The sequence below is a fragment of the Patiria miniata genome, unplaced genomic scaffold (assembly GCF_015706575.1).
Source record: "Patiria miniata isolate m_02_andy unplaced genomic scaffold, ASM1570657v1 HiC_scaffold_7, whole genome shotgun sequence".
In the NCBI taxonomy this organism is placed as follows: domain Eukaryota; kingdom Metazoa; phylum Echinodermata; class Asteroidea; order Valvatida; family Asterinidae; genus Patiria; species Patiria miniata.
In genome coordinates this window covers 11,387,436-11,498,239 of record NW_024037074.1, presented here as the reverse complement: position 1 = coordinate 11,498,239, position 110,804 = coordinate 11,387,436, and the positions used below count along the sequence as shown (strand labels likewise).

The 110,804-nt window shown below is 39.7% G+C and overlaps 8 protein-coding genes and 2 long non-coding RNA genes across 11 annotated transcripts; 6 read left to right on the top strand and 4 right to left on the bottom strand.

Moving 5' to 3' along the window:
- Positions 1-295: 295 nt before the first annotated feature.
- LOC119744554 lies at positions 296-4,723 on the top strand. Its single transcript, XR_005273574.1, has 4 exons — positions 296-428; positions 2,954-3,036; positions 3,135-3,188; positions 3,831-4,723. It is a non-coding gene; the product is annotated as an uncharacterized LOC119744554 (long non-coding RNA).
- Positions 4,724-6,310: 1,587 nt separating this feature from the next.
- LOC119744338 lies at positions 6,311-9,298 on the top strand. The gene is made up of 4 exons (XR_005273559.1): positions 6,311-6,445; positions 7,653-7,735; positions 7,834-7,887; positions 8,654-9,298. It is a non-coding gene; the product is annotated as an uncharacterized LOC119744338 (long non-coding RNA).
- A 2,497-nt stretch (positions 9,299-11,795) lies between these two features.
- Positions 11,796-35,738, top strand: LOC119745377 (cytochrome b5 reductase 4-like). Its single transcript, XM_038221689.1, has 14 exons — positions 11,796-12,185; positions 24,549-24,846; positions 25,895-25,995; positions 26,925-27,018; positions 27,551-27,625; positions 29,087-29,156; positions 30,501-30,558; positions 31,559-31,652; positions 31,885-31,920; positions 32,694-32,825; positions 32,916-33,056; positions 33,256-33,562; positions 34,735-34,995; positions 35,412-35,738. The coding sequence occupies exons 2-14, from the start codon at positions 24,573-24,575 to the stop codon at positions 35,464-35,466; spliced, it is 1,698 nt and encodes a 565-aa protein (XP_038077617.1). The 5' UTR covers positions 11,796-12,185; positions 24,549-24,572; the 3' UTR covers positions 35,467-35,738.
- A 242-nt stretch (positions 35,739-35,980) lies between these two features.
- On the top strand, positions 35,981-40,415 carry LOC119745376 (protein unc-93 homolog A-like). The gene is made up of 3 exons (XM_038221688.1): positions 35,981-38,961; positions 39,580-39,850; positions 40,165-40,415. Exons 1-3 carry the CDS (start codon positions 37,993-37,995, stop codon positions 40,398-40,400), a joined length of 1,476 nt encoding a protein of 491 aa, XP_038077616.1. The 5' UTR covers positions 35,981-37,992; the 3' UTR covers positions 40,401-40,415.
- A 3,310-nt stretch (positions 40,416-43,725) lies between these two features.
- LOC119745927 (sulfotransferase 1A1-like) lies at positions 43,726-54,847 on the top strand. The gene is made up of 10 exons (XM_038222607.1): positions 43,726-44,278; positions 45,007-45,230; positions 45,708-45,834; positions 46,772-46,866; positions 47,464-47,653; positions 51,157-51,377; positions 51,844-51,970; positions 52,830-52,924; positions 53,465-53,657; positions 54,120-54,847. Exons 1-10 carry the CDS (start codon positions 44,104-44,106, stop codon positions 54,227-54,229), a joined length of 1,557 nt encoding a protein of 518 aa, XP_038078535.1. The 5' UTR covers positions 43,726-44,103; the 3' UTR covers positions 54,230-54,847.
- Positions 54,848-55,182: 335 nt separating this feature from the next.
- On the top strand, positions 55,183-65,237 carry LOC119745926 (sulfotransferase 1C2-like). Its single transcript, XM_038222606.1, has 10 exons — positions 55,183-55,605; positions 56,468-56,691; positions 56,818-56,944; positions 57,718-57,812; positions 58,083-58,272; positions 61,005-61,228; positions 62,583-62,709; positions 63,490-63,584; positions 63,860-64,052; positions 64,138-65,237. Exons 1-10 carry the CDS (start codon positions 55,428-55,430, stop codon positions 64,236-64,238), a joined length of 1,554 nt encoding a protein of 517 aa, XP_038078534.1. The 5' UTR covers positions 55,183-55,427; the 3' UTR covers positions 64,239-65,237.
- A 28,027-nt stretch (positions 65,238-93,264) lies between these two features.
- LOC119744243 (tripartite motif-containing protein 3-like) lies at positions 93,265-96,078 on the bottom strand. 2 transcript variants are annotated; one of them, XM_038220087.1, is made up of 2 exons: positions 95,847-96,078; positions 93,265-94,947 (listed from the first exon to the last, which is right to left on the bottom strand). In XM_038220087.1, the coding sequence occupies exon 2, from the start codon at positions 94,912-94,914 to the stop codon at positions 93,853-93,855; it is 1,062 nt and encodes a 353-aa protein (XP_038076015.1). In that variant the 5' UTR covers positions 94,915-94,947; positions 95,847-96,078; the 3' UTR covers positions 93,265-93,852. The 2 variants fall into 2 exon arrangements, with proteins under 2 accessions (XP_038076015.1, XP_038076016.1); XM_038220088.1 differs by lacking the exon at positions 95,847-96,078 and adding an exon at positions 95,737-95,824.
- A 2,558-nt stretch (positions 96,079-98,636) lies between these two features.
- On the bottom strand, positions 98,637-100,124 carry LOC119744667 (tripartite motif-containing protein 3-like). Its single transcript, XM_038220731.1, has one exon. It carries the CDS (start codon positions 100,122-100,124, stop codon positions 99,090-99,092), a length of 1,035 nt encoding a protein of 344 aa, XP_038076659.1. The 3' UTR covers positions 98,637-99,089.
- Positions 100,125-102,888: 2,764 nt separating this feature from the next.
- On the bottom strand, positions 102,889-106,015 carry LOC119744547. Its single transcript, XM_038220520.1, has 4 exons — positions 105,556-106,015; positions 105,116-105,209; positions 104,740-104,826; positions 102,889-103,662 (listed from the first exon to the last, which is right to left on the bottom strand). Exons 1-4 carry the CDS (start codon positions 105,655-105,657, stop codon positions 103,448-103,450), a joined length of 498 nt encoding a protein of 165 aa, XP_038076448.1. The 5' UTR covers positions 105,658-106,015; the 3' UTR covers positions 102,889-103,447.
- A 151-nt stretch (positions 106,016-106,166) lies between these two features.
- Positions 106,167-109,727, bottom strand: LOC119744546. Its single transcript, XM_038220519.1, has 4 exons — positions 109,515-109,727; positions 109,098-109,191; positions 108,264-108,350; positions 106,167-107,657 (listed from the first exon to the last, which is right to left on the bottom strand). The coding sequence occupies exons 1-4, from the start codon at positions 109,614-109,616 to the stop codon at positions 107,443-107,445; spliced, it is 498 nt and encodes a 165-aa protein (XP_038076447.1). The 5' UTR covers positions 109,617-109,727; the 3' UTR covers positions 106,167-107,442.
- Between the last annotated feature and the right edge of the window lie 1,077 nt (positions 109,728-110,804).

Below are 110,804 nucleotides of genomic sequence, written 5' to 3'. Positions count from 1 at the left end.
GGGCATATTGTTTGCAGTATTTAGGGTGGATTTGCTCGGCCATTGCAATTATATGCATTCCTATTATAAGATGGAATTTTTGCGTCGGGGTGATATAAATCAAATTAGGTTTTTACCCTTCACCATAAAAAAAAAACGTCGGTGAAGGGCAAAAACCTAACTTGATTTATATGCATTCCACTTTGCAAGGTCCAGTGACTCGGGCCATGGAGCTATATAGCTCCAAGCTTGGACCTATCAAATGCCGCAGCATGGCTGCTCGGTCATGCGCATTGCGATTCAGCCGGAGCTTGGCTGGGCTATATAAAGTCACAACCTTTGCGGGCAGTTTTAGCATTTGCCACCGACAGACAGCAGACCTCCAAATACGAGAGGAGAGCCCTAGCAGCCTAGCTATTCATTTCATCACCTCACACAGCAAAATAAAGGTAAGTCGCGTTCACATCTTTTAGGCCTAGCCGCCTTTAAACTTCCCTAACAGTCCTGAATTCTCCAATTTTAATTGGTTTTGCATACCCGGCCTAGGGAGTTAGGGTCAAATAATCCCAAATAGACCTGACGGGGTTACATTAATCTTCATATTGTACACAGCAAGTGTAACATTTGACGATGGACTTTCATGTTTTTGTATTCGATCAAGTTTTGTTTGCCTACAGTGTCTTTAAATTGCTTTGTACCGTCAGCGTTTTCACGAAGGGACGAATTTGGCCACATGATGTTGACGGAACATTAACAGTGGTTTCGAGAAAATCGGGTTTTATAGGTTGGTCACTTTTTGGAGTCAAGATTTCGCCTACCGTTTGGAGCACATGTTGACTATTTTTTGTTATAAATGGTGAGCTGAGATCATAAGCTTCAAAGATGTTCTAATTAGGATATAATACAACTATTGCAGAATAATTTATCTCCATAATGTGTATGTTCGTGAAAACTTGAAATCCCACACGCGTGCGTTGTTTTGCTGGTCAAATCCAATTGTCTCTACGTGAAAACTGAAACGCCTATTCTCGCGTTGTTTTTGCCCTAAGCAAGTTGATCAATTTTCAATTTGTCTGTTCGTGACAATTTTCCCTACATTGATTGTCATGATTGTTAACTGATTTTGACCCGAAAACATCATCAGGTTCGGTGTTGTTCATTTACAATTAGCCGATTTCGGCCGGGAAAAGTATTTTGAAAAAATATGGATTTTTTTTGCCGAATTCGTCCCTCAGTGAAAACGCTGACGGTACATTCTATATCTTTTTTGTGTGTAAAAATAACCGACTATATGGTCCCAACTATAAGTGGAAGTAAATCTGATATTGTTTAACATTCTGAGCCAAATGCGTGGATTTGCCAATCTGGATGTGTAAAAACTCAGTGTGAAAACAGATTGCAGACATCACAACAGAACTGAACCTGAGCCATCTCGTGTAGCGATATGGGAGTTTAAACCCCCTCTTTGTTGAAGGAACACCATTATACCGCTTTAACCCTAACTCCCTAGGGGGTGTCATATTGAAATTGGAGGATTCAGAACTGTAAGGGCTAAAAGGTAGCCTTGTTGAATTTCAGTACAACCTTAAAAAAAGCCCTTGATAAAGAACACATCACCCCACTATTAGAAAAACATCACCCCAGAAGAGGATCTTTAGAAAAAGGGATAAAGGGTAGCCCTGTTAAATTTCAATACAACCTAAAAAAAAAAAAAAGCTTTGATAGTCGGAGTCAACATCGATCCTCTAACAAAAACAGTGAAAAAATGATAGATGGTTCTTATCAAACAAACTTGGTCTTAAAGTTGAAGGCGCCAGTAGAACAAAGTGTCTTTAGTGTACTGCCGACAACCCACTTTCCATTTCTCTCTCCCTTACATCTTCACCAATTTACCAATCTGGATGTGTAAAAACTCAGTGTGAAACAGATTGCAGACATCACAACAGAACTGAACCTGAGCCATCTCGTGTAGCGATATGGGAGTTTAAACCCCCTCTTTGTTGAAGGAACACCATTATACCGCTTTAACCCTAACTCCCTGGGGGTGTCATAATGAAATTGGAGGATTCAGAACTGTAAGGGCTAAAAGGTAGCCTTGTTGAATTTCAGTACAACCTTAAAAAAAGCCCTTGATAAAGAACACATCACCCCACTATTAGAAAAACATCGCCCCAGAAGAGGATCTTTAGAAAAAGGGATAAAGGGTAGCCCTGTTAAATTTCAATACAACCTAAAAAAAAAAAAAAAAAGCTTTGATAGTCGGGGTCAACATCGATCCTCTAACAAAAGCAGTGAGAAAATGGTAGATGGTTCTTATCAAACAAACTTGGTCTTGGTTTCTCTCTCACTTACATCTTTACCAATTTACCAATCTGGATGTGTAAAAACTCAGTGTGAAACAGATTGCAGACATTACAACAGAACTGAACCTATGGCATCCCGTGTTATGGTACAATGTAGTACAAACTCCCTCTGCCCACTTCAAAAGGTAGACCTGTTAAATTTCAATAAAAAAATCCTTTGATGAAAAATTCTCAATTCCTCTCATTCCTGTCGGGGTCGAACATCAATCTTGTAACAAAAGGGGTGACAAGATTCAATGCATGTAATCACAAACTTGGTCTTGAAGTTGAAGGCGCCAGTAGAACAAAGCGTCTTCAGTGTACTGCAGACGACCGACTTTCCATTTCTCTCTGCCTAACATCAATCTTTTAACATCAATCAAAGGATTTGCAAGATTCAGAGAAAAAAGTTCACTGTTTCCTATTTCAACGGGCCATAGTTCTGTCAACCGGTGGCTCTGCGCTCAATGCATTTTTCTTACACTAAATTAAGTTGGAATCAGACCAACTTGTATCACTGATAGGTTTAAAGACTTATTATCTAAGAGAAGAGATGACCTAGTCAAAGACTTTTAAGATTCCAAAAACTTTGTCTCTTACAGTTAATTAATGATTTTTGTTTATCCAAAAAGCAAAACGTCAAGAATGAAGGCCTACACCTGTCTGATTCTGTTGATGTGCCTGAGCTGCGTCTTTGCCATGGCAATTCGTAAAGGTATGTGCACACAATAATGTCCTTTGCCGAATCTTTGAATCTGCTTGTGTTTTAAAGAGTTCATTAATGTGTGATGTGTTTTACCCCAATTTTCTCAGAGAGATCGCTTGATGATGAACTGGTTGAATATCTGCGTGACTTGTTGCAAGAAGGTAAGTTGTAAACAAGACGGTCATTCATCATTCGTCTTTCACATTTTTTTTTCACTATAAAATTCGGCCAATCATTGGATTTGCAATTTTTGAAAAAATGTTGCAACCTGACGCCACTTTTTTCTTCATATATCATCTCAATGAAGGTCAGTCGTTGCAAAGTGATGATAAGATATGAACCTGGGACTGAGAAACATTTCCATTTTTGTTTGGAAATACAGAAAATTGTCTTGACTCTCTATAGACTTTGTACACAATCTCTGATGTGGCGTCTTGTTTCAACATTTTTTTCCCGGATTTTTTTTCAAGTGCTAGGGAGCAGTACAATATTGCTTGACCCAAAGGTCGAGCCCTTTTTCCGCGACTGATTTAATCACTGAATGACTGACTGAGTTATTTACTTACTTACTAACTGACTGAGCAAAGAGGTGGATCGACCAAGTAATTGATTATAAATAACGTCTCAAACTTAGACTGCCGGGTCCAGCTCGACTGGGCAAGCCAAGCATGCTTGAGGCATCTCCCGAGTCGAGCTAAAACTAGGATCCAGCAAAAGCACGATGTGATGAAACGGTAGCTCAGGACAGGAGATTTCTTTGCATTGAACTGTGTTTCCTTTTCATGTTGTTGTTTTGTTTTCAGGAAGGAGGCAACGCATAAAATGTTACAACCGTGAATGCCCTATCGGTCAAGTCTGTAACCTAGAATATTACTGCGTCAAACCATAACATGCAGAACCAACATGGAGACCCGAACGCCCAAACGGGCCCAACATTTCGACGGAATCGAATCCTAAACCATTACACTCTTTCAAATTTGGCTGAATTAAACAATGACTTTAGTGCACGGTCCGTTTAGGGTAGAGTGCTTATAATTAGTATTGGTGTTTGCAGCTCAGACATTATACCGTATACGTTTGATAATAGTTACACTCTGAAAAATAAATCCCACTGTATTTCAACTGGTACCTAGCTCGCGCAAGCTGTCAGAGTTGTAACGAGTCTCTGAATTTTGTGACTCGAGTTGAGTCGAGTCATTTAGTCAAGAAAGTGATTCAAGTCGAGTCATAAGGTGAAGAAGGTCGACTCGAGTCGATTCCAGTCACAGTATGTTGTCGAGTCGAGCCTTCTCATGAGGGACTTGAGCCGAGCTTTTTTTGCTTTGTTTTTTACTCAACATTAACGTTAACATGTAGCAATTAGTTTTGATGCTTATCTGCGTAGAAGACTAGTTTAATTAAACTTCAATATAGAGGACATACATGAAGGTAATTCAAATCTGGTCTCTGACTTTGCTTTGCTAGTATTTACATTTAATTACTCGTTGCCGGAATAAAGACATTGGTTCCGAGCAGTGTTTTTGTGCCACCCAATCACTACTACATTACATCGACGGTGATATGTTTGTTTTGCTTTGTTTTATACTCAACCTTAACGTTTACATGTAGCAATTATATTTGATGCTAATCTGCGTATAGTAGTCATACAGCGGTTTCATTAAACTTTAGAAGAGGTTATAGATGAAGGTACTTCAAATCTGGTCTCTGAGTTTGCTGTGTTTTGTTGTGGTAGGCCGTACATTGAAATGGGGGGGGGGCCTCGGGGGGCTTGAGCCCCCCCCCCCCTCCCCCGAGGTTGGCAATTTGTTTGGTTTTTTTTTTGGGGGGGGGTTGTACTTCTTTTTTTTTTAGTCCCACGATTTCAGCTTGGTGATATGTAGGTGGCCTATTTTCGAGTAGTATAATAGGGGTGTAAGTGGCGCCAGCAACGTCAGATAGTTCGCCCCTTAAAAAAACTTCCTTTTTTTCTGCGGCCAAAAGTTTTGGGCAGGTTTTTTTTTTTTTAATTTTGTACTTCTACAAAATGTGAAAAAAATGTGAGCCCTCCCCCCCCCAAAAAAAAACCCCACCCCAATCCTGGATGCGCCACTGGTGTTGTCGTGCCCAATCACTACTACCTGTTCATTACATCGACTGTGATGTAACGGAACTGTAAATTGGTTCGATATCCTGCATCTGATCTACCCGCATCGGGGGGGGGGGGGGTCATCTGCCGATTGGTGACGCTCTTCTTTCTGGCGATTCTTTGGCTGACACCAGATTTCAAGGCTGACAAGAATGGTATAAAACGTATGCCTTTAATGACGCCCAACTATTTATGGTAAATCATGTACCACGTGTCTATATATTTCAGGTATAATAGACGAGGTTAATAGACCTTTTATACGAGTAACCATTTTAGATGTGGTCCCTGAATCTCTTTCATAAACTGTTGAATGGGATGGTGCCAGACTGTTATGTTTGGTGTGCAAAGCCTCACTTATCATTGTGCTGTCAAAGCCGTAATGTTTAACATTGCAGAGTTATGAGAGCCATGCAGCTAATCCTGCGGTGCTGACCTGCAATAGGTCGACCTTCTATGGGCCCTGTAAAAAAAGTTGTCAACGATAATTACATAACACTAATAACAATGCAAGTTACATTACAAAGACAACTTCACCTATAAAAATGATATGAAAACCACTATGTGTGTAAAAGACAAGCTGTAAAACGTGTGCATACCCAACTCCCAGCTGCAATAACTGGACCCTACCCCCTCGCTGCACCCAGCCCCGACGCCGCCCCACTTTGTCATTACTTCACGGCAAATTACCGTTGAATTTACGGGAAATCAAGGTGAAATTACGGTCACCGTCATTCAGAAACCCGTAACTGACCGTAATTGTACGTGTTTTTTGGCAACCCGTTAGACAGTGTTTTTATCGTAAAATTGCTAGCAAAATAATTGTTTGAGTGCCGCGAGGTTGGATTTGCTCTGCCATGTATTCCACTTTGCAAGGCACAGTGACTCGGACCTATCAAATGCCGCAGCATGGCTGCTCGGTCATGCGAATTGCGATTCAGCCGGAGCTTGGCTGGGCTATATAAAAAGTCACAACCTTTGCAAGCAGTTTTAGCATTTGCCACCGACAGACAGGAGAACTCCAAATAAGCCTTTTCGGAGTTCCAACTGCGCATTCGTAACCTGTGACAACGCGCATTATTTTGTCTCAAATGGCCTTCGGACAACATCGCGCCACTGACTTTACAAAAAGGCTGTTTGTGCATTGTGGGTACTGTCAAAGGGCATTTGAGACAAATAATGTGCGTTGTCACAGGTTACGAATGCGCGCAGTTGGAACTCCGAAAAGGCTTATAAGAGAGGAAAGCCCTAGCAGTCTTAGCTATTAATTACATCATCTTACACAGCAGAATAAAGGTAAGTCGCGTTCACATCCATTAACCCTAAAGTGGCCGGGGGGGGGCGGAATCCGCCCCCCCCTCAACATTTTCCGCGATAGCTTCTAAAAAAAATTTTTTCGCGACCCGAGCTGTTATGACTTTTTAGCCTCGAGCTTTGCGCATCTTTTGATACCAAAAACATGAAAATCGGACCACGGGTTAGCACGTAGCGAAAAATTTTCCGGCGCTACGCACGTTGCTGTTCATTTCAAATTAGCCGATTTTGGCCGGAAAAAAAAAAGGATTTTGAAAAAAATATATGGATTTTTCCCACCGAAATCACTCTTCGTGAAAACGCTGACTGTATTCTATGATGGTAATCGATGATATTTTTATCCGCTTTTTGTGTAAAAACAAACGACCATGGTCCCAACTATAAATAGAAGTAAATCTGGTATTGTTTAACGTTCTAAACCAAATGCGTGGATTTACCAATCTGGATGTGTAAAAACTCAGTGTGAAAACAGACTGCAGACATTACAACAGAACTTAACCTATGGCATCCCGTGTAATGGTACAATGTAGTACAAACTCCCTCTGCCCACTTCAAAAGGTAGCCCTGTTAAATTTCAATAAAAAAATTCCTTTGATGAAAAATTCTCAATTCCTCTCATTCCTGTCGGGGTCACACTTGTAACAAAAGGGGTGACAAGATTCAATGCATGTAATCATAAGGTTCTTTTTAAACAAACTTGGTCTTGAAGTTGAAGGCGCCAGTAGAACAAAGCGTCTTCAGTGTACTGCAGACGACCGACTTTCCATTTTTCTCTCCCTAACATCAATCTTTTAACATCAATCAAAGGATTTGCAAGTTTCAGAGATAAAAATTCTCTGTTTCCTAAAAACGAGCCATAGATCTGTCAACCGGTGGCTCCGGCTGCGCTCAATGCATTAAATAAAAAAAATAATATAAAGGGTGAGTTAAAAAAAGAAAGAAGCGGAACCCCAACCCAAAAGGGTATTGTGTTTAAAATAATGGTGATATTCTTTGAACGGATTGAGCAATTTATATAGATGTCTTTATATAGGTCATGATAAGTTACCCAGAATGCCGTCCCCACTTCCTTCACAAGATTCTGTGAAGCTCATCAGCCCTTCCCAGCGCTCTGTTTGCGGGGCGGGGGTACGGGCGAACTGATAAATTTGAATTTAATTTAATTTAAGTTTTTTTCTTCTCCAAAAAGCAAAACGTCAAGAATGAAGGGATACACCTGTCTGATTCTGTTGATGTGCCTGAGCTGCGTCTTTGCCATGGCACTTCGTCAAGGTATGTGCACACAATAATGTCCTTTGCCGAATCTTTGACTCTGGTTTTGTTTTAATTAGTTTATTAATCTGTGTTGTACTTTCTCCCAATTTTCTCAGAGAGATCACTTGATGATGAACTGGTTGAATATCTGCGTGACTTGTTGCAAAGGGGTAAGTTGTAAACAAGACTGTCATTCATCATTCGTATTTCCAACTTTTTTTTCCTTTTTGGGCTGTATTTTGTTTTGTTTTTTAAGTGCTAGCGACGCAGTTCAATATTAGCTTTTGCTTGACTCAAAGGCCGAGCCCATTTTTCTGCGACTCATGACTGACCGACTGAGCGACTGAGCGACCGACTGACTCCCGTACTGACTGACTCCCGACTCCCCGACTGACTCCCCGACTCCCCAATTGATTACCTGATTGACTTAGTTTCTGACTGACTGAGTTTCTGACTGCCTGGGTCACTGACTGACTGAGTCACTGACTGACCGATCGACTGACTCCCCGACTGACTCCCCGATGATCGACTAACTGAGTGACTGTCTCGTTCACTGCCTGAGTAACCAATAATGTCTCAACTTGGCCAGCCAAGCATGCCTGAAGCATCTCCCGAGCCGAACTAACCTCCGGCAAAAGCATGATTGATAAAAAGGTATAGCTCGATCAGGAAAAACGATTTCTCGGCATCGAATAAGCCTTTTCTGAGTTCCAACTGCGCGCATTCGTAACCTGTGACAACGCACATTGTTTGTCTCAAATGCCCTTTGACAGTACCCACAATGCACAAACAGCCTTTTTGTAAAGTCAGTGGCGCGATTTTGTCGAAGGCCGTTTGAGACAAACAATGCGCGTTGTCACAGGTTACAAATGCGCAGTTGGAACTCCGAAAAGGCTTATTCTGTATATCCTTTTCATTTTGTTGTTATGTTTTCAGAAGGGGGACGGTGTGCCGTCGCTTCAGATTGCCCTTCGGGTTATTCTTGTCACCCTGCGGCTTACTGCGTCAAAAACAAACGCCGCAAGTAACAGGCAAAACCAAGATGGAGACCCACACGCCCAAACGGCCCCAAATTGTCGACGCGGAATCGAATCCTGAACCAAGTTACATTATGACACTCTTTCAAATTTGGCTGAATGAATGTCACAGTGCACGATCCATGTAGGGTAGAGGGCAGCGCTTATAATCAGTTGCTGGTTGTAGTTAAGACACTATACCGTATACGTTTACTTTATAATAGTAAGAATCTGAAAACACTAGTCTAGTTAAATTTTGAATAGAATACAAAAAGGTAACTGTTCTTTAATAAGCAAAACAAAAACAACTCTTATGTATGTGAATTGTTTTCGTTTTGCTGAATGAATTAACACTTATCTTTTTTGTGATCCGTGGAACTTTAAAACGGTGTTTGTGTTCAAAACTCCGTAAGGTGTAGATTGAGAAATAGTCGGTCTTTAATGTAATAAATGATTTCATCGAAGACAAAAAAAAATGAAACAATTTTAATTATTTGTTTTCTGAATGTTGCACTTTTTTGGCACACCTCTGTATTGGTCACAAGTCATTAGGTCCAGTCACAAGTCAAGTCACAAGTCATTAGGTCCAGTCACAAGTCAAGTCATTAGGTCCAGTCACAAGTCAAGTCACAAGTCATTTGGTCTAAACACAAGTCAATTCACAAGTATCTTTGTCCAAGAACACATCAAGTTGCACATTATTTTGTCCAGCTGTAATAAGCTAAAAGGACCTGGCGTCAACTTACGAGTTATTTTGAACATGCCTCCTTAATTCCCCTTTTTCAATGTGTTGCAATTACTATTCTTGTAGTTTATCACATATCTGTCGGATATTAGCCCTTTGTATACTTTAATTTGTAGAAATAAATGTTGAGATGACATGAAAAAAAAGACTTCACTCACTCGATTACATGTAGTATACTAACACTTTATTAAAACTAAAACTATTAAAAATTATTCACGCATACTAAACGCCTACCAATGGGTTAGGCTATCCGGTATTTTACATGCAATTGACAAAGGCCTGCTTTCTTTTCATGAAAGGCTCCTTTCATTTATAAAGTTTGTTCAACCATTACATTAAGCAAGAGACTTGGTCATTGAAAACTGTAGTTTGTTGTGACAGTCTTATTGAAAACTTTTGAAACTAGTGGGAACTATTCATTTTACTGGATTCAGTCACTGAGGTCTATTTCTGGAATGAAACTTTATGTTATGGAATGAAAATTTATGTTATTGGCAGTGTATTTTAATTTTTGTGGGTTGAATTAAGGGAATAACAGTGTGCGGAGCCGGTCTTCACTGCGTGATAATGACCGGGTGTGGGGGTGACCGCTGTTAATGGACCGAGACGAAGGCGAGGTCCATTAACAGCGGTCACCCCCACACCCGGTCATTATCACGCAGTGAAGACCGGCTCCGCACACTGTTATTCCCATTAATAAATACCTTTATAACGAAATAAACAGTTAAAATGCTCCAATTTTGTGACTTTCTTTCGGCGAAATTTCCAGACTTTTTTGTGTTCATGTTCATGGGCCATATTTTAGCTATAACGACAAACTCAACAGAAACTGCTGCCGTAGCGAAACAAATTACAACAACGTTTTCATATCTTTACCTGATGGAGAAAGCTGAAATCTCGTTTACACATTCCTTGTGTCCGGAATTACAAAGATGCTTGGTTTAGGAAAGGTAAATATGTCGGTGGGTGAAGTGTTCAAAGAAAATAAATCGTAGATCTACGCTTTCGTCGTAAACATCCTTAGTATATACTGCACTGCTGTACGATGTCGTTTCAAAACTTCCTTACGCGCACGCACGCACTCATCCCTAGCAACTGTGTTGCGTACGCGCGCGTCAGTCTCACGCGATGGGGGTTGAGCGCATGTGCATGCAGTGCTCAATAGACCGCTTGCAGATGCGTTCGATAATCGACGCGCGAAGGCGCGCGACGCCATGTTGTGGGACAAGCGCATATCTATCCATGCACATTTTGTCCCACAACATGGCGTCGCGCACCTTCGCGCGTCAATTATCGAACGCGTCTGCAAGCGGTCAATTGTTAAAAGCTACCGCAGGACTGTTAGTATTATTTTGACCAATCATTGGCTTGCATGGGGCTGAACGGGGCTGGATCAATGCTGGTTCAGGGGCCTTTTATTCGCTTGATCTTTGAAGCCGGTCCATTATCACCGTTAATGACCGGCCACGTGATCGAGTCTCGACCAATCAGAAACCATCAACTCTCCAAGGTATTTATTAATAATATATATATTACCGTACTCAAACGGTTTACGACATTCTTTTGACCTTTCCTCAGCGACACTGGACCGATCCACTAAGCCCCTCCCACTGCACACGTGGGCAAATTAACACGTGCTCCTCTCCAATGCCACACTGCATTTTCCTGCCGCGCGCATCATACGCGCGTGCACGCATGTCGGACTTTTGTGCACGCATGTCGGACATACATCACGGCTGTGATTGGTCAGAATACCATGGGGCGGTGCTTACTGGATCGGTCCTTTGCTGTATACAATGAATGAAGGATTACGGTTGCATAAATCAATTGGAATAACCCTTCAACGCGGCGTGCGTTGACCTTAAAAAAGGTCGCTGCTCGTCCTTTAAAAGAAAATCCCCAGCTTTCGTTTTCATTGTTATTGGTGAATACTTTACTGGCATTGTACCAAAATAGGCCTATATTCTGCACAATATAAAAGTTAAAGTGACACCACCAGAACACGATTTGCTGTAGATAGAGGTATTTTTAAAGTCACAAGAAAAATGGTGGAGGGACACATTATTTTGCCTATTTCGCGATTTCGTCAATTTCTTTCATTGCTTGAAATCAAAGAAATTTTTGTAGAAATAGTTTTTTGAGGGCTTTATCCTGTTGTGTCTGCATATTATGTCACAGTCCATGAACAATTAAACGGCGGAAAAGCTGCACATCGGAGTTGGACTCAAAAGCTTGTTGTCGAAGTTGTTATTTTTTTCTTTCATAGTGAAAGGGAAATATTATTTTGTGTAGACCTATACGAAAACAAACTCAGTTACATTCAAGAGGAAGTATTCGGTTGGAAACCAGTGATGTTTAAATCAAATGGGCTTGCTGTAAAATATTGTCTTAATTTACAAATATTGTCTTAATGTACCATTTTCTCCATGGTCGTACACATTGACAGAAAATATCCTCAACCCGAAGCCGAAGTTTCACAAAAGCAATTTCGCTTTGCGATAATCACGAAGGGCGCCACCAAGAGGCAACGTATCATTTGTCACTCATGCATCATCATCATGCATACATGTATCTGCGCTGCACGCACACTAATTTTACACGTACACTGACGTATTTTTAGTGTCGTCGTCGCGGAAGTCATCGAACGTTAGTGGAAATAACAATAAATCAACACTGCATACACAAATACAGGGAGAAATTTATAAATGTGAGTATGACAAATACGTGATACTTTTGATAAAAATGATAGGCTCTTTGCCATGATTTTGAAAAGCCTTTTCGACCTTGGAAGTTGGAGTTGGACGACGACGTCGCTTCATTGGTATTGCCATGGGCGATCGTCATGCTGTTGATCATGTGCCTAGCAATCCTGAGCATACCTTACGGCATACGCGCACGGGCCTAGTCCGAAAATTTGGGACTCTCAGTCTCAATAGGCTAGTAGTAGTAGTAGTATGATATAAGGGAACAAAATCCACTTTTAAATTATTTGACTTACCAAACTAGTTGGCGACATTAAGAACATTCATATTAATTATTATGTCATAGATAAAGCCGGTCAGGGTTTTGATTTTTTTTTACATGTTTGAGAGAAATTTTGGGGTAACATGACGACGACAAAACGCAACACGAAAAAAAATTGGCGATCACCACGCGATGTCCGTGAATGCGCAAGGTGCTCTGAATCGCATGGCACCAACCGTAAACCGTAAATTGTAATTTCTACCCCAAGACTAAGAGCAAGAAACTATTCGAGGACTACAAAAAAAGGTGTCATTATATTGAGAGAAGTCATCTGCTTTGGTAAGTTAGGGGTTGAAAAGATCTTTTTAGAGTGAAAAAAATAAACACCCTTGACTGTAATTTGATCGAAACTAAACAGGGGCCCTACACTACACGATCGCCTTTCATTGCATGCCATTAATGCCTCCATATTGTGTACTCCTAATTCATGTCACTATTTTGTTTTTGTTTTCAATTAGTTCATGATTATCTTGGATTTAAACAAGTGTTCTGCAATTGTCTACTTTTCTTTGATTTTCACCAATGTGGAAATAAATGTCAAATTCAGGCATGCAACTTTTCCTTGGATCCACTGATGTCCTCGTTTTTTACTTCTCATGACTGCCAACTACATTGTGTAAGGTACAGGATGCAAATTCTCTACGTTTATACCACTCAAAACTTTAACAAGATAGTTTTATGTGTTTTACCTCATTAAAGAAGCTTATTTCACACCCACATACTCTTTGTGTCCTTAATGGCTATGCCTCCAGTAGGTGCAGGTATTCCATATGCTAATATGCTGACCGAGGTTAATCAGGAAAATAAACTCTAAAGCAAATCATGCAACAAAATCAAATTTGAACTCAAAGTCAAGATGAACTATTTTACAATATTAGGCCAAAAAAAAAATTCGGTCTCTGGTCAGACCAAAGTTCCGGAATTGATTGTTTTTTTTTTTTTTTTTTTTTTTTTTTTTCAAGCTTGGATTGTACACGTAACAAGGTGGGGTACTATTTTGCTTTTTTGGTGTCCTCATGTACATTGGTGTCCTCCATAATTTGCCTTGGTGCTTTCGATCATTTGCTATGGTGCAATTTCCCATTCCTTGGTGCTCTTTGGTAAAAAAAATTGAGAAGGTGCGGAAATAGAGGGCGCTGTTGGAGCTACCACGGAAAATTTTGGGAAAAAAAAGAGATCGACGCGCATGATTAAAATCGACGCGCGCGCTGACCAGAGACCGACGTATTTTTTTTTTGGCCTTAGCTTGAGTAACTCCAGCTCTAATGTGATAAGCATTAGAGCTGGAGTTACTCAAGCTATTACAACATCAAATTTTAACCCAGTATTTATTTGTAACGTAAGATCCAGTATCTATCACATGTGTACAAACTACAAAACAGCAAAAATCGTAACTTGTGTTTTTTTGCAAATTACATGTCTATGTAAATTAAGTCTGATCAAACTAACTTTTGTTCAAGATTTTTGGTTTGATTAATGATAAACTTGTGTAATGTTGAGAGATACAATACTCTTTTCTTCGTAGGCCATTTACCATGGCAGTCATTGAGAGTACTTTTGATTATTTTAATTACCTTAACCGTGATAACAGTTGAGAAACAAAACATGTACCGTTACCTAGTCTGAACCTCGCTGTCGAGCAAAAGCAATGCGCTCTAAGACAGTGGCGCACCCACTTTGTTTTTAGTTTTTTTTTAATTTTTTTAGTCCCACGATTTCACCCTGGTGATATGTAGGCCTATATGTGGCCTATTTTCGAGTAGTATAATAGGGGTGTAAGTAGCACCACCAACGTTAAAATAGTCCCCCCCCCCCAATTTTTTTTAACACTTTTAACTTCTAAAAAATGTGAAATAACAAATTGTGAGCCCCCCCCCCCAAAAAAAAACCCCAAAAATCCAGGGTGCGCCACTGCTCTAAGACGGGTGCTTTGCTTAGGGTCTGTTGTAGTTCATAGCTTAGCCAGCAGCCGAATAATTGTGACCGGCCCCACAAAAATGGGTATTAAGTCGCACTGAGCATTATCGTGTAACTGTAAGGGCCCGCTTAATGTTGAGAGGGTGAAAATGTGATTTTCATTTTTTGTGATGAAAGACATATTTAATACCTACAGATTCAGGTTTTATTCACAGAAATGTTGATTTTGATTAACAAAGTGGATTTAAAAAACAACCATTTTGTGTGCATCGTTCTGTTGCTCTCTACAACAAAGCCAGCTATTTCAAAGCCTGTTTTTCTCAGTTGTGTAATTTGAACTCCAAGGAAGTAATTAATATGCAAATATGTCATATCGCCAGATCAGGATGAATGAGTCAAGACGCAGTCTTTTTTGCATAATTAATCGCCGTTTCTGCCCGCATATCGCAAGGGTCTATTACATAGACTAGGATGAAGCCGCAGCTGTGAGAAGAAACCCAGGTTTGGTAAACTCCCCTTTGTTAGTGTACCAGTACTTGGTAGAGGGCTTCCTTTTGAGAAGTTGACCTACATGTAGTGACATTTTACTGCCATGCATGCTTTTGTTGTGAATGCCAACTGTCCCAGTATGTGGTTTACTACATGTACATGTATATAAACAGAGAAATGTGGTGGGTAAGACACGCCTTATACGATGCATCGCAGCGCTGCTACGCGTCATATCCCTACGATGCATTGCAGCTGCGACGTGTCCTGCGATCCATTTCACAATACACGCGTCGTAGGTGTATTTATCGCACAACCTGGTGACTGTTATATGTATTGATTCAGCGTACAGTAAATAGTCGTCTGATTTTCAACAAAGAGTCGTCGGATCTCTCAAAAGTTTTTAAAATGTAAAACAAAATGGCGGACGTGTGATGCAGTTTTAAAGGAAAACAAGCTCTTGGTGGACTGTATAGCTACTTTGAAATTTTAACTACAATATTCCGGGCTAGTTCATAATTATTCAATGCATTTTTTATTTACAACTTTACACACATTGTCTTGGTATTAGGTGTATACATGTACTTTCGTTTATATTTTTTATGGCATAAAACAAGCTAAGAAAAGGACGCTTCTTATTTTGCGATGACCACTAGACACGTCGTAACCTGTGACATGTTTTAAGCCGTTGGCAAAGACCTTACGACGCGTTCAACACATCACAAGTTTCGTGAAAGGGATCATGGTGTATGGTGTGGCGCGAGTTGCAACGTGTTATTAACAGTTAATGTCGTAACTCGGGTTGCGACGCGTTGCAGCACTTCATGAAATCTGGTGAAGGATTGACAAAAGTACATTTTAATAAACACTGACTTAAAAGCCTGTCAATCTAAATGCGATGTGGTTCAAAGATAAATTTAAATCACAGAGAAAAAAAAGTTGTACATATGTACAGAATAAATAAGACCATTATTGAAATAATAATTTAAAAGATAAGATATTAAAAAGATTTAATAAAGGGATAAAAACAGATAAAAACGTGGACAATTACAATCCAAAAAGTTATCAAGGGCAAGAAATAGCTACAATATTGACCATACAAATGTAGATGGCTAACAATGAGAAAAGTAATTTTAAAATGCACAAGAATAAATAAACCTCAAATGAAGTTGATCGTTAGCCAGGTCAAAAAACTTGTTCAAAACTTTTAGTTTTTGTAGGCAAAACAAAACAGTTTGCTCTGTGATGCCCTTCACATTATTATTTAAGTTCCACAAATTTTATTGAGCCTAGTTTGTTGACCACAGTTAGATTCGAACCACCCAAGTCCACAGGTGGTCACTGTACACAGGTGCTCAGTGTAGATATAAAGTCAGTCCCATCTTTGTACATAAATCTCTTGGTTTAAAGTCAAAATTCTGTTACAAACAGTAGTATTGTCGTAAGTTTGCCGTAGAAAACAACAAATTCGCTGTGGAGGATTTTCATCATAAATTCACTGGTTGTGCCTCTCAGTTAGTTCAAGTTGTGTCATCAGTGCTTTCTTCTCTTTTCTAATAATGACGATGTGAACGATGACAGATATTATGGCAAGGAACGCAATGAAGTATACCACAATGATTCCGACGTAACTCTGTACCTCAATACGTGGAGACATTGACGTCACTCTGCACTGGGTCACGTTAAATACAAAGTTGTCTGTATCGTCGCAGTGCACAATGGTCACCGGTTCGCTTGTGACGCTCATGATGTCGTTAGATGCTAAGCATCTGACTTTCATCCCGTCATCTTTCTGGGTGGCGTTAACGATGTGGAGATACCGTCCAGAGTCCGCAAGTTGGTAGCGACCTTGCGTGATTGTGACGTCCGTCCATTCTGGTTCCGTTCCGTTTGCGAGGTTTGTGTTGCTGAGAAGCGACCATGTGTGTCGGGTTGTGGCTGGGATGGATTTGGCATCGCACTTGAGCTCCAGAGTGATTCCATCAATGTCATTGGGCCCGTAATTTTGGAGCAACACCACGCTGACGGTAATGTTGATCTGGAGCGGGTACACCGAACACCTCGGCCCCGCGTCGATGTCGTTCCCCGCGACGCACGTAAACAATTTGAAGTTGTCGGTTTCCTTGAGAATGTGCTCCTTTCTGAAGCTCATCCCGGGAGTGATGGTCTGCGTTAGTTTCACTCGGCTTGATGTCTCCCAATGCCAAGTCAGTTTCGCCAGAATCGCAGCAGTCGCGGGAACGCGACAGTCCAGGGTGACAGTTTCACCGACTCGGGGGTTGCTTGGGGACGACGAACACTGCGGTGTTGGAGGTTGGACCACCGTCAGACGAGCACACTTTGAGTGGTCCACAAGATCATACAACCAGCATGCGTAGTACCCGGTATCGTTCACGTTCACGTTACTGATGCTGAAGCCCGCTGTGTTATCATTCTCATTAAATGTCGCAGAGAATCGCGATGTATCAGTTGATGGGATCAGTGACGTTGTACGACAAGAGGCCAACGTGGCAAATAAATTGCTAGCACAGCTGGTTTTGGATTGAACCCATTGCACGTTGTGACACTCTTGCTTGTTTGCGGGCATGCATTGAAACGACACATTGCTGCCTATTTCCACAACGGCGTCCATTGGCTCCATCTCAAACAATGGATTGGTTGATTGTGCCTCATGAAGACGGCAACGCAGTGCCAGGAGGTACAAAAGTATCACCACAATTGCCATGTTTCCCTCAAATCTTCTGTAAATTTATATGTACATGTACATGTATGTATATTCAGAAAGGAAGTGTGTGCAGTAGTACAGTTAAACTCTACTTTGTATTTGCTACTGTGGAAGTACAGCATTGTCTCAGTAAATATACAAATGACTAATACAGATATTTCAGTTTCCTGCAGTGATCAGGATTTCTGCAACGACACAATTTCCGGGGCTCATGCAGATCATGAGACCACCGAGGTTTTTACCAAGTACAGCCTGTACACAGTGCACAGTTTCCTTCCAAAATAAATTGAGGATTGATTTGTCCCCGAACCATTTTTAACCACACGTGGTCATTTCCTCAGAAACAGTTGAAATTTTGTGACATTGTTGATACATGTATGTATATGTGTACATAAACCTTAACCCTAACCATGTAGGAACCATCCTGGCAAATTCCAACACCATGCCATATGGGAAACTGCACATTATTAAGAATGTGGTCCTTGGAGGGGTGACCACCAGTGTTGTAGTCGAATATTTTTTCTGAGTACCGAGTACTTAGCTTGCCGAGTACGAGTACCGGTACTTGTAAGTTTCCGAGTATGAGCACATGTACTTGTACTTTTGAGTACGAGTACTTGTACCGGTACTTCTGAGTACTCGTACTCATAAACTTGTACAAGTTCTCGTAAGTACTCGAGTACTACTTGATTACTGCAGTATTGACCATAGATGGCTAAAAATGAGAAAGTAATTTTGAAATGCACAAGAATAAATAAACTTCAAATGAAGATGATCGTTACCAGGTCTAAAACTTGTTCCAAACTTTCAGTTTTTTGCAGGCAAAACAAAACAGTTTGCTCTGTGATGCCTGTCACATTATTATATAATAAGTTCCACAAATTTTATTGAGCCAAGTTTGATGACCGCAGTTAGATTCGAACCACCCAAGTCCATAGGTGGTCACTGTACACAGGTTTTCAGTGTACAAATCTAAATGTAACTCAGCCCCATGCTTGTACATCTTTGGGTTCCTTAATTTTGGGCAAGCGCACTTTCAAAATTCTGTTGGTACTGTCTTAAGTTTGCCGTGGGAGACAACAAGTTCGCTGTGGAGGATTTTCATCATAAATTCACTGGTTGTGCGTCTCAGTCACTTCAAGTTGTGTCGTCAGGGCCTTCTGCTCTCTTCTGATAATGACGATTTGAACGATGACAGATATTATGGCAAGGAACGCAATGAAGTATACCACCACAACGATTCCGATGTAACTCTGTGCCTCACTCTGTGGCGATTTTGACGTCACTCTGCACTGGGTCATGTTCGACACAAATCTGTCTGTATCGTCGCAGTGCAGGATGGTCACCGGTTCGCTTGTGACACTCATGATGTCGTTAGATGCTAAGCATCTGACTTTCATCCCGTCATCTTTCTGGGTGGCGTTAACGATGTGGAGATAGCGTCCAGCGTCTGTGAGTTGGTAGCGACCTTGCGTGATTGTGACGTCGGTCCATTCTGGTTCCGTTCCGTTTGCGAGGTTTGTGTTGCTGAGAAGCGACCATGTATGTCGGGTTGTGGCTGGGATGGATTTGGCATCGCACTTGAGCTCCAGAGTGATTCCATCAATGTCATTGGGCCCGTAATTTTGGAGCAACACCACGCTGACGGTAATGTTGATCTGGAGCGGGTACACCGAACACCTCGGCCCCGCGTCGATGTCGTTCCCCGCGACGCACGTGAACGATTTGAAGTTGTCGGTTTCCTTGAGAATGTGCTCCTTTCTGAAGCTCATCCCAGGAGAGACGGTCTGCGTTAGTTTCACTCGGCTTGATTTCTCCCAATGCCAAGTCAGTTTTGCTGGAATCGCAGCGGTTGCGGGAACGCGACAGTCCAGGGTGACAGTTTCACCGACTCGGGGGTTGCTGGGGGATGACGAACACTGCGGTGTTGGAGGTTGGACCACCGTCAGACGAGCACACTTTGAGTGGTCCACAAGATCATACAACCAGCATGCATAGTACCCGGTATCGTTCACGTTCACGTTAGTGATGCTGTAGCCCGCTGTGTTATCGTTCTCATTAAATGTCGCAGAGAATCGCGATGTATCAGTTGATGGGATCAGTGACGTTGTACGACAAGAGGCCAACGTGGCAAATAAATTGCTAGCACAGCTGGTTTTGGATTGAACCCATTGCACGTTGCTACACTCTTGCTTGTTTGCCGGCAGGCATTGAAACGACACATTGCTGCCTATTTCCACAACGGTGTCCATTGGCTCCATCTCAAACAATGGATTGGTTGATTGTGCTTCATGAAGACGGCAATGCAGTGCCAGGAGGTACAAAAGTATCACTACAATTGCCATGTTTCTCTTAAGTCTTCTGTAAATTTATTTAATGTCAAAGATCACAAATTTAATTGCAATAGTGGTACAGCTACATGTACATGTTAATTCAAACAGGAAGTGTGTGCAGTACTCAGCATTGGCTCTGTAAATCAACAAATGACATGTATATTTTCTATCAGTTTCCTGCAGTGGTCAGGATTTTTGCAATGACACAATTTCCGGTGCTCATGCAGATCGTGAGACCGCCAAGGTTTTAACCAAGTATGTACACAGTTGCCTTCCCAAATACATTTAGGATCGATTTGTCCCTTGACCAGTTTGAAGTTTGAACCAGGTATGGTCATGTCCTCAAGAAACAGTTTACATGTACATTTTGTGACTTGTTGATGTACATGTGTACATGAGCCTTAAAGGGAAAATACAACATTTGCAAACATCAAAAAATAAAACTACCAAATCATTTTCAAATACCTTGCTAGACTGTTAGTGAATGACAGTGTAAAGCATCCTGTAAAATCATGGTGCCTGGTATACTGTCATTTTCAAGAAAAGTGGTATTTTTGTATCAATTTCCAACGCTGATCGGCCGACCAGCGTTGGAAAAAACTGGCTTTTTTTCAAATATTGGCCCCAGTTGACCATCGCACTTATTTGCAATCGATTACACACCTATGAACGGGTAAAAGCCAGCTAGACTGGTTCCCTGACCTTACAATTCCCCAATGTGTGTAAACTGCTCTGTTTCTTCTTAAATGGAGTCAGGGAACCAGACTACAGGAAAATGATTGTTTTTTCTTGGTTTTTATAGCATTTTCGAACCCAAAACCTCAAAAAAGTCAGTGTAACTATATTTGCTATATATTTCCAACCCCCCCAATTCCATCCATTTCTGCAAATTACAGCGAAAGCAAATGATGTATATATTCCCTTTAACTTGAACCCTTCTGTCCTCATAATCAAATTCATGTACTTTGTTGCTAGATTATGTTGGATACAACAGAATTGTGGGTGAAACGCCGGCCTCATGTTTTCTGTGACCAAACTTGACTGGTTGCTTTCATTTCAGTTTTCACAAATGTTTGTGATCATTACGTATGGATTCGCAATTTCGAGTGCTGACTTTGGAGGCCAAAACTCATCTCTCTGTTCTTGTGAACATTCATCGTTACTGTATAACATTTGCTTCTCGTTGTTGCCATTCCTAAAGAGGGATACAGAGTTTCTTGTGTTCATACTTGACTTCGACTGTTTGTGCAAACTTTTTTCTTCAGATTGCACATTTACAAAATGTAGGAAATGGTCTTGCTAAAAATACAAACCCTGTAGTACAGCAGTTCTTTTTTACTTGATTTTTAAAGCCCTTTTTACATGTACAATTGTACATGCACGCTAGTAAGGTAAAAAAAAAACCCATCAAATTGAAGGGAAGGGACTATTAACATAGGCCTGAGACGTAATGACGTCACAGTTTGTTTACATGTGTGCTTTCCTATGTATACGGTCCCCACTTTATCTGGTACATGTATCCCGACTTCGCTCCCATATGTAGGAAAGTGCATGTAAACAAAGCCATTACGTCATTACGTCTCGGATGTATTGACTCCTGTATAAGGCTACATTTGTACATGTACATGTATGCCTCCAACTACTAAGCGAGAGGAATACACAAAGATTGAAATCAAATAAAAGTCAGCTCATCGGATAGAATTTCTCCACTGGACAGATGTTGGACCGAGTCGATCCAACTGACCTAACATTACGAATGGCCATTCTCATTTTTTTCTTTCCACCCGGCTGATAATTATTTGACATCAAATGCCTCGTAAACCTCCCAAAGTCCATTTTGAATAGAAAACTGCATCGAGGTCAGGTCTTGGACCGAGTCCAGCTATTCAAGTGCAAGTCCAAGGTTTTTTTATGACTGAACAGAACAAGTTTACTAATGGGCATTTGCACCACTGCAGATGGGGACTTATTTACTCAGACCTCTAAATATGCTCAGACAAATTGACCTACATGTGGCACAATCAATTTTGAGTTGTCATCTATCTATGCAGAGTTTCATCTGTCATCTATCTATGCAGAGCTCATTTTCCTATGTTAATCTCTCAGTCTGACTAGTTTGTAAGCCTACAGATAGGGCAAAATAGAAGGTAGTTCTGCTACCCTATTCTAACATCCCCTTCCCTAATTTTGTTATTGAAAAAATGATTTTAAAAAACACCCAAAACCATCAATTTCTACCTTTTACCCTTGATTTCCGTACACGCAGACGCCTCCATATGATCGTACACACAAAAAATTGGCAAAAAAACACATTCCCTACTACCTTATTTTCAAATTCCATGTACATGTAGGCCTTATCAATTTGAAAGCAGAAATATACAATGTATTCTTTGGCCTAGTCCAAGCTGAAAGTTGTTTTTGCAAGGCTACATGTGTACTTTTCCTGTGCTTGATTGACACAATATACCAGCCCCTCTTATTAGTGTTTACCACTGTTACATGCACTATTACATGCACTAGCACTTGCATTTTTTCCCCTCACGGCATGTCTTTGTACTCGCTGACAAGCCAACAAAACATATTACTAGGTCAACCATGACTACCATGAATTTCACTGTCAGCACACAAAGAATGGAAGTATTTTTATATTTTTGACTTCTTAGCATATTTTGTGGCCATACAGTTTGGAAGTACATGTAGGTTAGTTTAGTTGAGCTGTTGACAGTCCACCGTACCACATGCAGTGTACGTTGTACATCTAGGCCTGCTACATAAGGGTTGTTTATTTTTCCAATATGAGCAGAAAACGTGTCTTTCTACAAATGTAAATTCAACTTACGGAACAAAAGGTAGGTGAACTAGGTGTACATGTATATTAGAAAGAGTTTGAAGGTGTACATTTGTGGGACAAGTTGTCCTGTGTATCGTGGTATTTCATTGGTTGAAGCCGTTCACGTTAAGCACCGTCGATATCAGAATTGTTAATAATCGATATATGGGTAATCTAATATTGAGAATATATATCGATTATCCCATGTTTAAAGCTGACATCCACAAAGAGTTGACACTTTGATTAAAAAAAAAATGTTAAATCCCAATTTTCCAAGGCTTTCTTTTTTTGAGCAAATTGCTCAAACTTTTTAAAACAAATCTGAGCACTGAGTTTGTCCAGAACAGACTGGATCTTTTGAGGTTATGTAGTGGGGAGACCGCAACTTCCAGCAAAAATGCAGAGCACAAAGCGACGCTGCTTGGCATTTCACAATGTTTTTATTTCGAGTCACAAGCACAAGTTGCCGCCAAGTTTTATTTCATTATACAGCAAACGTTAAACACAAAGTAAACCACAAAACGGGAGATTTATTTTGACGATAATCTGACGCATTTTTCGATATAATTCCTCAATATCCAAAATTTTGATATTTCATATTTAAATTGCTATCAGCGCTATCGATATCAAAATAATTTCGAATAATCGGGTAATATCGGTAATAAATGGACGGTGCTTAGTTCATGTGATCATGTATTCCTGAAGTAATGTTGTGATATGGTCCATGGGATTTTTTTTAACACTTTTTGGGGAGAATGGCTTCCCTATGTCTCAGGGATGTAGGGAGATGTGCCATTTGTCTTCTCTGGTTTACAAAACACCATGAACCACATCATAACAGATAATGTGTCAACTGGAGATTTTGTGCCAACCACCGTTACTTTTACATTAACAGTCGACATGCTAGTTCCCCTTTAAGCTTGATCAGGTTTGGAAATCCTCCCGCAATGAGGTTATCAGCATTGTTTTCTAATAACGAGTTCAGTATGCCAACTTCGCATGTGCATTTCAGGATTTACCCATTTTTCTTTCGGGATAAAAATGTCATCGTACATGTATGCATGGAAAAGCATAGCGAGGTACCAGCAAAATTGAAGAGATCGTCGTGTTCTGAAGTATAACATTTTGCAAAAAACCTTTGGACAGCTAAGTGTTTTTAGGTGTCTTGTGTGTCAGAAGTTTTGTGCGAACGATAGTTCCATCTCTTTTCGATTGCATGAAAAATAGCACAGAATGAAGATTTGCCACGGGCCCATAGCCTTGTGTGCATTTATCTGCTGCGGTCGTCGCGAAAAAAAAATCGTCGAATCTTGCTGTGCACCAGACTATTTTGGAATACCAAACTGGCTCATTGGGGGAATTTGTTCATAGTCAGAATCCTGCAACAAAGACCCATTTTACGATGGGCCTATTGTTGGATGAGATCTTTTTTATTTGTTTCCAGGGAAATTGTAGCATTGTATACAAGTTCAAAATCTGGTCAAAAGGGTGATGGCTCCTTTGGAGACAAAAGTATCAGAAAAAGAGTTAAGAAAATGGAAGAATCTATCCACTATCTTGGGTGAAAAAGGGGGAGGGCCTCATTCCTTTTTTCAAAAAGCCTAGATGAGGAACCATTTGTTTTTATTTAATAACTTTGCCTTAGTTTAAAGAATGTACTTGCTTTCTCTTTAATACCATATGTTGTCGAGGTTGCAGAAGGTTCCTAGTTGACATCCCAAGAAAGTTATTAAGCAATTTTCCTTTATTTTTCAGTTATTCGGAGGATCAGACGTCGGCATGTTCAGCTCCGGAGGGGGCTTACAGGTCCCCAAACCCCAGTTTCCCGCCCTCAACTCCCCCCAGCGTGCCGGGGCAGCCGGTGTCCTCACTACAGCCTCCAATGGCACCAGGAAGGTTGCCCTGGCGCCCGGCCACTCCCTCATGGATTGGATCCGGCTGGGTCAGAAGGAGGGCCGGAAGCTGAACGGGATCGGCGGTCAGAACTGCGTGGTCAGCCCGGAGGAGTTGGCAAGGCACAACAAAGTGGAGGATGCTTGGATGAGCATCAGAGGTCAGTTAGCTGCAAAGCACACAAATGAGCTTAGAAGACAGAAACTTTCAGTTTAGCAACAACGGCTTACTGGCCAAAAAAAAAAATCAAGTGATGAGTCTAATGTGTGAATGGCTACTAGCATATTTTTGGCCCAGCACAATAAAGATGATACATGTAAAGATTAAGATAAAGACGATCATAGTATACTTATCGGAGCGCCGAGTTTCACAACCAACCGTTCTTTTCAGATCCACACATCTTCTCATGAGAGATTCTTTCACATGGTGTTACTCCATGCAAACTTTCAAATCTTGTTTCTGTGTAAGATGCGATCTCAATGAGCATCAGTTCGATCTTGGGCTCATGAAACTGCTAAGCACATGAAATCGCTTAGCATAAAAAGATTTGCCTTGCAACCACGGGGACCAAATTTTTTGGAACTGCTATGAAAGACAAGATTGGTCAGCCAATTGACGTGCTGTGCATAAATTAGCTGATTTCCAGTCACAAGCAATACAAGTCACATGACATGTTGGATGGTAACCTGTCTTTACTAAGCAAATATTCGTTGGTGTTTAGCGAATTTCTGTACCTACGAAAATGGCTTCTGTTACTGACCAAAGTTCAGTGTGATTTATTCTTCCTGTAACTGGTACCCAATTATATTTATTTCTTCAGTAATCAATCATTGAGCTCGGCTGGTGCTGGCTGACCGAATTCAATTCAGATTGGCCTCTAAACATGACTGTGCCCAGTACCAGGCTAAAACTGCTCAATCTAGTTATAGAGGGGTCATGCAATAGATTTTTTTTCTTGGAATTCTTCGTGTCCCACTTTCCTCAATTTCTTTGTATTTGCCTCCGTTTCTTTGTGTTGCCATTTCTAAAAGTGTTTTCTAAAGCCATTTTGGCATTCATGCTTGAATATTCATAAGTGAAATAGTGATGTCATCACAGGCAGAAGGTTTCTTATAACAGCTGCTTGTTGCAACAAAAAGTCCTTTTTTTCGTGAAGTTTATTTTCCATAGTCCTAGTTTGACTTACTTCATTGATTTCTGTTTCTTAGGTAAGGTGTACAATGTCACCCCTTACATGAGCTTCCATCCTGGAGGTGAAGACGAAATGATGCGGGGAGCTGGCGGAGATGGAACAAGCTTATTTGACGATGTGAGTCTGCCCCATCGTCATTATCAAACATTATAACAAGTTGCTAGTTCAGACCTAGTTGCTTTATGTTATGTGTGTCAGATTTTAGACTCTGGAGATTTCAACATATGTGCAAAACTGAGATTTTCATTTCCTTTTCTCAGACGATATTCAGCTTCAGCAAATCTTATAATGAATTTTTGGAAGTAATTTAAAGGGAATATACATGTACATTGCTGTAATGTTCAGAAATGGATTAATTTGGGGGGTTAGTATTTTATAGCAAATATTGTAACACTGACTTGTGTGACATTTTGAGTTCGTGGATGTTGGAAAAACCAAGAAAAACAATCATGTTCTTGAAGTCTGATTCCCTGACCCCACTTAAGATGAAACGGAGCAATTTATAGACGTCGGGGAATTGTGAGAACAGGGAACCAGTCTATTGGCTGGTACCTGTTCACAGGTGTGCAATCGATTGCAAAGAAAATGCAGACTAACTAAATATGATAAGCTGGGAGCAGATTTTGGAAAAAGCCAGTGTTTTCTCACACTGGTCGGCCGACCAGCATTGGAAATTGATACAAAAATACCACTTTTCTTGAAAATGTCAGCACACCAGGTGCCATGATTTTACAGGATGCTTTAGACTGTCATTCACTAACGGTCCAGTAAGATATTTCGTGATAATTTTGTATTTTTTTTTTTTATGTTTGCAAATGTTGTATATAAGCAAAATGAATAACTTAGGTCAGGAAGTTGATAGAAAATAGAGAACTGAGAACGGTTGGACATATTCAGTGTCTTTACTCTGTTCGTTTAGAAGGAAATTGTGTTATTTTGAACAAAACCCTATAGCAAATATAGTTAAATTTATCGTTATAAGAAGTGAACTTTATTTGTCCTATTGATAATGTGGCTTATTGTGTCATTTGTCTTAATTTTTTCAGGTCCATCAATGGGTAAACTTAGAATCCATGCTGGAGAAATGCTACGTCGGTCAACTGAGGAAAACTATTGACATCAGAAATCCAAGTACCAAAGGTAGCTCAGCTCTTTGTCGCCTTGTTATTTTTTTTCTTTGTCAGGCATGTTATTTTTCAGACTTTTTTTCTGAGATCAGACTTTCTGAATCCGAGAGAAAGACATTATCAGTATAGAAAGAAATGGTTTCAGACCTTTCGTCCAATTTTCAGACTTTTTTTAAATCGCAAATATTAGCCCTTTTTATGCAAATCATCAAAGCAGCCATGTAAACTTTTTTTTTTAGATAATCCACTAAATACAAATGCTAGTGATAATAAGTAATTTTGGTGCTTCCTCGAATTCAAAAAAATTTACTAACAGACATTCCAACGATGCATAGACGCACCATTGGAAAGGACTTCTTTCATTGATTTCTTCAAATGAAAGCTTGCCAGAAAGAAAAATTTCACAGGGAGTTTAGTTCCATTACCATCTTTAAACCAAGTATGTTTTTGAACAAAAGTTACGTCAGTTACTTTTTGGTTGGCCGCAAATGATGGAATGCAGCTTTGAAAACAGATTTCATCTCCAAAACATGTCTATTTTGTAGGTGTTATAAAGAGAGTAGGTGAAATGAAGGCAACCTCAGCGGCCACATTAGCACCCCCGGCCCCAGTCAATACAGGTAGGAAGAACTAGTGAGGGGATGTTCCGAAAGATTTTAGCAGAAATTTATTCTCAGAATATGTTTGTACCTTTATAAAGTCCCTTTAGGATTCTTATTCATTTGTTTTGTTGGTATTTTGCCACTTTTTAAAAATGGCTTGTCATGAATTATGGTACACAGGCACCATACCACATGCATTTCCAGAGCATTTTGGTGAATCAACAAGTGCTCCAGACAACAATTGCAACATGCAACATATTCCAACTCCTGTGATGACAACCATGCTGCCTTTTATATTTTACACGACCGAGTTCTGTTTTCTGATACATCAAATATTGTATAAAACTTCACATATTTTTTCATAGTGAACCTTTTATTCACAATATTATTCATAACTTTTCGAAATCTGTTTGTCTTCGGCTTGATGAGATTTTAGGCTTACTTGAGGACTCGGGCTCAATGTGAGTCATGTGCTGGTTTAAATAAGGAACATCATTTATAATATAAGACCAAAGTTTGTATTATTTTCATTTGATTTGGAATCCAAAATCAATGGATATTAACCCTTTTAATGTCTGAAGAGTCACAGACAGTCAAATCGTCCACTTTCCCTGCCAGGCCTTTTTACACAGGCTAGTCACCAACAGTCGAATCATATTTTTAGCAAGCACTCTGACTAGTCAGATTCAGTCAACATACAAAAGCAGGCAATTGGTAGGCACAGCTGTCTTATTAATCACCTTTAGTCAAAGCATAGCTGTATCAAGTTACATTCGTGTGTAAACAGTCACAGCCAGTCACTCCTTCTTTATGGAGCACTTAACCGTTCAAAACAGTCACTTGATTGATTTTTACTGAAAGGAAAACTTTTGCACAGAATGTATGTTTGCTTAAGGCTTCTAAATGATTCTACATGTCAAGGCAGGAATGAAGCCGAATACAGAGACAAAACAAAGGTGTCTGAGGATCCCTTAATATGTAACATGGACAATGTAAGTTTCAGCAGGGTTCGAAATTAGCGGTAGCCGCTAGCCAAATGCTAGTCAAAACAGCGGCGTGCTAGTCAAACTATGCCTTAAGCCGGCTGGCGAGTCAAAAATTATTGGGCTACGGCAAAGATGAAAGGACAGGAAGAAATAAATTATTAAATTTAGAAAGCAAACCTCATCAAGTTGTGTCTAATTTTATCAACTGTTTTAAAGGGTTAAATTAGATCTGTTTATTTAAAACACTGACAAAATTGCCTCAGAATTGAGCCTGAAAATACGGCATTTTGTATTTGATGTAAAAAAAGGGCTAGTTAAATGCTCTAGGGCTAGTTAAGAGTCTGTTTCAGTAGCCCGGCTGGCTAGTGAACAAAACAGTTAAGGTCGAACCCTGGTTTCAGTTCATTTTCATGGATTTAAATCATGACCCATTGAATCATAGTTGTCATATTTAGAGACGTCCGTTTTTTGTTTCCCTCTTCTGTGAGTTTAGGACTGACTTCAACAACACAGCCTGTAGTTGAGGAACCAGTGCCTGCCGATTATCAGAAGCCAAAGGCCAGGTACAGTGCGCATGCAACAGACACCGCGCGGAAACTAAAATTGGGTGCTTCCCCTTAAAGGGAATATACAACATTTGCAAACATCGAAAAATAAAACTACCAAGTTTTTACAAAATACCTTACTAGGATGTTGGTAAATGACAGTCTCAAGCATCTTGTAAAATTATGGCACCTGGTGTGAAGTCGTTTTCAAGAAAATGGTATTTTTGTAAATATTTCCAATGGTGGTCGGCCGACCAGCGTTTTTTTCAACTACTGCTCCGAATTTACCATTTTTTCAGTCCAAATTTTGTTTACTATTGGTTACATGTTCATGAACGGGTGCAGGCCAGCTAGACTGGTTCCCTTACCTTACAATTTTCCATCATCTATAAATTGATCCATTTTATCTTTTGTGGAGTCAGGGAACCAGACTACTTGAACAATTTTGCTTTTCTTGGTTTTTCCAACCTTTCGAACACAAAACTTCAAAAATGTCAGTGTAACAATGTTTGATCTATTATACTAACCTCTCAAATAGTTCATTTCTGAAAATTACAGCAAAAGCCAATGATGTACATTCCCTTTAAAAGTGAAACTTCTGTCAACTTGATCGAAACTATAAATGACCGTAATTCCATGCTCGCGTGCCGCCGATTGTCCATGGTTTGGCCTTTGCGGTTGACTTTTTGAGGCAATCCGTCTGAAGCTGATCGCTTGACTGGTTATCATTCAATAGCCGTGCAGATTGCAATGTTCAGCGGGGTGCCAGGCTTGACGGGTTTTGTGATGACGTTTGGCTGTAGCTTGACCTGACCCGCATTTTCCGGTTTCAACCGACCCACTTTTTTCCTGTTAGAGGCTTTGGCAATGTTGAAAGATCAAACACATGTAGTTAGAAAGTTTAGGCCAAAAAAAAAAATAGTCGGTCTCTGGTCAGACCGAAGTTCCGGAATTGATGCGGCGACGCATTTTTTATTTTTTTTTTGGTGGCTTTTTTTTTTTCAAGCTTGTATTGTACATATATACAGACAAGGTAGGTACTTTTTTGCTTTTTTGTGTCCTCATTATACATTGGTGTCCTCCATAATTTGCCTTGGTGCCCTTTATCATTTGCATTGGTGCAATTTCCCCATTCCTAGGTGCTCCTTGGTACAAAAATTTGAGGAGGCGCGGCAATAGAGGGCGCTGTTGTAGCTTCCATGTTAATTTGAAAAAAAAAAAGGCTGACACGCATGATTAAAATCGACGCGCGCGCTGACCAGAGACAGAGTATTTTTTTTTTGGCCTTACCGTTGTTTTTAAATGAGGAAAAATGCATAACATCATATGATCAACGAAAATGGAAACTTTTTTTTGTTTCAGATATGATTGGTACCAGAATGGTGAAAAGATAACAGTTACAATTTATGCAAAATGCAAGGTAAGTACAATGTAAATCACTTTAAATTAAAACAGTCTACAACAGAGGCATATGAAAACTGTTGAACTTTAAGTATTGAGCAAATAATCTGCAAACTGACTGAGTTCACTTTCAATCCATATCAAAATGGACTGGAGTGGGCTTTGATCCTGTGACACCTGGGCCCAATTTCATAGAGCTGCTTAAGCACAAAATTTGCTTAAGCACGAAAAAACATTGCTTAGTAAAATTGGGTTACCGGCCAAAACTCCATGCGATGTACATTGCTTGTGACTGGTATTTAGCGGTTGTTTACTTAGCATAATAATCGCATGGAGTTTTGGCCGGTAACCTGATTTTATTAAGCAAGACGTTTTTGTGCTTAAGCAAATTTTGTGCTTAAGCAGCTCTATGAAATTGGGCCCAGGAGTACCGTGAGCTAGCACGGCGCACCCGACTGAGTCCAGCCTTGTGCTTGTGGACTTCCAACGAAGGGCTGGACGGCTCAAATGCACTAGAGTGCTGGTACGGTATATCTGAAGTCCGTGGTTCAACTCCCACTCCAGTCAATCTTTGTGTTCAACCTTACAAACTGCAAAAAAAGTGTGAAGTTAATTCATATTTAATCCTAACTCCGTAGGCATTTTTGCTAGGATGCAACCTCAATCCTGCAAAATCCTCCAACTGCCTCCATGTAGACACTGCATACAGCCTCAATCCTGCAAAATCCTGCGTTATTTCTTGAATGTGGTCCTTGGAGGGGTGACCACTGCCTCAATCCTGCAAAATCCTCTGGCAATCACTGTCAATATGTTGAGGCAGAGCCAGTGACATCCTGGAGCAGTGCGGAGGATTTCAAGTATAATGTAGGCCTAAGTTTAGTGTATTGTAGGCCTAAGACCTTGGCACAGTGCATCCTCAGAACACTTTTGCCATATAGCCTAAATCTTGCAAATTCCTCCATTTTGCAAAAAGGATTTGGGAGGGTTTAAAAAAACTTTTTTTTTTGGTTTGGTGCTAGTCTGTCTCCACGGAGCATCTAATTATTGACAGGAAGAAGCGTGACCTCAGAGCAACCTTGTTTCTAGACGATCATGTCTACACAGTTCATTTCGGTAAGTAGATCAATTACTCTATAATGTTAATAATTTTACTGCTTTTGGGGTTCATTTTCATAGGTTCAGAGGGTCGAAATACAAATATTCTAATTCCCTCTCCAGTAAAGATATTGATATTTGTTTCACTATAATACACCTTTCCATGGTTCAGTTAATTTCCTAATAGTTTTTTTCCAAATGTTGCGTTATTTATCACCTAATTCCTTTTGTTCCGGTGGACTTGTTTCAGATTTGTTTGAGGAAGTCACAGGTGAATGTGGTGAAGGTCAGTAGATACTGTTGAAATTATCTCTCTTGATTTTTGTGATTTTTATATTAATGAACCCTCCTGTTGTCTGAACAGTCACAGACAGTCAACAAAAAATCACTCTTCCCTGTCGGTTTTAAACGGTTGATAAAGACCAGCTGGCTGACACTTTTGAAATTCGGTGCCTTTTAGTTAACGTATTATTGGTTGAACGTTCACAATCCTCACGGAGGCATGCGCTGTACTACCAGTGAGTCAGTATTACATAGTCCTAAATTCACACTTCACCGGCACAGCAGCGTTCTGCCCGCCATTGCCCAATACGTGCGACGCGTGCAGCAATCTCCATTGTTTGGACACTTCCATAATATAGCTATAAGGGGTGTTTCGAAAAACATGAAGTCAAATTGTTGAAAAAAAATTGTTCGAAATTAAAAAAATTTGACTTGTTTTGACTTTTGGACCAAAAAGTTTAGATTGTTTTGACCGAAAAAGTATCTATGAATGGAAATCAATATGTGCTTGGCCGATATTAAACACTCTGTTTAAGACTGGTCGGAGTCTGGATGTTGATAATTAACCTCGATTTCAGATCCAGATTCCAACTGGTCTTATACAGAGTGTTTAAAAATTTGGCTCAGGTAATTATCAGCATCCAGACTCCATCCGGTCTTAAAACAGAGTGTTTAATACTGGCCAAGCACACACTTATTCCTGTATTTAAATCCATTAAAAACGTAAAGTTTGAAATGTTTCTCTCAGTGTAGCTTGTACATGTTTTGTCTTCTCAGGGATCAAGGTGATTGCCGGCCCTGTTCACCGGGTCATCTTTGTTCTCAACAAGAAGAATCCCGACATCAAATGGGTTTCCCTAGGAAAAGCTCTTGAAGGGAACAACACAATGATCCAAAGAATCGACAAAGGTACATCAGTCTGCACATTGCTTTGAAATTCATGCTAATTTCTCCATTTCAAATTCATCAACAGATATTTATTTACTCCTTATATCCTAGAGCCAACGTTTCGGCCTTGCAAGGTCACGACCTGCCAACCCTTGACCCATGACATCAAGCTCTTTGGTCTGGAGTTACCATCAGGTTGTCATATGTGCCTGCCCACGGGGTATCACGTCCACCTCCGAGTTAATGTCGATGGTAAGAGATGATCGGGAAATGATGTAAAAGTGTCCTCAGAAAGTTTGAAAGGGATTTTATGTAAAAAGGAAAGAAGTCCTATTGACCGAGCAGCAATTGCAGATAACACAGCATTGCATATCATAAACGTAGTACAACTTGTTAACAATTTTCAAATGGATATATTGCATTTTTGAAATAATCTGTTTTTGTCTGGTAGGGAATGACATCACCAGGCCCTACACAGCCGTTCCCCCCTCCCTGCTACCCCCAAGCTACCATGGGGCTGAAACGTCGGGCAGAATTATCCACCTCATGATCAAGATGTACCCAGACGGTCAGCTGACCCAGCAACTGTCGCGACTCGACGTCGGCGACACGGTAGACGCCAGTGATTACGAGGGGACGTTCGTGGAGTCGCGGCTTCAGCGGATTGACCGGCTGACCCTGGTGGCGGCCGGGACAGGGTTCACTCCCATGGCCAGGCTGCTGGACTGGTGCTTCGGACAACAGAAGCAGAAACCAAAGTAAGCAAGAGTCTTCATCTTACGAAGGAATTGGGAAACTTTATACTTCCTCTCCCCTGCAAGAGAAAATGAAGTACTATAAGGTTAAATCAATGCCATGTCTGAACATCTAGATGCTTCCCTTAAGCCCGGTTCATACTTCACGCGAAAGCGAAAGCGAAGGGAAATTCGGGACGTCAACAATACGTTCGGAGCGCGTCCACCATTGTTGACGACATGAATTTTGCTTCGAACTTGCTTTCGCGTGAAGTATGAACCGGGCTTCACCCCATCCCCCCTCAAAGAGAATTATTACAAAGTGCTATTATTATGAAGTTTTAGTTTTTCTTGATTTAAATAAGAACAGTGCATACATTTGCTTCTCTTATTCCTTGCACACAGTTGACAGACAAAACGGCTAAACTGCCAATCTGTAAAAGTATAAATTTACCCTTGTTTACCTTTCCTCTGTTCAAACTGTAAAAAATTACCACTCAGAGAGTTGGGTGGCAGTTCAGGTATGTACAATGTTTACTACAGATGACACAAAGCACTTCTCAACTTAAAGGGAATCTACATCATTTGCTTTTGCTGTAATTTTCAGAAATGGATGAAATTGGGGGGTTGGAAATATATAGCAAATATAGTTACACTGACTTTTTTGAGGTTTTGGGTTCGAAAATGCTATAAAAACTAAGAAAAACAATCATTTTCCTGTAGTCTGGTTCCCTGACTCCATTTATGAAGAAACAGAGCAGTTTACATATATTGGGGAATTGTAAGGTCGGGGAACCAGTCTAGCTGGCTTGTACCCGTTCATAGGTGTGTAATCGATTGCAAACAAGTGCGATGGTCAACTGGGGCCAGTATTTGAAAAAAGCCAGTTTTTTCCAACGCTGAGCGTTTTTCTTGAAAATGACAGTATACCAGGTGCCATGATTTTACAGGATGCTTTACACTGTCATTCACTAACAGTCCAGCAAGGTATTTCAAAATGATTTGGTAGTTTTATTTTTTGATGTTTGCAAATGTTGTATTTTCCCTTTAACGCCCTTCTTATGCTTTGTCTTTACACTCCTTTGTGTATAGATTCTTTACTTTAGTATATGTTCAACCTCCCCCCCCCCCTAAAAAAACAAAAAGAACTAATTGTAAATTATGTGTTTTGTCTTGCTTTGCTTTTCTTGGAACAGGCACATCAAGCTGATTTTCTTCAACAAGACAGAGGGCGACATCCCGTGGAGGGACGACCTGACGAGGCTGGCCGAGACCAGACATCACAATCTGGAGGTCGTACACGTCCTGTCGGAACCAGACCAGAGGTGGGCAGGGCCTAGGGGGCGAATCAGACAGGAGTTGGTTGAGGAGTTCTTCTGGAGCCCCGCCCAGCACCCCAACGAGACGTTCCTGACCTGTATATGCGGGCCCACGCCCTTCACACAACTTGCCTACAAGTAAGACTTGTCATTCTTAACTTTAATTTTCTGTCTGGGGTTTTCACAATTACACTCTTCATACCACAATATAAAACAGCTGTCTTAACTGTGGCCTTCAATACTGGCTTTAACCTACTGAAAGGATGGGGAAAAATGAACCGCCGTCAACAAAAAAATTACCCCAAACAAAAAATATTGCACCTGACAATAAAGCACCACAACTTTACGATTAAAAATAACATCCCAGTCGTGTGTTTACTAGCGTAATTTTTTGTTTTCCTTCGAATATGTTCAACCAACAAAAAGCGACTCAAATATTCAGTTGTTGATTGAATATTCAAATATTCGTTATATTCCGGACAGTCCTAGGAGTACCACACACCCGATTGAGGTTGTTTCTAATTCATATGATGGTGTTTTTTTTTTTATCTTAGGTTATCCAAGGCGTATGGGTACGCTAATGAGATGATCCATGTCTTTGCTGCGTAATGACCCTATAAATTTGACACACCAGGATCCAGCTTGTGACACCTGACGGTAATCAATCAACAGAACAGCGCCAAATTTCATGGCTCTGCTAACCACAGAATTCCATGCTTACGGTCACCATGCTGTTCTAACAGCGCTAGCAGAAAATTTCCGTGCTAACCCAGTATTAAGCACAGAATCCTTAGTTATGGGATGTATGCATGCGCAGAAGCCATTATTCCTGGCTAACATGTGACATACGCTTACAGTAAGCACAGAATTTTGGTGGGGGGGGGGGCGGAATCCCCTCAACATTTTCGGCGATAGCCTCTAAAAAAAATTTTTCGCGACCCGAGCTGTTATGACTTTTTAGCCTCGAGCTTTGCGCATCTGTTGATACCAAAAACATAAAAATCGGACCACGGGTTGCCGCGTTGTGAAAAATTTTCTGGTGCTACGCGCCATGAAAACTGAATTTTCCCATATACGTCGTGTATACAGAGCCTAATTGCCATTCGTACATATGAATAATTAATTAGCCATAATTCCAAAACCCTTTGACCTGTAGTCATGAAGTTTCTTGGGTATGTTTAGGAAGAGTTGCTCTATGTACTGTGTACTGTGTACTGTGTTTCAAAATTTTTCGTCACTTGATGGCCGAGAGATGGTCAAAATAACCTGGCCCTTTTAGGGTTAATGCTAAGGAATATTTTCGGCAAAGCATTTTCAAGAAATGTGGTCCGGCAGTCTACAGTACCTCCTAAGGAGCAGGGAGAAGGAGGAGGGGCCACTTTTGAGGCATTTAGTTAATATTAAGATTAACTGATTTTTAAGTATTTTTTACATTTTTGTAAAGAGCATGTAGCCCGCTCATCCAGTTTGACACATGCTAGTAGCATTATTTTGCCATTTCCCAAGCTTTGGATTTCTCTGCAGCATTGGCTTTGCCTCTGGCTTCAAGAACAGTTTAGAATGTACTAGCGTCCGAAGAAAATAGAAACACTGAATCGCCTGAGACGAGGAGTGAAAAAAGTGCAGTTATGCCCAAATGTTGATAAAAGGCCCAACTGAGAATTATAATGTGTAGGGGCTGTTTCGTGTGTTATATAGGCTGTACATTTTATACAATTTCCAAAAATCCATTTTTTTGGCTGCTTTTACCAAAGGAACTTCAAAATTGCTGTTTATTTTTGTATTGTAAGTAAAACGTGAGCTCCATCCGTTTGACGTCAGACTATAGGCCTATTTTAAGTGTAAATAATTATGGTACAGTAAAAAGTGTGTACATTTATAGTACTTTTACAAAATTAGACAAAAGGTAGTTTAATTTTAAAGTATCTAATTATGGAATCGCCTGTTGGTAACAGTCTAATGTATTCAGTTGACAATTTTGTCACACGCACAAGTCGTTAGACGCACAAGTACACGTATGTGAAATGTTTAAAGGTTTATTTAGGTAACACATTGATGAAGTTAAAGTTGATCTATTTGTTACCCAGAATGTGTTATTTAAAAACAGGTTTTGTAGAACTTTACTTAATATATTAAGTAGTAAGTACATTTTTACTCCAAGAACAGACTTTTCATTACATTCATTTACTTTTATTACGTTTTACATGTACTCTGTGTCACTGAGTATTGTCTTTAGCAAAGACCAATCACGCACAAGATAAATTTGAAGCGTGATGATTTAAAAGGATTTCTCATTCTTACTTCAGCTCTTATATTTCTTACAGTCACAAAAAGGTATTATAATAAACAAGGCTTTGCACTTACCTAATTATACGTAGTTAAAGCTGTCCTAACAACGGAAGTATATATTCGCTTGCTGCACGCAGCTTGTCTCAATTTTGTTAAACCGTTTTTGGAATTTATTTTCACTAAAACTTATCCACCGGTTGGATTAATCCAACAGTGATCGCCAGAAACACCTATAAACATATTTCAAGTTAAAAAGGTGTGGATTTCTACCCAAAAGGTTGAGAAAACAACCTGTGTTTTTCTAGCTTTGATGTCCTAATAAGCAACTTGATATCCGAGTGTTGAATAGTTGTTTTCTTACCGGCTATTTCTGTCCACGTGTATTTTACCAATGAAGCTCGATCTAGTTCCTTTAAACTAACAACGACGGTGAATGGGTTGTATTGCACCTTTAATACTCCCGTGTGAGTGTGTAAAGAGCTGCAGCACTAACGTTTACTTTGTTATCTAAACTTGCCCCGCGCCAAAGGTTTTGTTGTTCAAGGCCGGCCATACTATTGTGACTTGGTCGAGGATAAAGGTCAACGACTCACGTGCACCGTGACTAGCAGCCTTGTTTTGTCACGAGATTTAGCATAAGCTAGCGCCAGGAACCAAATAAATATAAGAATTTTGGTATTGAAAATATGACGTAATGTGCATAAAAACTATCGTTTGTGTTGTATATATGTACCGAAACGTTTTTCCTATTTTGGTACCGCGTGTTGACTCTGAAGGTGCTGTACATTTTTATTGTGAAGACCCCAAATTCCGTGTTTCAAAGTCTTTAGCGAAAAACGGCAGATCATGAGTACCGAAAAATCCCCACTTCTTCAGGCGGAGGTAACCTCCCCAGTCACGGTAGCCGTGAACTCCGTAAACGCGGACGTTAACGGGAACGTCCCAAACGCTTCGCTGCCTACATCGGGCGGTACGGAGCGCGCACAGCGCCGACGCCACTGGAAGAACATCTTAACCATCTGCCTGGCGTGGCTCTTTAACTTCACCGCCGTGGCGTCCTTCCAGAACCTCCAGAGCAGTCTCAACCCTCAAGAAGGTCTGGGCGTGCTTTCCATTGCATCCCTCTACGCCGGTAGCATCATCTCAGGCTTCTACGCCCCTTTGGTCGTCAAAGCCTTGGGTCCGAAGCGGACCATCCTCGCTTGCATGAGCTGCTATGGAGTCTACACCGCATGTAACTTCTACCCGCGGTTTTACACCCTGATACCGGCCGGGACTTTAATGGGGCTGGTCTCGAACCCAATGTGGACCGCGGAGGGAACCTACCTCGCTACGTCCGCTGCAAGTTACGCCACCTTGACTGGGTCTACAACTGAAATCATCATCAACCGTTTCAACGGCATCTTCTACTTCTTCTTTCAGAGCGCGCAGATCAGCGGGAACCTTATAGCATCTATGATCTTGTATCCCGATGCCAAAGGGATGCTGCCAGACGCGAACTTGTCTCGGTACTGTGGCGTGCACTCGTGCGGTGCCTTCGTCGACCCGGCAGGGCCTCCACAGAGACCTGGCCAGAACACGTTGTACATCCTCTTCTCCGTCTATCTCGGATGCAACGTCATCGGGGCTCTCTTAATCCTCGCGTTTCTGGACCGACTGGACGCCAGCGCTGCCCTGACTCAGACCGGCTCTGCCTGCGGTAAGATGGCCGCCACATTCCGCCTCGTGGTGAAAGACCGGCGGATGCTTCTGTTCCTTCCGCTGATGATCTACAGCGGGGTCCAGAAGGGATTCATAGCGGATGACTTCACAAAGGTGATTGGATAAATCATTCTTCAATGGGGATTATACATGTATTAGCCTTAGAGAGAAGATATGTAGACGCATCTTGTGAATCTTGTGAAGGACTGTCCATAAAGAAAGAGAGCGAGAGAGAACAGGATAGTTAACAGAACCTCAAGTTAATAACTGTGGTTTTTATAATCCCCTCTCCTGAAAGAGAGTCACTTCACATGGTTCATCTGCGAATCATCCTTAAAACTTAATGTCTGAAGTGCCTTCTCCATGCAAAGGCGCATAGAGTGGCCGCCCGGTAACATCGGAAGAATGGGTACGCGCTTTAGTGGGGGAGGTGGTCAGGTAACGGGAGGAGGTGGGATTAAGACACTTTGTTGTTCTTTCTGTCAATTGTGGATTTTTTTATGCAGGGTAAGTGTATGGGTGTTCTTGTAAGTGTGATCTCGGTGAGACCACGTTTTGGAATGGATCTTATACAAGGGCCTTATACTGCTACTGAATAAAGATAACCACTGTCTATTCCCAACGTTGAGACTCACTTGAGAGTGTCGATGTAAAGGCTCAACAAAATTATTGAGCTTAGCTGTCTTACAGTTGCACGTAACTTTGGTGTCCCGTTTTTCTATTTATTTCCAGGCCTTCGTGACCTGCACTCAAGGTATCCACTACGTGGGTTTCGTCATGATGACGTACGGCGTGACAGACGCCCTCTGTTGCCTGCTGCTGACCCGGCTCCAGAAGCACGTGGGTCGGGTCGTGCTCTTCACTGCAGGGGCTGGTGCCGACTTGCTTGTCGTCTCCCTGATGTGGTTCGTCTGGCCTCCGATGCATGCCAACCTGTGGGCGCTGTTCTTGGCCGCCGGCGTCTGGGGGTTCGGGGACTCGGTGTGGCAGACGCAAATTGCTTGTAAGAAGCTTCTTAGGGCTTCCTCGGACACGGGCATTTTTTTTCTATGATACGGGCTTTTACTCTAAATATTCCTCGGAATTTTCTTCTGGAGTTTACCCCCCTACGTATAAAACTGTAATTTCTTCATATTATCTTCTCTTTACAGCATGGGCCCCATGGGAGACCAGTGGATTCCGCTGAATGGGCTACCCAGTTTAAAGAAGAATTAAATACATTCTGTTTTGAAATCAATGGTCCCGGTCATTCATGATTGTAGGGATACAGTACAAGATGAACCATTACTGACACATCAATTTGTGTTCTTGTTGCAGCTTTGTTGGGTGTGACGTTCACCGAGAACCTGGCCCCGGCCTACGCCAACTTCCGCCTCTGCCAGGCCGTCGGAAACGGGGTCATGTTCGCCGTCACCACCTCGGACTCGGTCTGCGTCTATCACAAGATTATCGGACTATCAGGTCTCTTAGGAGTGTCTCTTGTTTTTTACTACATACTTGAGTGCATGATCAGAAGAACAAAGGACAAGCCTCCAGACGAAACAGTCAAATAAAATGAACATTTTTTTTTAAAGATTGTGGTAATAAGTCATTTGCGAGTGAGCTATACACTTTGGGATTTGCATCTGGTACACAGACTTGCTAAATAATGCTTAGCACATTCTAACTTTGAATTCTGCCGACCAAAGACACTGTTGCTAATCACATGATTCGGGGCAAGCTCTTGCATAGTTACTTACAAAGACGCTCAGCACCGATACATCGTTCACAATGGGCGAGAATGGCACAAAGCCACCAGACCATGCCAGAGCTGATGGTTGCTAGGCTTGCCCCGATTCACGTGATATAGTAACAGTCTCTTTGGTCGGGAGAATGCAATTTTAAAACGTGCAAAGTCAGCGTTCCAGAGTTTATTCAAATTTAACTCGCAAATGGCTCATTCTGGTGCTCTTTTCGAGTTTCACCTTGACAAACAGAATGTGTGTGGTTTTTTTAAATTGTTTTTCTCCTAGAATTATAAAAGTTATTCATTTCTGAATGAGACAACCGACGAAAAAATCCTCCGACGTTTACGTATTGAATTGTTTGTTTACAAAATTCGATTATTTGTGGCTGCAAGACAATTATTATTCGGGTCTCGCAGTGCGGGCTCATTAAATTTTGTTCGCAAAATGAAACCCTCTTTAAGAGGATTGCAGCCGCCAAAATATCGAACTAATATTTTTTCTTCGTTAAAACGAAATTGAAAATTAAAAAGACTGACAATTAAGAGGCCACAATTTGTTTGGTCAAAATGAGGTCATTTTATAGGTTTTAGTGTCACGCTACGGCGACGACAATTATATTGATAGGCAAAAGCCTCATTCATAGGGAAAGATTGTAAAGCTGTGTTGTCAAACTTAATTAATCTTTTTGAGAGACTGTTCACTCTCATCGACTGAAACCAGGGGCCATACTGAAATTTCATAGCCATGACCCTGGTTTCACGCTTTGGAAAAGAGTGCAATTCTTTCAATATGGGCGCATTTATGTCTGCGTAGTAAGTGGGCAACCTCGCTCCTGTGGTGTCGAGCAGTACGCTCCCACCCTACTCTCTAACCCTGATATTGGATCGTTTGCATGTACTGAATCTGTTTTTTTATCGGCTGAAAATTTCGTCTAAAAATAATGACATTTGAAAGTTGCCCAAAATGTTGCAAACATTATATTATACATGCAACTTTTGTCGCTCGGAGCTCCCAGAGTTGCTGGTTCATGTGTTTATGAACGAGAAAACGATTTTTTTCCCCCGCCAAATCTCGGCACATCACAATAGACCCTTTGTATTCAGCGGCCATCTTGGAGGTTTTGTTAATCTAAGTGACCAATCGTCGTTTGCTAGTTGGCCGCGCCCCTTAGACATTCCTGTGGAATGTTAAGTTGTACCCTAAGTTTTGTTTGTCTCAGATGTTGCGCGCTCCGCGTTTACTTGTACATGTATATCATGTTTTATGGACAATTTCACAAGCTTCGTTGACGCGATCTTAAAATGCTACAACTTGCCTGCGCATGCGTATATCCATATGCGTGGATCATTAATGCATTCATTTTCAATATAGCTGATGAGCTATGCTATCAAAATTGTTGATACTAATCGGCACGCGCACATGCACAGTGCGTTGGTTTAGGTCATCAGTATTGACGAGAGTTTGAAACTCCATTTTAGTCCAATTCCAAAGGTAATATTGACATTGAGGGGTTCAGTGTTCCTGTTCCGCGTAGACTTGACTCAAATATAATTTAATATCTTATTTTGTTCATCAAACCCATACAAGTGACGCTCTTTGTCAGTAGGCAAAAAGACTCGTATGCAATCTCGTGACATCTTTGAAACTCTCAGGATCACTACCGCAAGAAGTTCAAAACCATTTTTCTGACCCTTTTATGGACGGGGCCATGACTCTAACAAGTGTGGAGGGCTTTGTGCGCAAAAAAAATATTCAGATAATTTCACTTTTCTTTTTAGCATTTGGACAGCTCGATCACCCAAGTGCTACATCACGAGAAAAAGAAATTCCAGAATTTTGCCTCTTCGGGGTAGAGTCACATTTTGTAAAAGCGGGGAGCAATGTACGCTCCCACCACTACCTGCTCTCTCACCCTGGTATTGCATCGTTTGAATATTTTTTGTTGGGGGGGGGGGGAACTGTGCTTAACATGGGCGTTTGTTTTTGCATGCAGTGTCTGGGGCAAATAAAAAAGAAATCAATTCGTCGCGGCGTGTGTTACGAAAATATGAAAAAAAATTCAAAGTTCAAATGTTCAACCCACTAATATGGAGAACTAGGGAGCATTTGCTCACTCGCCACTATAGTGCAGCTCTGTTTACGTGGGAAGACTGGCTCATGTCCAGGCGCTCTGAGCAAACTTTCGTTAATATGCGGAAAGTGTGTCGGTTAATAAACTTACTCCCTCGCATTGCATCACAAAATATAGAGTTTCCTCTTTCACATGAATATAATTTCTTCATGATTAATTAGGCGAATAATTATGTGTACTTTTCCATTGAAAAACGGGCAACTCAGTGAAAATTTCGCGTTTCCTATGGAGGTCACGGCACATTTCCCCGATTTTTGAGGGTGCGGGTTTACTTCTTCGAACGGCACACGTGTGAACCCGGTCGCATACAGTTACCTCGCACGGTTTCTGAAAGAGAACACAATAATTAAGCTTTCCTTTCATGTTACAACCGTTTTGATTGGTTGAGAAAAGGGTCCTTTTCTTGTCAAATCAGACATCGCTTTTGTTCAGAGGATCGACCTGCTGTTTATGTATAGTCCGGTCTACGCAGTGGGGCTGTGTAGGTCGCCGGGTCAATGCACCGTTGACCGCAGAGCATGCAGGGCTTTGATTTTCTGCACATGGCAAAGTTCTCCATATCCAGCCAATATGCAGTAAAGTACCATATTACATAGGCCTATTAATATAAGCGAAATGGACAAGGGATGATTGTTTGTGAGATGGATTGGACTCATAGCCTACTCCGTTTGAAATCAAAACACACCAATACACGATATAAATCCGTTACTGATATCAATTAAATCAGGATACAATAATAAGTTTCCATCCAGGGGTACAGTGTTGAAAATAAAGTAACCCCTGGGGACGAGGTTGAGTAAGGGTTCCCGTTATAAAACCAAGTTCAAAGGTGACATGGCATACAAATCTCGGCGAGTTGTGTGCTGTACACTGTACAGTACATATACATGTACATGTACATGTACAATGTATGTGTCGTACAGATGAGTGCAGATGTACATGTACATGTACATGTACATGTACGTACGTGTATGTACAGTACACTCGTGGTGTGACTCGGCACATTTTTATCGAGTACTCTCTTATTTCCAGAGTGAACATTGACTGTATTTGAGTGAAAATTCACTGCGTCCAACTGAAATTAGGGACGAGACGATATACCGTGAATTTCCTTCAGTCGAATAGATCGCGTTTTCACTCGAATTTCGACTTACTTCCAATGAATTAAATTGACCTATCGCGGTAGAATCGCGTTATTAAAAGCAGCTTGTGAAATACTATCCAATTGTACGTGATAATACAAAACGTATAACGTACACAATTCCGTAGGGGTGCCTAGCTATAAGGGGCGTGCGCGGCTAACTCGCTAAGCGATAGGTCAATGAGATCATTGATTTGTTTGTACTCAAAATCGTGTCTTGTCTCGGGCTTCAATCTTTGGAAATTAGTCAAGCCAAGATGGCAGCGCTAGATTCCAGCCAAACCGCCGCTAGTCATGTACCTGTGCCCCAAGATGATGTCTGCATAGGCGGGGTTTGGTGGCCGAGCTTTGTGTCTGAGCAGGCGCTGGATGCCGTCAAAAACTTCGACGTCCGCGACGACGACGTGTGGATTGCGACCTGGCCAAAAGCAGGTATGGCTTAGTTTGTCTTTTTGTTGGGGTCTAACCGATGTCCCCAATACCTATGTTCACCTATACCGATGTTCCCCAAAATCATTAGGGTTAGGGTAAGGATCTGGTAAGGATTTCGGGGAACATCGGTACATGTCTTGGGGAGCATAGGTGTGCACCCCTTTTTACTGAGTGGATTTTCAAAAACACGGCCTCATTCAAGGTTGATATATGAGTATGAGACCCGCCGTTTTTGGATGCCTATTGCGCATTCCCGCAAGTGAAATATAAACGTTACATCCCATCCGTGGCATTTGTGCCAACTTTGTTTCATGCAACTGTAGATTAAGCTATTATTATATTCATGCCCAACACATTGATGTAGCCTATGCATGGTCAAACTATATAGTTAGCTGTAGTGAGGTCTATCCAACTGTGGATGAGCATAATAGTTTTCGCGCAGTGGCACAGTTCAGGTGATGTAACAGAAACACTGTAACTTGATTTTGTACAGGATTCGATTTCATATTAGCAGGACATGAGCTAAAAGGTCGAATCTGAGTCGAGGCCGCGTTTTGGTATCTAGAAAGCTATCTTCGCATCCTATGGTTACTGAGAAGTTTCTTCAAGTTCGAGGCTTCCTTTATTGGGATTGTAAGGCTTCCTAGCTTTCGATTCAAGTGGCTTAAAAATACCTCGAGTTTTAAGTATCATCAGCATTAAGTGATGGGTTTTCCTGTTATTTTCAGGAACGCACTGGGTTGCTGAAATATGTCACCTAATTCTGAATAATGGGGACCTGGAAAAGGTTGATCGGGCGCAGCAGCCGATGCCGTTGGAGTTTGACGTGGACAAGGCCGAGAACAGAGTCCCCCGATACAAGACGGCGCCATCTTGGAAATCACCTCGCGTGCTTGTCACTCACGTCCCGAAGAGATTCCTTCCCGATCAAGTACTTCAGGGCAAGGGAAAGGTGAGGTTGTTTCTCAAGTATTTTATATCACCAAAGTATGTAAACAAACAAACAAACGTGCAAAAATGTAATGAGAATTTGGTACATCTTGATTCACTTCATTCCTCCTATAGACCTTTATCATGCTGCCACCATTCCAGTCATGTTCCATGTATGCAATTACAGTACTGAATGACAATTTTTGTGTGTGTAAAAAGGAACCAGACTTTTTCCCTTCATGCCTCGCTTTGGTGACGTTGATTTAAATGGAAAAACAAGATGGCCGCAACATGATACTGGTTGAGAGCTTGTGTCGGAGACGTGGTTAGGCCTATTCCTTTTGTTCAAAGCTAGCTGTCTTTACTTCTTACGTCACAAAATGAAGGCACAAAACACTCGAAAGAAAACCGTGCAAAATCAACCTTTTCGGGTTCATCATAGCCTCATTCATTCTCAAGCCAAGTTCGCTGGTAACACAATCATAACTTCATCTTGCAGGTTATCAACGTCATCCGGAATCCCAAGGACTCCCTGGTATCCTACTATCATTTTACCACAGGGATGTTCCCGCAAAACAAACTGACATTCGAAGAAGGCCTGGCGAGATATGCGTTTACGGAGAAAGGTATTTGACAGCATTTTGCGCCCGTATGTAAAAGTTAATTAATTATTGAAGTATTTGATAATAAGAATAAGCCATTCAAGAATGAGTTTTGGGAGTATGGGCGTGAATCAAAAGTTATTTTTTTCATCAAATTTTGACGATCTTATATTGGAAGTAAAGTAAATGCATTGTTTTGATAAATATTTTCCTGCTAGTTATACCATTGATCGCATATTCATAAATACCTAAGACCGTTTACGCATTCCTATTGGTCGAGAGCCCGTCACGTGGCCGGTCTTAAACGGATGATAAAGACATGGCTAGCTGGTCTTAAACACTTTTCCAGTGTCACATGAAATTTGGACTCCCATGAAATCCGGTGCCTTTTACGTTTCATTGGTTGAATGTTCGAATTCCCCACGTATGCAAGCGCAATATGACCAGCTGCGTTTTGCGCGACATCGCGCGGTATGCGCGACCATGGAGGTGGAATTATTGTGGAGTGTCATTCCATATTATAGTCAGAGGGGTGTTTCGTAAACGTGAAGTAAAATTGTTGAACAAAATGGTTAACAACGTCTAGTTTTTTAATTGTTTTGATTTTTGGACCGAAAGGATTTGTTTTGTTTTTTACCAAAAAGGTATTTATGAATGGGAATAAATATGTGTTCCGTAGGTATTAAACATATTAATTACCCGAGGCGAAGCCAAAGGTAATTATCACCCATCCAGACTCACACCGTTTTAAACAGAGTGTTATAATACCTTCTAAAAACACATTTATTCCCTTATTATATAGTGGAAACTCCAATATTACAGCGCCCCCAATGGCTTGCAGTGAGCACTGATGAAATAATGAGTTTGGTTAGAATTGTGGCAGAATTGTTCTGCTTAAAGTAAAACTACTCTCCTGCTGAAATTCCCCTTTCTCCGTTTTTCCTTTGTATTATATATTTAGTCCAATTTTCGCCCTGGTTTGATCATGTGACCGAGTACTGGGCTGAGCGGCACAACAAGCAGTATCTGATTCTCAAGTACGAAGACATGAAGGCGGTATGTTAAATTGTTCTCCTACTAGGACCGCCCAATAGTGTGGCACTTGTAGTCTGGTTCCCTGTACCCGGGGCGGGGAGGGGCGGGAAACAGTGTAGCATTTGAGAGGTGCACGTGGTGATGCCACGTGCACAGGATCGTGTGGGGGTTTTTTTACTTCCCATTTTCAAGTTTGAGCGATTCACAATGCCGTGCGCCACCCAGAGTTTACCACGGAGAGCTCATTTTTCCCAGAGCATTGTGGAAGATGGTGGCTGGACATATTCGAAATTGTTCATTAATTTTTGTCCGGTCATATAGTAAGCGTATGAATCGAGTATTAATCTTATGTTTGCCCCTTTCTTTTCTTTTTACAAATATGGTGTTTTTTTTTGTAAGGCGGCAGAACGCTATGCCCCAAAATATGACAAATTAGCTCAAGTAGGCCCTAATTGTCTACTGACACTCATTCAAATGGGCCATGTTTTGTCGACCGTAAACCTAAAAAATTGACTTTCCATGGCCAACTCGTGGTGGCGCACCGGCATTGTGAATCGCCGGAATTAAGCCCCCAATTTGTTGGTGTATATATATACTCAGCGTTTTAAACATCAACAGGACACTCGAGGAGCCGTCATTCAGGTCGCCGACTTCCTTGGGCGCCTTCTGTCGGACGAGGTGATCGACAAGATCGTCGACATGGTGACCGTGAAAAGCATGAAGACGAGGTACAACGTCGCCGGAGAAGTGTCGGTACCCGGAACCGGAAAGGAAGGCAAAGTTGGTGCGCCGGCACTGATGAGAAAAGGTTGGTACAATGATGACATCTTGAAAAAGTAGGCCTAAGCCTAGTGTGTCGGGATGTGTCATAAGGCCGTATACCTAATCCTTTCTCCCTATTTTTTCCCAGGTATCATTGGCGATTGGAAGACTACGTTTACTGTAGCTCAGAACGAAGCATTTGACGAGCTTTACCGACAGAAGATGACAGGCTTAGGTCTGAAATTGCAGTTCGAGTAGCCAAAAAGTAAATCCTGGAAGCTGCTTAATTTGCTCTTCTTCAAATATCCCCGAGTTGGAAGCCACCAGTCACAAATGCTTGATCTCCCTACAGTCTGTCCTAAGGACCCCTTATACAAATTATTTGTGGAATCACAAAATAATGAGCTCACGCGCAGGTATTTACAGATTTTGGTGTCAGAAGTGCACCCATAAGACTTGTAATTAATTTTCCACCCAGACTAGATTAGAGTGCCTAGTTTTGCGTTTAAATGTTTCAAACTGTGTCTGATGGTTTAAAGTTTTGTTGTTTTCAAATGTTCTTTAATAATACATTTTCTATCACTTATGTGAGAATTTAATCATTCCATTTCGTTGAAATTGTGGGCTGAGTAAGGTTTTGGCGCTGGCCAGAAGAATGTAACGTTTTTCGGCTGAAAATTTTGTCTGAAATGAATGACATTTACTTAATGAAAGTTGTCCAAAATGTTGCACATAATTGTCGGTCCGAGAGTTGTCATGTTATTAAAATTTAATAAACCAGAAACAGATCAGTCTCTCGCCGAATCTCCGGCAGCACCAAACAAAAACCCTTTGTTTTTTGGAGACATCTTAGAGTTTGTGTTAATTTTGTGCGATTCACAATGAAGTGCACCCATAAGACTTGTAATTAATTTTCCACCCAGACTAGATTAGAGTGCCTAGTTTTGCGTTTAAATGTTTCAAACTGTGTCTGATGGTTTAAAGTTTTGTCGTTTTCAAATGTTCTTCAATAATACATTTTCTATCACTTATATGAGAATTTAATCATTCCATTTCGTTGAAATTGTGGGCTGAGTAAGGTTTTGGCGCTGGCCGAACCAGAATGTAACGTTTTTCGGCTGAAAATTTTGTCTGAAATGAATGACATTTACTTAATGAAAGTTGTCCAAAATGTTGCACATAATTGTCGGTCCGAGAGTTGTCATGTTATTAAAATTTAATAAACCAGAAACAGATCAGTCTCTCGCCGAATCTCCGGCAGCACCAAACAAAAACCCTTTGTTTTTTGGAGACATCTTAGAGTTTGTGTTAATTTTGTGCTATTCACAATGAAGTGCACCCATAAGACTTGTAATTAATTTTCCACCCAGACTAGATTAGAGTGCCTAGTTTTGCGTTTAAATGTTTCAAACTGTGTCTGATGGTTTAAAGTTTTGTTGTTTTCAAATGTTCTTCAATAATACATTTTCTATCACTTATATGAGAATTTAATCATTCCATTTCGTTGAAATTGTGGGCTGAGTAAGGTTTTGGCGCTGGCCGAACCAGAATGTAACGTTTTTCGGCTGAAAATTTTGTCTGAAATGAATGACATTTACTTAATGAAAGTTGTCCAAAATGTTGCACATAATTGTCGGTCCGAGAGTTGTCATGTTATTAAAATTTAATAAACCAGAAACCGATCAGTCTCTCGCCGAATCTCCGGCAGCACCAAAAAAAAAAACCTTTGTTTTTTGGAGACATCTTAGAGTTTGTGTTAATTTTGTGCGATTCACAATGCAGTGCGCATCAAGAGTTAATTGCCATGGTGTATCCATTTATCAAGTTAAATGTGGACAAAACATGGTCCATTTGAAAGAGACAGTAGACAACTAGTTTGGGCTCATTTGTAATAGATTGGGCATAGCGTTTTGCCACCTTACAAAAAAACACCATTATTGGTAAGAGGAGAGGAAAATGGACAGAATTGCATCATCATACGCTTACAAAACTGCTGACCGGAAAAATTAACAATTTCAAATGTCCCGCGCTGCAAATTTGTCGACCATCTTCCGTAATGCACTGGGAAAAATAAGTTCTCCGTGGCAAACTTTTGGTGGCGCACTCCATTGTGAATCGCCCGATGCTACAACTTGCATGCTCATGCGTATCCATGCGTGGAACAAGACCAATGCATTCGTTTTTAAATGGTTGCTAAGAAGAAAAAAAGCTATATATTTCATAGATCCTAGTTAACTAGTGATCGAAATTGTTGGTACCAATCGGCACGGTGTGTTGATCTAGGTTATCAGTATTGTCATGCGTTTGAGACTCCATTTTAGTCCAATATTCCAAAGGTAATATTGACATTGAGGGTTCAGCGTTCCTGTGCCGTGTAGACTTGATTCAAACACGATTTGATATCTGTTTCGTTTATCAAACCCATACAAGTAACGCTCTATGCGTGTAATGAGATGTGAAATAAGTCTACGTATCAACAGGTACGTTTCGGCATATGGCCAACATGATCTTAATAGGTCAGTAAAGGCACGCAATGATTTCAGTTTGAAAAATCGTTTGATCCTGTTGTTGCTAACATGGCACAGAATCCCAGCCAATCTCCAGCCGACAAGAAGCCACCAACCTGGCGTGTCTGCATACAGGGGGTATGGTGGCCGAAAGAGTTGGTGACTGAGCAGTCTCTGAATGCCGTGAAGAATTTCGAAGTCAGAGATGACGACGTATGGGTGGCAACCTATCCGAAAGCGGGTAGGTCAGTGTACGGTTTCCTGGATGGCACATCAAAGATACGATCATTTCTCTTACGATACGACGGCTTCTTTCAGTGTTGATGTCAATTTCAATAAAAAAAATGTATTTCCATTTAAAAAGCAATACACCAAATAATGAGAGGAATTATTGTATGATCTTTAGACGGTGAAGAATTCGAGGGGCCTGCCTCGCGTAATACAAAACTGAGAACATAGCCTAAACGTTTTAAATGCTAGATTTTGTTCTAACATCATTGAACTTTTCTTTCGCCGATCACGACGTGTTTTTGTCAACATAACCTCTTAAATGAGTTAATCAAGCTTGAGGAAAAGGTGGAAACTACACTGCAAAAACGGCAGTGTTAATTTAACACCATTCGCTATCTGTATAGGACAACAACAGTAAAATTTAACACCAGATGGTCATATATAGATACCAAATAATGTGAATTTAATACTGCAGTTTTTGCAGTGTATTGCCCACTATTGAGCAAATTTTCCTCGGATCAGCTGACTTCCTCGTTTTTCATGTCGCACAAAATGTCTTTTCAAATGGAAAAACACCGTATAAATTCTGGTAAATATTAGAACCTCCTGTATACTTCTGTATCTTCCTAATCGCATGTATCACTATTTTAATCAATTCACACTTCATGTATACTGCAACCAACGGGAATGGACGTGAAGCGCTGATACTTTTCTATCATAAACCACCTATTGTATCTGATAGAATTACTTTCCTTTTTTTGAAAGGAAATTGGTAATCGTGATATAGTTAATTGTTTCTACCATTATCCAGGAACTCACTGGGTTGCCGAAATATGCCACCTTGTTCACCATGACGGCAACTTGGAGGAGGTGGACCGGGCCCAGCAGCCAATGCCGATGGAATTTGACACGGACCCGTCTGGGAGAGTTCCCCGCTTCAAGACGGCGCCATCTTGGAAATCGCCTCGTGTTCTTGTTACTCACGTCCCAAAGAGATTCCTTCCCAATCAACTGCTGGAAGGAAAGGGAAAGGTAAGCCATCAGTGGCGTAGCCATGGGGCAGAGTGGCAGACTGCAACGGGCTGGCCTGAGAATTTTTTAAAAGCAAAATCGGGACGGCAAACATGGATCTCGTGAGCAAAGCTACAATAGACCTGCGACCTAATGACGTAATGGCTTTGTTATTAACAAAATTTATGTGGGTTTTGCTTTGGCAGCGAATTCAATGCTCTGAAAAGAAATAATTTCACATAAATTGACAGTAGATTTAAATGTTCAAGCTGTATTCTATAGGAATTTGATTTGAATACACCCCTCCCCATTTTCAACATTCCTTTTGACGCAAAGTTTTGGGGTAGGATTTTATCACCAGAATTGACAATATGTTATCATTTTATCACCGGAATATATGTTATCATTTTATCACCAGAATTAACGGTATGTTATCATTCTATCACCAGAATTAACAGTATTTAATAACTCTTTTTTTATGAATTAGGTGATCGTTGTCATTCGGAATCTGAAGGACACGCTCGTTTCAAATTTCTACTTTACGAAAGGAATGTTTCCAGGTAGACCGGAAACTTTCGAGGACAGTCTGCAAGAAAATCTGTTCTCGGAAAACGGTATTCCATTCATTCAAGTTAAAATTCAACGATTTAAAATGTTGAGCGGTTGACGTGGTTTGGGTTGGGTGCATGGCTTTGATTGTGTTTGGTTGGATTGGGCTTGGTTTGTGTGTGGGCTCGGTTGGGCTAGGTTGGTACGTTCGAGCTGGCTATTTTGGGTTGGGTTAGGTTGGATTAGGTATTGGGTCGGGTATTGTTGGGTTGGATTGGTTTGGTTGGGTTTCATGGTTTTGGTTGAGTGAGGTTTGATTGGAATGTTTGGATGGGTTAGGTTCAGTTGGGTTTGGGCAATTGGGCTGGCTGGGTTGGGTTGGCTTGGGATTAAGATGGGTTACTTAAAGGAAATGGGTTGGGTTGGTTTGGGTTAGGTCTCGATGGGTTGAATTTGGTTTGGTTTGATTGGGTTGCTTTTGGTTGGGTTAGGTTTGATTGGGCTGTTTGGATGGGTTAGGTTGGATTAGGTTTGAGCAATTGGGCTGGCTAGGTTAGGTTGGGTTAAGTTGGGTTAATTACTTTAGGTAATGGGTCAGGGTTGGGTTGGAATGGGTTCGGTTAGGTTGGATTGGGTTGGGTTAGGTTAGGTTGCCATTGGTTGGGTTGGGTCAGGTCTGGTTGGGCTGGAATGGGTTTGATTGGGGTTGGTTTTGGCTGGGTAAGGTTCGATTAGGTTTGGTTTGGTTTGGGTTAAGTTGACTTGGGTTTGGGTTGATGGCGTTCTTTGGTTCGGTTGGGGCAGGTTGGTTCGGCTGGGTTGGGTCGGGTTTGCACACCTCTAGACACTATCAGAACTCGGACGATATAAAGCTGTTTAATAATATGAAATTATCTACAGTGTGTCCTTCATCTTTGAATCTAGTTTCGTTCTCGCCATGGTTTGATCACGTTGCCGAGTACCTGACTGAGCGGCACAACAAGCAGTATCTGTTTCTGAAATATGAAGACATGAAGGCGGTAAGTCATCAAAAGTGGGACTTATATATGAAACACACAATACGTTTATGCTGAAAGAGATACAAGAAAACTCTCTAAATCTCGGTCGATTTTACTATATATCCATGTACTTTTACGTATAGCCATCAAAGAACTGTTCTCCATGAGGGCCTTGGCACCACATAGGGATGTACGTAAATTACTTTGGTTTTGCCGAGATAAAAACACTTGCTTTTTGTGATCAGTGGACAGAACTGTAAAACAACGTCTGTGTTTAAAATTCTGTATCTTAAAAAGCACGTGAGCGAGTTGAATGATTTTTGCACTACAAGAAAGTTTGTTAATTGGGCTTTCATATCCTAGATATTGAAAACGCTACATGCAGAACTTCATTACAAAAATGGTCCTGCTGAGTTTCCTTTTTTTGTAAAAGGAATTTTTTTCCTAAACAACGGAGGTTTAAAGACAAACTCTCTCGCTTGAAGTTAGTATTAAAACTGAATATATTTCTGATTGTGGTCGCATAATGCTTAATTTCTTGTTCACATTCTGGCTAAATAGGACACTCGCGGAGCTGTCATTCAGGTTGCTGACTTCCTAGGGCGCCCTCTGTCGGACGATGTGATCGACAAGATCGTCGGCTTAGTGACCGTGAAGAGCATGAAGACGAGGTATAATGTCTCCGGAGAAGGCTTCAAGGCACCAGGATCCGGAAAGGAAGGCAAAGTCGGTGCGCCCAACCTGATGAGAAAAGGTTGGTACAATTTTCGAACATTTTTAACAAGTTTAGGCCAAAAAAAGGTCTCGGGTTTCTGGTATGGAGCTTGCCCAAAAAGTGGCGACGCGGCTTTTTTTTTTACCTGTTTTTTTGGCTTCAAATGTCGGCTGATGACTGCAAATGGTGACCGACTAAACTTAGTGCAAATAATATGGGAGTCCAGAGAGGCCACATAAAGCTTATTCTCGATCATAACCCCATCTAAAAACACGTTAAAATTGTGCAGCAGCAGGGTTCCAGTCAAACCAGTGAGTTTGGCGGTTTTGAGACATCATCTTTTATTGAAAAAAAAAAATTCTCATTTTGCCGACGCGCATGGCTACGGCGACACGCGCGCATACCAGAAACCAGAAACTTAATGTTTTTGGCCTTATCTAGATTTTTTTTTGGGGGGGGGATGTTTCATTTACTGAAGTTTTTTTTTAATTGATTTTTCAGGGGTTGTTGGCGATTGGAAGACTACGTTTACTGTAGCTCAGAACGAGGCTTTTGACGAGCTGTACCGACGGAAGATGACGGACTTGGGTCTGAAACTGCAGTTCAAGTAAAAGATAAACCTAGAAGCTGCTGTCACATTGCCCACTTCAAAAGTGCCTTTTAAAGCACTCCGTTCAAGAACTCAGAACTGTAATATTTAATAGCCCGCCTCACATGCTACCGCTTTCGATTTACGAGTATGAGTATTTGTGTTGTTTCAATGCAGGTAGATCGTGAAGGTGTCGAACAAGTCGTACTTAAGTTTGAAACATTTTGCACAAATTTACTGCAGCCATGCTGTGTTACGAAAAAATAAGGGTATACCAGCTAAACACAACCTGGTAATCCGCGGATTGACCTGTATTGTCGAAGGTCTATTATGGATTGCGTCGTTTTACCATCGTGATTCGGATTGGAACAATTTGTCGTCATCGTTTGCTTTTAACCCAGCCATATAAATATAATAACAGTGACTCTCTGTGATGCCGTTAATGTTCTCAAACTGTATCTGACGGTTTAAAATGTTGTCGTTCAAGTGTTATTCATAACATATATTTCATATCAATAGGGTGTGATAAAATTCAATGTGACAATAAAATCATCCCCATTTCGTAGAAATTGTGATTGAGAAGTACCCCACTTTAAGTCAAATTATGGCCAAAAATTTAAATTGAACCAGTAGTATTGTAGGGGTATAAATGGCGCCACCAACGTCAAAATAGGCAGTACCCCCACCCCCACACCTCACCCCCACCACCCAAAAAAATAATACATATTTTTCTGCGGCCACAAATTTTGGGCACAGTTTGAACAAAATCCAAACCTCATTTCGTAGGTTCCTCGAGTGAAACCCGTGTACGAACATACACGGGAAAGCTATAAGTAAACCGCATCCAATAAAATGATACAGCGTGTCTGCTCATGCGTATATCCCCGCGTGGAACCACAGTGCACTTTCAATGGCTACATTGTGCCTTGGTTTAGGCTAGCTATCAGCATTGAGTGGACTTTGAAATCAGTGTTTTTTATTCCAATTCTAAAGGTTATAATTATTGACATTGCTGTGTCAACTTGATTCACACGGTGCGTTTCCATCGTCGTCCTTGACCGTGTACAGGTGCCGGTACGTCTTGGCGTACGGTGCGATGTCAGACTTGAATCAAGTCTGTGTAGGCGTATATACGTGTTGACGTGTTGTTAGATCACAAACAGACGTACCCTGACATAAGAGGATTACAAGTGAAACCGTGCGATCCCCTTTTTGCTGAAATGTCACAGAACCCCAGTCAATCCCAAACCGACGAGAAGCCGAAATGGAGGTTAGGTGACGTCTGCATACAGGGGGTATGGTGGCCCAAAGAGTTGGTGACTGAGCAGTCTCTGAATGCCGTGAAGAATTTCGAAGTCAGAGACGACGACGTTTGGGTTGCAACCTGGCCGAAAGCGGGTAGGTCAAAGAAGTATAGGCTACGGTGTCCCGGAGGGGACATCAAAGAATTGCACGAGTTTCTTTTCCGACTCGGACAGCGCAAGTTTCTGTCCATTTCAGTATCTGTTTAAATTAAATGGAGGCAGGATCTAGGGAAGCCAATGCTTATAGAGGCACACCTTACTTATCTTAAACATGTAAATGGACGAGAAAGAACGCATGAGAAATCAAAGGAAGAAAATTAAGGCCAACCAAATTCTTACACAATAATTTTGTACCGTAACGGGGCTTTTGTTGCATTTCTTTTCAGTATTAACTACAGCTAGGGTGAGTCAAAAAAAACAAACAACGAAACCCAAATGTCGGGACCATTGTTTTAGTGAAGTTCTGAATGTAGCACTTTCAAAATCTAGGATATGAAAGCTCAATACATAAGCTTTCTTTTAAGTATATAAAAATCATTCAAATCACTCATGTACTTTTCAAGTTACGGACTAAACGCATCCACCGCTTTAGAGCTCTGTCCACGGATCACAAAAAGGTAAGTACGTGTTCTTTCAGCAAAACGAAAACAAATCACATAGGGATGTGTGTGAATTGTTTTCGTTTCGCGTTTATTGAAAAATGCACTTTTTTACTTCATTTAAATTTGAGAAGATAATGGAAAAATTAAGAAATTTTTGGGAAAAAAATTGCTTTGTCCCCCCCCCCGGAAAAAAGTCTGGCGACGCCCGTGTATGCAGTGCAGTCACTGGACGTGAAGTGCAGATACGTTTTTTCCCATAAACAGCGCACCGACCTGATGCCAGTATAGAACTTCCTTTGACAAAACTTCATTTTAATATATTTGATTGGTGCTTTTTTTTTACCCAATATGCAGGAACTCATTGGGTTGCCGAAATATGCCACCTCATTCACCATGACGGCGACTTGGATGCGGTGGACCGGGCACAGCAGCCGATGCCGATGGAATTTGAAGCTCACCGGAATGAAAACAAGGTACCCCGCTACAAGGCGGCGCCATCTTGGGAATCACCTCGCGTTCTTGTCACTCACGTCCCGAAGAGATTCCTTCCCGATCAACTGCTTCAGGGCAAGGGAAAGGTGAGTTTGGTGTTCAAATCAAATGGATTGTACCATCATCATCAACATCATCATCAGCCCCGTTATCACCATCTTGACATCATTATTATCATAATCTTCTTTCTTTTCTTTTTTTTTCAAATGAAGGTGATCGTCGTCATTCGGAATCTGAAGGACTCGCAAGTTTCATATTTCCACTTTACGAAAGGAATGTTTCCGGGTAGCCAGCTCACGTTCGAAGAAAGTCTACACGCAAATCTTTTCTCGGACAAAGGTATTCCATATCTTTGCACTTTTCAAGTAAAATTCAATGATTAAAAGCTGAGCAGTTGACGTGGTTTTGGGTTGCGTGGGTTTTCATGAGCTTTGGTATGATTGGGCTTGCTGTTGTTGGGCTATATAGGCTGGGTTTGAATGCAAGCGCGGTTTTAGAGCCAATATTTTAGGGGGGGGGCTAGCAGGGGTGGATCCAGTTTGAATGGCCTAGTTAGGCTGGGCGTGTTTAGGTTGGGAGTGATTTAGCGTGGGTTGGGTTGGGTTGGGTTGGGTTGGGTCTCGTTTGGGATGAGGGGGTTTGGTTGGGCAGATTTCGGCTGGGTTGGGTTTGCTCCGGTTGTCTTTGGTTGGGTTGAGTTGGGTTATGGGTCGGTTTGCTTTGGTTGGGTTGGGATAGACTGGGTTTGAATGGCCTGGGTTGGGTAGAGTTCAGTTGGGCTGGGTTGGTTTAGGTTTGGTTGAGTTGGGTCTCGTTGGAATGAGGGGGATTGGTTGGGCTTTATTTCGGCTGGGTTGTGTTTGCTTGGGTTGTTATTGGTTGGGTTGTGTTGAGTTGGGTTGGTTTGGTTGTGTTGTGTTGAGTTGGGTTAGGAGGGGTTGGTTGGGTTGGAGTTGGGCTTGTTTGTTTGGGTTGAGATGGGTCGGGTTGGGTTTGATTGGGCTGAGCTGGCTCAGGTGAGGTCGGGTTGGGTTCGGCTGCATTGGGTCGGGTTTTCGCGCCCTTCCATAACTCAGTACATCTCTTCTGTCACTTCCCCCTCGAATTTATAGTTCAGTTCTCGCCTTGGTTTGATCACGTGGCCGAGTACCTGACTGAGCGGCACAACAAGCAGTATCTGTTTCTGAAATACGAAGACATGAAGGCGGTAAGCAATCAATAAGAAATACATGAACTTTTAGTGAAATAATTTGCGCTGAAAGAAAATAAAACGTAAAAAACAACTGATATTATTTGCACCGAGCCGGTGAAACCCAGCCAACTTTCTCTTGGAATAATGCAAATACTTTGTACTGATAAACAACGGACTGATAAACAACGGACAAGGTTTAAAGACAATTTTGTAAAATAAATATTCCTGATTGTGGTCACAACAAACTGCTCATGTTCTAATATGTTTACATTTTTAACTAAATAGGACACTCGCGGAGCTGTCATTCAGGTTGCTGACTTCCTAGGGCGCCCTCTGTCGGACGAGGTGATCGACAAGATCGTCGACTTGGTGACCGTGAAGAGCATGAAGACGCGCTACCACGTCGCCGGAGAAGAGTCGTCACCGGGAAGGGGAGTGGAAGGCAAAATTGGAGCGACGAGCTTGATGAGAAAAGGTTGGTACAAGTCGAATATCTTGAACAACAGCCTAGATTTCTTTGGATGTGCCATTTACTGATTCTTTAAATTGAATTTTTCAGGGGTTGTTGGCGATTGGAAGAATACGTTTACTGTAGCTCAGAGCGAGGCGTTCGACGAATTCTACCAACAAAAGATGGCGGACTTGGGTCTGAAACTTTAGATCGGGCAAAAACCAGAGAGCGTGTTGCTGATGATTAAAAGTTTGCCTGTCAGGAGCAAGTTCGCTAAGAAATTGAAGATTAATATGGACTATAGTTTACACAAAAGACTTAAGATTTAGATCTCAGAGTTAGATCTTTTGTAGTAACAATGAACGCACAAAGGGTTTACCTTCACCTATCTAAGCCATTGCCTTCTAACTCCGCCTCAACGCATACAGTATGTCGAACACGCACAGTCGACAATGTTTAGAATCTAGTCGACCATTTGGAGTCGAGGTTATCAGTAGTTTTGCGTGTTGCAATCTCCGATCGTAGAACAGTGAGCCAGGTACCACGAAACGTTCTGACGTGCGTGCGCATGCGCTAAGTATATCTCACGAACCAGCAACCATAGGAAATATTCTCAAACTGTATTAATAACTGACAGACTTTGAATCATGAAGAACGGAAAATCCAGCGGAAAATCCAGACAAATGAATGTCCCTTTAAACGAATAATTATCTGTGTTTACAGAATCCAACGAGTATATAACTTCTCTCAGGAAAGCTCTCATGCTGTCAGATTACTTAAGAATCTACTAGATCAAACGGATCTCTAAATCGTCTCTAAATTACTAACAATCAGCTGAAACTAATAGTGTTTTATTTATCGAACTTAAAGACTGAAATAGTTTTATAGAATAGGTCTAATTGCGCATGCGCATATGCACGTCATGAGTTTATAAGTAAGGCATCGGGACAATATGGCTGATATATACTATTGTACAAATCAAGAACATCATGTCGAAATTTAATTTACGTTAAAAAACTAGAATAATGTGCAGTTTGCTCCGCTGTGAAAATCATCCTACGCATACGCAGAATGTAATACCGAACCGATATATAATGTGCTTGTTTCCAAGTAATAATTTTATGGAGGTTGCAAACAGTTACCAAGCAATTTAAGCACTTTTTCCATTACCCTTTCTTTTAACCATACTACCTCCCATGAAATGTTCATTGTTTGAGATGTAATGGCAATTATACTTTTTACCTTAATGGAATATTTTGACCAAATGGTAAATTGAAATAGTATATGAATATGGTCTGATTTCTTTTTTCAAATATTATTTTATAATTTAATTGTAAAATGGAATGGCTTGAAACTTTCAGGGAACATTTGCAGAGGTTTTTCTCCGCCAATATGCATTTCAAGAGAAATAGAGCATCAAAAAAAAATTGTTTTACCAATTGTAAAATTATCTTATATTCCTGAATAAATAGTATTTTCATTTCAATAGTATGAATATCATTTGATGCCTTTGCCTAATAAAATACTTCTAAGTCATTTGGGAAGAGGCTTTTTTGGATGCTCCTGGTGCATGCAAACCCAGTTCTGGGCTGTTTCGAGAACCGCCATTTTCTTGTCCCAATTTCATTGAAAATGTAAGGCTAACCCCTTGCAATTTTTTTCAATTTTGGCCGAAAAATGAATTTGCTTGAAACTTTCAGGGAAGATGCCGGAAGGTCCCTAGAACACATTCGAACTGCAATTTTGGACGGATTGGGAATTTTGCACTTTCAATGGCTGCGGCTGCATTGTGCGTTGGTTTAGGCAATGGTTTGGGCTAGCTATCAGCATTGTGTGGACTTTGAAATCAGTGTATTTTATTCCAATTCTAAAGGTTGTAATTATTGACATGGCTGTGTCAACTTGATTCACACGGGGCGTTTCCATCGTCGTCCTTGACCGTGTAAAGGTGCCGGTACGTCTAAGCGTACGGTGCGATGTCAGACTTGAATCAAGTATGTGTAGGCGTATGTGCGTGTTGACGTGTTGTTGGATCACCAACAGACGTACCCTGACATACGAGGATTACAAGTGAAACCGTGCGATCCCCTTTTTGCTGAAATGTCACAGAACCCCAGTCAATCCCAAACCGACGAGGAGCCTAAATGGAGGTTAGGTGACGTCTGCATACAGGGGGTATGGTGGCCGAAGGGGTTGACGACTGAGCAGTCTCTGAATGCCGTGAAGAATTTCGAAGTCAGAGACGACGACGTTTGGGTTGCAACCTGGCCGAAAGCGGGTAGGTCAAAGAAGTGTAGGCTACGGTGTCCCGGAGGGGACATCAAAGAATTGCACGAGTTTCTTTTCCGACTCGGACAGCGCAAGTTGTCTGTCAATTTCAGTATCTGTTTAAATTAGATGGAGGCAGGATCTAGGGAAGCCAATGCTTATAGAGGCACACCTTACTTATCTTGAACATTTGTTTGATGGGGGGGGGGGGTGTTAAGGGCAAATGCTCCTCTGCTCACGCTTGGAAAACTTGTGATAAATTGAAAATATAATGGAAAAATTAAGAAATTGCTTTGCCCCCCCCCCCCCCGAAAAAATTCTGGCGACGCCCGTGTATGCAGTGCAGTCACTGGACGTGAAGTGCGGACACGTTTTTTCCATAAACAGCGCACCGACCTGAAGCCAGTATAGAACTTCCTTTGACAAAACTTCATTTTAAAAGGAAATTCAGTCACTATATTTGATTGGTGCTTTTACCCAATATGCAGGAACTCACTGGGTTGCCGAAATATGTCACCTTGTTCACCATGACGGCAACTTGGATGCGGTGGATCGGGCACAGCAGCCGATGCCGATTGAATTTGAAGCGTTCCGGAGTGAAAACAAGGTACCCCGCTACAAGGCGGCGCCATCTTGGGAATCACCTCGCGTTCTTGTCACTCACGCCCCGAAGAGATTTCTTCCCGATCAACTGCTTCAGGGCAAGGGAAAGGTGAGTTTGGTGTTCAAATCAAATATACAAACAAACAAACACCCCAACCAACCAAACAAACAAAATGCCGAGAGAAATTGGCATGTTCCCCTTCTCCCACTCCTACTGGTTGAGAGTTTGTAGAATTTTTGGCAAAAAATCGGAAAAGCTGTTTTTCAGTTCGTATAAATGAGAGATTCCTTCACGATCGTGAAAGGAAAGGAAAAGTAAGGCATACACGATGCGATCAGACAGTGCTTAAGATCAGCATGATTTTCTGCTATATAAGCACAACTTTTTTTTGCTAACTGTTCAGCAGCTCCATAAAATTGTGCCATTCTTTAGATTTTGAGCACTTCTGTTGCTTCAAACGAAAAAAAAGGCACAACTGACAAATGATCTGCTCTATACCTAAAAAAAAAACTATCACTGTTGCGTGACCCGGCGCAGGCAAAAGAGACGATGGGAGAACAGTAATTTGGAGGGTACAAGAAACACCAGTGCGGCTCTTTATTCAGACTTTTCTAGCAACAACACAGGGATAGACAGAGGGCGCCCTAGTCATTTCTTGTTTACATTCTGTCTGCTAAACAAAGGCCAAGTTCGGGCAAGGACCATTAGTCGACTAGTGGTTGATTTGTGACGTACCTTACGCCTGCACACTGATAGCAATGTGCGAACGTCTCTAGTCAAACGCTGGTCAAAATGTCATCGCAAAACTTCTGGATCCTGGCTCTCTGCTAGCGTTATGGATGCGCGCGGCTATTGGTTACCAGCGAAGCAACCAACCCCAGTAGGCTGGTTCCAAATAGTCGACTAGCGTAGTCAACCATCGTCGACTAGACAGAGTTCGGGCAAACGTTAGTTAACCATTGGTCAACCATAGTCCTTGCGCGAACTTGGCTTAATATGCAACAATCACTGTATGAGGTGGAACTTAGCCTCACAGGTGTTACATACCCGGGCTCTCAATGTTTCATCGACCAATAGGGTTGGGTTGCGCACCACATGCGTTATACATGCGCGCGAGCGCAGTGCCACCTAAAGCAATGGCTTACTCAATGTTCGTTGGTTGAAAAGCTTGGTTTCACGTGAGGCGCACTAGCTAACACTTTAATGACTTAAAATCGGTGGAAAATAATTTTGATGTCGGTATATATTTCGGTATATTTCTGTAGCCTACACGGCTTTACATTCAATACCTTCCTTGTCATTCTTACTTTAGACGCAAAGTTTGGAGCTTGATTTTACCATCATCATCAACATCATCATCAGCCCCGTTATCCCCATCAGCCCCGTTATCCCCATCTTGACATCATCATCATCATCATTATCTTCTTTCTTTCTTTCTTTCTTTCTTTCTTTTCAAATGAAGGTGATCGTCGTCATTCGGAATCTGAAGGACTCGCAAGTTTCCTATTTCCACTTTACGAAAGGAATGAGACCGGGTAGCCAGCTCACCTTCGAAGAAAGTCTACACACAAATCTGTTCTCGGACAAAGGTATTCCATATCTTTGCACATTTCAAGTAAAATTCAATGATTAAAAGCTGAGCATGCAGTTGACGTGGTCTGGGTTGCGTGGGCTTTCATTAGCTTTGGTATGATTGGGCTTGCTGTTGTTGGGCTATAGGCTGGGTTTGTTTGCAAGCGCGGTTTTAGAGCCTATATTTTAGGAGGGCTAGCAGGGGTGGATCCAGTTTGAATGGCCTAGTTGGGCTGGGTGTGTTTAGGTTGGGAGTGATTTAGCGTGGGTTGGGTTGGGTTGGGTTGGGTCTCGTTGGGATGAGGGGTTTGGTTGGGCTGATTTCGGCTGGGTTGGGTTTGCTCCGGTTGTCTTTGGTTGGGTTGAGTTGGGTTTTGGGTCGGTTTGCTTTGGTTGGGTTGGGTTAGACTGGGTTTGTAATGGCCTGGGTTGGGTAGAGTTCAGTTGGGCTGGGTTGGTTTAGGTTTGGTTGAGTTGGGTCTCGTTGGGATGAGGGGGTTTGCTTGGGCTTTATTTCGGCTGGGTTGTGTTTGCTTGGGTTGTTATTGGTTGGGTTGTGTTGAGTTGGGTTGGTTTGGTTGTGTTGTGTTGGGTTGGGTTAGGAGGGGTTGGTTGGGTTCGGGTTGGGCTTGTTTGTTTGGGCTGAGATGGGTCGGGTTGGGTTTGATTGGGTTGAGCTGGCTCAGGTGAGGTCGGGTTGGGTTCGGCTGCATTGGGTCGGGTTTTCGCGCCCTTCCATAACTCTGGCGATTTAAGCTGTTCAGTACATCTCTTCGTCATTTCCCCCTCGAATTTAGTTCAGTTCTCGCCTTGGTTTGATCACGTGGCCGAGTACCTGACTGAGCGGCACAACAAGCAGTATCTGTTTCTGAAATACGAAGACATGAAGGCGGTAAGCAATCAATAAGAAATACATGAACTTTTGGTGACATAATTTGCGCTGAAAGAAAATAAAACGTAAAAAACAACTGATATTATTTGCACCGATCCGGTGAAACCCAGCCAGCTTTCTCTTGGAATAATGCAAAAGGATTTACTTTGTAATGATAAACAACGGACTGATAAACAACGGACAAGGTTTAAAGACAAATTTGTAAAAATAAATATTCCTGATTGTGGTCACAACAAACTGCTCATGTTCTTATGTTTACATTTTTGACTAAATAGGACACTCGCGGAGCTGTCATTCAGGTTGCTGACTTCCTAGGGCGCCCTTTGTCGGACGAGGTGATCGACAAGATCGTCGACTTGGTGACCGTGAAGAGCATGAAGACGCGCTACCACGTCGCCGGAGAAGTGTCGTCATCACCGGGAAGGACAGTGGAAGGCAAAATTGGAGCGGCGAACTTGTTGAGAAAAGGTTGGTACAAGTCAAATATCTTGAACAACAGCCTAGATTTCTTTGGATGTGCCATTTACTGATTCTTTTAATTGAATGCTTTCAGGGGTTGTTGGCGATTGGAAGAATACGTTTACTGTAGCTCAGAGCGAGGCGTTCGACGAATTCTACCTACAAAAGATGGCCGACTTGGGTCTGAAACTTTAGGTCGAGCAAAAACAAGAGAGCGTGTTGCTGATGATGAAAAGTTTGCCTGTCAAGAGCAAGTTCGCTAAGAAATTGAAGATTAATATGGACTATAGTTTACACCAATGGACTTGAGATTTAGATCTCAGAGTTAGATCTTTTGTAGTAACAATGAACGCACAAAGGGTTACCTTCACCTATCGAAGCCATACAAAATCATTACCCTCTATCTCCGCCTCAACGCAAAAGGTCTGTCGAACGCGCACAGTCGACAATGTTTCTAGTCGACCATTTGGAGTTGAGGTTATCAGTAGTTCGCGTGTTGCAATCTCCGATCGCAGAACAGTGATCCAGATACCACAAACCGTTCTCAAGTGCGTGCGCTAAGTATTTCACGAATCAGCAACCCAATATAGTGTTTTATTTATCGAAATTAAAGACTGAAATAGTTTTATAGAATAGGTCTAATTGCGCATGCACATGTGCGCGTCATGAGTTTATAAGTAAGGCATCGGGACAATATGGCGGATCTATACTATTGTACAAATCAAGAACATAATGTCGAACTTTAATTTACGTTAAAAAACTAGAATATTGTGCAGTTTTCTCCGTTGTAAAAAATCATTCTACGCATACGCAGATGTAATACCGAACCGATATATAATGTGCTTGTTTCCAAGTAATAATTTGATGGAGGTAGCAAACAGTTACCAAGCCATTTAGGCACTTTTTCCATTACCCTTTCTTTTAACCATAATACCTCCCATGAAATGTTCATTGTTTGAGATGTAATGGCAATTATACTTTTTACCATAATGGAATATTTTGACCAAATGGTAAAATGAAATAGTATATGAATATGGTCTGATATCTTTTTTCAAATATTACTTTATAATTTAATTGTAAAATGGAATTGCTTGAAACTTTCAGGGAACAGTTGCAGAGGTTTTTCTCCGCCAATATGCATTTCAAGAGAAATAGAGTATCAAAAATTGATTTAACCAATTGTAAAATTATCTTATATTCGTGAATAAATAGTATTTCCAATTTTTCAATATAATATCTCTATGAATATCATTTGATGCCTTTGCCTCATTAAATACTTCTCAGTCATTTGGGAAGAGGCTTTTTTTGGATGCTCCTGGTGCATGCAAACCCAGTTCTGGGCTGTTTCGAGAACCGCCATTTTTTTGTCCTAATTTCATTGAAAATGTAAGGCTAACCCCTTGCATTTTTTTCAATTTTGGCCGAAAAATGAAATTGCTTGAAACTTGCAGAGAAGATGTCTGAAGGTCCCTAGAACACATTCGAACTGGAATTTGGGACAGATTGGGCATTTAAAAGAAAGATGGCACGATTAATTTGTGTCAAAATTAGTGAAAATTATTCATATTTGTCTCCATAAATCGGTGATTTTTGCCCAAATCTTCAATATTTTTAGCGTCTAAAGGTCGATTGATGTTCCTCTTGCAACCGAAGATGTTCCTCTTGCATCCGAAGACATTTCAATTTTGGCCGAAAAATTAAATTGCTTGAAACTTGCAGGGAAGATGCCTTAAGGTCCTTAGAGCACATTCGAACTGGAATTTGGGGCAGATTGGGCATTGAAAAGAAAGATGGCGCGATTAATTTGTGTCAAAATTAGTGAAAATAATTCATATTTGTCTCCATAAATCGGTGATTTTTGCCCAAATCTTCAATATTTTCAGCGTCTGAAGGTCGATTCATGTTCCTGTTGCATCCAAAGACATTTCTGAGTTGTTTGGAGAAAAGTCAATTTTTAGCCAAATTTGATCAAAAATGTAAGGCTAACCCCTTGCATTGTTTTCAATTTTGGCCGAAAAATGAAATTGCTTGAAACTTGCAGGGAACATGCCTAAAGGTCCCTATAGCACATTCGAACTGGAATTTGGGGCAGATTGGGCATTGAAAAGAAAGATGGCGCGATTAATTTGTGTCAAAATTAGTGAAAATTATTCATATTTGTCTCAATAAATCGGTGATTTTTGCCCAAATCTTGAATATTTTTAGCGTCTGATGGTCGATTGATGTTCTTGTTGCATCCAAAGACATTTCTGAGTTGTTTGGAGAAAAGTCAATTTTTGGCCAAATTTGATCAAAAATGTAAGGCTAACCCCTTGAATTTTTTTTAAATTTTGGCCGAAAAAAGATATTGATTGAAACTGGCAGAGAAGATGCCTGAAGGTCCCTAGAATACATTCGAACTGGAATTTGGGACAGATTGGGCATTTAAAAGAAAGATGGCGCGATTATTTTGCATGAAAATTAGTGAAAATAATTCATATTTGTCTCCATAAATCGGTGGTTTTTGCCCAATTCTTCAATATTTTAAGCGTCTGAAGGTCGATTGATGTTCCTCTTGCATCCAAAGACATTTCTGAGTTGTTTGGAGAAAATTCAATTATTGGCCAAATTTAATCAAAAATGAAAGGCTAACCCCTTGCATTTTTTTTCAATTTTGGCCGAAAAATGAAATTGCTTGAAACTTGCAGGAAAGATGCCTTAAGGTCCTTAGAGCACATTCGAACTGAAATTTGGGGCAGATTGGGCATTTAAAAGAAAGATGGCGCGATTAATTTGTGTCAAAATTAGTGAAAATAATTCATATTTGTCTCCATAAATCGGTGATTTTTGCCTAAATCTTCAATATTTTCAGCGTCTGAAGGTCGATTCATGTTCCTCTTGCATCCAAAGACATTTCTGAGTTGTTTGGAGAAAAGTCAATTTTTGGCCAAATTTGATCAAAAATGTAAGGCTAACCCCTTGATTTTTTTTCAATTTTGGCCGAAAAATGAAATTGCTTGAAACTTGCAGGGAAGATGTCTTAAGGTACTTAGAGCACATTCGAACTGGAATTTGGGGCAGATTGGGCATTTAAAAGAAAGATGGTGTGATTAATTTGTGTCAAAATTAGTGAAAATAATTCATATTTGTCTCCATAAATCGGTGATTTTTGCCTAAATCTTCAATATTTTCAGCGTCTGAAGGTCGATTCATGTTCCTCTTGCATCCAAAGACATTTCTGAGTTGTTTGGAGAAAAGTCCATTTTTGGCCAAATTTGATCAAAAATGTAAGGCTAACCCCTTGATTTTTTTTCAATTTTGGCCGAAAAATGAAATTGCTTGAAACTTGCAGGGAAGATGTCTTAAGGTACTTAGAGCACATTGGAAGTGGAATTTGGGGCAGATTGGGCATTTAAAAGAAAGATGGTGTGATTAATTTGTGTCAAAATTAGTGAAAATTATTCATATTTGTCTCCATAAATCGGTTATTTTTGCCCAAATCTTCAATATTTTCAGCGTCTGAAGGTCGATTCATGTTCCTCTTGTATCCAAAGACATTTCTGAGTTGTTTGGAGAAAAGTCAATTTTTGGCCAAATTTGATCAAAAATGTAAGGCTAACCCCTTGCATTTTTTTTGAATTTTGGCCGAAAAATGAAATTGCTTGAAACTTGCAGGGAAGATGTCTTAAGGTACTGAGAGCACATTCGAACTGGAATTTGGGGCAGATTGGGCATTTAAAAGAAAGATGGCGCGATTAATTTGTGTCAAAATTAGTGAAAATTATTCATATTTGTCTCCATAAATCGGTTATTTTTGCCTAAATCTACAATATTTTCAGCGTCTGAAGGTCGATTGATGTTCCTCTTGCATCCAAAGACATTTCTGAGTTGTTTGGAGAAAAGTAAATTTTTGGCCAAATTTGATCAAAAATGTAAGGCTAACCCCTTGCATTTTTTTGAATTTTGGCCGAAAAATGAAATTGCTTGAAACTTGCAGGAAAGATGCCTTAAGGTACTTAGAGCACATTCGAACTGAAATTTGGGGCAGATTGGGCATTAAAAAGAAAGATGGCGCGATTAATTTGTGTCAAAATTAGTGAAAATAATTCATATTTGTCTCCATAAATCGGTGATTTTTGCCCAAATCTTCAATATTTTCAGCGTCTGAAGGTCGATTCATGTTCCTCTTGCATCCAAAGACATTTCTGAGTTGTTTGGAGAAAAGTCAATTTTTGGCCAAATTTGATCAAAAATGTAAGGCTAACCCCTTGATTTTTTTTCAATTTTGGCCGAAAAATGAAATTGCTTGAAACTTGCAGGGAAGATGTCTTAAGGTACTTAGAGCACATTCGAACTGGAATTTGGGGCAGATTGGGCATTGAAAAGAAAGATGGTGTGATTAATTTGTGTCAAAATTAGTGAAAATAATTCATATTTGTCTCCATAAATCGGTGATTTTTGCCTAAATCTTCAATATTTTCAGCGTCTGAAGGTCGATTCATGTTCCTCTTGCATCCAAAGACATTTCTGAGTTGTTTGGAGAAAAGTCAATTTTTGGCCAAATTTGATCAAAAATGTAAGGCTAACCCCTTGATTTTTTTTCAATTTTGGCCGAAAAATGAAATTGCTTGAAACTTGCAGGAAAGATGCCTTAAGGTCCTTAGAGCACATTCGAACTGGAATTTGGGGCAGATTGGGCATTTAAAAGAAAGATGGCGCGATTAATTTGTGTCAAAATTAGTGAAAATAATTCATATTTGTCTCCATAAATCGGTGATTTTTGCCCAAATCTTCAATATTTTCAGCGTCTGAAGGTCGATTCATGTTCCTCTTGCATCCAAAGACATTTCTGAGTTGTTTGGAGAAAAGTCAATTTTTGGCCAAATTTGATCAAAAATGTAAGGCTAACCCCTTGATTTTTTTTCAATTTTGGCCGAAAAATGAAATTGCTTGAAACTTGCAGGGAAGATGTCTTAAGGTCCTTAGAGTACATTCGAACTGGAATTTGGGGCAGATTGGGCATTTAAAAGAAAGATGTTGTGATTAATTTGTGTCAAAATTAGTGAAAATTATTCATATTTGTCTCCATAAATCGGTAATTTTTGCCCAAATCTTCAATATTTTCAGCGTCTGAAGGTCGATTCATGTTCCTCTTGCATCCAAAGACATTTCTGAGTTGTTTGGAGAAAAGTCAATTTTTGGCCAAATTTGATCAAAAATGTAAGGCTAACCCCTTGATTTTTTTTCAATTTTGGCCGAAAAATGAAATTGCTTGAAACTTGCAGGGAAGATGTCTTAAGGTACTTAGAGCACATTCGAACTGGAATTTGGGGCAGATTGGGCATTTAAAAGAAAGATGGCGCGATTAATTTGTGTCAAAATTAGTGAAAATAATTCATATTTGTCTCCATAAATCGGTGATTTTTGCCCAAATCTTCAATATTTTCAGCGTCTGAAGGTCGATTCATGTTCCTCTTGCATCCAAAGACATTTCTGAGTTGTTTGGAGAAAAGTCAATTTTTGGCCAAATTTGATCAAAAATGTAAGGCTAACCCCTTGATTTTTTTCAATTTTGGCCGAAAAATGAAATTGCTTGAAACTTGCAGGGAAGATGTCTTAAGGTACTTAGAGCACATTCGAACTGGAATTTGGGGCAGATTGGGCATTGAAAAGAAAGATGGTGTGATTAATTTGTGTCAAAATTAGTGAAAATAATTCATATTTGTCTCCATAAATCGGTGATTTTTGCCTAAATCTTCAATATTTTCAGCGTCTGAAGGTCGATTCATGTTCCTCTTGCATCCAAAGACATTTCTGAGTTGTTTGGAGAAAAGTCAATTTTTGGCCAAATTTGATCAAAAATGTAAGGCTAACCCCTTGATTTTTTTTCAATTTTGGCCGAAAAATGAAATTGCTTGAAACTTGCAGGGAAGATGTCTTAAGGTACTTAGAGCACATTGGAAGTGGAATTTGGGGCAGATTGGGCATTTAAAAGAAAGATGGTGTGATTAATTTGTGTCAAAATTAGTGAAAATTATTCATATTTGTCTCTATAAATCGGTTATTTTTGCCCAAATCTTCAATATTTTCAGCGTCTGAAGGTCGATTCATGTTCCTCTTGTATCCAAAGACATTTCTGAGTTGTTTGGAGAAAAGTCAATTTTTGGCCAAATTTGATCAAAAATGTAAGGCTAACCCCTTGCATTTTTTTTCAATTTTGGCCGAAAAATGAAATTGCTTGAAACTTGCAGGGAAGATGTTTTAAGGTACTGAGAGCACATTCGAACTGGAATTTGGGGCAGATTGGGCATTTAAAAGAAAGATGGCGCGATTAATTTGTGTCAAAATTAGTGAAAATTATTCATATTTGTCTCCATAAATCGGTTATTTTTGCCTAAATCTTGAATATTTTCAGCGTCTGAAGGTCGATTGATGTTCCTCTTGCATCCAAAGACATTTCTGAGTTGTTTGGAGAAAAGTCAATTTTTGGCCAAATTTGATCAAAAATGTAAGGCTAACCCCTTGCATTTTTTTGAATTTTGGCCGAAAAATGAAATTGCTTGAAACTTGCAGGAAAGATGCCTTAAGGTACTTAGAGCACATTCGAACTGAAATTTGGGGCAGATTGGGCATTAAAAAGAAAGATGGCGCGATTAATTTGTGTCAAAATTAGTGAAAATAATTCATATTTGTCTCCATAAATCGGTGATTTTTGCCCAAATCTTCAATATTTTAAGCGTCTGAAGGTCGATTCATGTTCCTCTTGCATCCAAAGACATTTCTGAGTTGTTTGGAGAAAAGTCAATTTTTGGCCAAATTTGATCAAAAATGTAAGGCTAACCCCTTGATTTTTTTTCAATTTTGGCCGAAAAATGAAATTGCTTGAAACTTGCAGGGAAGATGTCTTAAGGTAATTAGAGCACATTCGAACTGGAATTTGGGGCAGATTGGGCATTGAAAAGAAAGATGGTGTGATTAATTTGTGTCAAAATTAGTGAAAATAATTCATATTTGTCTCCATAAATCGGTGATTTTTGCCTAAATCTTCAATATTTTCAGCGTCTGAAGGTCGATTCATGTTCCTCTTGCATCCAAAGACATTTCTGAGTTGTTTGGAGAAAAGTCAATTTTTGGCCAAATTTGATCAAAAATGTAAGGCTAACCCCTTGATTTTTTTTCAATTTTGGCCGAAAAATGAAATTGCTTGAAACTTGCAGGAAAGATGCCTTAAGGTCCTTAGAGCACATTCGAACTAAAATTTGGGGCAGATTGGGCATTTAAAAGAAAGATGGCGCGATTAATTTGTGTCAAAATTAGTGAAAATAATTCATATTTGTCTCCATAAGTCGGTGATTTTTGCCTAAATCTTCAATATTTTCAGCGTCTGAAGGTCGATTCATGTTCCTCTTGCATCCAAAGACATTTCTGAGTTGTTTGGAGAAAAGTCCATTTTTGGCCAAATTTGATCAAAAATGTAAGGCTAACCCCTTGATTTTTTTTCAATTTTGGCCGAAAAATGAAATTGCTTGAAACTTGCAGGGAAGATGTCTTAAGGTCCTTAGAGCACATTCGAACTGGAATTTGGGGCAGATTGGGCATTTAAAAGAAAGATGGTGTGATTAATTTGTGTCAAAATTAGTGAAAATTATTCATATTTGTCTCCATAAATCGGTAATTTTTGCCCAAATCTTCAATATTTTCAGCGTCTGAAGGTCGATTCATGTTCCTCTTGCATCCAAAGACATTTCTGAGTTGTTTGGAGAAAAGTCAATTTTTGGCCAAATTTGATCAAAAATGTAAGGCTAACCCCTTGATTTTTTTTCAATTTTGGCCGAAAAATGAAATTGCTTGAAACTTGCAGGGAAGTTGTCTTAAGGTACTTAGAGTACATTCGAACTGGAATTTGGGGCAGATTGGGCATTTAAAAGAAAGATGGCGCGATTAATTTGTGTCAAAATTAGTGAAAATAATTCATATTTGTCTCCATAAATCGGTAATTTTTGCCCAAATCTTCAATATTTTCAGCGTCTGAAGGTCGATTCATGTTCCTCTTCCATCCAAAGACATTTCTGAGTTGTTTGGAGAAAAGTCAATTTTTGGCCAAATTTGATCAAAAATGTAAGGCTAACCCCTTGATTTTTTTTCAATTTTGGCCGAAAAATGAAATTGCTTGAAACTTGCAGGGAAGATGTCTTAAGGTCCTTAGAGCACATTCGAACTGGAATTTGGGGCAGATTGGGCATTTAAAAGAAAGATGGTGTGATTAATTTGTGTCAAAATTAGTGAAAATTATTCATATTTGTCTCCATAAATCGGTAATTTTTGCCCAAATCTTCAATATTTTCAGCGTCTGAAGGTCGATTCATGTTCCTCTTGCATCCAAAGACAATTCTGAGTTGTTTGGAGAAAAGTCAATTTTTGGCCAAATTTGATCAAAAATGTAAGGCTAACCCCTTGATTTTTTTTCAATTTTGGCCGAAAAATGAAATTGCTTGAAACTTGCAGGAAAGATGCCTTAAGGTCCTTAGAGCACATTCGAACTGAAATTTGGGGCAGATTGGGCATTTAAAAGAAAGATGGCGCGATTAATTTGTGTCAAAATTAGTGAAAATAATTCATATTTGTCTCCATAAGTCGGTGATTTTTGCCTAAATCTTCAATATTTTCAGCGTCTGAAGGTCGATTCATGTTCCTATTGCATCCAAAGACATTTCTGAGTTGTTTGGAGAAAAGTCCATTTTTGGCCAAATTTGATCAAAAATGTAAGGCTAACCCCTTGATTTTTTTTCAATTTTGGCCGAAAAATGAAATTGCTTGAAACTTGCAGGGAAGATGTCTTAAGGTCCTTAGAGCACATTCGAACTGGAATTTGGGGCAGATTGGGCATTTAAAAGAAAGATGGTGTGATTAATTTGTGTCAAAATTAGTGAAAATTATTCATATTTGTCTCCATAAATCGGTAATTTTTGCCCAAATCTTCAATATTTTCAGCGTCTGAAGGTCGATTCATGTTCCTCTTGCATCCAAAGACATTTCTGAGTTGTTTGGAGAAAAGTCAATTTTTGGCCAAATTTGATCAAAAATGTAAGGCTAACCCCTTGATTTTTTTTCAATTTTGGCCGAAAAATGAAATTGCTTGAAACTTGCAGGGAAGATGTCTTAAGGTACTTAGAGCACATTCGAACTGGAATTTGGGGCAGATTGGGCATTTAAAAGAAAGATGGCGCGATTAATTTGTGTCAAAATTAGTGAAAATAATTCATATTTGTCTCCATAAATCGGTGATTTTTGCCCAAATCTTCAATATTTTCAGCGTCTGAAGGTCGATTCATGTTCCTCTTCCATCCAAAGACATTTCTGAGTTGTTTGGAGAAAAGTCAATTTTTGGCCAAATTTGATCAAAAATGTAAGGCTAACCCCTTGATTTTTTTTCAATTTTGGCCGAAAAATGAAATTGCTTGAAACTTGCAGGGAAGATGTCTTAAGGTCCTTAGAGCACATTCGAACTGGAATTTGGGGCAGATTGGGCATTTAAAAGAAAGATGGTGTGATTAATTTGTGTCAAAATTAGTGAAAATTATTCATATTTGTCTCCATAAATCGGTAATTTTTGCCCAAATCTTCAATATTTTCAGCGTCTGAAGGTCGATTCATGTTCCTCTTGCATCCAAAGACAATTCTGAGTTGTTTGGAGAAAAGTCAATTTTTGGCCAAATTTGATCAAAAATGTAAGGCTAACCCCTTGATTTTTTTTCAATTTTGGCCGAAAAATGAAATTGCTTGAAACTTGCAGGGAAGATGTCTTAAGGTACTTAGAGTACATTCGAACTGGAATTTGGGGCAGATTGGGCATTTAAAAGAAAGATGGCGCGATTAATTTGTGTCAAAATTAGTGAAAATAATTCATATTTGTCTCCATAAATCGGTGATTTTTGCCCAAATCTTCAATATTTTCAGCGTCTGAAGGTCGATTCATGTTCCTCTTCCATCCAAAGACATTTCTGAGTTGTTTGGAGAAAAGTCAATTTTTGGCCAAATTTGATCAAAAATGTAAGGCTAACCCCTTGATTTTTTTTCAATTTTGGCCGAAAAATGAAATTGCTTGAAACTTGCAGGGAAGATGTCTTAAGGTCCTTAGAGCACATTCGAACTGGAATTTGGGGCAGATTGGGCATTTAAAAGAAAGATGGTGTGATTAATTTGTGTCAAAATTAGTGAAAATTATTCATATTTGTCTCCATAAATCGGTAATTTTTGCCCAAATCTTCAATATTTTCAGCGTCTGAAGGTCGATTCATGTTCCTCTTGCATCCAAAGACATTTCTGAGTTGTTTGGAGAAAAGTCAATTTTTGGCCAAATTTGATCAAAAATGTAAGGCTAACCCCTTGATTTTTTTTCAATTTTGGCCGAAAAATGAAATTGCTTGAAACTTGCAGGGAAGATGTCTTAAGGTACTTAGAGTACATTCGAACTGGAATTTGGGGCAGATTGGGCATTTAAAAGAAAGATGGCGCGATTAATTTGTGTCAAAATTAGTGAAAATAATTCATATTTGTCTCCATAAATCGGTGATTTTTGCCCAAATCTTCAATATTTTCAGCGTCTGAAGGTCGATTCATGTTCCTCTTCCATCCAAAGACATTTCTGAGTTGTTTGGAGAAAAGTCAATTTTTGGCCAAATTTGATCAAAAATGTAAGGCTAACCCCTTGATTTTTTTTCAATTTTGGCCGAAAAATGAAATTGCTTGAAACTTGCAGGGAAGATGTCTTAAGGTCCTTAGAGCACATTCGAACTGGAATTTGGGGCAGATTGGGCATTTAAAAGAAAGATGGTGTGATTAATTTGTGTCAAAATTAGTGAAAATTATTCATATTTGTCTCCATAAATCGGTAATTTTTGCCCAAATCTTCAATATTTTCAGCGTCTGAAGGTCGATTCATGTTCCTCTTGCATCCAAAGACATTCTGAGTTGTTTGGAGAAAAGTCAATTTTTGGCCAAATTTGATCAAAAATGTAAGGCTAACCCCTTGATTTTTTTTCAATTTTGGCCGAAAAATGAAATTGCTTGAAACTTGCAGGGAAGATGTCTTAAGGTACTTAGAGTACATTCGAACTGGAATTTGGGGCAGATTGGGCATTTAAAAGAAAGATGGCGCGATTAATTTGTGTCAAAATTAGTGAAAATAATTCATATTTGTCTCCATAAATCGGTGATTTTTGCCCAAATCTTCAATATTTTCAGCGTCTGAAGGTCGATTCATGTTCCTCTTCCATCCAAAGACATTTCTGAGTTGTTTGGAGAAAAGTCAATTTTTGGCCAAATTTGATCAAAAATGTAAGGCTAACCCCTTGATTTTTTTTCAATTTTGGCCGAAAAATGAAATTGCTTGAAACTTGCAGGGAAGATGTCTTAAGGTCCTTAGAGCACATTCGAACTGGAATTTGGGGCAGATTGGGCATTTAAAAGAAAGATGGTGTGATTAATTTGTGTCAAAATTAGTGAAAATTATTCATATTTGTCTCCATAAATCGGTAATTTTTGCCCAAATCTTCAATATTTTCAGCGTCTGAAGGTCGATTCATGTTCCTCTTGCATCCAAAGACAATTCTGAGTTGTTTGGAGAAAAGTCAATTTTTGGCCAAATTTGATCAAAAATGTAAGGCTAACCCCTTGATTTTTTTTCAATTTTGGCCGAAAAATGAAATTGCTTGAAACTTGCAGGAAAGATGCCTTAAGGTCCTTAGAGCACATTCGAACTGAAATTTGGGGCAGATTGGGCATTTAAAAGAAAGATGGCGCGATTAATTTGTGTCAAAATTAGTGAAAATAATTCATATTTGTCTCCATAAATCGGTGATTTTTGCCCAAATCTTCAATATTTTCAGCGTCTGAAGGTCGATTCATGTTCCTCTTGCATCCAAAGACATTTCTGAGTTGTTTGGAGAAAAGTCCATTTTTGGCCAAATTTGATCAAAAATGTAAGGCTAACCCCTTGATTTTTTTTCAATTTTGGCCGAAAAATGAAATTGCTTGAAACTTGCAGGGAAGATGTCTTAAGGTCCTTAGAGTACATTCGAACTGGAATTTGGGGCAGATTGGGCATTTAAAAGAAAGATGTTGTGATTAATTTGTGTCAAAATTAGTGAAAATTATTCATATTTGTCTCCATAAATCGGTAATTTTTGCCCAAATCTTCAATATTTTCAGCGTCTGAAGGTCGATTCATGTTCCTCTTGCATCCAAAGACATTTCTGAGTTGTTTGGAGAAAAGTCAATTTTTGGCCAAATTTGATCAAAAATGTAAGGCTAACCCCTTGATTTTTTTTCAATTTTGGCCGAAAAATGAAATTGCTTGAAACTTGCAGGGAAGATGTCTTAAGGTACTTAGAGCACATTCGAACTGGAATTTGGGGCAGATTGGGCATTTAAAAGAAAGATGGCGCGATTAATTTGTGTCAAAATTAGTGAAAATAATTCATATTTGTCTCCATAAATCGGTGATTTTTGCCCAAATCTTCAATATTTTCAGCGTCTGAAGGTCGATTCATGTTCCTCTTGCATCCAAAGACATTTCTGAGTTGTTTGGAGAAAAGTCAATTTTTGGCCAAATTTGATCAAAAATGTAAGGCTAACCCCTTGATTTTTTTTCAATTTTGGCCGAAAAATGAAATTGCTTGAAACTTGCAGGGAAGATGTCTTAAGGTACTTAGAGCACATTCGAACTGGAATTTGGGGCAGATTGGGCATTGAAAAGAAAGATGGTGTGATTAATTTGTGTCAAAATTAGTGAAAATAATTCATATTTGTCTCCATAAATCGGTGATTTTTGCCTAAATCTTCAATATTTTCAGCGTCTGAAGGTCGATTCATGTTCCTCTTGCATCCAAAGACATTTCTGAGTTGTTTGGAGAAAAGTCAATTTTTGGCCAAATTTGATCAAAAATGTAAGGCTAACCCCTTGATTTTTTTTCAATTTTGGCCGAAAAATGAAATTGCTTGAAACTTGCAGGGAAGATGTCTTAAGGTACTTAGAGCACATTCGAACTGGAATTTGGGGCAGATTGGGCATTTAAAAGAAAGATGGTGTGATTAATTTGTGTCAAAATTAGTGAAAATTATTCATATTTGTCTCTATAAATCGGTTATTTTTGCCCAAATCTTCAATATTTTCAGCGTCTGAAGGTCGATTCATGTTCCTCTTGCATCCAAAGACATTTCTGAGTTGTTTGGAGAAAAGTCAATTTTTGGCCAAATTTGATCAAAAATGTAAGGCTAACCCCTTGATTTTTTTTCAATTTTGGCCGAAAAATGAAATTGCTTGAAACTTGCAGGGAAGATGTCTTAAGGTACTTAGAGCACATTCGAACTGGAATTTGGGGCAGATTGGGCATTTAAAAGAAAGATGGCGCGATTAATTTGTGTCAAAATTAGTGAAATAATTCATATTTGTCTCCATAAATCGGTGATTTTTGCCCAAATCTTCAATATTTTCAGCGTCTGAAGGTCGATTCATGTTCCTCTTGCATCCAAAGACATTTCTGAGTTGTTTGGAGAAAAGTCAATTTTTGGCCAAATTTGATCAAAAATGTAAGGCTAACCCCTTGATTTTTTTTCAATTTTGGCCGAAAAATGAAATTGCTTGAAACTTGCAGGGAAGATGTCTTAAGGTCCTTAGAGCACATTCGAACTGGAATTTGGGGCAGATTGGGCATTTAAAAGAAAGATGTTGTGATTAATTTGTGTCAAAATTAGTGAAAATTATTCATATTTGTCTCCATAAATCGCTAATTTTTGCCCAAATCTTCAATATTTTCAGCGTCTGAAGGTCGATTCATGTTCCTCTTGCATCCAAAGACATTTCTGAGTTGTTTGGAGAAAAGTCAATTTTTGGCCAAATTTGATCAAAAATGTAAGGCTAACCCCTTGATTTTTTTTCAATTTTGGCCGAAAAATGAAATTGCTTGAAACTTGCAGGGAAGATGTCTTAAGGTACTTAGAGCACATTCGAACTGGAATTTGGGGCAGATTGGGCATTTAAAAGAAAGATGGCGCGATTAATTTGTGTCAAAATTAGTGAAAATAATTCATATTTGTCTCCATAAATCGGTGATTTTTGCCCAAATCTTCAATATTTTCAGCGTCTGAAGGTCGATTCATGTTCCTCTTGCATCCAAAGACATTTCTGAGTTGTTTGGAGAAAAGTCAATTTTTGGCCAAATTTGATCAAAAATGTAAGGCTAACCCCTTGATTTTTTTTCAATTTTGGCCGAAAAATGAAATTGCTTGAAACTTGCAGGGAAGATGTCTTAAGGTACTTAGAGCACATTCGAACTGGAATTTGGGGCAGATTGGGCATTGAAAAGAAAGATGGTGTGATTAATTTGTGTCAAAATTAGTGAAAATAATTCATATTTGTCTCCATAAATCGGTGATTTTTGCCTAAATCTTCAATATTTTCAGCGTCTGAAGGTCGATTCATGTTCCTCTTGCATCCAAAGACATTTCTGAGTTGTTTGGAGAAAAGTCAATTTTTGGCCAAATTTGATCAAAAATGTAAGGCTAACCCCTTGATTTTTTTTCAATTTTGGCCGAAAAATGAAATTGCTTGAAACTTGCAGGGAAGATGTCTTAAGGTACTTAGAGCACATTCGAACTGGAATTTGGGGCAGATTGGGCATTTAAAAGAAAGATGGTGTGATTAATTTGTGTCAAAATTAGTGAAAATTATTCATATTTGTCTCCATAAATCGGTTATTTTTGCCCAAATCTTCAATATTTTCAGCGTCTGAAGGTCGATTCATGTTCCTCTTGTATCCAAAGACATTTCTGAGTTGTTTGGAGAAAAGTCAATTTTTGGCCAAATTTGATCAAAAATGTAAGGCTAACCCCTTGCATTTTTTTTCAATTTTGGCCGAAAAATGAAATTGCTTGAAACTTGCAGGGAAGATGTTTAAGGTACTGAGAGCACATTCGAACTGGAATTTGGGGCAGATTGGGCATTTAAAAGAAAGATGGCGCGATTAATTTGTGTCAAAATTAGTGAAAATTATTCATATTTGTCTCCATAAATCGGTTATTTTTGCCTAAATCTTCAATATTTTCAGCGTCTGAAGGTCGATTCATGTTCCTCTTGCATCCAAAGACATTTCTGAGTTGTTTGGAGAAAAGTCAATTTTTGGCCAAATTTGATCAAAAATGTAAGGCTAACCCCTTGCATTTTTTTGAATTTTGGCCGAAAAATGAAATTGCTTGAAACTTGCAGGAAAGATGCCTTAAGGTACTTAGAGCACATTCGAACTGAAATTTGGGGCAGATTGGGCATTAAAAAGAAAGATGGCGCGATTAATTTGTGTCAAAATTAGTGAAAATAATTCATATTTGTCTCCATAAATCGGTGATTTTTGCCCAAATCTTCAATATTTTAAGCGTCTGAAGGTCGATTCATGTTCCTCTTGCATCCAAAGACATTTCTGAGTTGTTTGGAGAAAAGTCAATTTTTGGCCAAATTTGATCAAAAATGTAAGGCTAACCCCTTGATTTTTTTTCAATTTTGGCCGAAAAATGAAATTGCTTGAAACTTGCAGGGAAGATGTCTTAAGGTAATTAGAGCACATTCGAACTGGAATTTGGGGCAGATTGGGCATTGAAAAGAAAGATGGTGTGATTAATTTGTGTCAAAATTAGTGAAAATAATTCATATTTGTCTCCATAAATCGGTGATTTTTGCCTAAATCTTCAATATTTTCAGCGTCTGAAGGTCGATTCATGTTCCTCTTGCATCCAAAGACATTTCTGAGTTGTTTGGAGAAAAGTCAATTTTTGGCCAAATTTGATCAAAAATGTAAGGCTAACCCCTTGATTTTTTTTCAATTTTGGCCGAAAAATGAAATTGCTTGAAACTTGCAGGAAAGATGCCTTAAGGTCCTTAGAGCACATTCGAACTAAAATTTGGGGCAGATTGGGCATTTAAAAGAAAGATGGCGCGATTAATTTGTGTCAAAATTAGTGAAAATAATTCATATTTGTCTCCATAAATCGGTGATTTTTGCCTAAATCTTCAATATTTTCAGCGTCTGAAGGTCGATTCATGTTCCTCTTGCATCCAAAGACATTTCTGAGTTGTTTGGAGAAAAGTCCATTTTTGGCCAAATTTGATCAAAAATGTAAGGCTAACCCCTTGATTTTTTTTCAATTTTGGCCGAAAAATGAAATTGCTTGAAACTTGCAGGGAAGATGTCTTAAGGTCCTTAGAGCACATTCGAACTGGAATTTGGGGCAGATTGGGCATTTAAAAGAAAGATGGTGTGATTAATTTGTGTCAAAATTAGTGAAAATTATTCATATTTGTCTCCATAAATCGGTAATTTTTGCCCAAATCTTCAATATTTTCAGCGTCTGAAGGTCGATTCATGTTCCTCTTGCATCCAAAGACATTTCTGAGTTGTTTGGAGAAAAGTCAATTTTTGGCCAAATTTGATCAAAAATGTAAGGCTAACCCCTTGATTTTTTTTCAATTTTGGCCGAAAAATGAAATTGCTTGAAACTTGCAGGGAAGATGTCTTAAGGTACTTAGAGTACATTCGAACTGGAATTTGGGGCAGATTGGGCATTTAAAAGAAAGATGGCGCGATTAATTTGTGTCAAAATTAGTGAAAATAATTCATATTTGTCTCCATAAATCGGTGATTTTTGCCCAAATCTTCAATATTTTCAGCGTCTGAAGGTCGATTCATGTTCCTCTTCCATCCAAAGACATTTCTGAGTTGTTTGGAGAAAAGTCAATTTTTGGCCAAATTTGATCAAAAATGTAAGGCTAACCCCTTGATTTTTTTTCAATTTTGGCCGAAAAATGAAATTGCTTGAAACTTGCAGGGAAGATGTCTTAAGGTCCTTAGAGCACATTCGAACTGGAATTTGGGGCAGATTGGGCATTTAAAAGAAAGATGGTGTGATTAATTTGTGTCAAAATTAGTGAAAATTATTCATATTTGTCTCCATAAATCGGTAATTTTTGCCCAAATCTTCAATATTTTCAGCGTCTGAAGGTCGATTCATGTTCCTCTTGCATCCAAAGACAATTCTGAGTTGTTTGGAGAAAAGTCAATTTTTGGCCAAATTTGATCAAAAATGTAAGGCTAACCCCTTGATTTTTTTTCAATTTTGGCCGAAAAATGAAATTGCTTGAAACTTGCAGGAAAGATGCCTTAAGGTCCTTAGAGCACATTCGAACTGAAATTTGGGGCAGATTGGGCATTTAAAAGAAAGATGGCGCGATTAATTTGTGTCAAAATTAGTGAAAATAATTCATATTTGTCTCCATAAGTCGGTGATTTTTGCCTAAATCTTCAATATTTTCAGCGTCTGAAGGTCGATTCATGTTCCTATTGCATCCAAAGACATTTCTGAGTTGTTTGGAGAAAAGTCAATTTTTGGCCAAATTTGATCAAAAATGTAAGGCTAACCCCTTGATTTTTTTTCAATTTTGGCCGAAAAATGAAATTGCTTGAAACTTGCAGGGAAGATGTCTTAAGGTCCTTAGAGCACATTCGAACTGGAATTTGGGGCAGATTGGGCATTTAAAAGAAAGATGGTGTGATTAATTTGTGTCAAAATTAGTGAAAATTATTCATATTTGTCTCCATAAATCGGTAATTTTTGCCCAAATCTTCAATATTTTCAGCGTCTGAAGGTCGATTCATGTTCCTCTTGCATCCAAAGACATTTCTGAGTTGTTTGGAGAAAAGTCAATTTTTGGCCAAATTTGATCAAAAATGTAAGGCTAACCCCTTGATTTTTTTTCAATTTTGGCCGAAAAATGAAATTGCTTGAAACTTGCAGGGAAGATGTCTTAAGGTACTTAGAGCACATTCGAACTGGAATTTGGGGCAGATTGGGCATTTAAAAGAAAGATGGCGCGATTAATTTGTGTCAAAATTAGTGAAAATAATTCATATTTGTCTCCATAAATCGGTGATTTTTGCCCAAATCTTCAATATTTTCAGCGTCTGAAGGTCGATTCATGTTCCTCTTCCATCCAAAGACATTTCTGAGTTGTTTGGAGAAAAGTCAATTTTTGGCCAAATTTGATCAAAAATGTAAGGCTAACCCCTTGATTTTTTTTCAATTTTGGCCGAAAAATGAAATTGCTTGAAACTTGCAGGGAAGATGTCTTAAGGTCCTTAGAGCACATTCGAACTGGAATTTGGGGCAGATTGGGCATTTAAAAGAAAGATGGTGTGATTAATTTGTGTCAAAATTAGTGAAAATTATTCATATTTGTCTCCATAAATCGGTAATTTTTGCCCAAATCTTCAATATTTTCAGCGTCTGAAGGTCGATTCATGTTCCTCTTGCATCCAAAGACAATTCTGAGTTGTTTGGAGAAAAGTCAATTTTTGGCCAAATTTGATCAAAATGTAAGGCTAACCCCTTGATTTTTTTTCAATTTTGGCCGAAAAATGAAATTGCTTGAAACTTGCAGGGAAGATGTCTTAAGGTACTTAGAGTACATTCGAACTGGAATTTGGGGCAGATTGGGCATTTAAAAGAAAGATGGCGCGATTAATTTGTGTCAAAATTAGTGAAAATAATTCATATTTGTCTCCATAAATCGGTGATTTTTGCCCAAATCTTCAATATTTTCAGCGTCTGAAGGTCGATTCATGTTCCTCTTCCATCCAAAGACATTTCTGAGTTGTTTGGAGAAAAGTCAATTTTTGGCCAAATTTGATCAAAAATGTAAGGCTAACCCCTTGATTTTTTTTCAATTTTGGCCGAAAAATGAAATTGCTTGAAACTTGCAGGGAAGATGTCTTAAGGTCCTTAGAGCACATTCGAACTGGAATTTGGGGCAGATTGGGCATTTAAAAGAAAGATGGTGTGATTAATTTGTGTCAAAATTAGTGAAAATTATTCATATTTGTCTCCATAAATCGGTAATTTTTGCCCAAATCTTCAATATTTTCAGCGTCTGAAGGTCGATTCATGTTCCTCTTGCATCCAAAGACATTTCTGAGTTGTTTGGAGAAAAGTCAATTTTTGGCCAAATTTGATCAAAAATGTAAGGCTAACCCCTTGATTTTTTTTCAATTTTGGCCGAAAAATGAAATTGCTTGAAACTTGCAGGGAAGATGTCTTAAGGTACTTAGAGTACATTCGAACTGGAATTTGGGGCAGATTGGGCATTTAAAAGAAAGATGGCGCGATTAATTTGTGTCAAAATTAGTGAAAATAATTCATATTTGTCTCCATAAATCGGTGATTTTTGCCCAAATCTTCAATATTTTCAGCGTCTGAAGGTCGATTCATGTTCCTCTTCCATCCAAAGACATTTCTGAGTTGTTTGGAGAAAAGTCAATTTTTGGCCAAATTTGATCAAAAATGTAAGGCTAACCCCTTGATTTTTTTTCAATTTTGGCCGAAAAATGAAATTGCTTGAAACTTGCAGGGAAGATGTCTTAAGGTCCTTAGAGCACATTCGAACTGGAATTTGGGGCAGATTGGGCATTTAAAAGAAAGATGGTGTGATTAATTTGTGTCAAAATTAGTGAAAATTATTCATATTTGTCTCCATAAATCGGTAATTTTTGCCCAAATCTTCAATATTTTCAGCGTCTGAAGGTCGATTCATGTTCCTCTTGCATCCAAAGACAATTCTGAGTTGTTTGGAGAAAAGTCAATTTTTGGCCAAATTTGATCAAAAATGTAAGGCTAACCCCTTGATTTTTTTTCAATTTTGGCCGAAAAATGAAATTGCTTGAAACTTGCAGGGAAGATGTCTTAAGGTACTTAGAGCACATTCGAACTGGAATTTGGGGCAGATTGGGCATTTAAAAGAAAGATGGCGCGATTAATTTGTGTCAAAATTAGTGAAAATAATTCATATTTGTCTCCATAAATCGGTGATTTTTGCCCAAATCTTCAATATTTTCAGCGTCTGAAGGTCGATTCATGTTCCTCTTCCATCCAAAGACATTTCTGAGTTGTTTGGAGAAAAGTCAATTTTTGGCCAAATTTGATCAAAAATGTAAGGCTAACCCCTTGATTTTTTTTCAATTTTGGCCGAAAAATGAAATTGCTTGAAACTTGCAGGGAAGATGTCTTAAGGTCCTTAGAGCACATTCGAACTGGAATTTGGGGCAGATTGGGCATTTAAAAGAAAGATGGTGTGATTAATTTGTGTCAAAATTAGTGAAAATTATTCATATTTGTCTCCATAAATCGGTAATTTTTGCCCAAATCTTCAATATTTTCAGCGTCTGAAGGTCGATTCATGTTCCTCTTGCATCCAAAGACAATTCTGAGTTGTTTGGAGAAAAGTCAATTTTTGGCCAAATTTGATCAAAAATGTAAGGCTAACCCCTTGATTTTTTTTCAATTTTGGCCGAAAAATGAAATTGCTTGAAACTTGCAGGAAAGATGCCTTAAGGTCCTTAGAGCACATTCGAACTGAAATTTGGGGCAGATTGGGCATTTAAAAGAAAGATGGCGCGATTAATTTGTGTCAAAATTAGTGAAAATAATTCATATTTGTCTCCATAAATCGGTGATTTTTGCCTAAATCTTCAATATTTTCAGCGTCTGAAGGTCGATTCATGTTCCTCTTGCATCCAAAGACATTTCTGAGTTGTTTGGAGAAAAGTCCATTTTTGGCCAAATTTGATCAAAAATGTAAGGCTAACCCCTTGATTTTTTTTCAATTTTGGCCGAAAAATGAAATTGCTTGAAACTTGCAGGGAAGATGTCTTAAGGTCCTTAGAGCACATTCGAACTGGAATTTGGGGCAGATTGGGCATTTAAAAGAAAGATGGTGTGATTAATTTGTGTCAAAATTAGTGAAAATTATTCATATTTGTCTCCATAAATCGGTAATTTTTGCCCAAATCTTCAATATTTTCAGCGTCTGAAGGTCGATTCATGTTCCTCTTGCATCCAAAGACATTTCTGAGTTGTTTGGAGAAAAGTCAATTTTTGGCCAAATTTGATCAAAAATGTAAGGCTAACCCCTTGATTTTTTTTCAATTTTGGCCGAAAAATGAAATTGCTTGAAACTTGCAGGGAAGATGTCTTAAGGTACTTAGAGCACATTCGAACTGGAATTTGGGGCAGATTGGGCATTTAAAAGAAAGATGGCGCGATTAATTTGTGTCAAAATTAGTGAAAATAATTCATATTTGTCTCCATAAATCGGTGATTTTTGCCCAAATCTTCAATATTTTCAGCGTCTGAAGGTCGATTCATGTTCCTCTTCCATCCAAAGACATTTCTGAGTTGTTTGGAGAAAAGTCAATTTTTGGCCAAATTTGATCAAAAATGTAAGGCTAACCCCTTGATTTTTTTTCAATTTTGGCCGAAAAATGAAATTGCTTGAAACTTGCAGGGAAGATGTCTTAAGGTCCTTAGAGCACATTCGAACTGGAATTTGGGGCAGATTGGGCATTTAAAAGAAAGATGGTGTGATTAATTTGTGTCAAAATTAGTGAAAATTATTCATATTTGTCTCCATAAATCGGTAATTTTTGCCCAAATCTTCAATATTTTCAGCGTCTGAAGGTCGATTCATGTTCCTCTTGCATCCAAAGACATTTCTGAGTTGTTTGGAGAAAAGTCAATTTTTGGCCAAATTTGATCAAAAATGTAAGGCTAACCCCTTGATTTTTTTTCAATTTTGGCCGAAAAATGAAATTGCTTGAAACTTGCAGGGAAGATGTCTTAAGGTACTTAGAGCACATTCGAACTGGAATTTGGGGCAGATTGGGCATTTAAAAGAAAGATGGCGCGATTAATTTGTGTCAAAATTAGTGAAAATAATTCATATTTGTCTCCATAAATCGGTGATTTTTGCCCAAATCTTCAATATTTTCAGCGTCTGAAGGTCGATTCATGTTCCTCTTGCATCCAAAGACATTTCTGAGTTGTTTGGAGAAAAGTCAATTTTTGGCCAAATTTGATCAAAAATGTAAGGCTAACCCCTTGATTTTTTTTCAATTTTGGCCGAAAAATGAAATTGCTTGAAACTTGCAGGGAAGATGTCTTAAGGTACTTAGAGCACATTCGAACTGGAATTTGGGGCAGATTGGGCATTGAAAAGAAAGATGGTGTGATTAATTTGTGTCAAAATTAGTGAAAATAATTCATATTTGTCTCCATAAATCGGTGATTTTTGCCTAAATCTTCAATATTTTCAGCGTCTGAAGGTCGATTCATGTTCCTCTTGCATCCAAAGACATTTCTGAGTTGTTTGGAGAAAAGTCAATTTTTGGCCAAATTTGATCAAAAATGTAAGGCTAACCCCTTGATTTTTTTTCAATTTTGGCCGAAAAATGAAATTGCTTGAAACTTGCAGGAAAGATGCCTTAAGGTCCTTAGAGCACATTCGAACTGAAATTTGGGGCAGATTGGGCATTTAAAAGAAAGATGGCGCGATTAATTTGTGTCAAAATTAGTGAAAATAATTCATATTTGTCTCCATAAATCGGTGATTTTTGCCTAAATCTTCAATATTTTCAGCGTCTGAAGGTCGATTCATGTTCCTCTTGCATCCAAAGACATTTCTGAGTTGTTTGGAGAAAAGTCAATTTTTGGCCAAATTTGATCAAAAATGTAAGGCTAACCCCTTGATTTTTTTTCAATTTTGGCCGAAAAATGAAATTGCTTGAAACTTGCAGGGAAGATGTCTTAAGGTACTTAGAGCACATTCGAACTGGAATTTGGGGCAGATTGGGCATTTAAAAGAAAGATGGCGCGATTAATTTGTGTCAAAATTAGTGAAAATAATTCATATTTGTCTCCATAAATCGGTGATTTTTGCCCAAATCTTCAATATTTTCAGCGTCTGAAGGTCGATTCATGTTCCTCTTGCATCCAAAGACATTTCTGAGTTGTTTGGAGAAAAGTCAATTTTTGGCCAAATTTGATCAAAAATGTAAGGCTAACCCCTTGATTTTTTTTCAATTTTGGCCGAAAAATGAAATTGCTTGAAACTTGCAGGGAAGATGTCTTAAGGTCCTTAGAGCACATTCGAACTGGAATTTGGGGCAGATTGGGCATTTAAAAGAAAGATGGTGTGATTAATTTGTGTCAAAATTAGTGAAAATTATTCATATTTGTCTCCATAAATCGGTAATTTTTGCCCAAATCTTCAATATTTTCAGCGTCTGAAGGTCGATTCATGTTCCTCTTGCATCCAAAGACATTTCTGAGTTGTTTGGAGAAAAGTCAATTTTTGGCCAAATTTGATCAAAAATGTAAGGCTAACCCCTTGATTTTTTTTCAATTTTGGCCGAAAAATGAAATTGCTTGAAACTTGCAGGAAAGATGCCTTAAGGTCCTTAGAGCACATTCGAACTGAAATTTGGGGCAGATTGGGCATTTAAAAGAAAGATGGCGCGATTAATTTGTGTCAAAATTAGTGAAAATAATTCATATTTGTCTCCATAAGTCGGTGATTTTTGCCTAAATCTTCAATATTTTCAGCGTCTGAAGGTCGATTCATGTTCCTCTTGCATCCAAAGACATTTCTGAGTTGTTTGGAGAAAAGTCCATTTTTGGCCAAATTTGATCAAAAATGTAAGGCTAACCCCTTGATTTTTTTTCAATTTTGGCCGAAAAATGAAATTGCTTGAAACTTGCAGGGAAGATGTCTTAAGGTCCTTAGAGCACATTCGAACTGGAATTTGGGGCAGATTGGGCATTTAAAAGAAAGATGGTGTGATTAATTTGTGTCAAAATTAGTGAAAATTATTCATATTTGTCTCCATAAATCGGTAATTTTTGCCCAAATCTTCAATATTTTCAGCGTCTGAAGGTCGATTCATGTTCCTCTTGCATCCAAAGACATTTCTGAGTTGTTTGGAGAAAAGTCAATTTTTGGCCAAATTTGATCAAAAATGTAAGGCTAACCCCTTGATTTTTTTTCAATTTTGGCCGAAAAATGAAATTGCTTGAAACTTGCAGGGAAGATGTCTTAAGGTACTTAGAGCACATTCGAACTGGAATTTGGGGCAGATTGGGCATTTAAAAGAAAGATGGCGCGATTAATTTGTGTCAAAATTAGTGAAAATAATTCATATTTGTCTCCATAAATCGGTGATTTTTGCCCAAATCTTCAATATTTTCAGCGTCTGAAGGTCGATTCATGTTCCTCTTGCATCCAAAGACATTTCTGAGTTGTTTGGAGAAAAGTCAATTTTTGGCCAAATTTGATCAAAAATGTAAGGCTAACCCCTTGATTTTTTTTTCAATTTTGGCCGAAAAATGAAATTGCTTGAAACTTGCAGGGAAGATGTCTTAAGGTCCTTAGAGCACATTCGAACTGGAATTTGGGGCAGATTGGGCATTTAAAAGAAAGATGGTGTGATTAATTTGTGTCAAAATTAGTGAAAATTATTCATATTTGTCTCCATAAATCGGTAATTTTTGCCCAAATCTTCAATATTTTCAGCGTCTGAAGGTCGATTCATGTTCCTCTTGCATCCAAAGACAATTCTGAGTTGTTTGGAGAAAAGTCAATTTTTGGCCAAATTTGATCAAAAATGTAAGGCTAACCCCTTGATTTTTTTTCAATTTTGGCCGAAAAATGAAATTGCTTGAAACTTGCAGGGAAGATGTCTTAAGGTACTTAGAGCACATTCGAACTGGAATTTGGGGCAGATTGGGCATTTAAAAGAAAGATGGCGCGATTAATTTGTGTCAAAATTAGTGAAAATAATTCATATTTGTCTCCATAAATCGGTGATTTTTGCCCAAATCTTCAATATTTTCAGCGTCTGAAGGTCGATTCATGTTCCTCTTGCATCCAAAGACATTTCTGAGTTGTTTGGAGAAAAGTCAATTTTTGGCCAAATTTGATCAAAAATGTAAGGCTAACCCCTTGATTTTTTTTCAATTTTGGCCGAAAAATGAAATTGCTTGAAACTTGCAGGGAAGATGTCTTAAGGTACTTAGAGCACATTCGAACTGGAATTTGGGGCAGATTGGGCATTGAAAAGAAAGATGGTGTGATTAATTTGTGTCAAAATTAGTGAAAATAATTCATATTTGTCTCCATAAATCGGTGATTTTTGCCTAAATCTTCAATATTTTCAGCGTCTGAAGGTCGATTCATGTTCCTCTTGCATCCAAAGACATTTCTGAGTTGTTTGGAGAAAAGTCAATTTTTGGCCAAATTTGATCAAAAATGTAAGGCTAACCCCTTGATTTTTTTTCAATTTTGGCCGAAAAATGAAATTGCTTGAAACTTGCAGGAAAGATGCCTTAAGGTCCTTAGAGCACATTCGAACTGAAATTTGGGGCAGATTGGGCATTTAAAAGAAAGATGGCGCGATTAATTTGTGTCAAAATTAGTGAAAATAATTCATATTTGTCTCCATAAATCGGTGATTTTTGCCTAAATCTTCAATATTTTCAGCGTCTGAAGGTCGATTCATGTTCCTCTTGCATCCAGAGACATTTCTGAGTTGTTTGGAGAAAAGTCAATTTTTGGCCAAATTTGATCAAAAATGTAAGGCTAACCCCTTGATTTTTTTTCAATTTTGGCCGAAAAATGAAATTGCTTGAAACTTGCAGGGAAGATGTCTTAAGGTCCTTAGAGCACATTCGAACTGAAATTTGGGGCAGATTGGGCATTTAAAAGAAAGATGGTGTGATTAATTTGTGTCAAAATTAGTGAAAATTATTCATATTTGTCTCCATAAATCGGTAATTTTTGCCCAAATCTTCAATATTTTCAGCGTCTGAAGGTCGATTCATGTTCCTCTTGCATCCAAAGACATTTCTGAGTTGTTTGGAGAAAAGTCAATTTTTGGCCAAATTTGATCAAAAATGTAAGGCTAACCCCTTGATGTTTTTTCAATTTTGGCCGAAAAATGAAATTGCTTGAAACTTGCAGGGAAGATGTCTTAAGGTACTTAGAGCACATTCGAACTGGAATTTGGGGCAGATTGGGCATTTAAAAGAAAGATGGCGCGATTAATTTGTGTCAAAATTAGTGAAAATAATTCATATTTGTCTCCATAAGTCGGTGATTTTTGCCTAAATCTTCAATATTTTCAGCGTCTGAAGGTCGATTCATGTTCCTCTTGCATCCAAAGACATTTCTGAGTTGTTTGGAGAAAAGTCAATTTTTGGCCAAATTTGATCAAAAATATAAGGCTAACCCCTTGATTTTTTTTCAATTTTGGCCGAAAAATGAAATTGCTTGAAACTTGCAGGAAAGATGTCTTAAGGTCCTTAGAGCACATTCGAACTGGAATTTGGGGCAGATTGGGCATTTAAAAGAAAGATGGTGTGATTAATTTGTGTCAAAATTAGTGAAAATTATTCATATTTGTCTCCATAAATCGGTGATTTTTGCCCAAATCTTCAATATTTTTAGCGTCTGAAGGTCGATTGATGTTCCTGTTGCATCCAAAGACATTTCTGAGTTGTTTGGAGAAAAGTCAATTTTTGGCCAAATTTGATCAAAAATGTAAGGCTAACCCCTTGCATTTTTTTCAATTTTGGCCGAAAAATGAAATTGCTTGAAACTTGCAGGGAAGATGCCTAAAGGTCCCTATAGCACATTCGAACTGGAATTTGGGGCAGATTGGGCATTGAAAAGAAAGATGGCGCGATTAATTTCTGTCAAAATTAGTGAAAATTATTCATATTTGTCTCCATAAATCGGTGATTTTTGCCCAAATCTTGAATATTTAGCGTCTGAAGGTCGATTCATGTTCCTCTTGCATCCAAAGACATTTCTGAGTTGTTTGGAGAAAAGTCAATTTTTGGCCAAATTTGATCAAAAATGTAAGGCTAACCCCTTGAATTTTTTTTAAATTTTGGCCGAAAAAAGATATTGATTGAAACTGGCAGAGAAGATGCCTGAAGGTCCCTAGAATACATTCGAACTGGAATTTGGGACAGATTGGGCATTTAAAAGAAAGATGGCGCGATTATTTTGCATGAAAATTAGTGAAAATTATTCATATTTGTCTCCATAAATCGGTGATTTTTGCCCAAATCTTCAATATTTTTAGCGTCTGAAGGTCGATTGATGTTCCTCTTGCATCCAAAGACATTTCTGAGTTGTTTGGAGAAAAGTCAATTATTGGCCAAATTTGATCAAAAATGTAAGGCTAACCCCTTGCATTTTTTTTCAATTTTGGCCGAAAAATGAAATTGCTACAAACTTGCAGCGAAGATGCCTGAAGGTCCTTAGAGCACATTCGAACTGGAATTTGGGGCAGATTGGGCATTGAAAAGAAAGATGGCGCGATTAATTTGGGTCAAAATTAGTGAAAATTATTCATTTTTGTCTTCATAAATCGGTGATTTTTGCCCAAATCTTCAATATTTTAAGCGTCTGAAGGTCGATTCATGTTCCTCTTGCATCCAAAGACATTTCTGAGTTGTTTGGAGAAAAGTCAATTATTGGCCAAATTTGATCAAAAATGTAAGGCTAACCCCTTGCATTTTTTTCAATTTTGGCCGAAAAATGATATTGCTTGAAACTTGCAGGGAAGATGCCTGAAGGTCCTTAGAGCACATTCGAACTAAAATTTGAAGCAGATTGGGCATTTAAAAGAAAGATGGTGTGATTAATTTGTGTCAAAATTAGTGAAAATTATTCATTTTTGTCTCCATAAATCGGTGATTTTTGCCCAAATCTTCAATATGTTTAGCGTCTGAAGGTCTATTGATGTTCCTGTTGCATCCAAAGACATTTCTGAGTTGTTTCGAGAAAAGTCCATTTTTGGCCAAATTTGATCAAAACTGTAAGGCTAACCCCTTGCATTTTTTTCAATTTTGGCCGAAAAATGAAACTGCTTGAAACTTGCAGGGAATATGCGTAAGGTCCTTAGAGCACATTCGAACTAAAATTTGGGGCAGATTGGGCATTTAAAAGAAAGATGGTGTGATTAATTTGTGTCAAAATTAGTGAAAATTATTCATTTTTGTCTCAATAATTCGGTGATTTTTGCCCAAATCTTCAATATTTTTAGCGTCTGAAGGTCGATTGATGTTCCTCTTGCATCCAAAGACATTGCTGAGTTGTTTGGAGAAAAGTCAATTTTTGGCCAAATTTGATCAAAAATGTAAGCCTCATATTTTTTTCAATTTTGGCCGAAAAATGAAATTGCTTGAAACTTGCAGGAAAGATGCCTTAAGGTCCTTAGAGCACATTGGAAGTGGAATTTGGGGCAGATTGGGCATTTAAAAGAAAGATGGTGTGATTAATTTGTGTCAAAATTAGTGAAAATTATTCATTTTTGTCTCCATAATTTGGTGATTTTTGCCCAAATCTTCAATATTTTAAGCGTCTGAAGGTCGATTCATGTTCCTCTTGCATCCAAAGACATTTCTGAGTTGTTTGGAGAAAAGTCAATTTTTGGCCAAATTTGATCAAAATGTAAGGCTTACCCCTTGCATTTTTTTTCAATTTTGGCCGAAAAATGAAATTGCTTGAAACTTGCAGGGAAGATGCCTTAAGGTCCTTAGAGCACATTCGAACTGGAATTTGGGGCAGATTGGGCATTTAAAAGAAAGATGGTGTGATTAATTTGTGTCAAAATTAGTGAAAATTATTCATATTTGTCTCCATAAATCGGTGCTTTTTGCCCAAATCTTGAATATTTTTAGCGTCTGAAGGTCGATTGATGTTCCTTTTGCATCCAAAGACATTGCTGAGTTGTTTGGAGAAAAGTCAATTTTTGGCCAAATTTGATCAAAAATGTAAGGCCAACCCCTTGCAATTTTTTTTTTAATTTTGGTCGAAAAATGAAATTGCTTGAAACTTGCAGCGAAGATGCCTGAAGGTCCTTAGAGCACATTGGAACTGGAATTTGGGACAGATTGGGCATTTTATAGAAAGATTGTGCCTTTAATTTCCGTCAAAATTAGTGAAAATTATTCATTTTTGTCTCAATAATTCGGTGATTTTTGCCAAATTCTTCATGATACGTTGCACATTTTGATAAACATTTAAAAGTTAACCTCATTTTTCAATTTTGAGTGAAAAATGAAATAGTTTGAAACTTAAATGGAGATGCTAGTTACATTGATAAAAACTGCCTTTTCTGACGGTGATAATTATTAAAAAAAAAATGAATGTACCAAAAGAATTGCACATTTTTTATTTCTGCTGTTAGTTATTTTCGTTTTCAAGGGTTCCAAAAGGGCACCACCAGGGGTGAACTTCCAGGTTCTATTTCAGATATGATTCTAGATATGCAAATCAGGACAGATTAATACACGTACGTTAATTGCTTCCTTTCCATATTCTATTTACATTTCTTTATCTGACGAAACCAGGCTAAGTCTGCACATTTGAACCATTACTTTTTACAGCCTATAAGACTTGCAGTTGATGTCCCAACTTACAAATCTTGTAACCAATATTTTGTAGAAGACAATACAATCATGACAGTCTCGGTTATACTCATAATTCCTTTAAAGAAATACACTTTAAGTAAGGTTGAACAATATACCAAAAGCAAGACGTATATAGTTGCATAAAATCAATTTTGCAGTTTCATCCTTAAAATAGATTGAATATAATATATGCTTTACCCAAACAATGTACATACTTTACATACAATTTCGATGGTGTGAACCAGTCACTAGTTTGTTCAGAGCATCAGTCAATTTTGGTATTATTTACAAAGTTCATGCACCGCATACATTTTCTGCATACTTTTGTCTAAAACAAATAATGAAAAATCAATTAAAAAACAATATTTCCAGTATACGAAACCGAACATAAGTATGTGTATGTGACATTGAGAAAATCAATAGAAACAAAAAGGGGAAGGGAAGATTATAAAATTATAAGATGAGTATAAGCGGTCTATCTATAGAAGTATCTGGAACCTAGTGAAGGGAATTGGGCCTCGTCACATAGCCAATTTCCTCGCCACTTTTTCACATTTCTGTATAGTTCGCTAGAATAGTTGTCGTCATAGCTTGTTTCGTCTTCGTCATCATCGTCTTCATCATCACTCGGAATCACGGTATCGCCGCGAAGCATACCTAGGTCGACTTTTCCGGGAGCACTTGCCGATGGACAGAACTCCACTGATAACTGCTCTATGTGCTCGATGCTGGGACTGCTGTAACAGGCAGAGAATTCATCCTTCTGTTCGATATACTTTTTCAGGAAGTTGTAGTCGTTACTTATCTCAACTGTCGCTTCGGAGTCCTTGATGATTTTACGCAAATCTTCCCCGGCTGAGTTGAGCTGTTGCGTGGCTTCAGTCAGTAGCTTCTCCCTGTCACTTTGGATCTTGTCGAGTCTGTCCAGGATGCGTTGCTTAGCAGCGGTAACTCTCGCAATCTCCTCATCAGCACGCTCTTCCACGCTTTTCCTGATCTCATCAAGCGTCGCACAACAGTCTTCTTCCATTTTCGAAACCGTTTCCAGAGTCTGGGCAACATCGTCCAGCGAGTTCTCATTTGTAATTGTCAGTTCTATCACAAATTGTTTAAGACTTTCCACCACCTCACCAACTTCACCTACTGCGTGAGTGTTGTGAGAATCCTTTAGACAAAGGAAGCAGATCACTTGGTTGCACGTGTAACAGTAGCCACAACATAACTTTCCCACATGCTCCAGGCATGTTGGCACCCCTTCGTCGAGTTCTTTAGTGACTGCTCTTACCATGCCTTTCAGTTTGAAATCAGTTGGAAGGTAACTAATGAAGCCTAATGGAATAGCAGTTACCCTACGGCAAACTGGACATTTGAGGTTACTACAGACAGCGCCCTTATATCTCACAAGGCATTCCTTGCAGAAACTGTGCAGGCAAGTCAAGATCTTAGGGTTCTTGTACCAATCATGGCATATGGAGCACTGCAGATGCTCCTGACCAAATTTCTTCATTCTGGAGCAAAAAGTTCCCCACTCTGCCATTATGAAATATGTGAGCCAAGTGAATCCTCCAACCTGCAGAAAGAAAACAGTTTGTAATTAGTGTAAAAATTGAATTATGGATACTATCCAGCAAAGGAGATGACCACACTGCATATTCATAGCTGGGGCATTTTGAGAACAGCACGTGCAACCCCACCCCCCACCCCTCATACACACACGCATACACACAGTGGTGTATCCCTTCCCCTGGCATTTTTGTCACAACCATTTTTTTGTTCCGCAATTATTTCAATAACGGTTAGAGAGTTCTGACATCATTCCCAAAAACAAAACCGACTCAAAAACCATTGCAATGCGCTGTAAAAATGGATATATAATTGCAGTGTGCATAAGAACGGTCAGTTTTGAAGAGCGCCCCCATTTGGAAAGTGGGTACCAGCCCCCCCCCCCCCTTCCCTTCTCCGCTTTTTTATTTTACGGAGGCCAAGTGTCCGCCTGTCCAGAGACAAAAAAAACATGTCTACATTTTGGCGGGGATGTGCGGTTGCCCCCAGCTGACATCCATAGCTGGATACGCTACTGACACACACCTTGTAATATCCCAAAAACGTCGCTATAGACACGCTCCGTTCATTTTTCTGGACTTTCAACATGTTCAAAATCCTGGGACGAAGATCCACATGCTTACCAGGATCACAAATCCACATGCTTACTATTGCAGTTTTTTTCAGTTGGGGGCCCAACTGAAAAAAACTGCAATAGGATTAGGACGTTTGAAATATATGCCCCCCATAATATTCTGATGCCCTCCCCCTGTGCCCCCCCCCCCCCCCCCGGCGCCCAATGCTATACAATACTCACTAGCACTAGTGTGGAACTTATTATAGAGGACTATTGCATTCGTTAACACCTTCACGACTAAATCCTCCGTCATCAGTCGATCATAGGCGACATTATTCAACATCTCTTACCTTCTGCAGTGCACTGTCCAATGGGTCCTAGCTCTATGGTCCAACTGTTCAACCGTGCCCGCTGTACAACAACTGGCAATGGCGTACAAAATACAGGCCTTAACTTCCACTAGTTACAGTGGGAGAATGTAATACTCGTGCATAGGCGTACATTACGTACAGTGCAAGCGTTCATTCCCATGCACTCAATTGTTGCGTGCCAGGGAATTCCCCTTGCATTGTAATTAAAGGTTAAAGGTCATTCGGCAGCACATGCCCTCTATTTTCTTCCTCCATGATTGTACGGAGGCTGTTGGAATCACGCGGTATTAGTTTGCCAGGGAGATGTTTAGAAATCAATGTTTTATCCATTTTTTTTTACTCTCAGAAAAATGATGATCAATATGCCATCTTTTATTTTCGTTCAAATTTTTGGTGGGTTGACCATTGACTCTTCGAGAAATTCTCCGTCACCCAAAGAAGCTTGACGACCCCTAAGCAGAAAAGTAGCCGTCTTGAAAAACGATCCCTCCACAACATGAAAAAATAACGCCAGCTCAATTGGATCCTGAATGCTCAGAATTGGAAGGCCCAAGTCTGGGCTAGAGGTTCATTGCCATATTTCTTCAATTCCCCAATTGTATGGCTCTCAGAATTCTCTAATATAGAATATTCTGCGGGTATAACTTTTATTCATGACCTCGGCGGATGGGTTTAGGAAGTTTTACAGGTGTGCACCCAGAAGCTTAACAGCGGCTATAGTCTGGTTCCCTGACCTGACCTACCCCACGCCCAGATGTAAACCTGTAGGTAAGGGAACCGCCACAGCTATATATAAACATGCACGAAATTGTAACGGCCCTTTTGGCGAAGCTCGATCGGCTTCGTTTCCAGTTTTGCTTTATCATTCAAAATACAAAAAAAAAAAAATCACGTTTAGTTGCTTCAATCATCATACGGTTTGATAAATTTGTAAGAAAACATTGACAATAAATGTTTACCTCGAATCTTCATAATTAGGGAATTTTAGAACCTTTTCGCACGGGAACGCGGCCGAATACTAGTAGTTCTGGGGGATGCGCCCTTTTCTGGGTTTTTTTTCCGTGAATGTCCCTGAACAGCCCCCCCCCCCCCGTTTCCCCGCCTATGTCATGGCCAATTTGCAGCAAACCTCAATTCAAGAGATGCGAATATCTGCTGGGAAGATGCCTACAGGTCCCCCAGAGCACATTTGAACTTTGGACAGATTGCGTCGAAAATTGGGTGCAAAATTAGTGAAAAATATTCGTTTAAGTTTGTCTCAATAAGTTGGTGATATTTGCCCAAATCTCAAATTAAATTTTGAGCGAAAATAAAATTGTTTCAAACCTGAAAAAAAAATGGACATGCTGGTAATATAAACGACCTTTTGCGATGGTGATTTTTAGAAGAAATCAATACACTCGGAATTGCAAAAAAAAATTATTTCTGCTATTTATTTTCCTATTCAACGGTTCGGGAAGGGCGCCAGATGTGCAAATCAGGTTCGAAATGTGCAAATCAGGACAAATAATACAATGTACGTTAATTACTTCCGTTCCATATTCTATATACATATTACTTTATCTTTCGAAAGCAGGCTAAGTCTCCACATTTATACCAATACTTTTTACAGTCCGTGAAATTTGCAGTTGGTACCCCATCTTTCAAATTTTGTAACCAATATTTTGTTGAAGACGATCCAATCATGACAGTTTTCGTTATAATGATAATTACCTTTATTATAAAGTTTTAAGTAAGATTTAACAATATACCAAAAGCAAGACGTTTATAGCTCAGACAGCACATCCTAGTTGCATAAAATCAGTTTTGTAGTTTCATCCTTAAAAAAGGCCCCCTTTAGACAGGGCTGCGACCTTTGTACCAACTATGAGCGACCAAAAAATGGCATGGTCGCCTAAACCAGAAAATCATGTTTCTATGTACATGTAATCATGTTTCTATGTGCAGCGATCCTTGTTGCCTCCCTTGAACCACGAGCTATGAGCGACACGTGCGTCCACTGAGCCACTTGTCTGCCACCCCTGTGCATGGAACCGGGCAACCAACGCCGAATGGAGGCACAATGGTCGCCACAAGTCATCGTTCAATGCACGCTATTGGTCGGCCAAAGGAGGCACAAGGGAGGCAGAAGCATCGCCAAGATTGACGGTAAAATTTGCAACAGAACGGATCTATTACGTGCCGACCATTGGCCGACCATTGTGCATCCATTTTGCAACCACGGCAATGCTTGTGCCTCCCTTCTGCCTCATTTGAGCCACCTTTGAGCAACCAATTCCTCCTCGGCGACCTTTGTGCGACTGTTTTGAACATGTTCAAAAATTTACGACGACCATGGTGTCCATGGCGATGTCTGAACATCCTGTGTACCACCTTTGAACGACCTAGGCAACCATTTCGGCCTCTTTTGAGCCTCCAAGGGCAACCTGGTCAGTTGTATGGTCGCACAGAGGAGGCCCAAAAGGTTGCAGCCCTGTGTAAAGGGGGCGTAACATACTTTTCTTTACCCAAACAATGTACATGTATACTTTACTTAGAATTTCACAGGCGTTATCCAGTCACCAGTTTGATTGGAGCATTAGTCAATTTTGGTGAAATATTTACAGAATTCGTGCGTCGTGTACACATTCTGATTACTAACGGTAAATATTGTCAAAAACAAATAATACAAAAATCTATTATTTTTCCACTATACAAAACTGAACATGTCTATGTAACATTGAGAAACTTAATAAAAACAAATAGGCGAGGGAAACTGGGGGGATGAAATTATAATACTCGTAAAAGTGTTCAATATACAGCGGTGGCAACACGTTTCTCTATCTATATCTACATGTATAAGAAAATCCATGATTATTCACAGTGGTTCCAGTTTCGTTTTCGAGCCTGGGGGCAGGGGTGCAAGGCTTGGACTCATTCCTGGGACTACATTGCATTTTTTGGGGATTTCATTTGTAATGCAGTTACTCTTCCAACAACAATTTTCCCACAGATGATTATAGTTTCTCGACAAACTTTCAATTTTACTGTTACAGGAAAATCCACCAGTTTATCCGGCCTTATATTTCTTATTTCGTGCCCTTGCACTTGTGTTTTCAATGACATTACTCCTCCCCACATTATACAAACCCCAACACAAATACAGGTGCGCGATAGCAGATCATGATCGGGTACATTAACTTGTTAACTATGATAGAGTTATTCAAAACACAGTGGAGGGAATTAGACATTGTCCCGCGGCCAATTTCCTCGCCACTTTTTAACATTTTTGTATATTTCGCTAGAATACTTGTCGTCATCGTCATGATTCGGAATCACGGTACCAACACAAGAATCGTCCTCGTCGCGTCCGATGTCAGGATTGCGGAGTGTACCTAGGTCGACCCTACCGCGACTTTTTGACGATGGGTAGAACCCCACTGATAACGGCGCAATGTGTTTGACGTCAGGATTGGGGTAATGGGCGAAGTCGCCCTCCCACTTTGTATACTTCTTCAGGAAGTTGTAGTCGTTTCTTACCGCAATTACCACTTTGGAGTTCTTGATGATTTTACGCAAATCTTCTTCCTCCGAGTCGAGCTTTCGAGCGGATTTGGACAGAAGCTTCATCCTGTCGTTTTGGATCTTGTTGAGTTCGTCCATAATGCGTTGCTTAGCAGCAGTAACTCTTGCAATCTCCTCAACAGCACGGGATTCCACGCTTTGCCTGATTACTCCAATCGTCGATCGACAGTCTTTTTCCATTTTCGAGACCATTTTGCGAGCCTTAGCAACGTCTTCCAGCGATTTCTCGCATTTCATCGGCCGTTCTTTCACATACTCTTTGCGAATTTCCACTACCTCACCAACTTCACCTACCTCGTGAGCATTGTGAGAATCCTTTAGACAAAGGAAGCAGATCACTTGGTCGCACGTAAAACAGAAGCCGCAACATACCTTTCCCACGTGATCCGAGCATGTTTGCTCCTCATCAACAGGCTCCTTAGTGACCGCCTCTACCATGCCTGCCAGTTTGAAATCAGTCAGAAGGTCACTTATGTTATCTTCCCCAATATAAGTTACCTTCCGGCAAACTGGACACTTGACACAAGAGGTAACACTGGAACTGCCGTGACACCCCATAAAGCATTCTTTGCAGAAACTGTGCAGGCAAGTCAAGGTCTTGGGGTTCTTGTACCAATCATGGCATATGGAACACTGTAAATGTTTCTCACCAAATTCCCTCAGACTGGAACGATACCTTCCCCCCTCTGCCATCATACGCAAGCCAAGTGAACTGTCTGACCTGCGGGGGGAAAACGGTTGGCAAAACAACTGGCTGGTTTGAAATAACGATGCTCATGAGAACAAATCGGCAAAGGACGCGGCCAGTACATGTTCAATGAGACCATTCGTTTCACACCAACCATGGTCAGGAATGGAGAAATATTAAAACAAACTTATCAGAGCTATGTTAACACATGCAAAAGCTGAAATCAAAAGCTAGTGAAATGTTGTGACAAACATGAAAAAATGAGTCAGAAAATTACTACGGTAGGCCTTCGCGTGCTGTGCGCCTACACTCACTACAGGGCGAGTCAGAACGACCTGGACCAAAGTTCTCCAATTTTTTTGTAGTGGCAAATATGTTGAGAAAAATAACTGAGTGTTTCATATGAATGGTTATTACCATGTCTTCCACATGAGTTTTGATTTTTCAGATTAGTGGCTGTGGTGAGGAGTTCTGTCATTGTCACTGAAGTACGCTCATTTTCCAGTGTGCACATGGAATTGGTTTTGCCTTTTTAAAAATGTGTCAATAGCTTCAAGTGAGTCAGTCATCATGACTAGGTTTCTATTATTTTGTTACTACACAGCTTCACATCAGAACGCGATTTCAATAAATTTGTTGAACCATGGAACCGTGGTCTGATATTTGTTTAGTATGTGTTCCTTGCATGAAACTATATCACCAAATATATCCAAAACACCAACCAACATATTTCATTTGCACTTGATTTTGATAGTTGCTGCATGTTTTTAATATTTTCTTTAATTTGGGTCCAGATCATTCTTACCCTCATATGCAGGAAATCTAAAACATACGTTTTTAGTCCATATGTGCAGTTCCAAGCCTTATAAAAAAAGGTTGTGCCACGCCAGCACGATCGAATGGAGGGTTGTTTTTACAGGTTTTTTTTCTGATCCTTACTTTTGAAGTGAGTGCCGGTGTTAAAGTGAAATATATAATACTGACACGGTATGTTATGGGCGAAGAAATTTAATGAAAGTCCGAATCAAACCCAGGCTTACCAGAAAGTACGGCTAGCAATGGAACAGCGTCGTAGAGGAAGTAATGCATTCGTCCATTAACGCATTCACAACACGACTACAACTCCTCCGGCATATGGAGCATTATCTTCTACACCACAAACCTCCGGTGTGCAAATGCTAAGAAGACCACTAAAGACTCTATGTGGACATCCGCAACCATCCAACCCATGCGATCTGGCATACAAGGTGGTATTTTACAGTGGGCGTAAGCTGTTTCGAGCTTCAGGACATGGTTGAGGTTAATGGCCGTGCGTTTTTGCTGTATACCCAGCCCTGCTCAACTGTAAAAGGGGCATTAAAGCCTTTAACAAAGCGCTATTATTGCAAAACTGTTATTGTTCATTTCCACAAAGCTGCAGTTATTGCGTGATATAGGGAATTCCCCTTGCATTGCAATACTTCTGAATAAAATTAGTTAAAGGTCAACCTCGTCCCCAGGGTGTCGAGCAGTACGCGCCCACCACTACCTGCTCTCTCACCCTGGTATTGGATCATTTGCATGTGCAAGATTTTTGCACACGTATGCAAATGAGGAACAGTCTGGTGCTTGGATATGCGTTACACATTAGCGTTTGATTTTGTATGCGGTGTCTGGGGTAAAAACAGAGTCAATTCGTAGCAGCGCGAGCACGGCGTGAGTAACGAAAACACGATTTTTGAAATCAAACTGTTACGATCTTATCGAGACAATATGCAGTATCATATTTCATATTAATATGAGTAAATTGGAAAGGAAATTAGTATTTTCGAGAAGGCGTGGACGAATGATCGCGAAAACACGTACTGCACGTTGTGAATATATAGCACCAAGTACACGATAAAAATCCATTACTAGCCAATTGCGGTATCCAATCAGGATACAGGAAGAAAGTTTCCTATCCAGGGTTTACTATTGGAAACGCGGTTGGAAATAAAGTAAGCACTGGGGACGAGGTTGGTTAAAGGTCATCAATAAGTAACCAGATTGTTTTCAGTATGTAATAAACAGCAAACGTTGCACCATCATACGTGCCACCATCATGCATTGTCATCGTCATACATTGAATACAAACAAGTAAGTGCCAATTAAGGCACTAAATTTAAACTACTGTTTCTGTGTATCAAGCTGAGGGTATGCATGGTAAGGACAAATAATGACTGGGATTTTTTTTTTTGGGGGGGGGTGGCGTTTGTTTTCGTCATTTTTAAAACGGGAAGAGTGCACTTTAAAGCAATGTGATTTATTTAACTCAATGAATCCGACAAATACCTACGATATCGATTTGAAACAAGTGGAAATGTAATCGAAAAGGCATTATCCCTTGACAACTTTTATGCAAAATGGAACATTAAACTGAACCGCGCAATTCCCACTTTTTTTCCCAGCACAGTATAGGCCGAATTTATCGCTTAAACAAATCCGCAAACCACTCTTTTTAATGATAAACCAACGAATCAATATTGAAACGGGTATGATCGCAGCAAACTGGCAAAAATCTCAATTCAGCAACTGCGAACATGTTTGATTTTTCATGGTTTCATGAACTAGGATCTTTCAGCACGCCGCGGATGCGAACATGATGGGTTTCTTTTTTGCGTCAACACCGTGATGTCTCCTTCTGAATCAGTGTGCAAGCATTTTCTTTGTGCCATTTTTATCAAAAAAATTATATCCTGAGGGATTACTTTATATCGAATGAAGAATTACTAAACACTCTAAAAACGTTTCTAAATTTGAATAAAACGGTTTGGCATTCCAATATTGTTTTACTCCTTATGAAATATGAATCATACCTTTAATAATTTCTCATTTCTCTAATAGTAAAATGAACCGTGTGATTGATTTCTAAATGGGATTAGAAAACGGATAATTCTCATAAAAGGAAAGTGCGTTGCACTCGTGGCGTTTCCGACTCTTGGAGGCAGCATTCAGCCATTCTTGAAAAAAGTCTGCCGCCCCCAAGAGTCTGGGTTGAGAAATGGGCTTTTAGTTTCATTGAACACGCATTAAGGGCACGTGTTTAATTTTTTTCTATGCAAATATGATTCCTCTATTTTAGCAGGGCTCAATCACACAGCAGTGCTTATAATTACCAGGAAATATTGTTAAGCAAATTTAGATGCTAAGCAAGGACCAGCAGAGTACCAGTCCAACGCAATAGACAGTACATGACATTTTGCCCGGTAACCTGTTTTGGCTGAGCAATTATTTTCTCTGCTTAGCAAATTCCAGGACTGAAAAGGTCCATGGAATTGGCCCAACTTCAATTTCTGGACTGAACGCAATTCTACGCAGTCGCACAGAGCAGACTCTGTTGGCCACGGATCGTCTTATCGGCCACGTGGTAATCCAAGCTGAGCACGATGACGGGTCTAGGGCATTCAGGCGGCACTTCCACCCCCTCGAAGGTGTTGTCCACGCACACGTTGATCCTAGCAAGCTGTGCGTCCATCGTGTAGTTACTCCAAGCAGCGCAGATACGATGAGGTTCAGCTAGGTCCGCTGTGTGCAATAAAAAGAGAGAACATTTCATAAGTGTGGTTTGTTTCATCGGCTTTTTGTATGACATTATAAAATCGCCGTTTTTTGTTTAAGACTCGACTATAGTAAACTCTTTTTTTATTGACTGTAAAAAACCACTGTTTATTTACCTAAACGTAACTAAAGATGTGTCTTTGAAATTGCTTTGAAAGTGGTCTGAAGTACAAATTTGCAAAATCAACAAGGAAAGAAAACTTTGTTTGTTACGCAAAGTGGTAAAGGTACATGATGAACAAGGGGCTCTACCCGATGTTCCCCAATACCTATGTTCCAAAATACCGATTTCCCCCGAAATCCTAAGGACTATGGTTATGGTTAGAGCTAGGGTTGAGGAACATCGGTATTTGGGAACATAGGTATTGGGGAACATATAGGTATGCACCCATGAACAAGGAGTACATATGAAAGGTCGTTTATATACAAAGAGATACTTATAGTGAGCAATAAACTTGAATCAAAATGCACTCTTCTGATCTTCTAATTGGCCAATCAGATCACAACTTTTGTTCAGGTGACCACACTAGTTAGGTCAAACGCACGCACAAGCACCGTGAGAGATGCTGACAAACCAAATGTGGGCGGGGCTTAAAATGCTCGATTCCGGAAAGATCCATTGATTTGAATCCATTAACTCCATCCATTAATTCGGTTGAATATCGAAGTTGGCATGTTAAATAAACATGAAGGCACTGTCGCATTCAATGTCCGTATGGTGACTGTTAATTAATTTTGAATTTGAATTCTATTACCCAAAATTGTTATGAACTTAAAAAATATACATGTATAGGCATATATTATGCGCCCATTTGTAATAGGTGTCTTCAAAGCATATACCTTTACTACAAATTAAGTGTTCCAATATTTGGTTAATTGGTCTTCATGTAACAACGACAGCCACTGTGCAAAGTTTCACGACTTTTTACCAATTTGCATACCAGGCTTACATATCATGCAAGGGGGGGGGGGGTGAGGTGCTGGACAATTTGACAAAGGTCGGGGTCTCCCAAGTTCTGGGACTAACACTCTACGAGCTCGTACCTTGGATGATAGATATCTCCCAATCCTGGTTGCCTTCGATCACCCGGAATTTGTACTGAGCCGGGTCTTCTGTGACCTCATGCACGTCTAAAGAAACAAAGGGGAAAATTGCACCTCTTTTTAAGGTTGCATACACCGTGCAGTTAAAAAAGGGGTATTCTCCTAACTATATCCCCACCCCTAACTATTTCGAAGTCGGGCGTGTACAACGTTGTGAAAAGGCATTTTCATTTAACGTTATAATAATTGTAACTATATACGATTGTTATCATTACGATGATCTCAAACATAAATGTCCTGGTATATGATGCTATAGTTACAGGCTTAAAATATAGTATACACATTAAATCGTTATGGTTGTGCTCTTTTTACGTACGCATGTGTGCGACGTTCCATTCGGAATGCGCTATGTAGCACTTCTGGCAGTACGTTCCGGCATCATTGCACTTCAAATCATAGATGTAAAAACCCTGCAGAATGCAACGATTCGGAAATGGGTTATAGTTTTGGACTGCGCAAGTCATTCTGAGACAGATCTTACAACAACGAATGGAAGCAAGTTTTATAGCATGGTCAAAACTCGCCAAACACAAGACTTCTGGTTATTTGTCTAGACTAAAACCGTATCAGATGCCAACAGAGATCTTGATGTATATTTTGCACATCAAACGATTCTGTAACTCAAATTTTCTCACTGTTAATAATCGTTATTTGCAGCAAATTTCAAAGAACTCCCTTTATGAGAAGGGAACTAGACTACGAATAATTTTACAACGATTTTGGCAAGCTAACCTGACCCCCGGCCTGTGTACTTACCAAGTGAGAATAGGTGGGGTCGTCGCTGGAGTGACTACCCCAGTAGCCATTTGCCACGGTGACACTGATGACCAACAAACAAGTAATCGCTGGCCACTTCATGATAACACGTCGATTCTCTTCACCAGAACAAACAGATACGATACCAATTGGATGCAATCGCGGGTAAAACCAGTAATTGACTAACTCTCCAGCGCTGTCTCTGTTTGTACTTTCCGGAATATTTCCAACTTGCAGTGCTGCTCGGGTCTAGGCTAAGTCCAAGCTGGTACATCATGATTTGAAGAACCCATGAATATCCTCAGGAATTGACCGCATGTAATGAGAATGCACGGCCGTAATAAAATATTTGTTCCCCCTAAAAACCTGGACACGGTCCGTGCGCCGGTATGAATGATGAATTTTCATCAACTCTTATGCATGCATTTTAGAAGATGATTATAAACAAAGTGTATACAGGTTCAACTATAGGCTTGTAGCATGTAGCTTTGTACACACCACACGGCGGAGAAACCAAAATAAATGGCAACTGAAACTATACAAGTATAAATCAAGTACTATTGTTTAAAAAGGGGAAGGGGTGGTCAGGCGGGTCAATGTATTTTACACTGAAGTCGAAGCGGTTACCGAATCTTCAATCAAGAAGGTTGAGATCTTTTATGCGAATTGTATCGATACAATTCGCGTAAAGTCGGAGCACACAACCACGAAAATCGTGCAATCGCACTGTTTGCCTGAAGTTTGTGATTACTTCAGTGCACGAGCTTTTTCCCTAGTTTTCCTGGTACTAATCACCAAAGCCGAACTGTTTTGCCCTTGCACCACTGCTGGGAACGTTCTTCTGGGTGTGTGTAGTACACAAAACAAATAATTCGACATTTGTTTGAATATGAACCAAAATTAATATTTTAATTTTACCACAATAAATGACCTTTTTTTCCCCAAACTATCGAAACATGAAATGGAAACATAAACTAATATGGTATGATACACAGCATAGGCCCTATAATCATTTTAACAACAAATCTGCAAACCACTTAATAAAAGTCAATGAATCAAAATTGGCAACAAATATTGAAGCACATGAGCAAAAATCTTATCTAACAAATGCGTCGGTCTGTCTTCCAACAATAAAGCAATTTTCATACATGAAAATTATTTTTGCATTCATGCGTCTACATTAAAGACAAGTCTCCTTCAAACAGTGTGCAAGCATTTTCTTTATTTTTTACTATTACCCGAGTAATTGATGTCCCGAATAAATATCTTATCTAATAAAATTCCGAAAATCAATCTGCAAAAACCGTTCTAAATTCGAACAAGATACAATCATCGTCGGTCAGGCTCAGTACATCTTTGTCGTTATCCGTTAATACTTTTTTGTCCTTCCAAAATACTTGTATTCCCTATGAAATATTCATAAAGATTAATAGTTTCTCATTTGTTAGTAAAATGAACCGTTTGATCGATTTCTGCTTGGTATTGGCGAACGAAAAATCCTGGATTCATAAATGGCAAGTACGTTGCATTTATGGAATTTCCGACTCTTGGTGGCAGCATTCAGCTAATCTTGAAAAATAAAATGAGTCTGTCGCCCCCAAGATTTTGGGTTACGAGATTGGGTTTTTATTTCAATTTTTTTCAATACCTATTTGATACCTCTATGCATTGCAGGGCCAAATCTCACACAGCTGCTTACCAGAAAATTGTGCTTAACAAATGTACATTCTAAGAGAAATCAGCAGATTACCAGTCACACGCAATGTACATGACATGGCATTTTGCCTGGTAACCCTGTTAATGCTCAGCAAATATTTTCTCTGCTAAGCAAATTCCAGCACTTAAGCAGCCCCATGAATTGGCCCAATTTCCGGACTTCGCTTAATTCTACGGAGTGACACAGAGCAGATTCTGTTCGCCACGGACCGTCTTATCGGCCACGTGGTAATCCAGGCTGACTACGAAGATGGGTCTAGGGCATTCAGGCGGCACTTCCACCCCCTCGAAGGTGTTGTCCACGCACACGTTGATCCTAGCAAGCTGTGCGTCCATCGTGTAGTTACCCCAAGCAGCGCAGATACGATACGGTTCATCCAGGTCCGCTGTGTGCCCCCGCCCCCCCCCCCCCCCCGAAAAAAAAGGGAAAATAATTCAATTGAAGGTGGCTTGATGGGATTTTTGTACATGACATTATGATTCTCATAACACTTGTTTTTATTGAACAAGACACCCTGTTTATTAACCTACAGATACCTAAAGCCAGTGGCGTAGCCAGGACTTTTTCAGTGGAGGGGGGGGGGGGGGGGGCGCTGGGGGGCTGGAACATTTCATGGGGGGGGGGGGCGTCATGTAGATCAATGATAATTTTTTTAGAAACTCAAAATCTCAGTGGGGGGCGACTGGGGGCGACAAGGTTTCATGGGGGGGGGGCTGTCCCCCCCCCCCCCACCCACGTTTGGAAAAAACATGGCAATTTCTCGTGACCAGGGGCCAATTTTACGGCTTATAAAAGCAGGTTTGTAATACCAGCCAAAACTCCATGTGATATATTGCACGTGATTAGTATTCAGCTGTTGTTTACTTAGCACATGGAGTTGAAAATCACATTGAGTTTTGGCTGAAAACCTGCTTTTACTAAGCCAGAATTTGTTGTGCTAAGCAATTTTTTTTGTGCTTAGCAGCGCCGTGAAATTGGGCCCAGCTTGTACCTTGTATGATTAAAATCTCCCAGTCCTGGTTGCCTTCGATGCACCGGAATTTGTACTGAACCGGGTCCTTTGTGAACTGAAACACGTCTGAAGACAAACAGGGAGAATGTTGTACATTATACCACTAATAACATGCTTCGGTTCAAGTAGGCTTTAACCGAACACGTGTACAGAGACGAGAGCAAAATCAAAGAACTTGCTAACTAAAATAGACCAGCAGGCTGTTCTTTGTTACTTTTAATGATGAATTCACAAAAGGATTACCAATGCGCTGCAAAAAAAAAAAGGTGTAAATGAAGCTGGGCAACTTCATTTCGGCATTTGTTGGTCAATTTCACGGGCAAAATGTGACCATCTTGTTTTGCTGTGTGCCTATTCCAGCGATACAGAACCATTGCCTTCTAAAACTACCTTTAGGTTATTTTTTTTTAGTAAATATAAGAATCAGAGGTGGGCGGACCATTTGGCCAGATTGAACGACAAAATATGAAAGCGGTTGAGAGTCTGGTTGCCAAGATATAGCAAGGTACATGTGCATGACAACAAGAAAGATCGGATATGCTAGTGATAAGAAACCGTGGAATATCTAAGACTATAGCAACGTCTTTCGATGGACTACTAGATCCTTTTAACTGAACTGAACTGATTATATTGGTGGGAGAAAAGGTTTACAAAGACATAAAGTAAAATTTATTGCAAGTTTCCGATCACGATGTTGATTTTACGATTATCTCAAACATGGAAGCTCTGATATTGGCCTTATCGATGCCTATGGTTTGGCTTACATTATATTTCACAACATTAAATACTTATGGTTGTGCTCTTTTTACGTACGCATGTGTGCGACGTTCCATTCGGAATGCGCTATGTAGCACTTCTGGCAGTACGTTCCGGCATCATTGCAATTCATATCAAGGATGTAAAAACCCTGCAGAAGGAAACAAGATGAGTAAGTTTTAGCTTCAGAATGTGCAAGTATATGGAGGTCATTCCGACATTTTACAAGGAATGGAAGTAAGTTTTACAGCAGCGTAGAAGAACTTGCCAAACACAAATGGTTTGATGTATCGACTGAAAATATAACAAATCATCAGATATCTGTATATTTTGTTGGACATCAAACAATACTGGAACTCAAATTCGTCACGTTTTAATTTTTTTTGCAGCCAATCTCACAAACTCCTCATAAAAGCAAACTAAAGTTACAAATCATTGACAACTAACCTGAACCATCTTTGTTTAGATACTTACCAAGTTCGCATAGCTGGGGTCGTCGCTCGAGTGACTGCCCCAGTAGCCATTTGCCACGGTGATACCGATAACCAACAAACTGGTAACCAATGGCCACTTCATGATAACACTTAAATTCTCGTCGCCAGACCAAAACAAGATGCGATACCAATTGGATGCAATCGCGGGTGAGACCAGTATTTGACTAACTCGCCAGCGCTGTACGTCCTCTGTTAGTACTCGCCGGAATATTCTCTGCTTGCAGAGCCGCTCGGGTGTGGCCTTTATACATGCAATTCCAAGCTAGAATATCATGACTTTATGAGCCCATGAATATTCTCAAGAATATAATCGCATAAAGTAAACATCCGTTGTAATAAAAGAATTTTTTTCCCCACTTGGACACGGTATGAATGATGAATGTTCATCAACTGCTATGCATGCATTTTGGAATATGATTAGCGAAGGGCATACATGTTAAATTACTATACCTCATAAATATTCATCAGGCAACCGCGGCATTTCATTGGTCCATTCCAGCAACTCAACCGTGCGAAATTTTTACTATTTCCCCGCGTCTTCGCACGCGCTCGTGACGCGCAAAACCAGGGAGGTACTATCACACACCTGGGTCGCAGCCTTAGATTTGTTCCAATACCGGTACTGTGTCATCACTTTGCACATTAAACAAAACTTATCGCTATAAAGAGAAGGGGTTTGCCCCGGTGTTTCTGGCAGTGGCTGCAATATGCGCCGCACCACCTTCTATACTAATAAGGTGCTACATAATGGTCTCATATTTCTCATAAACTTCATTTTACCTGTAATAGACATAATGTCCAGCACCTTGAGTACCTAATTGTTGGTAGATACGTGCTAGATAAGACTCCGGTATTATTATTATTATTGAAAGCACTTTTAAACATGGTGAATTACATCTATAGCGGAATTCTTACTTCAGAACAAGACATATTCGCTAGTACCCTCTTTTATTTTTGCATGCAAACGACGGAATTCTTTTTTTATACCGCGTGTACCACCGCCAAGAAAGTTTTGTGCGCATGTGCAGTAGTTAGTAACTTGTTCTTCAGATTTGGCTTATTCATTTGTGCTAGACAGTGAGGACAAATATGACGTCACTTCCATACACGAGTGTTACCTCCGCCCACTAAAACGATTGACTGCGCTTTCTGAGAAACAACGCTTGCCAAGCAACTGATGGGGAATCGTGTATTTATGGGTAAGTTTGGGGGTGTTAGTAGAATTGCAATTTTACCTTACAATTTGGAGAGGATCTAATTGGCACCCAGC

Excerpts from the sequence above, each read along its gene's own strand:
- LOC119745377 (XM_038221689.1), top strand. The coding sequence starts at position 24,573 with ATGTTCAGCTCCGGAGGGGGCTTACAGGTCCCCAAACCCCAGTTTCCC. Across the intron at positions 27,626-29,086 it reads CCCGGCCCCAGTCAATACAG|GACTGACTTCAACAACACAG; the intron begins GTAGGAAGAACT and ends CTGTGAGTTTAG. Across the intron at positions 30,559-31,558 it reads CAATTTATGCAAAATGCAAG|TCTGTCTCCACGGAGCATCT; the intron begins GTAAGTACAATG and ends GTTTGGTGCTAG.
- LOC119745376 (XM_038221688.1), top strand. The coding sequence starts at position 37,993 with ATGAGTACCGAAAAATCCCCACTTCTTCAGGCGGAGGTAACCTCCCCA. Across the intron at positions 38,962-39,579 it reads TAGCGGATGACTTCACAAAG|GCCTTCGTGACCTGCACTCA; the intron begins GTGATTGGATAA and ends ATTTATTTCCAG. Across the intron at positions 39,851-40,164 it reads GTGGCAGACGCAAATTGCTT|CTTTGTTGGGTGTGACGTTC; the intron begins GTAAGAAGCTTC and ends TTCTTGTTGCAG.
- LOC119745927 (XM_038222607.1), top strand. The coding sequence starts at position 44,104 with ATGGCAGCGCTAGATTCCAGCCAAACCGCCGCTAGTCATGTACCTGTG. Across the intron at positions 44,279-45,006 it reads TGCGACCTGGCCAAAAGCAG|GAACGCACTGGGTTGCTGAA; the intron begins GTATGGCTTAGT and ends TGTTATTTTCAG. Across the intron at positions 45,231-45,707 it reads TACTTCAGGGCAAGGGAAAG|GTTATCAACGTCATCCGGAA; the intron begins GTGAGGTTGTTT and ends TTCATCTTGCAG.
- LOC119745926 (XM_038222606.1), top strand. The coding sequence starts at position 55,428 with ATGTCACAGAACCCCAGTCAATCCCAAACCGACGAGAAGCCGAAATGG. Across the intron at positions 57,813-58,082 it reads AATACGAAGACATGAAGGCG|GACACTCGCGGAGCTGTCAT; the intron begins GTAAGCAATCAA and ends TTAACTAAATAG. Across the intron at positions 62,710-63,489 it reads AAATCTGTTCTCGGACAAAG|TTCAGTTCTCGCCTTGGTTT; the intron begins GTATTCCATATC and ends CCTCGAATTTAG.
- LOC119744243 (XM_038220087.1), bottom strand. The coding sequence starts at position 94,914 with ATGGCAGAGTGGGGAACTTTTTGCTCCAGAATGAAGAAATTTGGTCAG.
- LOC119744667 (XM_038220731.1), bottom strand. The coding sequence starts at position 100,124 with ATGGCAGAGGGGGGAAGGTATCGTTCCAGTCTGAGGGAATTTGGTGAG.
- LOC119744547 (XM_038220520.1), bottom strand. The coding sequence starts at position 105,657 with ATGAAGTGGCCAGCGATTACTTGTTTGTTGGTCATCAGTGTCACCGTG. Across the intron at positions 105,210-105,555 it reads ACCCCACCTATTCTCACTTG|GGTTTTTACATCTATGATTT; the intron begins GTAAGTACACAG and ends TGCATTCTGCAG. Across the intron at positions 104,827-105,115 it reads ATGGAACGTCGCACACATGC|ACGTGCATGAGGTCACAGAA; the intron begins GTACGTAAAAAG and ends TTGTTTCTTTAG.
- LOC119744546 (XM_038220519.1), bottom strand. The coding sequence starts at position 109,616 with ATGAAGTGGCCATTGGTTACCAGTTTGTTGGTTATCGGTATCACCGTG. Across the intron at positions 109,192-109,514 it reads ACCCCAGCTATGCGAACTTG|GGTTTTTACATCCTTGATAT; the intron begins GTAAGTATCTAA and ends TTCCTTCTGCAG. Across the intron at positions 107,658-108,263 it reads GGAGATTTTAATCATACAAG|CGGACCTGGATGAACCGTAT; the intron begins GTACAAGCTGGG and ends GGGGGCACACAG.